Below are 144179 nucleotides of genomic sequence, written 5' to 3'. Positions count from 1 at the left end.
AAACTACAATTCTACTCTACACAGTGTATTGAATCAACCCATGGACGCTTCAGTGGAACAATGCTGTACGTACAGATGTTGTTACCCAGTGAATATCTGGGTTAGAATAGGTCTTTATCAACCCATGCTTGTCATAACAGGCGACTGTGCTTGCCGTAAGAGGCGAATTACAGGATCCGGTGGTCAGACTCGCTGACTTAATTGATGCATGTCATTGTATCACAATTGCGTAGATGGATGCATAATCACTGGATTGTCTGGTCCAAACTCGATTATTTATGGACTGCCGTCATATAGCTGGAATATTGCTGAGTGAGATATTAAACAACAAACAAGCAAACAAAAAACAAACTGATATTGTTAATAAACAATATAAACATGATATTGAAATGGATATTCGTTCAAACATTACCATGATATAATGCTGTGATTTCATTGACCTCTCTGAAAACCTTGACCTTGCCCTTTATATGCACAAGGTCACCGTGAGAGTAGCCTGAAGCGGCCTGCTTTTCCTCGTCCTGAATGTCACAAACCTTCTTCTGCAGGGACACCGGCAACGTGGAGTACATAGCCTCATCACCTTGACAACACAGAACATACCTCTCACATCACCTTGACAACACAGAATATGCCTCTCACATCACCTTGACAACACAGAACATATCTATCTCATCACCTTGACAACACGGGCATACCTCTCATCACCTAGACAACACAGAACATGCCTCTCACATCACCTTGACAACACAGAACATGCCTCTCACATCACCTTGACAACACAGAACATATCTATCTCATCACCTTGACAACACGGGCATACCTCTCATCACCTTGAGAACACAGAACATACCTCTCACATCCATCACTATAATGTCATCATCAGGCCATGCTAGAAATAATTTGTGTTGTAAATTCGCTTCCAGTGTTTAATGTGTCTCTCTGACTGTATCAATGGCGGCAAAATCATCAGGTAAACTGGCTCTACTTTGAAAACACTGTATGATTATCTCAGTAGTACCATGACAAAATAAACCAGAATATTCTTTGGTGTTAGACATTATATTAAGTGAGCGGCATGAATTGAGTCCAGCGTTTTGCGTGGGCTGTCGATCTGATTTAAGGAAACACTGATAACCGCATATAATCAAAGTATGGAACCGTAAATGCATTAACTAGACTTTCACAAGTCTCTACGGAAATGATAATTAGTTTAAATCACAATTCCTAGATAGAAAAATAATAAGAATAAGTTATCCCTATAAAAGACCAAGATTGTCGTATTATAAGCCTAGAATAACTATACATCCATGGACTTATCATTCAGGGGTCTTGGAATAAGGACAGTCCATGAGTGACTGAGTATGGTTATACGCCACTTTTAGCAATATTCCAGCATTAAAACAAAGTCGCATGAATGTTTGTGTGAACTTGGTCATGCACATTCATACTGTAATCCTCCAGTAGTCGGTGTATTGCAGATAAACCTCTCCAATAGTTATCAACTAATGTTCACCCTCCAATAGTTATCAACTAATGTTCAACCTCCAATAGTTCTAAACTCCATTACCCGATCGTGTCAGTCGAACCGTGTTTGTGATCTTTGATCGACAAAACGTAGAAACGCACCCGCTCAATCAGTTAAGGAACTACGCTCCCCATTGGTTTGCATTAGCAGGCGACGTTCGCACGTTACCCTACAACACATAACCTGGTTTTGCAGGCTTTTCTTCTGAAATATAATATGCCGCCGTGATATAACTGAAATTCTGTATTTAAAAAGGGCGCTTGACTCCGAAAACAAGAACCGTCCAGTACATGTGTTAACACTATAAAACTATCCATGATTTCCGACATCTGAGGCAAATGAAACGGAGACACATTAGAAATAAATTTATTTCAGAAAGACGACGGCAAAGTTGCCCAATCTGGTAATACGAGTTTCATTGATTTTTGTGCTGCACTCTCGGGTGTAGTTGATTCAGTTACTGCGAGAGTTGACGTTTCATCCAGAACCGCTGTAGGTTGGTTGGTTGGTTTGTTGTTTTACGCCGCACTCAGCAATATTCCAGCTATATGGCGGCGGTCTGAAAATAATCGAGTCTGAACCAGACGATCCAGTGATTGATATCCTGACAACCCGATCCCATTAGCCGCCTTTTACGACAAGCATAGTCGCCTTTCACAGCAAGCATGGGTTGCTGAAGACCTATACTACCCCGGATCTTCACAGGTCACCGCTGTAGCTGTTAACATTGCCTCAGCCGATGTAGAGGCAGTGGATGTCAACGTTTTCGAAGTTGAGATAGCAGGACCAGAGGCGGCAGATCTCAAAAGGGCACTAAACCCCAAATACAGGAACCGTCCTGTATTTGTGTTAACACTATAAAACTACCATGATTTCTGACAGAAACAACATTTGCCTGTCTTTTCTAAATGCCAATACCCTGCTTAGCTAATGACTTCATGCGAGCATCCAAGACGTTTCTCATCCCCTTGAAAAAAGGAGACTCGTTAACGTTAATCTCGATATCTTCGGCGATAGTATTGCGATGAGGCGATCGCGATCAGTTCATATAACGTATTTCCCCGATATTTTTCGCCCTTTAGGTTTCGTATGTCCACCAAGAAACGCATGAGATTTTTTATTAATATCTGTTTCACGATGCGAAAGAGCAATACTGTCGGGGTTTAACACGACATCATCATGTAACCCATGGGATTGTCTTTCCTTGACCCGCGCTTGGAAGACGTTGACGGCCTATCTACTCTTGTTTTCTGTGTTCTGAGAAAAAGCCGAATTACAATTTAGACTTTGAAGATCTTGCTCTGACACAGGCTTGCAAAACGGTTAGGAATTCCAAATACTATCTGCGTCATCAATGTTATGAGTTGTAACGGGAATTTGTATGGCCTGGGGAATACTTGCTTCTACGTGTTGAGAGAGTTCCACCAGATCTGTATCATTTCCAGACAACTCATCTGATTCCAAGATATAACTTTAACACACATCAAAATCTGGTACAACCACGTCAAGTATTTCAATATGAGCATTAATGAGTCTTTCAAAATCTGAGTTAATTGCTGCCTGGTTCGAGCTCGTGTAATGAATGTTCATAACGTACAAAGACTGAAAGCTAAATGAGAAATCGCACATGCTCTTCCGCGCTCATATTAGACGAGACCTCCAATAGTTTTGCTCGAACTTTAGCGCGTTCATGCGCGCAGTTTCAATCGATTCAGCATAAACAAGAACGACCCTCCATTATATATGCACGTGCATAGTGGGTGGACATTAGTTTAACATGTATTTTAAATGGGACTTTGTTTTAAGTTGGATATAGTCCTCGAAGTCACGATTATTTTTGCACGTGGGGCAAGTTCTCGGCCTGACGGCCTCGAACTGACCCCACGTGCAAAAATAATCGTGACTTTTCGGACCATATCCTACACATATCATGGTGAGGGGGCACCACAAAAGGGCTTCACACATTGTACCCATGTCAGGATTCGAACCCGGGTCTTCGGCATGACAAGCGAACACTTTAACCACTAGGCTACCCGACCGCCCCCAGAACAAAGTAACCACGTAGAATGTGTATTGTTTCAGATATGTTACATACAGTATTGCAACACCCTGATATATTGTTACACTGCTACTTGAGGGTCAGACACCTGGCGGTCTGTCTCCCCTAATCACCCCAGTCTCCCCTTCTTACCGCTGCGTCCACGGTCAGGCTTCCAGCAACAGCAGGAAATCACTCCGGTTCCATCATCAACTGAAACATAGAGACCTCCCTGTAACCACCATCAACTGAAACATTGAGACCTCCCTGTAACCATCATCAACTGAAACATTGAGACCTCCCTGTAACCATCATCAACTGAAACATTGAGACCTCCCTGTAACCATCATCAACTGAAACATTGAGACCTCCCTGTAACCACCATCAACTGAAACATTGAGACCTCCATGTAACCACCATCAACTGAAACATGTAGACCTCCCTCTAACCACCATCAACTGAAACATGGAGGCCTCCCTGTAACCACCATCAACTGAAACAAGGAGACCTCCCTGTAACCATCAACTGAAACATGGAGACCTCCCTGTAGTCATCATCAACTGAAACATGGAGACCTCCCTGTAGCCATCATCAACTGAAACATGGAGACCTCCCTGTAACCATCATCAACTGAAACATGGAGACCTCCCTGTAACCATCATCAACTGAAACATGGAGACCTCCCTGTAACCATCATCAGCTGAAACATGGAGACCTCCCTGTAACCATCATCAACTGAAACAAGGAGACCTCCCTGTAACCATCATCAACTGAAACATGGAGACCTCCCTGTAACCATCATCAACTGAAACATGGAGACCTCCCTGTAACCATCATCAACTGAAACATGGAGACCTCCCTGTAGCCATCATCAACTGAAACATGGAGACCTCCCTGTAGCCACCATCAACTGAAACATAGAGACCTCCCTGTAGCCATCATCAACTGAAACATGGAGACCTCCCTGTAGCCATCATCAACTGAAACAAGGAGACCTCCCTGTAGCCTTCATCAACTGAAACATGGAGACCTCCCTCTAACCACCATCAACTGAAACATGGAGACCTCCCTGTAACCATCATCAACTGAAACATGGAGACCTCCCTGTAACCATCATCAACTGAAACATGGAGACCTCCCTGTAACCATCATCAACTGAAACATGGAGACCTCCCTGTAGCCATCATCAACTGAAACATGGAGACCTCCCTGTAGCCACCATCAACTGAAACATAGAGACCTCCCTGTAGCCATCATCAACTGAAACATTGAGACCTCCCTGTAGCCATCATCAACTGAAACAAGGAGACCTCCCTGTAGCCTTCATCAACTGAAACATGGAGACCTCCCTCTAACCACCATCAACTGAAACATGGAGACCTCCCTGTAACCATCATCAACTGAAACATGGAGACCTCCCTGTAGCCATCATCAACTGAAACATGGAGACCTCCCTGTAGCCATCATCAACTGAAACATGGAGACCTCCCTGTAGCCACCATCAACTGAAACATAGAGACCTCCCTGTAGCCATCATCAACTGAAACATGGAGACCTCCCTGTAGCCATCATCAACTGAAACATGGAGACCTTCCTGTAACCATCATCAAATGAAACAAGGTGACCTCCCTGTTAACATCAAATGTTGGTTCTTTGTAGCAAGTCATCTGTTTGACAGCCAGTCAGTGAAATAAGTTTTCTTCCACTGACTTCTACTACTTTTGTTCATTGTTGTTTAAAGCCACACTCAGCAATATTCCAGCAATAAGACCACCGTGGTCTGTAAATAATGGAGTCTGGACCAGACAATCCAGTGATTGTTATCAAGAGATCAATCCACGCAATTGGGATACAATGACATGCATCAACCAAGTCAGCGAGCCTGACCCCCTGATCCCGTTCGTCGCCTTTTATGACAAGCATAGTCGCCTTTTAGGGCAAGAATGGGTAACTGAAGACCTATTCTACCCCGGACCTTCACTGTTCTATAAACACATTTGGCCATGATTATCATCTAAATTTGGCCATGATAAAGCCTAAATTATAAATGATGAATATTTTCAAACAGTTAGCTTTTTGACCAAACTCTCATGGGTCTCAACATGTAAAACAACCAATATGCATGATAAACCTGATAAACGTGATTAAACAAAACTTCTAAAATCCCATCCGGAAACAGTGCAGCACATGCTTACTTGCATAAATAAAGCACCTGTCCCTCTCGTCCACGTGGACCACCACACCGAGGACGTCCACCTTGTGTATCGGGTGATTCTTGTAGGCAAACGCTTCTGAAAGAGGTCAAACATTGTTAATAGTGTAGTCAGGCTTAAATTTTAAAAAGAAATTAATAAGTTTTTACAAAAACACATAAATCTCATAATGCTGTGCATACTTTTTCCTGTGTTTTCCATCTCCAGCCCGCTCTGAATTTTCATTCCGACGTAAAATAATAAAAAGTTTTCTTGTCTCAATTTTCCATGCCGCTATGGAAATTTATTTCCCGATGTTAAAAAAATGCTCCCACCATTACACACTTTATATTTATCAGATCAGATTCGTTTCTGAAGCAAAGCGACTAGATCTATGTAAAAAATATATTTAAAGACTATTATTAAGTGTTATAAACTTGATAATTTCATAAAATAAGTTACACAATTTGTGAAAGAAAAAAAATGTATTTTTTTATTTATATTTATTTTATTTGCCCACTCACTCTCTTGCTGGTTGAGGCTGGAGATGAGAAACACATTAAAACAATACGGTTGGCCAAAACAAATATAAATTTTAAAAAGCATATTGGCATGATTGTAATCAAGCACAACATTTAAATTTGTTTTCCATTTTGTAAAAAGGGCAGGGTAGGCTTTTTCTCAAAGAAGAAAATAGAAAACTGCCCAAAGTTTATACACTTAGCATTTGGACAACAGTTGTAGACTGCAAGTACCGGTATATAAGTGACTAATGTCGGTTGACACTGCAGTCAGAAACATTCCAGCTATATCACTGACAATTACATCTGGACCAAACAAACCAGTGACTGATACCAGTCACAATGACACACACAACCAGTCAACTCACTGCCTGAACATGATTTGTTTATTTGCTGTTTATATTTCAACTATATGACGGAGGTTTGTAAATAACCAAGTCTTGACCAGACAATCCAGTGACTGCCATCATGAGCATAGATCCATGCAGTTGGGATACGATGACATGCATCAACCAGGTCAGCGGGCCTGACTACCCGATCCCGTAAGTCGCCTCTTACGACAAGCATAGTCGCCTTTTACGACAAGCATTACGGCAAGCATTACGGCAAGCATTACGGCAAGCATGGGTTGCTGAGGATCCTTTCCAACCCGAATGTTCACGGCCTGAACATGACCTCAGTTTAGTCAGGTCTTACGACAAGCATGAGGAACTGTGGACCTATTCCGACCGGAATTCTGTTGTTGTACCTATACAGTGTGGGTAGAGTCGGAGTGCGAGTACATCTTGAATGTACATCTTGTTGTACACACGCAGGTAGTAGTCCAGCCCCCACAGCTCCTGCTGGTGATACTGACACAAGCCCTCCTCCGCCATCTTAAAAACAATCCGTCAGAAATATGTTAGTGTATATATATAACATCTAAATTTGCTGTTTTACAGTAAACTATACGTTTATAAGGAACTGACGGATATAACGAACTTGTTGTTTGTTCCTGGCCATTTGATGTATATGGGCTAATATCAAACTATGGTTATAACAAACTATGGTTATAACGAACTAAAATTGGAGTCATGTTGACCCCAGGACGGCTGTCGGCTAGCTGTGCTGTGGAGACTGCAGATCAAATCACATGAATTCGTTGGCGTTTACAACACAATAACCCCTATAACATACACCGCGAGGTCAAAGACCTTGAGTTGGACCACGAGTGTGCAAAGGATTCTTAACAAGATTTGTTAATACAAGATGTCATGTCTCCAAATCCGACACAAATACGTTCCTCGTTCGCTATGCCTATGGTCGACCGACACACTTCTTCACTTGTTATTCCGACATTCATATTTCCCTCGCATTGCATATTAGGAGTGACCTCCCCTTGCATACCACTAGAAGCTATCGATGTGAGTGCTTTGTCATGGTTCCGGACAAGACGTGCAATAACCTGCTAACAATAAAAACACCATTCCCAACAACACATTAAATATATACCTCCTAGCTGTCTTATTAGTATATATGACGTTTTTTAATGTTATTACTTGCAAAATCATTGGGTGACAAGAAAACAACTTAAATCATCATTTTCTACTTCTCTTTATGCATAGGATAAAACAGGTCAGAGGGTTTATATGAGATTTAAAACCCGAATCAAAGGGATAAAAACCCGAGACTTAGTGTTTTATCTAAGATATAACCGAAAAAGGAAACTTAAAACAACACTTATCAACATTGTTTCAAACACACTTTCCATGAACCTTTGGAAACGGGCGAAAAATATCTGCTGCTGGCGTACGGTACGTGATACAGCCATTCTTAAAAGCATTGTGATTCATTCATAAGCGCCTCTGAAACATTCATATGTTACAATACAAGTAGAAAAAACTGTTATAATGCTCACTGGAGTAACACACATGCATTCACTCACTAACCCTAGTTACCTCTTTAACACTGACTGACATTGTGTCATCCAACGGAGTACATATATTCAGACCCACGAAGATTCGGGGTTGACTGTGCATGTCGTAAGAGGCGACTAACGGGATCGGGGGGTCAGGCTCGCTGACTTGGTTGATGCATGTCATCGTATCCCAATGAGTAAGTGAGTTGGGTTTAACGCCGCTTTTGACATATTTCCGGTTATATCACGGCGTGCCAGCTTAATGTGGGAGGAAAGCCCGAAGTGATGCAGGTCTCAGACGTTTACCACTTCGGTCAAACCCTCGAGCACGGGTATGGTGTCGACAAACCTGGAAACATAATCGGGGCTAACCGGGATTCGAACCCACAATCATAGGTTTCTGGCGTGCCTCAGGGTGGCAACTGCACAGAGAATCGGGGTGCCCCTCGTATCCCAATAGCCTAGATCGATGCTCCTGATGTCAATCACTGAATAGTCTGGTCCAGACGATTATTTACAGTCCACAATCATATAGCTGGAATAGCTGGAGTGCGGCGTTAAACAACAAACAAACACAACAAAAACATATAATCATTATTCTTTCATCTGAAAAAGTCCCAAACAACTCTGATGTTGTGAAATGTAATGAAACACCCAGACCATGACTTGTCATGTGGTAGCATGAGTAGTCACTCGAAATGTGGCATTTCAATCAATCAATGCTTTATTCAGTATGAACGCCTTGTAGATCCTGGATAGAATAGGTCTTCAGCAACCCATGCTTGCCGTAAAAGGCGACTATGCTTGTCGTAAGAGGCTCGCTGACTTGGTTGATACATGTCATCGTTTTTCCAATTGTGAGGATCGATGCTCATGATGTAAATCACTGTATTGTCTGGTCCAGAATCGATTATTTACAGACCGCCGTCATATAGCTGGAATATTGCTGAGTGCGGCGTTAAACAACAAACAACAAACCAACCTTGGGCCCGTTTAAAAATAACAATTTACAAGTACGGTTGTGGCCTTATACATAATTATAAACAATGTTTAACAAAAACTTTCTTCTTTCATACGCTAAATAAACAAGCATAGTGATTTGATTTGTTCAGTGTCGGTTGAGACATCTATATTTTTAAATGTATGTGTATATTTGCATCAGTGATACATGTCTTTGGTAAACTCTAATTCCAATAGCATCCCAAGTAGCATATAGAAGTAAGACATGATATTCGTCCTTTATACCTCTATCAAATAAAGGACAGTTTCTCACTCATAAATCGATTTTTTGCCACTTGCCTTCATTAGTTCTCAACCGTAATAGACCGCCTCCGTGTCTAGTGGTAGAGCGTCCGCCCGGACAGCGGAAGGCCCGGGGTTCGATACCCGGCCGCTTCATACCTAAAGACGTTAAAAGATGATACTTGTTGTTACCCTGTCTGGCGCTCGGCATTAAGGGACTAAAACAAGGACTGGTCTGCTCGGAGTCAGTATACTGTGTCTGTTTGGGGTATTCATGCTAAACTGCGGCATGGTATCTCAGTAGGCTAGCACTATAAATCGCAGCCACACACACGTACATGCACGTCGCTATATAAGTGCAATAATCTTGGACGCGACGTTAAACCCAATTTCACCTCACCTCACCTCAACCGTAATAGTCCGACTCTAAACTTCACTAAACTGTTTCGGAGCAATTTGGTAAAGTGGTACACGTCATGTTAGTTGGGTCACACATTTTTATATTCGTTTCACGGGCCCGCCGTCCCTACTGAAAAACAGCCGGAAAATAAATAAATAAAATATAAACATAATTATTTGTATTATGTCTCGCTAGCTAATAGACCCTCAATAAAATATGATATATATAATTTCCATCTTTATATCACTGTCTGTATTTCAAGATTCCAGCTGCAATTATAACTCCACGGCAGAATGATTTTCATATCAATAAATAAAAATAAATGATTGACGTAGTTATTGTTATTTTTGTTTCGACCGACCTTGTTTTGAAAAAGCTGGAATATATCCGCGAAACATACCATCATCATCATCATCACCATTGTTCTTCTCCTTATTATTATTATTTTGGACAGGTATTTACCGGTTGTGACAGATGCTAGACAATACTAGTCGATAAGACATGTAACGATGTGCCCGTACAAGAACTACTCTGACATGCCTTGACCTACATTACGCAGAATGAGCCCGATCTATTTAAGTAGAATGATATCACCTATGAGTCAAATGGATAATACCTTGTCGCCGACCTATCACACAACAGCACTTGTTTATCGCGGTATTTAGGTCACTGTTAAGAAGCACACCGAGGTTGTCAATGTCTTCATTCATATGTATGTCCTAATCAACATTCTACGAATGACAAGGAAACTTGAGTCACGTTCGGCTGTATCATGTCTATTAAACGATGTCGGCTGTTTGACAAGATCAACAATACATTATCAAAAAAGGACTTAAAGTATACTTGCAGCAAAAAAAAATGCTCTATATATCTATGCTTATCTAATCCCATATGTCAGAGATAGCAGACATGAAAAATTAAAACGTTTAGAGTTGCACACGGTTTAATGATTGGACGTGCATAACGCCTTAATGAACCAAGAGAAAAGAGATTGTGTGAGTGAGCGAGTATGGTTTTATGCCGCAATTAGCAATATTCCAGCAATATCACGGCGGGGGACACCAGAAATGGGGTTCACACGTTGTACCCATGTCGGGAATCGAGCCCGGGCCTTCGGCGTGACGAGCGATTGCTTTAACCACTAGGCTACCCAACCAACCCCTTGAAATTGTGTGAACAATGTGACTTAAATGTATAGACAACGAGTTTCACTTTGTGTTAGTCTGCAGTAAATATTACTGTCAAACAAGAAAATACTATAAACGCAAACGGTATGAAACCCAACTCATATACGCCCTGTACTGCTTTCCTCGCACAAGACATGTACTGTCAAAATATTTCTTTGTACATGTATCATGTTATTAAAAAAACTGTTATACAAAACTGTATATTACAACCATTCCCAAAGATTATCGTACAATGTAACATTATACCTTTGTACCATGGGCGTGTGTACTATCGGCAAGAAACTATACCACTGCTCGACTCGTCTCCAGTCCATATAGGCAGCAAAATAAGCCGAGTGGACCCGAGTGACTTTAGCGTCTGGCCTGTTAATCACAGACGGGTCAAAATGTTGATCTTCCAAGGGGGGAGGTCGTGAGTCATGGTGGTGAGTAATCAAACGTTTGTTTGGTCAAGGTGATAATGTTTCCTCACTGATTGGTTAGTGTGTTAGGTTCCTAACCACTCACTGGTTACTATCTGGTTAAGAGGGCAAGCTCTCCACTCGCAGTCACACTTCACTCTGCAGGCACATCACAGCTGAGAAGAGGTTTTGTTAGCTTCAACGATGGAGCTGTTGACGTGGCTGCTGACATCACTCACGCCGTTGCTGGCCAGTCTGGTGGGGCTTCTGGCAATACTGTACATGTGAGTGTCCAGTCAGCGTCTTCGTGCACGTGTAACGTGTGGTGCAAGAGTGGTTGCGTGCGTGCGTGCGTGCGTGCGTGCGTGCGAGCGTACGTACGTACGTGCGTGCATAAATGTATGCCTCTGCGTGTGTATTGGTGTGTCTGAGTGTATTGGTGTGTGTGTCTTTATGTATTGATCTGTCTCTGTGTGTAATGGTATGTGTGTGTATTGGTGTGTGTGTGTGTTTGGTGTGTGTGTTTGGTGTGTGTGTTTGGTGTGTGTGTGTGTGTGTGTGTGTGTGTGTGTGTGTGTGTGTGTGTGTGTGTGTGTGTGTGTGTGTGTGTGTGTGTTTGGTGTGTGTGTGTGTGTATCGTTATGTTTGTATTTTGAGAGGGAACGTGTGTGTTTGTGTGTGTTGGGAGGGAACGTGTGTGTGTGTGTGTGTGTATCGTTATGTTTGTATTTTGAGAGGGAACGTGTGTGTGTGTGCGTGCGTGCGTGCGTGTATGTGTGTGTTGGGAGGAAACGTGTGTTTTTCTATGATTGTTATATAAAACGAGAGAATAATATGGAGGAACAACTATCTTGCGCTGAGGTTTCCACGTGGTTAAATTCCGCGGAAGAAAACAATATGTGAATTATCCTATGTTGGTGTGTGTCTGTGTGATAAGGCTGACATACTGCTAGAACCAGGTACAAGTTATCAGGTGTATTGTATGTCCAGTCTATTATGATAAGTAGATGTACCAAAGCATCGTTTCGCAAGTGATGTCACTATCGTCGTCTTTATTCTCACACATTTAGCTCAAGATTTCTCTCGCTCCTGAGTGTATTTCGATTGGACGACTATTTGTTTCCACGTGTCTTTCGAATTGGCCAAACAAAACTATGGTAGACATTGAGTCCAGAGTAATTATCTTATTAGAATAGAGATATAACAACATTATTAAAATCAGACCTTATTAGTTCTCGCTCCTGCTAAAACTAGCTACAGCGAGAACTAAGAGAGGTATAACATACTGGATTAGTCAATAATCTGACAAATCTCGCAAGTATATACTTTGTTTGTTTGTTTGTTGTTTAACGCCGCACTAGGCAATTTTCAAGCTATATAACGTCGGTCTGTAAATTATGGATCCTGGACCCGCCATCCAATGATTGACATCATGAGCATCGATCAACGTAATTAAGATACAATGACATACATCATCCAAGTCAGCGAGCCTGACCACCCGATCCCGTTCGGCGGCTCTGACGACAAGCATAGTCGCCTTTTACGGCAAAAATGGGTTGCTGAAGACCTCTTCTACCCCGGATCTTCACGGGTCGGCAAGTATATGAATGTCCCCTGTACTAATGTAGATGATCATGTCGGGCATGCGCACTTCACGGGATGTGTTAATCAAGCACGTGCAGAATATGACCTTGCCTCGGGAGACAAGTGATGAGTCTACCGTGACAGCTTCCTGTGAGGATCAAGGTCCATAGTGACGCAGGTCGTGAACATTTACCACGATGGTGGAACCCTCGAGTACTACTATGGTGCTGACAAACCAGTGGTATTAACAGAGCCGAATGTGGGCTTCGAACGGTTGATGGTCGGGGCCGTCACAGTCTCCCGCGACCAACTGAACCATTGGCCAGCACGGGTGTGCCTAGAACCAAGATCACCATAGCCGATATTTCGTATATCACACCAAGACGTCATATCCGTCTACATCTGTATATCCCATCATGCAATGATTTTCAGGTATGTGACATGGACTCATGACTACTTCCGGAAGTTGGGCATCCCGGGCCCGAAGCCAGGTCTTATGGGAAACATGGACAACTACAAAAGGGAGGTAAGAATCCTGTACAAATTGATGAGTGAGTGAGTGAGTGAGTGTCGGGAATCGAACCCGGGAATTTAACCACTAGGCTACCCGACCGCCCCTCACACATTGATGAACCACAGGACCCGTAGTTGTAATATTACCGAGTGCGGTGTAAATCAACATTTACTCACTTACTCTATTTTTATGAAATTATTACTCTTTTAACATTGTTTAGAAAGGGGTATTTATAAGACACACGGGACAAGATACTGGAAATATTATTAGAATTACACACAGTACAACTGGACGATAATAGTTTCTCGGTACGTGTATGCCTACAATAAACGGGACAATAGTATGGTCATATGATTCGTTAATCCGCACATCCGAGCGATTACACTTGGACCGGTACCGTCCGGTTAAACGGGGTGTTACTTTCCACTTTTATGTTTGTCCATGCAGGGCGTCATCGGAAACGATATGGAGCTGGTGAAAAAATACGGAAGAGTTGTGGGGTGAGTTTCTAATGAACCCTTATTGACATTTTTTGTATGTATATTTATTCAACGTACAGTCAATATTTGTCTAAGCGACTGAATCTATTGTTTTCTTACGCCATTTAAACAGCTTTCAAAGATTCACAAGAACGTATACACAGACTGCAGGAAAGTAATGGCTTTTCGTACACTCAACATCGTTCAACATAGACTTGCTTCATATGATATTTCAGGTTTTATCATTGCCGCCTTCCCATCATGCTCGTGTCTGACCCGGAAATGATCAAAGAGATTTGCGTAAAACAGTTCTCCAACTTCACCAACAGGAAGGCAAGTCATGACATACCTCCGCTACATGTTTCACACCGTACCTCTCATGGAGGACGACAATCCGATAAAAGCAGAGAAAATGCGATATGTGATACTGGACCCAATGGTCTATGCAGAGTTGCGGCCCTTGACCCCTACTAGGATCCACTGATCGTGGGTGCGAAACCTATATTTGCCCAATTACGAACCTTGCTATCCGTGCATGTGGGTTTCACTAAAGTGGTCAAAATCAATGATATGCACCGCCACCGCGATATAACTGTCATCCTGCTGGAAGCGCTTTAAATATAAATGAGTCAGCTAATATCATGGAGGCCTTTAGATGATGGCTGATGTTGAATGTTAGAAAAGCGAAATCACACCATCATGAATAATCACATGCAGAATTCATTGAATCACATCATGAACACATTCATAATTCATTAATTAAGTCTGCATGTTTATGTTGTGAGAGTTAATTGAATTACAACATAATCATATTTAGTGTGTGTGCGTGTGACTGCTGGTACTAGTCCGAGCCAATGCCGATTTTATAGTGCTAGCTCACAGAAATACCATGCCACAGTTTAACACGAATACCCCACTCAGACACAGTATACTGACTCCGAGCCGACCAGCCCTTGTTTTAGCCCCTTAATGTCAAGCATCAGACAGGGTAACAATAAGTACCGTCTTTAAACGTCTTAATCCCCGGCCTTCCGCTCTACCAGAATTCATTTAATCACATCATGAACGTGTACGGAATTTATTGAATCACATCATGAATCACATACAGAATTCAGTGAACCACACCATAAAGTGGTTCTTGTCGTCCTATGTGTGCCGTCAGCTTGAGTTAGTGTTACATGGAATGACATAACAAAGGGGTCATCAAATAGGGCTTCATCATTAGGTTGTTCCACAACCAATCACCATTCTTCTTCAGCGGCCCGAGCCAATCAACAAGGTGTTCAGGAGTGCGATGTCGGTGGTGGAGGACGAGCATTGGAAGTTCAGTCGCAGCGTCCTGAGCCCCACGTTCAGCTCCGGCAAGATGAGACAGGTACAACACCGCTACGACTACTCATACTGGCGACCCAATGCGACATCCCCCGGGATACTCCGAAATAGATAAGGTTCTCAGTACCACATTGTCGTAAACACAAATGTAGATCAGGTAGTTAAAGTTCATCGTCTCGATGGCGTGGGGTAGCCTAGTGGTCAAAGAGTTCGCTCATCACGCCGAAGGCCTGGTTCGATTCCTACATGGGTACAATGTGTGAAGTCCGTTTCTGGTGTCACCCGCATGATATGATGGAATATTGCTAAAAGCGGCGTAAAACAATATTTTGTTCAATAAATGAAGCATCATTTCTGGTGTCACCAGTCGTGATGTTGCTGAAATATTGCTAAAAGCTAAATACTCATTAAGTATTCTACAGTCAAAAACTGCTTGTATAAGGAACAATTCCACTGTCTGCAGATGGTTCCACTGATCCAAAACTGCACGGCGAGTTTGGTCCAGAACCTAGAACGCCAGTCCAAGGAAGGCGACAGCGTCGAGATGAAGAAGTGTGTACAGTGTTATATGACGCGGTAAACAAATCTCGGTATCGCGATTCGAAAAATTTGCAAATGAGGTTACCAAGCAGACCTGCTTTTAATAATAAACTCTACCTGTGAAGATCCAGGTAAGTATAGGTCCTCAGCAACCCATACTTGTCGTAAGAGGCGACTAACGGGATCGGGTGGTCAAGCTCGCTGACTTGGTTGATGCATCGTGGATCGATGCTCATGGTGTCAATCACTGGATTGTCTGGTCCAGAATCGATTATAGACCGCCATCATATAGCTGGAATATTGCTGAGTGTGGCGTTACACGACAAACAGACAAACAAACAAACAAATAAACAAAAGATTTGAAGCAATGAGATGGGGACGTATTTCAAAGAGCTACTTGGATGTAATGTTTCAGCGTAATGGGGTGTTACACCCTGGACGTCATCGCCAGCACGGGCTTCGGGATGGACGTTGACAGCCAGGTGGACCCCAACAACGTGTTTGTGAAGAACGCTAAGGAGGCCATGTCTGGGGGGTTCACGTTCCCTTACATCACGTCGCGTAAGACCACACGTCATTCACAGTAGTTTGTCATTATACCACCAGTTTAATCGTAGAACATTTGCTTGTCATGTCAAACAATATGGCTGAAATATTGCTCACGTGACTTGAAATTTGATTTCACTCACGCATGTCGCTGTTGTAACCGACCCATCCATTGGTTGGAAAATTAATCAAGTCGGCATCGTTCTGTTGTAACAGACCCATCCATTGGTTGGAGAATTAATCAAGTCGGCATCGTTCTGTTGTAACAGACCCATCCATTGGTTGGAAAATTAATCAAGTCGGCATCATTTTGTTGTAACCGACCCATCCATTGGTTGGAAAATTAATCAAGTCGGCATCATTCTGTTGTAACCGACCAATCCATTGGTTGAAAATTAATCAAGTCGGCATCTTTCCTTTGTAACCAACTCCAATTGGTTGGAACAATAAAGTCATATTTCTGTAGTAAGCAGCTCCTATGTGTGTTGAACAATGAAGTTGGTATCACTTTGACGGAAGACCTGTGTTGTCCCCCCCAGTGCTGTTCCCCTTCACGAAGGCCGTGTTCGAGGCGGTTGGGTGGAGCGTCATGCAGAGGAACAGTAGAGACTTCTTCTTCAAAGTCATGGATAAAGCTATTGATGACAGACGCCAACATCCATCGGTTAGTCTCCCTGCTCCTCCCCTTCCCCCTCCCTCTCTTTCCTTCTCTCCCTCACTTTCTGCCTACAGGATCTTCCCGACATGCCAACAATCTCACACTCACTCTATCTCTCTCACTCATTCACTCACTCACTCACTCTCACTTTCTGCCTACAGGATCTTCCCGACATGCCAACAATCTCACACTCACTCTCTCTCTCACTCATTCACTCACTCACTCACTCCCTCACTTTCTGCCTACAGGATCTTCCCGACATGCCAACAATCTCACACTCACTCTCTCTCTCTCTCACTCATCCACTCACTCACTCACTCCCTCACTTTCTGCCTACAGGATCTTCCCGACATGCCAACAATCTCACACTCACTCTCTCTCTCTCACTCATCCACTCACTCACTCCCTCACTTTCTGCCTACAGGATCTTCCCGACATGCCAACAATCTCACACTCACTCTCTCTCTCTCACTCATCCACTCACTCACTCCCTCACTTTCTGCCTACAGGATCTTCCCGACATGCCAACAATCTCACACTCACTCTCTCTCTCACTCATTCACTCACTCACTCACTCCCTCACTTTCTGCCTACAGGATCTTCCCGACATGCCAACAATCTCACACTCACTCTCTCTCTCTCACTCATTCACTCACTCACTCCCTCACTTTCTGCCTACAGGATCTTCCCGACATGCCAACAATCTCACACTCACTCTCTCTCTCTCACTCATCCACTCACTCACTCACTCACTTTCTGCCTACAGGATCTTCCCGACATGCCAACAATCTCACACTCACTCTCACTTTCTGCCTACAGGATCTTCCCGACATGCCAACAATCTCACACTCACTCTCTCTCTCACTCATTCACTCACTCACTCACTCCCTCACTTTCTGCCTACAGGATCTTCCCGACATGCCAACAATCTCACACTCACTCTCTCTCTCTCACTCATTCACTCACTCACTCCCTCACTTTCTGCCTACAGGATCTTCCCGACATGCCAACAATCTCACACTCACTCTCTCTCTCTCACTCATCCACTCACTCACTCACTCACTTTCTGCCTACAAGATCTTCCCGACATGCCAACAATCTCACACTCACTCTCTCTCACTCATCCACTCACTCACTCACTCCCTCACTTTCTGCCTACAGGATCTTCCCGACATGCCAACAATCTCACACTCACTCTCTCTCACTCATCCACTCACTCACTCACTCCCTCACTTTCTGCCTACAGGATCTTCCCGACATGCCAACAATCTCACACTCACTCTCTCTCTCTCTCACTCATCCACTCACTCACTTTCTGCCTACAGGATCTTCCCGACATGCCAACAATCTCACACTCACTCTCTCTCACTCATCCACTCACTCACTCACTCCCTCACTTTCTGCCTACAGGATCTTCCCGACATGCCAACAATCTCACACTCACTCTCTCTCTCTCACTCATCCACTCACTCACTCACTCCCTCACTTTCTGCCTACAAGATCTTCCCGACATGCCAACAATCTCACACTCACTCTCACTTTCTGCCTACAGGATCTTCCCGACATGCCAACAATCTCACACTCACTCTCTCTCTCACTCATCCACTCACTCACTCCCTCCCTCACTTTCTGCCTACAGGATCTTCCCGACATGCCAACAATCTCACACTCACTCTCTCTCTCACTCATTCACTCACTCCCTCACTTTCTGCCTACAGGATCTTCCCGACATGCCAACAATCTCACACTCACTCTCTCTCTCTCTCTCACTCATCCACTCACTCACTCACTCCCTCACTTTCTGCCTACAAGATCTTCCCGACATGCCAACAATCTCACACTCACTCTCTCTCTCTCTCTCTCTCTCACTCATCCACTCACTCACTCACTCCCTCACTTTCTGCCTACAGGATCTTCCCGACATGCCAACAATCTCACACTCACTCTCTCTCTCACTCATTCACTCACTCACTCACTCCCTCACTTTCTGCCTACAGGATCTTCCCGACATGCCAACAATCTCACACTCACTCTCTCTCTCTCTCTCACTCATCCACTCACTCACTCCCTCACTTTCTGCCTACAAGATCTTCCCGACATGCCAACAATCTCACACTCACTCTCTCTCTCTCTCTCACTCATCCACTCACTCACTCACTCCCTCACTTTCTGCCTACAAGATCTTCCCGACATGCCAACAATCTCACACTCACTCTCACTTTCTGCCTACAGGATCTTCCCGACATGCCAACAATCTCACACTCACTCTCTCACTCATCCACTCACTCACTCTCTCCCTCACTTTCTGCCTACAGGATCTTCCCGACATGCCAACAATCTCACACTCACTCTCTCTCTCACTTTCTGCCTACAGGATCTTCCCGACATGCCAACAATCTCACACTCTCTCTCTCTCTCACTCATTCACACACTCACTCTCCCCCTCTTTATGCCTACAGGATCTCCCGGAAACCCACAATCTAACACTCACTCACTCTTTCACTCACTTCACTTTCTGCCTACATGATCTCCCCGACATGCTACAGCTCACTCACTCACTCACTCACTCACTCACTCACTCACCCACCCACTCACTCACTCACTCACTCACTCACTCACTCACTCACTCCAGGCTCGGCCAGACATGCTGCAGTTGATGCTCAACACCCACACACTGGAGAACACGATGGAGGCAGACGACATCCAGGACGCTCAACTGGATTTTAGCAAGACTAGGAAACGACGTGAGTTGTTCATCCTTACCGATGTCCTTACAGTCACTGCTGCCAAAATTACATCTCGTGACAACATTTTCTATCTGTCATTTTCTTTCTGACTGACTCGTGTCGTTCCGGAACAAGTCGAATGTCTCTTCTTCCTACTGGCGGAAATGCACTCGTGTTGATGAATACTGCGGCAAAATCATTCGGCTTGTCCCAGAATGTCACGAGTGGTCACGAATACAACTGCACCAATGTTCCGCCTAAACATCAAGAGAGTTGCACGGAGAAATTAGGTTGTCGCAGATTTTAGGGTCATGTGTATGTATATAAATAGAAAATATATATAAGACCATTTTTCATAACTCTAACGCAGTTGCATATATAAACTATTCCCGAAATACATAATTTTCAGGCTGTGAAATATTCAAGGAGGTACTATGCAAAACGCCCTGTGTTCAATTCCTGTCACGGTCCAGACTTTTGACATTGGACTTTGTGGCTGTCGTCAATCCATTGTCTCTGTAGATTAGGTTCTTCATTAACTGCGGGGTGGGATAAAACTGTTATATAACTCCTACAGACTTTTTTGCGGTAGTGGATAATATTGTTGTGTAAGGTGAGGTGAGGTGAAATGGGGTTTAACGTCGCATCCAAGATTATTGCACTTACATAGCGATGTTTATGCACGTGTTTGTGTGGCTGCTGGTACTAGTCCGGACTGATGCCGATTTATAGTGCTAGGCCACTGAGATACCAGGCCACAGTTTAACATGAATACCCCACTCAGACACAGTATACTGACTCCGAGCCGACCAGTCCTTGTTTTAAGCCCCTTAATGCCGAGCGCCAGACAGGGTAACCACAAATACCATCTTTTAACGTGTTTTAGTATGACGCGCCCGGACCTTCCGCTCTACGGGTGGACGCTCTACCCCTAGGTCACTGAGGCGGTCAGGGATAAAACTGTTACATTAGGTCTGGCAGAAAACCGTTATCCTGGGTCGGGGATGCGTTATTATATTCGTTCGGGGGCTCTTTGTTATAAATGGTCGAGATAAAACTCTTACATGAAAAAACCCTGTTACTTTGTAGGGGATAAAATTGTTGCTTTAGGTCTGGGGTAAAACCTGCGTTCTGTGTTCTGGTATGCTGTCGATGCAGATTGAGACAGTTGCTGACTCCTAAACATATTATTCTCCCCTAGCCCTCACAAACGACGAGATAATGTCCAACTCAGTGGTGTTCATGTTGGCGGGGTATGACACCACATCAGGAGCCTTGTCATTCGCCTCCTACCTGCTGGCGACCAACCCCGACTGTCAGGACAAGCTCATCCGGGAGATCGACCAGCATCTGGGCAAGGTAGATCCTTGAATAAAGGCCCACCTTGAATATACGCCTGCCTTGAATATACGCCCGTCTTGAATATACGCCCGCCTTGAATATACGCCTGCCTTGAATATATACCTGCCTTGAATATACGCCTGCCTTGAATGAACGTCTTCCTTGAATATACGCCTGCCTTGAATATACGCCTGCCTTGAATGAACGCCTGCCTTGAATGAACGCCTGCCTTGAATATACGTCCGTCTTGAATATACGCCTACCTTGAATAAAGTCTGCCTTGAATATACGCCCGCCTTGAATATACGGCTGTCTTGAATATACGCCCGCCTTGAATATACGCCTGCCTTGAATAAACGCCTGCCTTGAATATACGCCTACATTGAATAGACGCCTGCCTTGAAAAAACTTCTGCCTTAAATAAATGTCTGTCTTCAATAAACTTCTGCCTTAAATAAATGTCTGTCTTCAATAAACTTCTGCCTTCAATAAACACCTGCCTAGCCGGGTCATCATTCTGTTATCGCTACTGGATGGGTTGTACTTTGTTGGCCACATGCATTTGTTGTAGTTACTATAGTAACAGTGATAGTATGGATTTACTGGATGCAAAAGAATTTCGTTCAAGAAAGAATTCCTCTACATTGAAGTCGAGAGTTTGCTTAATTCCAGGACCTGGCTACCTATGACAATGTGATGACGTTGCCGTACTTGGAGCGTGTGTTCCTGGAAACACTCCGTGTCTACCCTCCAGCGTCAAGGTGAGTGAGTGAGTGAGAGAGAAAATGATCTTAACTCCCATTCAACACTGACGACTAAGATCGTTTTGTGGAACGGGGCCCTGTTCCAAGAGGCTACCCAATGAATCGGGTGGTCAGACAGGTAGTTAACCCGAAGACATGGATCGCTACTTATAACATTAACCACTGGATTGTCTGGCCCAGACTCAAGTATTTACAGGCCGCCGTCAAATAGCTCGACTACTGCACAAAACGGCTGGCCTAGTGGACTAAGGCGCCGCAATTCGCTGTCCAAAGTTGCATCCCTTGTCATGCCAGGATCCGTAGTCGTCCCAGTTACGCCCTGACTATAATGCTTGGTTTAATATGACGTCTGGATAGAACTAGAATACTGCTGACGGTGGCTTTACATGTGTTTCTGACGGGTGCCACCATGGGGTAGGATACGCTCAACATTTCGCGAACATCTGTTGCCATCGCTGTTCGGTAGTGATTCATAAACACGTGCTTATAATATAATCAGAATCGAAAATGAACACTAATTTTTGTAGATATTTTTTATGATTATGCAAATATTTATTGTAACGCAATGATTTGTTTAATAGAACGAAATTAGGTTATCACAAATAATATGAGTGAATCTAATTCCGCAAATATTGTTTCAAGCGGCACTCAGGCACTCACTCACTCACTCATCCCATTCAGGGTCTTTGAACACAGATTCAGAAGCAGTTCCTACGCCAGTGCCTGTGTGGTGCTACTGTCTGCTACTATCTTTTCCAGATTCGCTCGCATGGCTAAGAACGACATAACCATTAAGGGTTACCTCATCAAGGCCGGGACGTCCGTCAACTTCCCCATCTACGCCATGCACCACGACCCAGAGTTCTGGAAGGAACCAGAGAGGTTCGAGCCTGACAGGTGTGTGGCGACCATCCATGGCTTGCCACGATGCGCCATTTTGTTGTTCATTTGGTAGTTGACATGTGATGATGGAGCCTCACATTACGAAAAATAACGTTTAACCCTTCCAACTCACTCACTCACTCACTGGATCCTGTTTGTTTTAGGTTTCTCCCCGTGAACAAGACAGCCATGCACGATTACTGTTTTGCTCCATTCGGCATCGGTCCCCGGAATTGTGTGGGAATGAGGCTGGCATTTTTAGAATTCAAGATGGCGCTTGTGACAGTTCTGCAACACTTCCGGTTCCGTGCAGCGCCAGACACTGAGGTAGAGTAGATACATATAGCCTTGAAATATAATACCAGGAAACATAGCCTTCGAGAAATCTTGCCGATGGCGATTCGGGGTTAAGTTAATTCCATAGTAAAGTGATCACTTAGAGAAATTATTGTTACCATATCGTGTTCATTTGTATTATAGGTATAAATCACGCTTATATCCCTGTTTGTTTGTTGTTTAACGCTATATTCGACATGACAGTGGTCTGTAAATCAAATCTGGACCAGACAAGCCAGTAATTGATATCATAAGCAAATACCGACACGATGACGGGGTACGATGATTCTCACTCAACCAAGTCACCAAGCCTGACAACCGGATCTAGTAAGTCTCCCTGTACAAGCATATATTGGTGGGGACCTAGACTAACATTTAGTCTCTGAAATCTTATATTACACAATATCCTTCTTGACTCTAAAAATAAAAAAAATCCCTATGCTGATTAATAGAGCTAGCTTGAGCTGGCTAGACTTGCTTTTGTATGCATTTCTAGATTATTATTTTTTCATAAAATAAATATATTCCACGGTCATGGTGCAGGACTAGTGGGGGCCCTTTCTGGCCTGACTCCCCCGGGGCAATGTATCAAGGACAAACCAAAGAATTATTTCCCTGTCCTCACTGACCAATCATTAAAGGGATGAAGTCGTTTCAATACACAACAACCGGTACACGGTCATCCGTTAGAATAAAACCATGGCGTCAAAGCGTATTTTCATTTTCAGATTCCGCCCAAACTGGAGAAGGGAGGTTTCGTGAGAGCACAGAACGGTATCTACCTCCGAGTGGACAAAAGAACATAGACACGTCATGATGTTGTTTAACTGTTGTTTTAATTCAGCATATGCCAATATTTTAAACCAGTTACGTTAAAGAAGCATGTGTTTCCATGATTGGGGGTTTGAATCAATTTTCGCTTTGATTGGGATCTTTCGTTGGTGAGCGGTGTTGGTTTCTACGAAGTGATGACGTTTTACGATGTGTATTTCCAACCACATTGAGGTTGACAGCCATGCTATAGCGAAATACCCTTCAAGGCGGAGACAAACCCAACTCACACACTCTCTCCCGTGTAATTCCCGAATGAGACCAGTATCTCCATCATTATCACAGAGACAACACACATCAAGTCACAGATCCGTTCATTATCGCGCCCCGTGCTCTCAACTTCAATAAATTGTTCAGACTAAGTTTGTCTCTGTGTATTTAATTGATGGCAAATACTCGTGTTCTGTCCTTGTGGGTGTGAGGTGGAAACTTACACCCTCTTCAAATACCATGGAAGCTTACACGTGATGTAGTTCCACACTAGTTTGCTTGTTGTTTTACGCCGCACTCAGCAATATTCCAGCTATATGAGGGCGGTCTGTAAATAATCGAGTCTGGACAAGACAATCCAGTGATTGACATCATGAGCATCGATCCACACAATTGGGATACGATGACCTACATCAACCATGTCAGCGAGCATGACCACCCGATCCCGTTTGTCGCCTCTTATGACAAGAATAGTCACCTTTTACGGCAAGCATGGGTTGCTGAAGACCTATTCTGACACAGCTCATCACAGATTCCACGCCACATAGGGACGTATATTTGCAATATATTAGTCAGCATGGACGAGAAAGATGTTTGAACACTTAGATGTACTAGTACTCATTTGAAGGCGCCGCTATGCGCTGTGCAGAGTTGCGTCCCTTGGGCACGCCAGAAACCTATGATTGTGGGTTTGAATCTCGGTTCGCCCTAATTATGTTTCTAGGATTGTCAGCACCATACCCGTGCTCGTGGGTTTCACCAAAGTGGTAAACGTCTGAGACCTGCATCACTTCGGGCTTTCCTCCCACACCAAGCTGACACGTCATGGTGGAACTGGAATACTGTTAAAAGCGGCGTTAAACCTAACTCACTCATTTGTACCTGACTTGGTCAGGAGGAAAAGCAAACATAATTACAATTTCCGAATAACATCATTTCGGAATACAAGTTGGAAGAAAGATGTTTCAACTATGCATATTGCAGAGCTGCAGGTAAGCTGCGTATTTGCATAAAATACCCTCCCCCCCCCCCCCCCCCCCCCCCCCTTCAATAATAGTCAGCCCAAACCCAATTACTTTCAATTAACTTGTGTACAGAAACGCATGTATTAAATGAAAAGCTCAAATGTATAAAAACAGCAGACGTAAATACCCAATGTAGCTTTTTCAGCATGCGAACAACGGAGCTAATTTCCGAAACACAATTACGAGCTAATTTACTTTCCGAGTCAGTCTTATATTTAGAACCTTTATATTGAAACCATTATTTGATATTTTTTTTAAATCTTAAATGTTTACTCATTTTGGGAAAATTCCAAAAAGAGTGATAACTAGATGAGTGAAAAAATATTGGTTACCGAATGAAAAATGTAATAAATCAATTGAAATAGAACCCGTCGAGTAAAGACTCAATTGCTCAAAAAGTTATCTGAAACTCTGATATTGTTAAATCAAAGACTTGTTTGTAGATTAAGAGCAGAGTTACCAAGACAAAGAGTGTCGCGGGTACAGAGGCAGGTAAAGATGCTCGCCTTTACTGGAGTAGGAAACTAACCGGACGGTGCGGATCGATGTCGACGGATATACGTCACCCAGATTCCATTCTCAACCTTCCCGAGGCAAGGGAGTTAACTGAATATAAAAGCCCAGTTTCCAAACCTGCCGAACTGGGTTGGAATTATGGAGTTACATTTTGGCTGGACTAACGAGCCCATACCTATAGACTATAGTCCCGTCAAAATCTCAGAACGAAGTCGACATTCAACATGGCCCCTGCCTTGTCGATTGCAGGATTTGCAGAGCATGTGTTCCGTCAAATGGGTGTCGACAGATCTTTTCCAAATCTTTTCATGTTTTTAATTAGGCGCTCAAGTGATTTGATGCACTTCGCGAGGTCGGACCCATTTTATTACATGAAAGGGACATACCCCGTAATCGCGCTACGATCGAACCACGAAATTGCAGCCGAGAGATGATTATCAACATGTTGCTGGGATCAGAGACCATATAATAGATATCTATTACATGGTCTCTTTTGGGATGTAGCTGGTATGTGGACTAGGCTGTGTGAAGGTTCAGTTTTTGCACAAAGGGCATTTCTCGTGCAACATGTGCCACATCTACTCTTCACATTGCTCAGGGTCAGGCCCACACACAGATCCACACACTGAGGTTTGCTCATTTGACTTCCGAGAGTTATACACGGTTTAATTTCATTACATCACTAAACATGGTCAGGCATTTTGGTAATTGTAGTTGAGTTGTAGTCATTGTAACTAGTTGTAGGACTAGTATGATAAGCCAGGTGACATGCGCACTGGTTTTTTCCGGTAACAACGGTTTGTTAAGTAAAGTCGTGTTCACTGGCCTTACTCTCTGCCAACGGACAATTGTGCAAACACAACAGGCACCACAGGATGATACAAGAAGTAACTACAGAACCAAAGTATCAACGACGAAGACTCTCACAATTACCTCCATTACCATTCGTCACCACTCGCCCCTTTCCGTAACCTGCAAGAAGACTCGTCCCCCTATCGATGAATGTTTTGTGCGAAAATACGACAAACCAATCAGAATGCGTTTATGATTTCAAGTTCTTCGTCAAAGAATCCGTCAAAAACAATTTTTGTTTTTACATATGTCTTGCATCTAAAAATATACCCAAGACACAGTTAAATGTGGTCAATCATATTGTATAAATCCGCACGTCCCGATGTGCTTTTAATTGCATCTGAAATATATATAATATTGGGACATATACGTGAAACATTACGCAACGAGTTGACAATTGTTTTAGGTATGCCCGTTTGCGCTAAGACGGACCCCGGTCGCAAATATGGCCACGAGAGGGGCACGAGTCGCTATTCGGCTTGTCCCGTAATAACACGAGTTGGTCACGAATGCCTCCTTTACATGCCACCCATTCGGGGAGTCGAAACCCAGGAAGTCAGCGTGATGAGCTCTAACCACCCCGCCGACCCACCAAATTGAATAATTCCAATTTCAAATTGTTTAGCATAATGACTGCATCGACAAAATTATAATTGTAAAATTTGATTCGAAATGTTAACAAATAGTCTCATGACATTGAACTTGACGATTGTGACATCAACTACATGCGATCTAATTCATTCACGATTTGACAGCAAACGTGTTTGTTTGTTGTTTAACGCTACAATCAGCACTATTATAGCTATATGACAGGCGGTTTGTAAATAGTCGAATCTGGACCAGACAACCCAGTGATTGAGATCATGAGCTTCGATCTACGCAACTGGGATGCGATGATCAAACAAGTCATCGAGCCTGACCACCCGATCCCGTTATGACAGTAAAAGTATAAGACTCGGAACACTGACGATTCCTGAGAACAACTGTTTATTACACACACACTCCAACAAATCTCTGTCGAATTAACACAATGCAACAAATGTATATTTGGGATAACACTTTCTGACTAGTACAGATTCTCGGTCTGTTTGGGGTTGAGTCCCGTCCGGGATTAGGTGCCTCACTCTGGCAGTGTGGGTTCGAATCCCGGACGGGAACGAGAATCTGTACTTTACACAGAAAGTGTTATTCCATATATAACATTTGTTACATTTGACCACTTTCTAAATGGTATTGTGTGTTCATAACACAATGCAGTAAACAAAACAAAAGCTTTGATTTGGAGACTAAACTGTCTTCAGGAGAGAACACAACTGCCTGCCCACAACATTGGAGGATAACATGTGGCGGTTAAAGCTGTCTTCTGATGCAAGCATAAATAAAGTAATGCAAGATCGCAGTATTATTTTCGATCTATATAAAATATGGCAAGTGAGGACATCTTTTTTCGAAAGGTGGGGCACAATTAAATAAAGAAATTGATCGATAATGCAAATACTGTATTCGAGAAGGAAACAGTTCGCGTTTGTAAGCCAAACATTAGTCAAATAAATATTTGTGGTCTAACTTCGCAAAATTCACTCCCAAAAAAACCTTTTAACCTGATTAACCTGATGAGAACCCTTCAAAAGGGTGGGGGAGGAGAGGGAGGCTATAACGTGGTGAGTGATCGTGAAACGTTTTCTACAGCTATTCACAGAGTCTCTCTGACTTGATGGTATATCGACGCCCAATCAAGCGGGTCTGAACCAACACAAGGTCAGCCAGCTGTTCAGATCTTCTGCAGCTCGTTCGCTGTACCGCACTGCGGGGAGCGTCTTGCATTCGAACACTGCGCCATGGGTCTCACAATACTTCCACTGTCAAAACGCATTCCCTTGTCAGGTTAGCCGTTCAGTGTTAGCGGCCATGTGATTCTGGCTGAGTCTACTCGCGCCGTTCAACACCGACGAACACCTGAGTCTCCGGTCGAATAAAACCTCCGTTTTGTAGTTTTTCAGGAGCCTGAAAAAAACCCAGTTTAATCAGAAACACGACATGAGACAATTAAATAAGTGTTAAAGATTTCCTCACAATCCTTTCTGTCACATAGAACATAATTAAGCTAATGGTAATAAAACTGACCAATGGAAATACAACTCACTATTGTCTCCGGAGTTACCACAAACCGGAAGTTCTGCACCAAAGCCACTATCGCCATCTTGGCCTCCAACAAGGCCAGCCTCATTCCTAGACAGTTCCGGGGTCCGACGCCAAATGGCATCCACATATACTCGTGCAGCTCGTGCTTGTTCTCGGGGAGGAACCTGGAACAGCCAACCAATCTAAGCATCGGTTTGATAATAACTTATTGCATTTAAACTGTTCGAGCAGAAGTGTGATTTTGGAATTTTTTATATTAATAAGTATGTATTGGAGAGAAAGGGGGAGGGTGATGGAGAGACTGTGGGGTGGTGAATAGCCTGTCTCAATGTCCCAGAAACATATTTTCTCGAACATCTATCCCTCACTGTAATGTCATAACTCATAATGTCATAATCTCCCATCTCATTAAGGCTGTTCAATTAAAATGTAGTTGCTTGTTTCTATCAAAATAATATATGTTCAGATACTAAGCGTAATCTATCAAAGACTAACGTTTAGTTAATAAGCGTTAGTCTAGGTGGGGGAGGGAGAGACTTATTGAGACGGGGGTGGGGGTGGTGATGGATTGACCCCCCCTGCAAAAGTAATAGATAACCGACCGAGAGAAATTTGGGTAATGTTTACAATACAGAATAAAAAAATGGCATACCTGTCAGGGTCGAATTTTTCCGGATCGGCCCAGAACTCCGGATCATGTTGAACTGCGTACACGGGGATGATGACGGGCATGCCGGCGGGGATGTGGTACCCGTTGATGGTGGTGCTCTTCGCTGCAACTCGAGTGTTCCTGCAAGAGATCAGGGCTCACTTTGTTACAGCAGTCTATAGTTGTTTGGGATATAGCTGGAACATTGCTGTCTGCGGTGTGAAAATAACAAACAATCACACAAGCTTCCAGTTTATTCTGTTAACTAATTGATTAATCGTTAGTTTACAAAATATGACAACTAGTAGACAGACAATGTAACCAGACTTCCTAAAACAGGTTTACGGATCCGTCGTTCCTCAACAAAAAATCGAAAAAGCACCGCTATTTTTATTTGTCGATGATTTCAAGTGTATTAAGACCTGTGATGATCCGGGGTAGAATAGGTCTTCATCAACCCCTTATTGTCGTAAATGGCGACTATGCTTGTCGTAAGAGGCGACTAGCGGGATCGGGTGGTCAGACTCGCTGGCTTGGTTGATGCATGTCATCGTATCCCGATTGCGTGGATCGATGGTCATGATGTCAATCACTGGATTGTCTGGTCCAGACTCGATTACTTGACCGCTGTCTTATAGCTGGAATATTGCTGAGTGCGGCGTTAAACAACAAACGTATTAAATGTATAGATGCGAAATTTTTGGAAATGTTTGGAACTCAACACACCTGGTTGCCGGGGGGAAGAGCCTCAGTGTCTCCATGAACACGTTCTCCAGGTACTGAAGTTTAGTCACCTCGACGTATGTAGGCTTGTTCTGTATACAGCACACACACACAATATCAGTACATGGTGACGGGAAATAGTTCATAGATAGAAGCACTGACAATATAACCATATATATAATCTAAAAAATAGGACTTCGCTGCACATTTAGTTGTATGACAATAATGGAAAGGGGAATTTTAAAATAATTAACGGGTATTTGAACCCCATTGTCTCGAACTCACGGAGACCAGAGATGAATTATCCGGATTTGATGCTTTTAGCTCGACCTTATTATCGTCTGACAAAGCCATAAGACAACATAAATCAAACGTATTGCATTGTACGTATTATGTGAATACCATTTGTTTATTGATCTGGTGACGGTCAGTTGTTGGGTTTGAGTATTGACTTTCATACTTGACCATTATACTTTATACAAATTCTTGTGCTTTCAAAACAAATTGAGTTCGGTTATAAATTAGCTTTAACTCTTCGGACGAATTTGAGATAATTCGGCACATACGGGTTAAAGTAGTGATGCATATAGTAAGAGTTTGCCGGGACACAACCGGGGATTCGACACATCCGAATTGAAGATAACGATTGTTTGACTGTATGTCATGTTCAAAAACTAGGTTTACCTGCTGAATAAACACATAGCGATGGATCATCGATAGTCCTACAGTGTGCGTAATTATCGACTGGTACAAACTCTAATGGATCCCGACTGTACTTACATTTCCTATATGCTTGATTATCGATTGGTACAGCCTCTCCTGGATCTCTGGATGCGTAGCCAGATTGTAGGCCGTGAAGGTCAGGGCTTTTGACGTCGTCTCGAAACCGGCGAGTAGAAAGATATGGGAGTTGCAGAATATCTCGTAGTTCGTCAGACCTTATAAAGTAAAAACAATCTCCATACAATCAGTTTCCAGAGTCAGGAAAACAAGTCTTCAACGAGAATACAGCCGACCAATCAAATCTCCAACGAGAATACAGCCGACCGCGAGGTTGAGTACTGGCCTTTGAAGGCGAGGGGTCACTTCTGCCATTTTTTACACGAAGAAAAGAAACGAAGAACATACATCTCTGCACTTATAACACACCGTACCCGCTCTGGCCTGTCGATGCAGAAGACTGATTGGATGGCAGTTTAAAGCTGTTTATTTCACGGTACAAAATGTAACGGTCTACTGTAAACTATACTGTAGACCTAGTAAATTACGACGCATGGCTACCAGCTGTACAATGTTCGTAGTGTAATGACTCGCCCATTCCGTAACCTGATATTCGGCTTGTCCCGGAATAACACGAGTTGGTCACCAGTGTCTTTACCGCTTATGCCTTTCCGGTTTGTCCCGGAATGACACGAGTATTTGCGAATGCACTGCGCGGTGAATACCTCGCTTCTTGTAGTACTTGAAGTCTAATGTTGTTTCAGTGTCGTCATCGGAGTCGTCATCCGGGTCTCTTGCAGACCCCTCCTTGTTGGTGTCAAGCATCGTTTGTAGAATGTCGCCGTAGCCCTGCTAAGAGATGATGTTCCTTATGGGGTCAGTTTTGCAATGTGTGTGAGTTTGGTCTGCAATGTGTGTCAGTTTGGTTTGCAGTGTGTTTCAGTTTGGTCTGCAATGTGTGTCAGTTTGGTCTGCAATATTCGTCAGTTTGGTCTGCAATGTGTGTCAGTTTGGTCTGCAATGTGCGTCAGTTTGGTCTCAGTTTGATCTGCAATGTGTGTGAGTTTGGTCTGCAATGTGTGTGAGTTTGGTCTGCAATGTGTGTCAGTTTGATCTGCAATGTGTGTCAGTTTGGTCTGCAATGTGTGTCAGTTTGGTCTGCAATGTGTGTCAGTTTGGTCTGCAATGTGTGTCAGTTTGATCTGCAATGTGTGTCAGTTTAATCTGCAATGTGTTTCAGTTTGGTCTGCAATGTGTGTCAGTTTGGTCTGCAATATTCGTCAGTTTGGTCTGCAATGTGTGTCAGTTTGGTCTGCAATGTGCGTCAGTTTGGTCTCAGTTTGATCTGCAATGTGTGTGAGTTTGGTCTGCAATGTGTGTGAGTTTGGTCTGCAATGTGTGTCAGTTTGGTCTGAAATGTGTGTCAGATTGATCTGCAATGTGTGTCAGTTTGGTCTGCAATGTGTGTCAGTTTGGTCAGCAATGTGCGTCAGTTTGGTCTGCAATGTGCGTCAGTTTGGTCTGCAACGTGTGTCAGTTTGGTCTGCATTGTGTGTCAGTTTGGTCTGAATTGTGTGTCAGTTTGGTCTCAGTTGGTCAGCAATGTGCGTCAGTTTGGTCTGCAATGTGTGTCAGTTTTGTCTGCAACGTGTGTCAGTTTCGTCTGCAACGTGTGTCAGTTTGGTCTGCATTGTGTGTCAGTTTGGTCTCAGTTGGTAAGCCATGTGCGTCAGTTTGGTCTGCAATGTGTGTTAGTTTTGTCTGCAACGTGTGTCAGTTTGGTCTGCAACGTGTGTCAGTTTGGTCTGCTATGTGTTTCATTTTTTTCTACCACGTGTGTTAGTTTGGTCTGCAATGTGTGTCAGTTTGGTCAGCAATGTGCGTCAGTTTGGTCTGCAATGTGTGTCAGTTTGATTTGCAATGTGTGTCAGTTTGGTCTGCAATGTGTGTCAGTTTGGTCTCAGTTTGGTCTGCAATGTGTGTCAGTTTGGTCTGCAACGTGTGTCAGTTTGGTCTGGAATGTGCGTCAGTTTGGTCAGCAATGTGTGTCAGTTTGGTCTGCAATGTGTGTCAGTTTGGTAAGCCATGTGCGTCAGTTTGGTCTGCAATGTGTGTCAGTTTGGTCTGCTATGTGTGTCAGTTTGGTCTGCAATGTGCGTCATTTTGGTCTGCAATGTGCGTAAAAGCAAAAAGCAAAACTTTTTTCGAACAGAAAAATTCAAAAAGGTTAACTTCAGTACATCCTCGTAACACCAAAGTCTTTAGGAGCATCGCCTTGGCCTCAGTTTGAAACGTGCGGTTTGATGCGTTTGGTTAGAGGCCGCCGTCGCTGATGGAAGTACTGCTGTGTGGCGTCAGGTAATTAATACTTATTGTTTTAATGCAAATTGTGTGAATGGCAGATGCTGCGGGTGGGTCAGGACATGCTTACCCTTTTCGCGAACACCTGGTGTCATCACTGATTTTAAGTGATCCATTCATACAATTTTAACAGCTCTTTCGCCCTTTACGACAGATGAAATCTGTTTGGGCGGATGATCAAGATTCTCCTGCATTGACAATACATATTTGTTGTACTAATAAGGATTCTGTCGGAAATAAGGTTCAGTCGTCTTAAGCTATTTGACGAGTTATCAGAGTTCGAGATATACGAGCTGGAGTTAGAGGAGTTCCACGTAAAGGACTTCGAGTAAACTCACCGAGTCTGGGTTGTTCTTCCTGTCTTCGATCACCTGTTTCACCACAGCGCGGAACTTGGCCTTGTCCTTGTCGAAATCCAAAACTTGGAAGTCAATCTTCTCGAAAATCGACTTGGTGAAGGGAAAGAGGACTGAAATTATCGGATTCAAGAACAATATCAAGGTGATTGAGTGATTTAATGTTTATAAAATGCAGCTGTGAGAAATATTCCAGTACTGTCACGGCCGTCTGTCAACGATCAATGCCACTTAGGTGCGATGACACGCACTCAGCCTAGTCACCGGGCCTGACCACTCGATCCTCATTAGTAGGTTGTTAGAGAGAACATAGAATAGGAGAACATAGAATACTGGTGACTTATTCGTTCCCAGAATACCCAGAGGGGACAATTATGAAGGTACACGACAGTGACATGTCTCAACATGTCATTAAGAGATCGTAGTTATTGTGAGATACTATCGAGTGCCGTTCTGAGGTATAAGGGTTGATAAGTTCACAGATTCATATAAAAAGAAATGCGTAAGAGTGAAATCTTGTTTTATTGACATTACATTATGGCATTGAGGTATGTCCACAAAACTGAACAATTTGTTTCGCTGTGACAAGTTAAATCTGTGACCTCTGGAAAATGGGGAACGTGCAGTGACAAAGTACTAGCAGTTCGTTGTTTGAAATAAGATTGAAAGTGATGAACCACGTTTCATCTATAGTCGTTGCAAGAACCTTTCTGGATCAGCTTCAAACAGCTAAAAATCCTATATTAGGTATTTCAATACTTGTGTTCTGGATATCGCGAGATCACGTCTTGTAACGAGACTTACGTGTCACCAGAAATATGATTGGGAAGGTGAGCTTAAAGGCCTTCCTGCAGTACGTGACGAAGACGTTGTCTGGGTCGGACTGGCTGTCGAGGTCGATGCTGAAGCCGGTGTGGGCGATGACGTCCATGGTGTAACATCCCATCACACTGTAACAGCAAGTGAGTCAACATGTCCTAGTGATCAATCTGTGGCAGGTATTCGTGAATAAAATAAGTACTGTCATCATAATACTATCCGCGAAGATTCAAGGACTTTCCGGGGCGGTAGGGTAGCCTAGTGGTTAAAGCGTTCGCATGTCACGCTAAACCCCCGGGTTCGATTCCCCACATGGGTGCAATGAGTGTAGCCCTGAAATTGCTGGAATACTGCTACATATGCTAGGGATTCACTCACGCTAGGGAGGATGCTAATATGTTTGGCAGCCTTGCATCCCTTTACCGTTTGTCAGCACCGTTACTTGTGCTCGTAACTTTCAGCAAGGGGGTAAACGTCTCGGGGGACCCCCCATGCGTTAAGCTGTCATGCCGTTATACCCAAAGTGTCCAAAACGGCGTAAAACACAACTCCACTCTTTGTTATTTGACAGTCAGTTACACTAATTAAATTGTGTTCCTGTATCATTCAGGATTGAGAAAGTGAACGTTGTTTAACGCCGCATATGTCCATAATCGAGTCTCAACCAGGCAAATCAATGGATGACGGTATGAGCAACTTCTAAAGCCACTGGGTGTGGTATCACACAATCAACCATGTCACCGAACCTCAATTTATCGCCCCTTACGTAAATTGTTTGATAGGCATTACTTAGAAGTTGACGGATGACAAGATAGACACAATTTTATGACTCTCTTTCTTGACAACAGTATAAGGATCTATTCCGAAACGTCGCTTTTCACAGTATTAAAGTTGTATATAAGTTGTAATCCATAAAACTGTGTCTATCTTGACATATTTATAGGAGACATTTTCTCACCCGGATATCTACGAGGTTAGAGTCAAGAGTCCATCTACTGCCCCCAAAATAGAGGTTAGAAAAAGGGTTGGTTGGTTTGTTGTTTTACGCCGCACTCAGCAATATTCCAGCTATATGACGGAGGTCTGTAAATAACAGAGACTGGACCAGACAATCCAGTGATTGATATCATGAGCATCGATCAACCCAATTGGGATTCGATGACATGCTTCAACCAAGTCAGCGAGCCAGAACACCCGATCCCGTTACTCGCCTCTTACGACAAGCATAGTCGCCTTTTACGGCAAGCTCGGGTTGCTAAAGACCTATTCTAACCCGGATCTTCACGGGTCGATTAGCAAGTCAACTGTGTGCTATTAATAGTGTCTGCCCAAATCGAGCCTTACTGTTTCATATCGACGCTTTTCTTCTCCTTTCCTTGTTTATCCACGTTCTTGACCAGCAGGTCGGAACATCTCTCAACCAGCTCCATCATCTAAACACATCAGTCGCAAAATGTTGAGTGAGTGAGTTGGGTTTAACGCCGCTTTTAACAGTATTCCATTTATATCACGGCGTGTCAGCTTAATGTGGGAGGAAAGCCCGAAGTGATGAAACCCACGAGCATGGGAATGGTGCTGACAAACCTAGAAACATAATCATGGTGAACCGTGAAAAATAATGAGTTAGACAACACACAGGATCAGTTCACACAGAGGACAAGTGTCATTAGACTACTGTTCTCCGTATCCCCCGACATTCAGATTCACATAAATAAAGCGACAAAACCCTTTCCATAATCAATAGAAATCTCTGCATAAAGCAGAGTCGAATGTACGATCCCGATCCCGAGTATATCATGAGCATGTGTTTATGAATCACTATCAAACAGGAATGATACCATGTGTTCGCGAAAAGGTGAGCGTATCCTGCCCCACCGGTGGCACCCGTCACAAACACATGCAAAGGCAAGTCAATGGCACTATGCTGTGTGCGCAGTAATATACGATGTAAAGTTGCATCCCTTATCCTTGTCAGGATCCGCTGATTCCACTGATAATGATAATAATGGTTTTGCAGCACCATACTCGTTGTGGTGGATCTAACCAAAGGATCCTACATTACGACAGACGTCAGTCTGTGTATGCCTGCGTTCACCTGTGTATTGATCTGTTTGAGGACACGTGTATATATTTACCTGTTGAGTTCACCTGTATATATCTACCTGTTGAGTTCACCTGTATATATTTACCTGTTGAGTTCACCTGTATATATCTACCTGTTGAGTTCACCTGTATATATCTACCTGTTGAGTTCACCTGTAAATATTTACCTGTTGAGTTCACCTGTATATATCTACCTGTTGAGTTCACCTGTATATATCTACCTGTTGAGTTCACCTGTATATATTTACCTGTTGAGTTCACCTGTATATATCTACCTGTTGAGTTCACCTGTATATATTTACCTGTTGAGTTCACCTGTATATATCTACGTGTTTGAGTTCGCCTGTATATATTTACCTGTTGAGTTCACCTGTATATATCTACCTGTTGAGTTCACCTGTATATATTTACCTGTTGAGTTCACCTGTATATATCTACCTGTTGAGTTCACCTGTATATATCTGCCTGTTGAGTTCACCTGTATATATTTACCTGTTGAGTTCACCTGTATATATCTACCTGTTGAGTTCACCTGTATATATTTACCTGTTGAGTTCACCTGTATATATCTACCTGTTGAGTTCACCTGTATATATTTACCTGTTGAGTTCACCTGTATATATCTACCTGTTGAGTTCACCTGTATATATCTACCTGTTGAGTTCACCTGTAAATATTTACCTGTTGAGTTCGCCTGTATATATCTACCTGTTGAGTTCACCTGTATATATTTACCTGTTGAGTTCACCTGTATATATCTACCTGTTGAGTTCACCTGTATATATTTACCTGTTGAGTTCACCTGTATATATCTACGTGTTTGAGTTCGCCTGTATATATTTACCTGTTGAGTTCACCTGTATATATCTACCTGTTGAGTTCACCTGTATATATTTACCTGTTGAGTTCACCTGTATATATCTACCTGTTGAGTTCACCTGTATATATCTACCTGTTGAGTTCACCTGTATATATTTACCTGTTGAGTTCACCTGTATATATCTACGTGTTTGAGTTCGCCTGTATATATTTACCTGTTGAGTTCACCTGTATATATCTACCTGTTGAGTTCACCTGTATATATTTACCTGTTGAGTTCACCTGTATATATCTACCTGTTGAGTTCACCTGTATATATTTACCTGTTGAGTTCACCTGTATATATCTACCTGTTGAGTTCACCTGTATATATCTACGTGTTTGAGTTCGCCTGTATATATTTACCTGTTGAGTTCACCTGTATATATCTACCTGTTGAGTTCACCTGTATATATTTACCTGTTGAGTTTACCTGTATATATTTACCTGTTTGAGTTCCTCTGTATATATTTATGTCTGCCCCAGAATGGAGGGAGACATATTGTTTTTGGCACGGTTCCCGTCGGTGTCGGCGTCGGCGTCGGCGTTCCCACCGTTTCCGGACCATAACTCAGCAACCGTTTAATATTTTTTCGCGAAACTTTGTATACACATTAACCCAGCACTGAAGTGGTGCCTTTTGCTATTTAGAGATTTTTGACATTTTTATTTTTTCTCGTTTCCATGGAGATAAGTTGAACATAGGCTCTGAATGGGGGTAAGCTTTGTTTCCTGACCATAACTCAGAAACCGTTTAATATTTTTTCGCGAAACTTTGTATACACATTAACCCAGCACTGAAGTGGTGCCCATTAGTTGTTTGAAATTTCTAGGAGTTCTATTTTTGTCTCTGTTATTTAGTAATGGAGGGTGGGAATGAAGAAATGGGCTTTAACGTGAAGTAAACGAATGAATGGGGGTTAGGGGAGTGGGGGGAGACATATGTTTTTACGAGTAAAAACACTTTCTAGTTACCTGTTTGAGTTTAGATGTACGGAATGTTGGACTGAGGACACAGCGCATGAACTTCCAGTGTTCGTCGTAGATCTCAGCGATACAGTCCATCACAATCTTGGGCACAGGGCCGAACGTCTGGGAAACAGCAACAAGCAAGTACTATTACAGCATGTTGGAGCTTCCGCTCAAATACGCACCATATATTCTCATATGATACGGTTTATTGTAATGCTCTTATTTTACTTACAGACATACTCTCCGATTATCATGCAAGTGAAAATTTTCACACAGTACCGGTGAACACGGGCATAACAAGCACATGATGCTTCCTGAAGCAGGCGACTGTTACAAAAACTGCCCCGAACACTCGAAGGGGCTGACATCGTGGCCTGGGAGAATGGACAAAATCGACGGACACCCTGATCTGGGAGAACTCTCCACTGGGCAATCACACCACCCCTAGAGGACGGACACCCTGATCTGGGAGAACTCTCCACTGGGCAATCACACCACCCCTAGAGGACGGACACCCTGATCTGGGAGAACTCTCCACTGGGCAATCACACCACCCCTAGAGGACGGACACCCTGATCTGGGAGAACTCTCCACTGGGCAATCACACCACCCCTAAAGGACGGACACCCTGATCTGGGAGAACTCTCCACTGGGCAATCACACCACCCCTAAAGGACGGACACCCTGATCTGGGAGAACTCTCCGCTGGGCAATCACACCACCCCTAAAGGACGGACACCCTGATCTGGGAGAACTCTCCACTGGGCAATCACATCGCCCCTAAAGGACGGACACCCTGACCTGGGAGAACTCCCCACTGGGCAATCACACCACCCCTGACACCCTTAACCCTGATCAGGGAGAACTCACCGATCTGTTTACAAAGTTGGAGAAGTCCTTTACACAAATCTGTTTTATCATGGCGGGGTCGGAGATGATGAGGGATGGGATTCTGCCGTGAAACACGCTGAAACATACATTTGGAAACGTGACGATGTGAAATATGGGGGAATGAGTTGTTATGTATGGTATGTGGCAAGTTGGTATAACTCTACAAGAGTGAGTGCGTGCGTGCGTGCGTGCGTGAGTGAGTGAGTGAGTGAGTGCTCTCACGCATTTACCCCTTGGTAAAAACCCAGCACGGGTATGACTGACAAAGCAAGAAACATTATTAATCATTTAATCCGAGTGAGTGATTGACATGGTTTAATATGGTACCAGTAACTCAGGGCGTGATATTGGCATTAGACGTTTACCACTCTGCTGACTGACAAGGATCATAATCGGAGATTCGAACCCGAAGCCTGAAAGAGCCGTTAATGTAACATGTAATACAGGTTAATGACAGTGTACATACCCCACAACCCGGCCATATTCCTTGACGAGGCGTTGATCACAGCCGCCGATACCCTGGGGAAACAGCAAGCGTAGCGTCATAATGAGTGAGTGAGTGACTGGATTGCCACGGTGTGTCTGGCAATATTCCAGGCGAATGGGCTTTATACGTTGTACCCAGGTGGGAATCGAACCCGAACTTTCGGCGTGACGAGCCTCCACTTTAGCGAGCCCCTGCTACCCAACCACCCGTTAACAAGACAGTCAAGGAAACATGGACGAGGGGGATCAGGCTCGTTATTTCCTCCTCATTACGTTTAACAACGCATTATATTGGCGGTTTCTACTTCTCAAAATCAAGAGCGGTGGGGTAGCCCAGTGGGTAAAGCGTTCGCTCGTCACGGTGAAGAAAATGTATGATGCATACCAGGTAATGACTACCCCAAGCACATGGATACAATGGCAATGTTGAAGGCGGCTACATTAGAGTCGGCTGTGAAACATATAGTCCCTCCATTCGTCACCACTCACCCCATTCCGTAACCTGTAAGAAGCTATTCGGCTTGTCCCGGAATAACACGAGTTGGTCACGCATGATAATCCCTCAAGAAACGCCTTGCCCTCACTTTGGATAACTAATTTTTAATAGTTCATGAGCAGTGTATAAAACTGCGTTATGCAACGGCGATACAGTATCTATCACTTTAGTAGCATCTGATAATGGGGTGTTTTCTTGTTAGTTCGGTTAACATCTGAATCGTTTAAGTAGAAAAACACATAACTAAATACATTTAGGGTCCCCTTGATCACTGTATATTAATTGTTTCACTAGACAGGAAACTGATTACTATATTTTTAATACATTGTTAATTACATTATTAAATAAGTTGTTGAATGACTTGTTCAGAATGAAATATATATAATTAATACAAAACAAAAATTATGATACATTGTCTTAACATTTTTTTCGGTGAAGAAAATTCAAGTCAACCTTTTACTTTCGCTACTCTTATTGACCTACTTCCAAATTTTCAAAAAATAAAGGAAGTACTTGATTGTGATTTGTAAGGAGTGAATGCTGTTAAACATATACATAGCGGTTGGTAACCGGTGATTGAAAGCCAGAGCAGCGGTCTTAGTCTTGGGGTAATGACACATTGCAGCAAGTCACAGAAGCTAGTCAGGGATTCTCGCCCACCTAGAGCTTACGTGGTATTGCAACTGAGAGAAGCATGAAATACTCACATCCCCCGCCACTATGACATGTCCCGTTGTGTGCAAGACAAGAAATAGTGTACGGTTTTCAAGATCTGCTCCGGACAGGGCACTACCGCCATTTTCAGTCAAAGCCGTTGCTATGGAAACTCGACAAATACTATCAAACTATCAAAAGGCACAAGTTCACCACTAGACCTATCTATGTGCCAAGTTTGGTTAAAATATCTCTCATGGTTTTTGAGTTCTGCTCCGGAAACGAAACGAAACGTGACGGACGGACGGACGGACGGATGAACAGAATGACGGACGGACAGCATCCATTCCTATATCCCCCTTCCGTTTCGTGGCGGGGAATAATAACGTTACTTATTAACTAAACTCAACTTCCGCATGTTGTCATGTGCGAGTAAGATACCTCTTTCTTATAGCAGCCCACGATCCCCAGCAAGCCTGGCTCTGGTGCCGGGATCCCCATCTGCCTGAACATGCCATGGGTCCAGGTCGCATAGCTGAAACATGAGTGAGTGAGTGAATTGGGTTTAACGCCGCTTTTAACAGTATTACAGTTATATCGCGACGTGTCAGCTTAATGTGGGAGGAAAGCCCGAAGTGATGCAGGTCTCAGACGTTTACCACTTCGGTGAAACCCACGAGCACGGGTATGGTGCTGACAAACCTAGAAACATAATCGGGGCGAACCGGGATTCGAACCCACAATCATAGGTTTCTGGCGTGCCCAAGGGACGCAACTCTGCACAGCGAATCGCGGCGCATTAGACGACTGGGCCACCCGTGCCACCCCATAGCTGAAACAATCGCCAGCCTTAATGAGCACTCCAAATGAAACATAATGCACATGTACCAAGTTTTAGTTTGTCTGTTTGTTGTTTAACGCCACACTCAACAATATTCCAGCTATATGACGGCGGTCTGTAAATTATCGAGACTTGACCAGACAATCCGGTGAATGATATCATGAGCATCGATCTACGCAATTGCGATCGATGACATGCATCAACCAAGTCAGCGAGTCTGACCACCCGATCCCGTTAGTCGCCTCTTACGACAAGCATAGTCGCCTTTTACGGCAAGCATCTGTTGCTAAAGACCTATTCTACCCCGGATCTTCACGGGTCATGTACCAAGTATTGAATTGAATGGGAGGGAAGGGGGGTTACAATATACACTCAAACGCCGTTGTGTCGGATTTTGATGTGTCGAACTTGTGCTTGTCTCGAAGTTAAAGCTTTGTTCCTGTGTATTCCTTATCTATTTATCATTTTCGAACCTCCGATAACTCGAAATATTTACGTATGTCCCTTGAACAACGGTGTTTGACTGTATAGTGGAGGAGCAGTCATAAGCATCAATCAATCAACCAACCATCCAACCAACCAACCAACCAACCAACCAACCAACCAACCAACCAACCAACCAATCAATCAATCAATCAATCAATCAATCTATTTTCATGGTACTGAAGAGGCCAAAGGCCTATAGTACATTGTCTGGGGCGTGTTACAAAATCATACATTTTCCTAGTTTCATAGTATGATAATTGAACACTGACACATTTCTCATACTGTCCATACAATCACATGTCATTAATTTACAACATTTGTTACCGTTTGGGTTGTGGTAGAAACAGTTATTTAGATATGTTGCTCTTAAAGCATTATACACTGAACATACGCATAAAAAAGGGATATTCTCCTTCAATGCAACAAGTTTTACAAATCTATCGCGATAAAGCGATAAAGCAAGAAAGCGATGTCCCCTCTCGGCCACCATACAGTAGCCATTACACAATGTCGCTTGCACAACTGGTTGTAACCGTGCATTGTGTATATCGGGGATGGCTTTATAACGGGGAATGTAGAGTATGATGGGAATCATTTATATGCTGAAGGGATGTATTGTGTAATCGGCTCCTGTTATAGGGAAGCGTTATAGCGAGAATGCTGGAGTGAGCGAGTATGTTTTTTACGCCGCTTTTAGCAAAATTCCAGAAATATCACAGCGGGGGACAGCAGAAATGGGCTTCTCACATTGTAACCATGTGGGACTCGAACCCGAGAATTTGGCGTGTGGGGCGGACGCTATAACCACGAGGTTGCCACACCGCCCCGGGTATGCTTATACACAGAGCACGCATATATGATCAGTTACAATGTCTTCAAATGTAGCTTAAACAAATACAGCACACTTTTAACATAACTTAACTATCATTATTGTTTAATCCATTTTCAGACACTGTTGTTAGATTAATGACTAACAAATATCTGTATCTAAGTCCGCAGTCACCAAATATATTAAATGTTGAATTCTTACACAACATATAACACATTGGGAACGGGACGGCCATAGATATTAGGATGGAAAGGGGTGGACGTAGCTAAAGGGTGGACATAGAGAAAGGGATGACATAGAGAAAAGGGTGGACGTAGCTAAAGGGTGGACGTAGCTAAAGGGTGGACATAGAGAAAGGAGTGGACGTAGCTAAAGGGTGGACATAGAGAAAGGGGTGGACGTAGCTAAAGGATGGACATAGAGAAAGGGGTGGACGTAGCTAAAGGGTGGACGTAGCTAAAGGATGGACATAGAGAAAGGGGTGGACGTAGCTAAAGGGTGGACATAGAGAAAGGGGTGGACGTAGCTAAAGGGTGGACACTGAGAAAGGAGTTGACTTAGCTAAAGGGTGGACATAGAGAAAGGGGTGGACGTAGCTAAAGGGTGGACATAGAGAAAGGGGTGGACGTAGCTAAAGGGTGGACATAGAGAAAGGGGTGGACGTAGCTAAAGGATGGACATTGAGAAAAGGGTGGACGTAACTAAAGGGTGGACATAGAGAAAGGGGTGGACGTAGCTAAAGGGTGGACATAGAGAAAGGGGTGGACGTAGCTAAAGGGTGGACATTGAGAAAGGGGTGGACGTAACTAAAGGGTGGACATAGAGAAAAGGGTGGACGTAGCTAAAGGGTGGACATAGAGAAAAGGGTGGACGTAGCTAATGGGTGGACATAGAGAAAGGAGTGGACGTAGCTAAAGGGTGGACATTGAGAAAGGGGTGGACGTAGCTAAAGGGTGGACATAGAGAAAGGGGTGGACGTAGCTAAAGGGTGGACATAGAGAAAGGGGTGGACGTAGCTAAAGGGTGGACATTGAGAAAGGGGTGGACGTAACTAAAGGGTGGACATAGAGAAAAGGGTGGACGTAGCTAAAGGGTGGACATAGAGAAAAGGGTGGACGTAGCTAAAGGGTGGACGTAGCTAAAGGGTGGACGTAGCTAAAAGGTGGACATAGAGAAAGGGGTGGACGTAGCTAAAGGATGGACATAGATAAAGGGGTGGACGTAGCTAAAGGGTGGACATAGAGAAAGAGGGTGGACGTAGCTAAAGGGTGGACATAGAGAAAGGGGTGGACGTAGCTAAAGGATGGACATTGAGAAAGGGGTGGACGTAGCTAAAGGGTGGACATAGAGAAAGAGGTTGGACGTAGCTAAAGGATGGACATTGAGAAAGGGGTGGACGTAGCTAAAGGGTGGACATAGAGAAAGGAGTTGACTTAGCTAAAGGTGGACATAGATAAAGGGGTGGACGTAGCTAAAGGGTGGACATTGAGAAAGGGGTGGACATAGCTAAAGGGTGGACATAGAGAAAGGAGTTGACTTAGCTAAAGGTGGACATAGATAAAGGGGTGGACGTAGCTAAAGGGTGGACATAGAGAAAGGGGTGGACATAGAGATAAGGGTGGACATTGAGAAAGGGGTGGACGTAGCTAAAGGGTGGACACTGAGAACGGGGTGGACGTAGCTAAAGGATGGACATTGAGAAAGGGGTGGACGTAGCTAAAGGGTGGACACTGAGAAAGGGGTGGACGTAGCTAAAGGGTGGACATAGAGAAAGGGGTGGACGTAGCTAAAGGGTGGACACTGAGAAAGGGGTGGACGTAGCTAAAGGGTGGACATAGAGAAAGGGGTGGACATAGCTAAAGGGTGGACATTGAGAAAGGGGTGGACGTAGCTAAAGGGTGGACATAGAGAAAGGAGTTGACTTAGCTAAAGGGTGGACATAGAGAAAGGGGTGGACGTAGCTAAAGGGTGGACATTGAGAAAGGGGTGGACGTAGCTAAAGGGTGGACACTGAGAAAGGGGTGGACGTAGCTAAAGGGTGGACATAGAGAAAGGGGTGGACATAGCTAAAGGGTGGACATTGAGAAAGGGGTGGACGTAGCTAAAGGGTGGACATAGAGAAAGGAGTTGACTTAGCTAAAGGGTGGACATAGAGAAAGGGGTGGACGTAGCTAAAGGGTGGACATAGAGAAAGGAGTTGACTTAGCTAAAGGTGGACATAGATAAAGGGGTGGACGTAGCTAAAGGGTGGACATAGAGAAAGGGGTGGACATAGAGATAAGGGTGGACATTGAGAAAGGGGTGGACGTAGCTAAAGGGTGGACACTGAGAACGGGGTGGACGTAGCTAAAGGGTGGACATTGAGAAAGGGGTGGACGTAGCTAAAGGGTGGACATAGAGAAAGGAGTTGACTTAGCTAAAGGGTGGACATAGAGAAAGGGGTGGACGTAGCTAAAGGGTGGACATAGAGAAAGGAGTTGACTTAGCTAAAGGTGGACATAGATAAAGGGGTGGACGTAGCTAAAGGGTGGACATAGAGAAAGGGGTGGACATAGAGATAAGGGTGGACATTGAGAAAGGGGTGGACGTAGCTAAAGGGTGGACACTGAGAACGGGGTGGACGTAGCTAAAGGATGGACATAGAGAAAGGAGTGGACATAGCTAAAGGGTGGACACTGAGAACGGGGTGGACGTAGCTAAAGGGTGGACATAGAGATATGGGTGGTCGTAGCTAAAGGGTAGACATAGAGAAAGGGTGGACATAGCTAAAGGGGGGGGGGGGGGGCACTGAGAAAGGGGTGGAAGTAGCTAAAGGGTGGACACTGAGAAAGGGGTGGACGTAGCTAAAGGGTTGACACTGAGAAAGGGGTGGACGTAACTAAAGGGTGGATATAGATAAAGGGGTGGACGTAGCTAAAGGGTGGACATAGATAAAGGGGGGGCGTAGCTAAAGGGTGGACACTGAGAAAGGGGTGGACGTAGCTAAAGGGTGGACATAGAGAAAGGGGTGGACGTAGCTAAAGGGTGGACATAGAGAAAGGGGTTGACGTAACTAAAGGGTGGACATAGATAAAGGGGTGGACGTAGCTAAAGGGTGGACATAGAGATATGGGTGGTCGTAGCTAAAGGGTAGACATAGAGAAAGGGTGGACGTAGCTAAAGGGTGGACATAGCTAAAGGGTGGACATTGAGAAAGGGTGGACATAGCTAAAGGGTGGACATAGATAAAGGGGTGGACGTAGCTAAAGGGTGGACATAGAGAAAGGGGTTGACGTAACTAAAGGGTGGACATAGAGAAAGGGGTTGACGTAACTAAAGGGTGGACACTGAGAAAGGGGTGGACGTAGCTAAAGGGTGGACACTGAGAAAGGGGTGGACGTAGCTAAAGGGTGGACACTGAGAAAGGGGTGGACGTAGCTAAAGGGTGGACACTGAGAAAGGGGTGGACATAGCTAGAGGGTGGACATTGAGAAAGGGGTGGACGTAGCTAAAGGGTGGACATAGAGAAAGGGGTGGACGTAGCTAATGGGTGGACATAGAGAAAGGGGTGGACGTAGCTAAAGGGTGGACATAGAGAAAGGGGTGGACGTAGCTAAAGGGTGGACACTGAGAAAGGGGTGGACGTAGCTAAAGGGTGGACACTGAGAAAGGGGTGGACATAGCTAGAGGGTGGACATTGAGAAAGGGGTGGACGTAGCTAATGGGTGGACATAGAGAAAGGGGTGGACGTAGCTAAAGGGTGGACATAGAGAAAGGGGTGGACGTAGCTAAAGGGTGGACACTGAGAAAGGGGTGGACATAGCTAGAGGGTGGACATTGAGAAAGGGGTGGACGTAGCTAATGGGTGGACATAGAGAAAGGGGTGGACGTAGCTAAAGGGTGGACATAGAGAAAGGGGTGGACGTAGCTAAAGGGTGGACACTGAGAAAGGGGTGGACGTAGCTAAAGGGTGGACATAGAGAAAGGGGTGGACGTAGCTAAAGGGTGGACATAGAGAAAGGGTGGACATAGCTAAAGGGTGGACACTGAGAAAGGGGTGGACGTAGCTAAAGGGTGGACATAGAGAAAGGGGTGGACGTAGCTAAAGGGTGGACACTGAGAAAGGGGTGGACGTAGCTAAAGGGTGGACATAGAGAAAGGGGTGGACGTAGCTAAAGGGTGGACATAGAGAAAGGGGTGGACGTAGCTAAAGGGTGGACATAGAGAAAGGGGTGGACGTAGCTAAAGGGTGGACATAGAGAAAGGGGTGGACGTAGCTAAAGGGTGGACATAGAGAAAGGGGTGGACGTAGCTAAAGGGTGGACATAGAGAAAGGGGTGGACGTAGCTAAAGGGTGGACATAGAGAAAGGGGTGGACGTAGCTAAAGGGTGGACATAGAGAAAGGGGTGGACGTAGCTAAAGGGTGGACATAGAGAAAGGGGTGGACATAGCTAAAGGATGGACATTGAGAAAGGGGTGGACATAGCTAAAGGGTGGACATAGAGAAAGGGGTGGACGTAGCTAAAGGGTGGACATAGAGAAAGGGGTGGACGTAGCTAAAGGGTGGACATAGAGAAAGGGGTGGACGTAGCTAAAGGGTGGACATAGAGAAAGGGGTGGACGTAGCTAATGGGTGGACACTGAGAAAGGGGTGGACGTAGCTAAAGGGTGGACACTGAGAAAGGGGTGGACGTAGCTAAAGGGTGGACATAGAGAAAGGGGTGGACGTAGCTAAAGGGTGGACATAGAGAAAGGGGTGGACGTAGCTAAAGGGTGGACATAGAGAAAGGGGTGGACGTAGCTAATGGGTGGACATAGAGAAAGGAGTGGACGTAGCTAAAGGGTGGACATAGAGAAAAGGGTGGACGTAGCTAAAGGGTGGACATAGAGAAAGGGGTGGACGTAGCTAAAGGGTGGACACTGAGAAAGGGGTGGACGTAGCTAAAGGGTGGACACTGAGAAAGGGGTGGACGTAGCTAAAGGGTGGACATAGAGAAAGGGGTGGACGTAGCTAAAGGGTGGACATAGAGAAAGGGGTGGACGTAGCTAAAGGGTGGACATAGAGAAAGGGGTGGACGTAGCTAATGGGTGGACATAGAGAAAGGAGTGGACGTAGCTAAAGGGTGGACATAGAGAAAAGGGTGGACGTAGCTAAAGGGTGGACATAGAGAAAGGGGTGGACGTAGCTAAAGGGTGGACATAGAGAAAGGGGTGGACGTAGCTAATGGGTGGACATAGAGAAAGAGGTTGGCATAGCTATATACATGGACTCAGGAAATCAGCTTAGGCAGAATGAAGGGGTTCTGACATTCAGTTCATAACTTACATTGATGACTAAGCGTTGTTTACATGTCAATGTTACAGCTGGTTATTGTAGACATGTTTTATTACATATTGTTGATAATATAGGTAAAATCTCCTTGACGAAACGATGTGTGTTTTACTGTCGATAACAGGTATGCGTGAAGTCCATTTCTGGTGTCCCCCGTTGTGATATTGCTGGAATATTGCTAAAAGCGGCGTAAAACCACACTCACTCACCCCATGACGAACACGTGCACTGTCTGTGTCAATAGGTGCATGACTACACGCGTACATGATTTCAACACATACACTCTTTCAGGCTTTCCCACAGGCAGCAACATCAATGGCAACAACGTTAACTGCGACAACAGTGGCAGCGACTTCGGTCACAATGGCGACACAGACGGTGCCAACTGTGAGTATGCTAGGTAGTTAATTGTCATTGGCAGTTTAAGATTCCATTTTGAACGACAAGTCACTCTTGCCGTTTACCCTAAGATGCCTGAATTAATAGTCCTTGACATGTGAAAGTGAGCTTATTTTAGGGTTTAGATCCACATCGGTTTTTCTTAATTGTCTCAGCATTTGAGTTAAACCTCGTATTTCAACACTCCTGTGCATAACAACAAAATGTTCTGTAAAAACACCTCGTGGTGATTCCGGGTTAGAAATGGTCCTCAGCTACCACTGCTGGTAGTGAGTTTTGTTTTGTTGTTGTTAGAGGCTGCACCCAGCAATGTTCCAGGCATATAACGCCGGTCTGTAAATAATCCAGTCTGGAGCGACTAACGGGATCGGATGGTCAGGCTCTCTGACTTGGTTGATGCATGTCATCGTATCCCAATTGCGTGAATCGATGCCCGTGATGTCAATAACTGGATTGTCTGTTTAAGAATCGATTATTTACAGATCGCCGTCACATACCTGTAATATATATTACAGACAGTTTATTCCGTAAGTTATTTATATACGAACAGTTATTTCTTCATTATAAGATACTTTTATACCATTCTGTTTCTTCAGTGGGTATTATTTCTCTCAGAATCAGGCAGCAAGTAATAGAAGGCGGGAGCAGAGACACCGTCAAAGGACAGCAATTACAGCAACGGCAACACCAACAACATCAACAACACCAACAGCGGCAGCAAGAGCGAATGGCGGAAAACGTGAGAGCGGCAACGGCAACAGCCTTACCAGGAGCTGCTGCGTGTATTGGAACGCAGAGGACTTTGGTAAGATTTTATTTCATCATCTGTTATTAATTGTGATTTCATTATGAGACTGTGGAAGTACTGGCTTGTCAAGTCCCGACTTGCATTTTGCCTTACCTCCTTGACAGAACTACCACAGTCACTCCTTATGCACTGTCATCAGTTCATGAAAGAATCCGATATCTGACAATAGTACGTTAGGGTGTTTTGTTTCACACCCGTGTCGATCCGGGGTAAACAGGTCTTCGGCAACCCATGCTTGCCGTAAAAGGCGACTATGCTTGTCGTAAGAGGCGACTAACGGGATTGGTGGTCAGGCTCGCTGACTTGGTTGATGCATGTCATCGTATCCCAATTACGTGTATCGTTACTCATGATGTCAATCACCGGATTGTCTGGTCCAGACTCGATTATTTTTACCCACAAACTCCAATGGCAACAAACTAGATGTACATCCCCAATGAAAATATTACTACTAGTAGAATATCTTCTTTTTAACGTAAAACAGCCTAAGGACACTATGTGTTAGATTGAGAGTTGAACAGCAATATTCCAGCTATATGGTGGCATCTTCACTGGTCAGGCTCGCCTACCTGGTTGATGCATGTCATCGTATTCAATTGCGATCGATGCTCACGATGTCAATCACTGGATTGTCTGGTCCAGACTCGATTATTTACAGAACGCCGTCATAGAGCTGGAATATTGCTGATTGCAGCGTTAAACAACAAACAAACAAACAACCAACCAGGCACAAGCCAAAACATTTACACCCACGATGGTATTTCCTTAATACTGGTACATAATTACATATATCCCTCACTCCCCACTCCCCCCAATCTAGATTTTCATGCATCCATATTCAAAAATAGACACACAGATCACTGATAATGCTTGATTCCACTGTGAAGCCTCATGTGAGTCTTCAGAGCACTTGATATTTTAAATGTTTTCCCACATTGAACACACTGGTAAGGCTTGATTCCACTGTGAATCCTTATGTGTGTCTGCAGAGAACCTGATACTGCAAACGTTTTCTCACACACCATGCACTGATAATTCATGTTTATCAACGAACAAACAAACAAACTTTATCACATATGGGGGCATGGATGGCACAGTCATCTAAGGCGCCGCAGTGCAGTGAGCTGTGCAGAGTTCCTTAAGCATGTCAGAAACCTGTGACCGTTTCGATGTTTCTCACCGCCATGCTCGTGGGTTTCACCAGTGTGGTAAACGTATGAGACATGCATCACATTGGGTTTCCTTCACCCCCCTCTAAGCTGACACGCCGTGATATAAATGTAATCCTGTTCAAGCTGCGTTAAAACTCACTCACTTTAGGAACATATATACAATGTTGTCAGTTAGTCGACCTGATTGGCGAAGCTAGCTACCTCTAGACGCTGGTCCCACATTAAGCAGATACCTCATCGTAATACTGATTGTCAGACAGTTTAATTCGGTAAAAGACCTATATCCAAAAATACACACAAAAATCATGATCGTGCATGAGCATAAAAAATATCAAATTGCTATTTCTAGTTTTTATTAACATGATATAGAATTATCAGACATTTCTTAGAATAGCAATGCCATTACTTTGCAGGATACAAATATTATGAATTGTATGATATTTACTGAAATATTTTACAATCAACTTTAATTCAGAGTAGGAATCAGACACAGAATATGTGTCAGCAAACAGGCCTTTAAACTTCCATGACATACACTATCTTTCAATGTTTATGATATTTTCATATCTGCCAGTCTCAACAGCAGGCTTGAAATAGCCAGATGTATTCCAGAAAAGGATGTTCAATGAGTTGTATCGTTATCATATATATTCCTGGTCAGTGGGACTGTGTTACTATTGGCTGAGTGAGGGTCTACGTATTGTCTTTTGTCATTACAGAGCAGGGGAAGGATCCACAAGCCGGCGGGTTTTGTGCAGATGACCCCGGGAGGAAGAATGTCGAGTAGGTTCACCGCGATGTCTACATCTGTGTGGGTACATTCTTCCGGGAGTAGATAGGTGTATGTTGGCCAAGTATAGGTGTTGCCACCCTGGTGTTTTAATGGTCTGTTTCCACAGATGTTAACGGAAATCTCCTTACCACTTCAGGCGTTGTCACGAAGGATCAGGCTTAAGTCATTCGGAAAAGGCGGAGATAGATTTCGAGCCTCGGTTGTCACAACCATCAGCCTCAGCCTCAGCCTCAGCCTCAGCCTCCAGCTGTCATTGATCTCAGTCAACAGCCGAGCAGTCAATGTGCAAGTTCTCCTCCACCGTCCGGCGACCACGTTCATCTGGTGTTATCCCCCAGATGCGGTAAGTAAAACTAAAGTTTTAAACTAATCATATAAACATTTTCCCGTAATTTTGAATCAAAATTGACGTCAGCTTTATATCTCACCTTAACAACTGTTATCTTACTGCATGAATTCCCGATACTCGCCCGTCCACTATCAACAACTTCAAAACGGACATGAACTGATCGTCATGTTTGTTTACAAACGTGATTGAATAATTCTGAAATAAACAAAATATTGTTTCTTCTTCAGGTGTGGTGACAAGCTACCTTCTCCAACACCTATACCAATTACACCGCTTCATGTGCAGGAATTGGCACCCTCTGATACATTCGATATCCATGTATCTTATCACTGAATCATACAAATCATTTCATTCCACCAAGATCCAAAGATGACAACTGAACAGGTTGGTGTTATCAGGATCTGTAGGTCTAAACCTTGGTCCAACGTCCTGCTTTTGACACGATCGTCCACTTACAAAGCCCCGGATGTTGTCCATGTGTACCTCCTGATGACTCGGCAGCTCTGAGGTGTTGAGGGGCGTTTCATTTTTCATGGCTCACATTTCTGCCTGAAACACCCGCTAACACCTTCTAGTTGAACGATGACTCGGTTGTATTCACAAGCATCTTCTCGGGTAATTGCATTTGGTGAACGTCTTTAGTCACGGGAATGTGACAGATATTAGAACAGGAAGTTTGTACTCGCATTGAAATGAGCATGTGAGATCTCACAGGTATGTTAACTACATTTGGTTAAAGCGTCACCTCAACAAGATATTTTTGTTTGTATTCTTGAGACAATGAGTTAAAGAGGATATTCCTAATCATGTGCAGTGCTATGATAGGATGTTGGCAGGATCAGTCTACAACTAAGATGGATGAATGATCACTTCACCTATTGATGGTTAAAAGGTATGACACTCACTTATAGACAGACTGTTCTAAACAACTTTCTTAAGACATACAGGTCTCCTAGAGAGTATTCCCTTATAGAACACCCCTTTGATGAATTTAATTCTAAATAATTGTTCCTGTGTGAGAAATGACATCTGATCACAATCTGTACTCGTACAGGCACCCTTGCCGCAGCTGTAGGCCACGCCCGTCTACCACGCCCGTCTACCACGCCCGCCTACAACAACCGTCTACCACACCCGTCTTCCACAACCGTCTACAAAAACCCGTCTTCCACACCCGTCTACCACGCCCGTCTACCACAACCGTCTACAACGCCCGCCTACAACCGTCTACCACACCCGTCTACAAAAACCCGTCTACCACGCCCGTCTACCACACCCGTCTAGAACGCCCGCCTACAACAACCGTCTACCACGCCCGTCTACCACGCCCGTCTACCACGCCCGTCTACCACGCCCGTCTACCACACCCGTCTACCACGCCCGCCTACAACACCCGTCTTCCACGCCCGTCTACCATACCCGCCTACAACACCCGTCTACCACGCCTGCTATAGTCTATGGTGAGTGTATGAACACTAGATCCCTGCTATTTAACTGGATACTTTATATACACAAGGAAGATAGGAAACATATAGAGACGCCCCTCTATTGCACCTAAAGCCACAGACACCAGTTGACAAATGATAATATCAACATTGTAAATAGAGGTTATCATGCGAGTGTATTTTGGGATAACAAATATCCTGTATTAGGAACAGGCATTGCATTTAATGAGCATTTAACAGATCTTCTATGTGCCCCCGGGGGCATGGGTGGCCCAGTTGTCTGAGGCGCCGCTATTCGCTATGCAGAGTTGCGTCCCTTGGGCACGCCATAAACCTATGATTGTGGGTTCGAATCCCGGTTCGCCCCGATTATGTTTCTAGGTTTGTCAGCACCATACCCGTGCTTGTGGGTCTCACCGAAGTGGTAAACGTCTGAGACCTGCATCACTTGGGCCTTTCCTCCCACATTAAGCTGACACGTCACAATATAACTTGAATACTGTTTAAAGCGGCGTTAAAACCCAACTCACTCACTCTATGTGCTCTCGGGGTGACCCGGGGCAAAATAGGTCACCCATTACCCTGAGCTTGTGTGATTGTACTAGCGTTGATCATTCGCTTGTCAGTGAAATGTTAGCTGTTATATTGCTAACTGCGACGTTCTACAAATTTCACCCCCACATTTTTCTGCATTCAATGGTAATGCCTCTCTTAGCTCTAAGAGGTCTGACGCATCTGATAGTGTGTACATACATCTGATGACTGCATTTATGCAGACAATAAAGGCCCTTTTAAATAGAAAACCAATTAATATCGAGTGTGTTAAGGGAATTCTTTAAAGAGCTTGTTTATCTGACATGTGCTGAAATAACACAAGTGACCTTAACATTTCTATGAATTAAGAATGAAATTTTCAAAGATAAATTTCTTTCAGGTGTCGCCGTTGCCACCCACCTCAATCGCCACCCACCTCAGTTGCCTCCCGCCTCAGTCGCCATCCGCCTCAGATGCCACCCGCCTCAGTCGCCACCCGCCTCAGTTGTCACCCGCCTCAGTTGTCACCCATCTCAGTGCCCACCCATCTCAGTTGCCACCCACCTCAGTTGCCACCCACCTCAGTTGCCACCCGCCTCAGTTGCCACCCATCTCAGATGCCAGCCGCGTCAGTTGCCACCCATCTCAGTTGCCACCCGCCTCAGTTGCCACCCACCTCAGTTGCCACCCACCTCAGTTGCCACCCGCCTCAGTTGCCACCCACCTCAGATGCCACCCGCCTCAGTTGTCACCCGCCTCAGTTGCCACCCGCCTCAGATGCCAGCCGCCTCAGTTGCCACCCATCTCAGTTGCCACCCGCCTCAGATGTCACCCGCCTCAGTTGTCACCCGCCTCAGTTGCCACCTGCCTCAGTTGCCACCCGCCTCAGTTGCCACCCACCTCAGTTGCAAGCCATCTCAGTTGTCAACCGCCTCAGTTGCCATCCGCCTCAGATGCCACCCGCCTCAGTTGCCACCCATCTCAGTTGCCACCCGCCTCAGATGCCACCCGCCTCAGTTGTCACCCGCCTCAGTTGCCACCCGCCTCAGATGCCACCCGCCTCAGATGCCACCCGCCTGAGTTGCCACCCACCTCAGTTGTAAGCCATCTCAGTTGTCAACCGCCTCAGTTGCCATCCGCCTCAGATGTCACCCGCCTCAGTTGCCACCCGCCTCAGTTGTCACCTGCCTCAGATGCCAGCCATCTAAGTTGTCACCCGCCTCAGTTGCCACCTGCCTCAGTTGCCACCCGCCTCAGTTGCCACCCACCTCAGTTGCCACCCACCTCAGTTGCCACCCGCCTCAGTTGCCACCCACCTCAGATGCCACCCGCCTCAGTTGTCACCCGCCTCAGTTGCCACCCGCCTCAGATGCCAGCCGCCTCAGTTGCCACCCATCTCAGTTGCCATCCGCCTCAGATGCCACCCGCCTCAGTTGTCACCTGCCTCAGTTGCCACCTGCCTCAGTTGCCACCCGCCTCAGTTGCCACCCACCTCAGTTGCAAGCCATCTCAGTTGTCAACCGCCTCAGTTGCCATCCGCCTCAGTTGCCATCCGCCTCAGATGCCACCCGCCTCAGTTGCCACCCATCTCAGTTGCCACCCGCCTCAGATGCCACCCGCCTCAGTTGTCACCCGCCTCAGTTGCCACCCGCCTCAGATGCCACCCGCCTCAGATGCCACCCGCCTCAGTTGCCACCCACCTCAGTTGCAAGCCATCTCAGTTGTCAACCGCCTCAGTCGCCATCCGCCTCAGATGTCACCCGCCTCAGTTGTCACCCGCCTCAGTTGCCACCTGCCTCAGTTGCCACCCGCCTCAGTTGCCACCCACCTCAGTTGTCAACCGCCTCAGTTGCCATCCGCCTCAGATGCCACCCGCCTCAGTTGCCACCCGCCTCAGTTGTCACCTGCCTCAGATGCCAGCCATCTCAGTTGTCAACCGCCTCAGTTGTCACCCGCCTCAGTTGCCACCCATCTCAGTTGCCACCAACCTCAGTTGCCACCCGCCTCAGATGTCACCCGCCTCAGATGCCACCCGCCTCAGTTGTCACCCGCCTCTGTTGCCACCCGCCTCTGTTGCCACCCATCTCAGTTGCCACCTGCCTCAGTTATCACCCGCCTCAGTTGTCACCCGCCTCAGTTGCCAGCCATCTAATTTGTCACCCGCCTCAGTTGCCACCCACCTCAGATGCCAACCGCCTCAGTTGCCACCCGCCTCAGATGCCACCCACCTCAGATGCCACCCACCTCAGATGCCACCCACCTCAGTTGCCACCCACCTCAGTTGCCACCCGCCTCTGTTGCCACCCACCTCAGATGCCACCCACATCAGTTGCCACCCACCTCAGATGCCACCCACCTCAGATGCCACCCACCTCAGATGCCACCCACCTCAGTTATCACCCGCCTCTGTTGCCACCCATCTCAGTTGTCACCCGCCTCAGATGCCACCCGCCTCAGTTGCCACCCGCCTCAGATGCCACCCACCTCAGATGCCACCTGCCTCAGTTGTCACCCGCCTCAGATGCCACCCGCCTCAGTTGCCACCCGCCTCAGATGCCACCCACCTCAGATGCCACCCGCCTCAGTTGCCACCCGCCTCAGATGCCACCCACCTCAGATGCCACCCGCCTCAGTTGTCACCCGCCTCTGTTGCCACCCGCCTCAGTTGTCACCTGCCTCAGATGCCACCCGCCTCAGATGCCACCCGCCTCAGATGCCACCCGCCTCTGTTGCCACCCGCCTCTGTTGTCACCCGCCTCAGATGCCACCCGCCTCAGATGCCACCCGCCTCAGATGCCACCCGCCTCTGTTGCCACCCGCCTCTGTTGCCAAACGCCTCAGTTGCCACCCGCCTCTGTTGCCACCCGCCTCTGTTGCCACCCGCCTCTGTTGCCACCCGCCTCAGATGCCACCCACCTCAGATGCCACCCGCCTCAGATGCCACCCGCCTCTGTTGCCACCCGCCTCAGATGCCACCCGCCTCAGATGCCACCCGCCTCAGTTGCCACCCGCCTCAGTTGCCACCCGCCTCAGTTGTCACCTGCCTCAGATGCCAGCCATCTCAGTTGCCACCCGCCTCAGTTGCCAGCCATCTCAGTTGCCACCCGCCTCAGTTGCCAGCCATCTCAGTTGCCACCCGCCTCAGTTGCCACCCGCCTCAGATGCCACCCATCTCAGCAGCTCAAAGTGTGAACAGCGAATAGTCTCGTGAAGCTCAAACATATGGTCAAATGTGTGTGTGACGTCACCAACCTCCAACCCCATCTAACAATGTTATGCAACGACGCTCTGGTTGGACATGTCGAACGTGCTCTACTCGAGTAACAACCTTGCACTATTCAGGGGACACGAGCCAGACTATGGAAATTAATTTCGTGTCTAAAACCATTGCATTCACAATGTTTTACCAATTATAGTCCCATGTTTCCACGTCCATAATCCACACAATGTTGCTGCAATATTGAGTCAGTGTTGTAAGACTAACTGACTGAACATCTCATGCTGTCCCTAACAGGCGTGCAAGTCCTATTAGTCAACTTATCATAATTTATCATCCAAAACTGGCTCCCACAGGAGATATTGCTTGGATGAGATCAAGCGATATCTACACTGTAGATATCGCTGCAATGAAATTACATCACAATGCTTTGCAGACCATTGTGACATCACTGGTTACCATGACGTCACAATCAAATGACATCACTAATGGCTCTGCTACTGAAGCTGTTAGCAGTACTTTTTACACTGAAGACACTGCTAATTACTGTCTCCAAATTGAAAATGTTGGAAGAATGATGTTGGATGATAAATAAAATCTCACCCTCGTGTCTTTTGACATCAAATATATCAACACTCGTTGATAAAAGCGGCAAAAATCCTCGAAATCCTCAAAAGACACTCGGGTGAGATTCTCTATGTGTATAAAAAAATATCATTTCAGAAATACACCGCCATCTACTATAGGTTCTTAGAAACTTCTTTATTTTATTTGACAAGAATCTTACAAGAAAGCACTTTAATAGGCAGTGAGACGATGGGGTAGCCTATTGGATAAATCATTCGCTCGGCAAGCCGAAGACCCGGTTCGATTCCCCACATTGGTTGACCGTCTCCGCGGTCTAGTGGTAGAGCGTCTGTCCGGAGAGCGGAAGGTCCGGGGTTCGATCAGTTGTTACAGACGTTGGTTTTACATGTAAATTAATGTGGTGTGTAGAGATTAGCGTAAATGGGTCGCTTAGTGTTATATACTCCGACTTGTTGAGCGGATGCACATAGCAGACGGCGTTATCATGTTCACTTTGTGAAAACATTTCTCCGTTTCTGTGTATAGTCAATGTTCACATGAGTCTCCCACTTTCATTTTGGACTGTCACTAATCGGAACAGTCAAACCAGCTGCTGATAGAATGATGTACCACTACCGTCGCTACCACCGCTACTACATCACCACTGTTACTAACACCGCCACCACCACGTACCACTGCAACTACCGCTAGTGCAACTACTCCTACAACTAGTTTGATTGATTGATTGATTGATTGTTGATTAACGCCGCACTCAACAATATTCAAGCTATATGACGGCGTTCTGTAAATAATCGAGTCTGGACAAGACAATCCAGTGATTGACATCACGAGCATCGATCCTAGCACTTGGACACGACATGCATCAACCAAGTCAGCGAGCCTGACCACCCGATCCCGTTAGTCGCCTCTTACGGCAAGCATGGGTTGCTGAAGGCCTATTCTACCCCGGATCTTCACGGGTCACTACAACTTGTCGTAGGAGGCGACTAACCGGATCGCGTGGTCAAGGTCACTGAAATGGTTGAAAGGGTGGATACAAACAGATGTACTTTACCTATGTGAGGAATGTGTATATATACAGCGGTAGTTCACGTATGTGAGGTCCCTTGATATGTGTAAATTTACATGAATTGTGCATGAGTATTGTGTGAGTATGGCGTCTGTGGTCAGTAACAGTGGGACTTCAGAACAACAACTTTATTTTTTCACCCAGGACCATCGCTGTTGCGCTGTCCCCCTAGTTGTCGTAAGATCAGCATTAAGGAGTAATGCAGGGTAATTATGAAAATATTATTATTATTTACAGATTAAAATAAAAAATGCAGCAAAGAGGGTTTGGGTGATCCTGGCACAGTCGGGCTGGTTAGGCTAATCATCAGCTCAGGGCCCTTGCCCCCTCTACACGCAGCCCAGACAGCGAATGGGACTTCTCCCAGGAAGCGCTGCCAAGTCAAACCCAACCAGAACATTTCGGAGAATGTGATGACTCCCCAACACTGCAGCCTTCTGCATTACCCAGATTGTCAGAAGGGCCGTATTCCTGGTAGCAAACCCGGGTAGTCTCCCAATGTCAGTCAACAGATTGGGAGGTACCAAACCTAAGACACCGAGAACAATGAGGAGTCGGACAACTTGGTACGCAAGCGTGACATTTCGAAAGCGAGGTCCGCATATTTGCTATGTTTGTCCTCAGTCTTGTCAATCACATTAGTGTCAAAGGGGACAAAAAATTCAATGATATAAATGATTTCATTTCATTTATCAAAAAGGACAAGATCAGGTTTGTTAGCGTGGATACGTCTGAGGCTGTAAATGGGCCTATTCCAAAGAATTTTGTATTTATCAGTTTACATGACGCCCTCTACATATTCCGGGTCGTATCATGGCTGGGCCTGTGTCAAAACCACAAGCATAGCGAAGACGGTAATAAAATGATCGAGCTACCCCATCATGTCGTTTAAGATACTGTGTTTGAGGCAAAGCTGGGCACTCACAATGTGTTGGACAGTCTCATTAATTTCCTTACATAATCTACATTTCATATCAACATTTTGACATAAAATCACACATTGACGGTTTCGAGTGGGAAGTGACTGGTCCTGAGCAGCAAACATAAAGCCTTCTGTTTCACTTTTCAGGTCAGATGACTTCATCCAAGCAAAGGACTCTGCAGGATTGCTGATCTTCTCAACACACTGCACATAAACTCGATGCAGTGGTTGTTCAGGTAGCCTCTCCTTTAAAAACTGAGTCTGGGCCGACCTGCTATGGCACTTCGCTTGGTTGACACTCATTTCTGTACCATCCAGCAGTACAGAACCATCAACAAAATCAACACCGGCATTGAAATTATGTCCCACATCCTTGGCTCGTTTTTTGATAACTGTGGAATGTCTTGTTTTCATCATGAGTCTTGACATGCTTCACAAGAGGATCATCAGACAAATAAATGTGTGCAAAAGTGCACAAAACAATTCTATCATGAAGAGCCCCAACGTTAACCAAACCACGTCCTCCCATAATGATTGGTAAATATACACATGCACAAAAGTTAAGCGCCACCCACCATATTTGTAAGCTGTTACTTTTGGCACTTAATGATAACTATTATAACGAGATGTATGATTGTAATAAGCCATATATTAAACCTCATGTGATGCAAAAGTTTTCCCAAAGCAAGTTTATCTTGTGTTCCAAAAGAATATGCGCAGAATGGAATTTTACCGAAGACCAGAAATTGAAGGATTAGAAAACATTGAAAAACCTTTTTTGTCATGTAACTGTCATGATATCAGCAGACCATATCAGGTGTCACATAGACACCCTAGGGAGTGCAGAGTCTATTGCAAGACAGACACGTGCTTCTCTGAGGCAAACAGATCCATTCTGCATGAAGTGCGGCTTCAAGCCCAGCGAGATTTTGAACTGGGGGATCACGATGTCTGATTTTCCGGCCAAGAATGTCCCAGATATGCTCAATCGGATTAAGATCCGGACTACAGGCCGGCCAAGGAAGAGTGGCAATAGCTTCTTGACGCAAATAAGCCAAAACTGCCCGAGATCTGTGTGATCTAGCATTGTCGTCCATGTAAACAGGTCTTGTCTGAAGAGGATGGTTGTCAAAATGAGGGACTACCACTGGACGAAGAAGGGCATCTTGGTATTGTTGGCCATTCAGGTTTCCACGAATTGTCACCAGCGGAAGTTTTGCAGCCGAAGGAAACACAACCCCATATCATGACAGACCCCCCGCCACATGTTACGGTCTTCTTGTTGATCCTTGGTGCAAAACGAGTGTTACGTTGCCTCCAAACACGTATTCGACCATCAACAGTTCGTAGCAGCATTCGACACTCGTCAGACCTATGGATCCTTCTCCAGTTGGCCAAGTTCTATCGTCTACGGGCACGATACCATAACAGACGATTCCGCATGTGCCTCTCAGTCAGTTGAGGACGTTTTATTGGTCTTCTGGCGTTATAACCAGCCGCTCTGAGGCGACGCCTTACGGTCATCGTCTCGAGTCTCTGATAGGTAATCCACTGCAGTCTTAAATCTGTTGAAGTGGCAAATGGATTTCGTCTGACTATCCTGAAAAGACGTCTATCCTCTCTGTTAGAGGTCTTTCTTGGCCTACCAGACCTATGCCTGTCATTGACATCATTGGTTTGACCATGTTTGACATATCAAACGAGTGATAACACTGTGATGACGACCCTTTTGTCTTACAATGGCCCTGCATGACATGCCAGCATTTTTCATGCCTATCACTTGCCATCTTTCAGAGTTCGTTAACATTCTCCTCACCATGGCTGATTTTCAACCTCTATTGGAAGGGGAATCTCACACAGGAGCAAAATGCAACCACGTGTCTGAAATTTAAATTTCACTATTTATAGGGTAGGGGAACTGCAGCAACACGTAAAGCACGCTTTCCCACACGTGAAATCAAGAGACTATGAATATGGTGGCGCTTAACTTTTGTGCATGTTTATATAAGCGATTGAGGGAAGCGCGAGGGTGGTGGAATCTATTGTCTGACATGATTCTTCGTGTGAGGGGGTCAATACCCTGAATTTCTTGTTTCGTCCAGTCAACAACACCAAAAGAATATGAAAGGACGGGTACAGCATAAGTATTTGTGGCTTTTACTTTGTTGCGAGCATTCAGCTCTGAACTCCAGATTTTCTTAAGTCTACATTTGTACTCTGCCCGAAGTTTTTCCTTGATGTGGGCATTCTGGAGTTTGTCCCTAATCTGCATCCCTAAGTACGGATAGGCCTGACCTTCCACGAGATGGTCAATAACTCCTCCAAGTAAACTGATTGATCCTCCCTCTTCTACCTTGCCACGTTTCAGATGAAGAATGTTGCATTTGTCGAGTCCAAAGGACATGCCGATATCATTAGAAAAGGACTCGACACGGAGAATCTGTTTTTTGAGTGTAGATCCTCCATTGGCAATAAGTTCAAGGTCATCCATGTAAAGGAGTAAGGGGTGTTGGGGATCTCTGCTGAGGAGGTCCAGGATGATAACCTTCCTCTTTGCTGAGCAAAAAGCTTAAAGGAGGATTTAGTGATGAAACCGGGACTGCTTCATGACATGCAGGACAGACGCAGGTGTTGTTCGCAGTTACAGCCAAGTTTATTACTGATAAATTTTTAAACCCTGAAACAATTGTAAAACATTCATTACACAAAACATACATATATGCTGACATCAAATATTTCATTACATTTGATGATATACAAAATGCCATAACTACTAATTGATAAACTTACATCTCATCAAGACTTAATTAATCCTATATCATAAACATACTTAACCCGCATGTATACTTATATATACGTATCATATAAATAGATTAACATAAACGTGACATGATACATTTTCTATCATGTGTACATACAATATACAATATATGAGAAATCTATATAAAACCTAGTAAACCCACCAAGTGTGTGGACCTGGGTTCATCAGTCCAGACACAGACCTCTGCTCCAGTAATACAGCTACATCTGCACCACAAATAAACGTATATATATACACACTGTTCAGACCAATCTGATAGCAGCAATATTACTACAAACCGATCCATAGTGTTATTGCAGAGTAACTTAAAACATTTCTAAAATATAATAGTAAAACCCTGATTCATTCATGCATTATACATTCCTACATTACACATTCATATCTACCAATAGGTAACCTAGCAACACATATGTTTCACATTCTTACTTTCATACTTCATACGTTCATACATCAGCCCAACAGTGATTGAAGATTTAGTAAAATAGTATTTGAGGCCTATTTTAGCGCTCACTGAATTATTTACCTTACGTAAATAATAACACTTGTAATGCATACAGAAATACAACTAATTACTATGATCTAGCTAATATTTACAACATGACAAAAACAGCCAAATTATCAACAGCATAAACACAATATACCTACAAATCCTAGGAATATGTACAAACAATAAAATATATTCAAAAGACCAACTCTTAAAAGTGAATCCCAAAGTCCATAAATTAAACACAACAATTAGTCCAAATTGTGAATTCCACAACGTCCAATACTATACGTGTGTTCGACAGTAACATCAAATGTGATATAAACTGTAGTAAAAACTAAACCCTCTAAACTGGAGACAGTAAGCTAGAAAGTTAAACACAAAGGGGCTGTGAGGGGCGCGCTTGGGCAGGCTATTGTGTGATAGTGCACTAGGTGATTGAGGCTGTGGCAAAGTACTCATGCAGTAAGCTGAAACAGAGAACTAGGAGAGCTGAAGTGTGAACTATATAATGTTTAAAACATGCTTGACTGAATATTTCATTCAGTAAAAATCTAAACTAATAAAACTCTCAAAATATATACAACTATCCGATCCTCTCACAATGACAAACAGAAAAGCAAAGGACTGAAAGAATCGCCCTGAAATATTCCTATTCTTATAGAAATGGGTTCCGGAGTCACCACCTGCCCCTGCGAATACATCTCAAGTTGAGTTGACCAGCAATTCATTAAAGACTTGAGTAAAACAAGTAGTCGCTCGGGGAGGTTAAAACATTCCAGTGACTTCAAAATCCGTTCGTGAGGTACAGAATCATAGGCTTTTCTGTAGTCTATTATTATTATTATTATTTGAGACCTTGTCAGTGGGAACTACACATTTTCTCATGCAGGAAACACCACCAATAACAACTGGGACCAAATACATTTTAATGATGATATTATACCTGATACTGTAAACGTCTCTCCACATTCAACACACCGATAAGATCTTAGCGCAGCACTTAGGGTGACATGCTGACGGTGCGATTTGATTCTTCTTTATTTGTATCTTGTTGAGCCCGCCTTTACAAGCCAAAAAACATGTTGAAATTAATTTTAAAAAATGGCTTCCAAATTATTTGATCTTTTTATGATTATTTTCATAATGGAATAATATACACAAGGAAAAAAGTTAAGCACACCCCTATTTCTGAACCATGACAAATGGCAAAAATCATGGCATTGGATGACTGACCACAGGAGCTGGACTATACCAATGTCATCGGATAGAACAAACATTTGACTACAAATAAAGAAGATATTGATGAGTTGTGATTGAAATTTACTGACAAAAACATCATGGCAACACAGGTTCTGTTTTTTACCTTAGACAATACCTCAAAAAAGTATGGAGCTGCTGGATTAATTAAACGAGTTACGTTTGATGTTTCATGTGAAAATGTCCCTTAAAGTCTCTATTTGACATGACACGTAAAACAGATCAGTTGCGGGTGCCACGTGCCCGGATGACGCATTCCACCCTAAGTCTCATGCCTCCAGTCTGACGTTGGATCTGTTGATCTGTTGATGCAATTGGCGTAAATCTTGTACAGGAGGATCTCGTGCCTGTATGCGCCGCCCAAGATTATCCAAAAATGTTCAAGGGGGTTCATCGCTGGCCTGGGTAGAGTCGTTGCATTGGCCCTCATGTAATCCACGAGTGCATGCGAACAATGAGACCTGGCATTGTCATCCATGTACTGAGGTCGAGTAGAAAGAGGATGGTTGTCAAAATGAGGAACGACGACTGGCCTCAAAACATCCCTGATGTACTGAGCCCCACTTAAGTTGCCCCTTATGGTGATCAAATCCAACATGCAATCATGAGAGATACACCCCCAAACCATTACCGAGCCCCCGCCATTTGCAACAGTCGGTTTAATGTTCAGTCGCGCAATACACCATGCTAAATGAGCAGCTTTGTGGTGATCTCTCAACAAGGGACGCTTTATGACTCATCTAGCCCTCAGTCCTGCTGCTTTCAGGCGGTTTCTAATGGTTCTGGTGCTGAAACGACAATTGGGCATCCACAGCTGTTTCAGACGAGTACTTTTTAAAAGGGGTTCTCGTCATATGAGACAAAGAAGGTCCCTGTCTTTGTGATGCGTGGTCACAGGTCTTCCGGATCTGGGACGATCCTGTACATCACCGGTCTGAGCATGTTTCTCGACTAAACGGCTTACGACAGTGTGATGACATACCAAATTCCAACCAATGGCATTACAAGACATTCCTGCGTTAAGCATGCAAAATTATTTGCCATCTTGTGGCGTTTGATAATCGTCCTCATGCGATGGTCACACAATATCATGGAATAACTGTTTAAAACCGAGCAGAAGAGTGCAATTTTAACGTTTGGATATACTGCTTTTAGAGAGGATAGATACTCGGGCATACCATGCATGGCACGTGAGCTTTCGTCACCCATGACTGATTACATCATCTCAATTATACCTTTCATGACTGTTACATATATTGGGACCAAACAATAATGAAATATATTAACATTTTTTCTTTGTGCATATATCAAATACAAAATACATTACTTTTCATATGAATAAAATATACAGAGGACAGATATCAGAACCAATGAGAGAGAGCTATCATGCCACCATTATTACGAATCAAAGAGGTATTTGTCTCCTTTGTATAATGGGCGTTCAACTTATCCACCAAACCTAGTATATAACAATGGTTGAGAACATAAAGCATAACCCTTGGAACCTACGTCATCACATTTGCTAACATTTGGATGCTAAAGAAATGTCTACGTCATCACGATTGCTAATATTTGGATGCTAACGAGATGTCTACGTCATCACGATTGCTAATATTTGGATGCTAGCGAGATGTCTACGTCATCACGATTGCTAATATTTGGATGCTAGCGAGATGTCTAAGTCATCACGATTGCTAATATTTGGATGCTAACGAGATGTCCACATCATCACATTTGCTAATATTTGGATGCTAACGAGATGTCTACGTCATCACGATTGCTAATATTTGGATACTAACGAGATGTCTACGTCATCACGATTGCTAATATTTGGATGCTAACGAGATGTCTACGTCATCACATTTGCTAATATTTGGTTGCTAACGAAATGTCTTCGTCATCACATTTGCTAATATTTGGATGCCAACGAGATGTCTACATCATCACATTTGCTAATATTTGGATGCTAACGAAGTGTCTACGTCATCACATTTGCTAATATTTGGATGCTAACGAGATGTCATTAAGGGGGTCGTTTAATTCTATATATTATGGATACGATCTTGTGACAATAGCGAGCTGACATGAAATATTAACGCAGATATCTCTTTTGAAAATGGGATGTGTCACTGTTTACATTTCGCCGATGTGTCAACGCTCGTCGTGTCTCGAAACAGCTTAAATGGTGTCCTTTACTTTCAGTAACAATGAGCGTTATTCTCATGACATATACATTGCAACAGTATTGTGGAAAAAGGCCAAAAGCATATTCTACACATGAGTTCTAGCGTCTAGCGAGTGAATATGGTTTTACGCTGCTTTTAGCAATATTCCAGCAATATCACGGCGGGGGACTCCAGAAATGGGTTTCACACATTGGACCCATGTTGGGCATCGAACCCGAGTCTTCGGCGTGACGAGCGAACGCTTCAACCACTATGCTACCCGACCGCCCCCTCTCTGCAGTAGACACATAAACACCTGATAAAGTGTGTCCGCCAGGTTCCTTTGTCCAGTGGAGGTCGCTATTGTGGTGTCACTGCCTGGGTCAGTGAAGTGCCAAGAGCAGCCTACCTGTACAACCAGGCTAGTCACCAGGAGTGAGAAATAGGGGGTTGGGTCAAAAACAGATTATAAGCTACAATCACTGACAAAGGAGACACAACTCCGTAAGCAGACGTTCTACCCTCAGTAATAATAATCTGTAGCAGATCCTTACACTCGAGACTGACAGCTTTGAGATACATCTCCTTTGAACATGTTTAAGCAAGATACTCGTACTTTTATTTTTTTCCTTATAATGCCGTTTATTGTCTTACAGTAGAATACAAGAACAAGAAGAAGTATTAAGATGGCACGTGCTGTTCAAATGCAGTTATAATTACATTTACACACACACACCACCATCCACACCACCATCCACTCCCCCCCCCCCCCCCCGAACCCCCCCCCCCCCCCCCCCACCACCACCACCACCACCAACCCACCTCCACCCATCAGCCGAAACACTTACACCCACACTGATGCTTCCATAATACTGACACGAACCCCTCACCCACCACCCACCACCCACCCCAATCGATTGTCATGCATCCATATTCCAAAATAGACACACAGTTCAACGATGAGGCTAGATTCTACTGTGAATCCTCATATGTGACCTCAGAGCACTTGATTGTGTAAATGTTTTCTCACATTCAACACACTTATAAGGCCTGATTCCACTGTGCATCCTCATGTGTGTCTGCAGAGTGCCTGATTCTGCAAATGTTTTCTCACACACGATGCACTGATATGGCTTGATTCCACTGTGAATCCTCATGTGTGTCTTCAGATGACTTGATATTGTAAATGTTTTCTCACATTCAACACACTTATAAGGCCTGATTCCTCTGTGCATCCTCATGTGTGTCTGCAGAGAACCTGATTCTGCAAATGTTTTCTCACACACGGTGCACTGATACGGCTTGATTCCACTGTGAATCCTCATGTGTGTCTTCAAATGACTTGATTGTGTAAATCTTTTCCCACATTCAACACACTGATACGGCTTGATTCTACTGTGGATCCTCATGTGTGTCTTCAGAGCACCTTGCAGTGTAAATGTTTTATCACACACGATGCACTGATACGGCTTGATTCCACTGTGAATCTTCAGGTGTGTCTTCAGAACCTTTGATTGTGTAAATGTTTTCTCACATTTAACACACTTATAAGGCTTGATTCCACTGTGCATCCTCATGTGTGACTGCAGAGTGCCTGATTCTGCAAACGTTTTCTCACACACCATGCACTGATATGGTTTGATTCCACTGTGAATCCTCATGTGTGTCTTCAGATGACTTGATATTGTAAATGTTTTCTCACATTCAACACACTTATAAGGCTTGATTCCACTGTGAATCCTCATGTGTGTCTGCAGAGTGCCTGATTCTGCAAACGTATTCTCACACACCATGCACTGATACGGCTTGATTCCACTATGAACCCTCATGTGTGTCTTCAGATGACTTGATTGTGTAAATCTTTTCTCACATTCAACACACTTATAAGGCTTGATTCCACTGTGCATCCTCATGTGTGTCTGCAGAGTGCCTGATCCAGCAAACGTTTTCTCGCACACCATGCACTGATACGGCTTGATTCCACTGTGAATCTTCATGTGTGTCTTCAGGTGACCTGATTGTATAAATTTTTTCTCACATTCAACACACTTATAAGGCCTAATTCCACTATGCAGCCTCATGTGTGACCTCAGGGAATGAGATTGTGTGAATCTTTTCTCACATTCAACACACTGATATTGCTTGATTTGACTGTGAATCCTCATGTGTGTCTTCAGAGCACTTGGTCCTGTAAACGTTTTCTCACATTCAACACACTTATAAGGTTTAAGTCCGCTATGCATCCTTATGTGTGTCTGCAAACATCTTCCGACATAAAACACATTTACATGGCTTGACTTCATTGTGACAAACATTTTTCATATCACCTGATGTAATCAATGTTTTCCCTTTCTCACTACACGTTTGAGACTGCTTTGCTTGACCTCCACAAGATTTATGTTTCTTGAGATCACCTGTTTCCAGTGTGTCAGTAACAGATTGTTTCTGGAGATCACATGTTTCCAGCATGTCAGTAACAGATTGTTTCTGGAGATCACCTGTTTCCAGCGTGTCAGTAACAGATTGTTCCTTGAGATCACCAATTTCCAGCGTGTCAGCAACAGATTGTTTCTTGAGATCACCCATTTCCAGCGTGTCAGCAACAGATTGTTCCCTGAGATATCCTGTTTCCAGGGTGCCAGTAACAGATTGTTTCTGGAGATCACCTGTTTCCAGCATGTCAGAAGCAGATTGTTTCTGGAGATCACCTGTTTCCAGTGTGTCAGTAACAGATTGATTCTTGAGATCACCTGTTTCCAGCGTGTCAGTAACAGATTGTTCCTTGAGATCACCCATTTCCAGCGTGTCAGCAACAGATTGTTTCTTGAGATCACCCATTTCCAGCGTGTCAGCAACAGATTGTTCCCTGAGATATCCTGTTTCCAGGGTGCCAGTAACAGATTGTTTTTTGAGATCACCTGTTTCCAGCGTGTCAGTAACACATTGTTTCTTGAGATTACCTGTTTCCAGGGTGTCAGTAACAGTTTGTTCCTTGAAATCCAGCAATACTCTCTCATCGTCCGTGATTACACATGTTTCAGTAGGAGAGCCAGGATTCTGTGTTTGGCCTTGTATTTCCATTATATGCTTGAGTGTGTTGAGATGATTACTGAAACCATAAAGAAGTTGTCACTTTCCTTTTCAAATTAATGCATTTATTTTCTAAGATTTTTCCAAATAAAGCAACAAAACCCTTTCCACATCCAAAAGAAAAAGAGTCGATTGTACGACTCAAAGCATGTGTTTATGAATCACTGTCAAATAGTAATGATACCAGGTGTTCGTGAATAGGTGAGCGCCTCCTGCCCCACCATTGACGTTTGTCACAAACACATGCAAAGGCAAGTCAATTGTTCACCTGAAAAAAACATTCAACATATGGCAAAAGTCAAAATAGGGGAATTCATCGGACATCCTTCTTCTGTCCTCCACATGTCTACCATAAAATTTCTTGAAAGCTTTACTGAGGCCTTTAATGTTGTAACCTTGATCAAACAACTTCTGACAAGAGTCGTATGACACTCTTTGAAATCTTGGTAGATAGAGCATATCGATTGTATCTTAAATTTGTGAAAAGTAAACACCAAAGGCTGGAGATGCTGGAATATTCCTCGACATGAAGGGAAAGTTGACTTTTGGAAAGCTGAAGTCATCCCTCTTGTCATACTGTCTTGTGGAGAGTGTTTAGTCACTATGAATCTTTATGCATGGATCTAAATATTGAGACGGATGAGGCGGCCTCTCCTTTCTTTCTGGTTCAGGTGGGTAAATCAGTAGAAGGGATTTGGTTATTTGATTGTTATTGAACCATATCAGATCATCGATATACCTGAAGCTTAAGTTAAACTTCGTGGCCAAATTACTTTGTTTTGACTTTGCATATCTGAACAGAAATATGCATAAAGAAACAGATCCGCTAGGAGGGGAGCACAATTGGTGCCAATGGGTATGCCTACTTCTTGCCTAAATGTCTAATCCCCAAATTTTACGTAGATGTTATCAATGAGGAAGTCCGGCATTTCACATATTGTTTACTCAGTAAACTTCAGATAGCATTTCTTTTCGTTATTCACAAATTGTCCTGAACCTGAAATTGTGTTCACCACGTTTTGTAACAAAAGCCCTATTAATCAAAGAAGTTTTTCCTTAAGTTTGTCATGTGGGATAGTGGTGTACAAAGTTGAAAAACATAAATGTCTTGACAGAATGGAACTTGGTTCTTTTCTGAGACTGCAAAAAGTCAAGCAAATCCTTTGAGTTTTTGAAAAATCCACATGGTATAAATTCCACTTGTCTCAAATACTTTGTGTGAATGTACAGAAACCCCTTCCTTGATTGTATTAAGGATTCTGGTTAGTCGTTGAGACAGGGATTTGGTGGTACATTTGCTGGACACAGCAATATATCTCTCTTTGTACAGATTTTTATGGAGCTTTGGAATCCAATACAAACGAGGAATGGACATGTGTTCAGGTTTTAGAGTCAAGTCAAAAGTGGACAGTACTGATTTTTGGTCTTGGCAGATTTCTTCCTCAGTTAACATACTGGCCTTACATGTGGCATTATTTGATATGTCACTTATACCAAGTTCTTTGATCAAACAATTTATGTCGTGATGTTTACATATAATGGTTATTATTATTGTTGTTGTTGTTGTTTTTGTTATTATTATTACTGGTGTTGTTATATTTATTATTTTTTATTATTATTATTATCATCATTATTATGATTATTATTGAGGCCTTGTCAGTGGGAACTACAAAATTTTCATGCAGGAAACACCACCAATAACAACTAGGGCTGGAACCAAATACATTTTGATAATGATATTATACCTGATACTGTAAATGTCTCTCCACATTCAACACACTGATAAGATCTTAGCGCAGTACTTAGGGTGACATGCTGATGGTGTGATTTGAAATAAACTTGATAAATTCAATACACTCAAATGGAAGTGTCTTCAGTTGATTAATCGTTGTACCATGACTACTGTTATGCTATTAAAGGGCAATTACCATTACATCCTCATGTGGAAAGAAAGAAAACGCATGGATGTGGTGTTATTTTTATATATTGCTTTTCAAATCCTGAGGCCAGCTATCAGAACCAATGAGAGAGAGCTATCATGCCACCATTATTACGAATCAAAAGAGGTATTTGCCTCGTTATTATAATTATGATAATGGACGTTCACTCTATCCACTAAACCCAGTATATAACTATGGGGGAGATAATGAGGCATAACTGTTGGATTTTAAGTCATCACATTTGCTGAAATATGGATGCTAACCAATTGTTATTAACAAAGTCATTTAATTTTATGTATTATGGATAGATTTTGTGACAATAGTGAGCTGACATGAAATATTAATGCAAATGTCTCTTTTGAAAATGGTGTGTGTGTCACTGTTTAATTTTGCCTATGTGATGGCGCTCTTGGTGTCTCGAAACAATTGGTCTTATTCTCATGACATATACAAGGCAAAAGTAATTTTGAAAAGGCCAAGAGCATATTCTACACATGAGTTCTGGAGTCTCTCTGCAGTAGATACATAAAAGGCTGATAAAGTGTGTCCGCCAGGTTCCTTTGTCCAGTGGAGGTCGCTATTGTGGTGTCATTGCCTGGGTCAGTGAAGTGCCAAGAGCAGCCTACCTGTACAACCAGGCTAGTCACCAGGAGAGACAAATAAAGAGTGGGTCAAAAACAGATCAAAAGCTACGATCACTGACAAACGAGATAGACATATGAAATGATCTACCCTCAGAGACATTCGCGATGTAATCTAATAATCTGTGGCAGATCCTTACATTCGAGGCTGCCAGCTTTGAGATACATCAGCTTTTGAGCAAGTTACATTCATGTTTTCCCTTATAATACCGTTTATTGTCTTATAGTAGAATACAAGAACAAGAAGGTAATACAAGTATTGAGACGTCCATTGCTGTTCAAATGACATTTACAGTTACATTTAAGTGGGTGGACAAACACACACGCACGCACGCACGCACGCACGCACGCACGCACGCACGCACGCACGCACGCACGCACGCACGCACGCACACACACACAGCCATCACATATCACTCATGCATTCTCACACATGCTGCTGAAACAACCCTAAGACATAATTACACATCCCCCTAATCATCCACTCCCCACACCAGCCCACCTCCACCCTCCAGCCGAAACACTTACACCCACACTGGTATTTCCTTAATACTGGTACATAATTACACATATCCCTCTACCATGTCTACCTCCCCAATCTAGATTTTCAGGCATCCATATTCCAAAATAGACAAACAGATCACTGATGTGGCTTGATTTCACTGTGAATCCTCATGTGTGTCGTCAGTTGACCTGATTGGGTAAATGTTTTCTCACACACGATGCACTGATGAGGCTTGATTCCACTGTGAATCATCATGTGTCTCCTTAGAGTACTTAAATCTGCAAATGCTTTCCCACATTGAACACACTGATAAGGTTTGTCTCCACTGTGAATCCTCATGTGTCTCTGCAGAGTACCTTGAACTGTAAATGTTTTCTCACACACCATGCACTGATAAGGCTTGATTCCACTGTGCATCCTCATGTGTGTCTGCAGAGAACCTTGAAGTGTAAATGTTTTCTCACATACCATGCACTGATAAGGCCTGATTCCACTGTGAATACTCATGTGTGCCTTCAGATGACTTGATTGTGTAAATCTTTTCCCACATTCAACACACTGATAAGGCTTGATTCTACTGTGAATCCTCATGTGTGTCTGCAGAGTGCCTGATTCTGCAAACTTTTTCTCACACACGAAGCACTGATATGGCTTGATTCCACTGTGAATCCTCATGTGTGTCTTCAGGTGACTTGATTGTGTAAATGTTTTCTCACATTCAACACACTTATAAGGCTTGATTCCACTGTGCATCCTAATGTGTGTCTGCAGAGAGCCTGATCCTGCAAACGTTTTCTCACACACCATGCACTGATACGGCTTGATTCCACTGTGAATCTTCATGTGTGACTTCAGGTGACCTGATTGTATAAATGTTTTCTCACATTCAACACACTTATAAGGCTTGATTCCAGTGTGCATCCGTATGTGTGTCTGCAGAGAGCCTGATCCTGCAAACGTTTTCTCACATACCATGCACTGATACGGCTTGATTCCACTGTGAATCTTCATGTGTGACCTCAGGGAATGTGATTGTATGAATCTTTTCTCACATTCAACACACTGATATTGCTTGATTCCGCTATGCATTCTCATGTGTGTCTTCAGAGAACCTGCTTCTGCAAACATCTTCCCACATACAACACATTTACATGACTTGACTTCAATGTGACAAACATTTTTCATATCACCTGATGTAATCAATGTTTTCCTGTTCTCACTACACATTTGAGACTGACCCCCACAATATTTATGTTTCTTGAGATCACCTGTTTCCAGTGTGTCAGCAACAGATTGTTTCTGGAGATCACCTGTTTCCTGCATGTCAGTAACAGATTGATTCTGGAGATCACCTGTTTCCAGCATGTCAGTAACAGATTGTTTCTTGAGATCACCTGTTTCCAGTGTGTCAGTAACAGATTGTTTCTGGAGATCACCCATTTCCAGCGTGTCAGCAACAGATTGTTTCTTGAGATCACCTGTTTCCAGCATGTCAGTAACAAACTGTTCCTTGAGATCACCTATTTCCAGCGTGTCAGTAGCAGATTGTTTCTTGAGATCACCTGTTTCCAGGGTGTCAGTAACAGATTGTTTTTTGAGATCACCTGTTTCCAGCGTGTCAGTGACACATTGTTTCTGGAGATCACCTGTTTCCAGAATGTCAGTAGCAGAGTATTTTCGTTAGATCCAGCAATACTCTCTCACCATCCGTGATTACACATGTTTCAGTAAGAGAGCCATGGTTCTGTGTTTGGCCTTGTATTTCCATTATATGCTTGAGTGTGTTGAGATGATTACTGAAACCATAAAGAAGTTGTCACTTTCCTTTTCAAATTAATGCATTTGCTAGAGTTTTTCCAAATAAAGCAACAAAACCCTTCCCATATCCAAAAGAAAAAGAGTCGATGTTTATGAATCACTTTCAAATAGTAATGATACCAGATGTTCGTGAATAGGTGAGCGCCTCCTGCCCCACCATTGACGCTTGTCACAAACACATGCAAAGGCAAGTCAATTGTTCACCTGAAAAAAAAACATTTCAACATATTGCAAAAGTCAAAATAGGGAAATTCATCGGACATCCTTCTTCTGTCCTCCATATGTCTACCATAAAATTTCTTGAAAGCTTTACTGAGGCCTTTAATGTTGTAACCTTGATCAAACAACTTCTGACAAGAGTCGTATGACACTCTTTGAAATCTTGGTAGAAAGAGCATGCTTGATTATATCTCAAATGTTGTGAAAAGTAAACACCAAAGGCTGGAGCTGCTGGAATATTGCTCGACATGAAGGGAAAGTTGACTTTTGGAAAGCTGAAGTCATCCCTCTTGTCATACCGTCTTGTGGAGAGTGTTTTGTCACTATGAATCTTTATGCATGGATCTAAATATTGAGAGGGATGAGGCGGCCTCACTGGTCTCCTTTCTTCCTGGTTCAGGTGGGTAAATCAGTAGAAGGGATTTGGTTTTTTGATTGTTATTGAACCATATCAGTTCATCGATATACCTGAAGCTTAAGTTAAACTTCGTGGCCAAATAACCTTGTTTTGACTTTCCCAATCTGAACAGAAATATGTATAAAGAAACAGATCCGCAAGGAGGGGAGCACAATTGGTGTCCATGGGTATGCCTACTACTTGCCTAAATGTCTAATCCCCAAATTTTACGTAGATGTTATCAATGAGGAAGTCCGGCATTTCACATATTGTTTTCTCAGTAAACTTCAGATGGCATTTCCTTTCATTTTTCACAAATTGTCCTGAACCTGAAATTGTGTTCACCATGTTTTGTAACAAAAGCCCTATTAATCAAAGAAGTTTTCCCTTAAGTTTGTCATGTGGGATAGTGGTGTACAAAGTTGAAAAACAGAAATGTCTTGACAGAATGGAACTTGGTTCTTTTCTGAGACTGCAAAAAATCAAGAAAATCCTTTGAGTTTTTGAAAAATCCACATGGTATGAATTCCACTTGTCTCAAATACTTTCTGTGAATATACAGAAACCCCTTCCTTGATTGTATTAAGGATTCTGGTTAGTCGTTGAGACAGGGATTTGGTGGTACATTTGCTGGACACAGCAATATATCTCTCTTTGTACAGATTTTTATGGAGCTTTGGAATCCAATACAAACGAGGAATGGACATGTGTTCAGGTTTTAGAGTCAAGTCAAAAGTGGACAGTACTGATTTTTGGTCTTGGCAGATTTCTTCCTCAGTTAACATACTGGCCTTACATGTGGCATTATTTGATATGTCACTTATACCAAGTTCTTTGATCAAACGATTTATGTCGTGATGTTTACATATAATGGTTATTATTATTGTTGTTGTTGTTGTTTTTGTTATTATTATTACTGGTGTTGTTATATTTATTATTTTTTATTATTATTATTATTGAGGCCTTGTCAGTGGGAACTACAAAATGTTCATGCAGGAAACACCACCAATAACAACTAGGGCTGGAACCAAATACATTTTGATAATGATATTATACCTGATACTGTAAATGTCTCTCCACATTCAACACACCGATAAGATCTTAGCGCAGTACTTAGGGTGACATGCTGATGGTGTGATTTGAAATAAACTTGATAAATTCAATACACTCAAATGGAAGTGTCTTCAGTTGATTAATCGTTGTACCATGACTACTGTTATGCTATTAAAGGGCAATTACCATTACATCCTCATGTGGAAAGAAAGAAAACGCATGGATGTGGTGTTATTTTTATATATTGCTTTTCAAATCCTGAGGCCAGCTATCAGAACCAATGAGAGAGAGCTATCATGCCACCATTATTACGAATCAAAAGAGGTATTTGCCTCGTTATTATAATTATGATAATGGACGTTCACTCTATCCACTAAACCCAGTATATAACTATGGTGGAGATAATGAGGCATAACTGTTGGATTTTAAGTCATCACATTTGCTGAAATATGGATGCTAACCAATTGTTTTTAACAAAGTCATTTAATTTTATGTATTATGGATAGATTTTGTGACAATAGTGAGCTGACATGAAATATTAATGCAAATGTCTCTTTTGAAAATGGTGTGTGTGTCACTGTTTAATTTTGCCTATGTGATGGCGCTCTTCGTGTCTCGAAACAATTGGTCTTATTCTCATGACATATACAAGGCAAAAGTAATTTTGAAAAGGCCAAGAGCATATTCTACACATGAGTTCTGGAGTCTCTCTGCAGTAGATACATAAAAGGCTGATAAAATGTGTCCGCCAGGTTCCTTTGTCCAGTGGAGGTCGCTATTGTGGTGTCATTGCCTGGGTCAGTGAAGTGCCAAGAGCAGCCTACCTGTACAACCAGGCTAGTCACCAGGAGAGACAAATAAAGAGTGGGTCAAAAACAGATCAAAAGCTACGATCACCGACAAACGAGATAGACATATGAAATGATCTACCCTCAGAGACATTCGCGATGTAATCTAATAATCTGTGGCAGATCCTTACATTCGAGGCTGCCGGCTTTGAGATACATCAGCTTTAGAGCAAGTTACATTCATGTTTTCCCTTATAATACCGTTTATTGTCTTATAGTAGAATACAAGAACAAGAAGGTAATACAAATATTGAGATGTCCATTGCTGTTCAAATGCAGTTATAATGACATTTACAGTTACATTTAAGTGGGTGGACAAACACACACGCACGCACACACACACAGCCATCACATATCACTCATGCATTCTCACACATGCTGCTGAAACAACCCTAAGATGTAATTACACATCCCCCTAATCATCCACTCCCCACACCAGCCCACCTCCACCCTCCAGCCGAAACACTTACACACACACTGGTATTTCCTTAATACTGGTACATAATTACACATATCCCTCTACCATGTCTACCTCCCCAATCTAGATTTTCAGGCATCCATATTCCAAAATAGACAAACAGATCACTGATGTGGCTTGATTTCACTGTGAATCCTCATGTGTGTCGTCAGTTGACCTGATTGGGTAAATGTTTTCTCACACACGATGCACTGATGAGGCTTGATTCCACTGTGAATCATCATGTGTCTCCTTAGAGTACTTAAATCTGCAAATGCTTTCCCACATTGAACACACTGATAAGGTTTGTCTCCACTGTGAATCCTCATGTGTCTCTGCAGAGTACCTTGAACTGTAAATGTTTTCTCACACACCATGCACTGATAAGGCTTGATTCCACTGTGCATCCTCATGTGTGTCTGCAGAGAACCTTGAAGTGTAAATGTTTTCTCACATACCATGCACTGATAAGGCCTGATTCCACTGTGAATACTCATGTGTGCCTTCAGATGACTTGATTGTGTAAATCTTTTCCCACATTCAACACACTGATAAGGCTTGATTCTACTGTGAATCCTCATGTGTGTCTGCAGAGTGCCTGATTCTGCAAACTTTTTCTCACACACGAAGCACTGATATGGCTTGATTCCACTGTGAATCCTCATGTGTGTCTTCAGGTGACTTGATTGTGTAAATGTTTTCTCACATTCAACACACTTATAAGGCTTGATTCCACTGTGCATCCTAATGTGTGTCTGCAGAGAGCCTGATCCTGCAAACGTTTTCTCACACACCATGCACTGATACGGCTTGATTCCACTGTGAATCTTCATGTGTGACTTCAGGTGACCTGATTGTATAAATGTTTTCTCACATTCAACACACTTATAAGGCTTGATTCCAGTGTGCATCCGTATGTGTGTCTGCAGAGAGCCTGATCCTGCAAACGTTTTCTCACATACCATGCACTGATACGGCTTGATTCCACTGTGAATCTTCATGTGTGACCTCAGGGAATGTGATTGTATGAATCTTTTCTCACATTCAACACACTGATATTGCTTGATTCCGCTATGCATTCTCATGTGTGTCTGCAGAGAACCTGCTTCTGCAAACATCTTCCCACATACAACACATTTACATGACTTGACTTCAATGTGACAAACATTTTTCATATCACCTGATGTAATCAATGTTTTCCTGTTCTCACTACACATTTGAGACTGACCCCCACAATATTTATGTTTCTTGAGATCACCTGTTTCCAGTGTGTCAGCAACAGATTGTTTCTGGAGATCACCTGTTTCCTGCATGTCAGTAACAGATTGATTCTGGAGATCACCTGTTTCCAGCATGTCAGTAACAGATTGTTTCTTGAGATCACCTGTTTCCAGTGTGTCAGTAACAGATTGTTTCTGGAGATCACCCATTTCCAGCGTGTCAGCAACAGATTGTTTCTTGAGATCACCTGTTTCCAGCATGTCAGTAACAAACTGTTCCTTGAGATCACCTATTTCCAGCGTGTCAGTAGCAGATTGTTTCTTGAGATCACCTGTTTCCAGCGTGTCAGTAACAGATGGTTCCTTGAGATCACCTGTTTCCAGGGTGTCAGTAACAGATTGTTTTTTGAGATCACCTGTTTCCAGCGTGTCAGTGACACATTGTTTCTGGAGATCACCTGTTTCCAGAATGTCAGTAGCAGAGTATTTTCGTTAGATCCAGCAATACTCTCTCACCATCCGTGATTACACATGTTTCAGTAAGAGAGCCATGGTTCTGTGTTTGGCCTTGTATTTCCATTATATGCTTGAGTGTGTTGAGATGATTACTGAAACCATAAAGAAGTTGTCACTTTCCTTTTCAAATTAATGCATTTGCTAGAGTTTTTCCAAATAAAGCAACAAAACCCTTCCCATATCCAAAAGAAAAAGAGTCGATGTTTATGAATCACTTTCAAATAGTAATGATACCAGATGTTCGTGAATAGGTGAGCGCCTCCTGCCCCACCATTGACGCTTGTCACAAACACATGCAAAGGCAAGTCAATTGTTCACCTGAAAAAAAAACATTTCAACATATTGCAAAAGTCAAAATAGGGAAATTCATCGGACATCCTTCTTCTGTCCTCCATATGTCTACCATAAAATTTCTTGAAAGCTTTACTGAGGCCTTTAATGTTGTAACCTTGATCAAACAACTTCTGACAAGAGTCGTATGACACTCTTTGAAATCTTGGTAGAAAGAGCATGCTTGATTATATCTCAAATGTTGTGAAAAGTAAACACCAAAGGCTGGAGCTGCTGGAATATTGCTCGACATGAAGGGAAAGTTGACTTTTGGAAAGCTGAAGTCATCCCTCTTGTCATACCGTCTTGTGGAGAGTGTTTTGTCACTCTGAATCTTTATGCATGGATCTAAATATTGAGAGGGATGAGTCGGCCTCACTGGTCTCCTTTCTTCCTGGTTCAGGTGGGTAAATCAGTAGAAGGGATTTGGTTTTTTGATTGTTATTGAACCATATCAGTTCATCGAAACACCTGAAGCTTAAGTTAAACTTCGTGGCCAAATAACCTTGTTTTGACTTTCCCAATCTGAACAGAAATATGTATAAAGAAACAGATCCGCAAGGAGGGGAGCACAATTGGTGTCCATGGGTATGCCTACTACTTGCCTAAATGTCTAATCCCCAAATTTTACGTAGATGTTATCAATGAGGAAGTCCGGCATTTCACATATTGTTTTCTCAGTAAACTTCAGATGGCATTTCCTTTCATTTTTCACAAATTGTCCTGAACCTGAAATTGTGTTCACCATGTTTTGTAACAAAAGCCCTATTAATCAAAGAAGTTTTCCCTTAAGTTTGTCATGTGGGATAGTGGTGTACAAAGTTGAAAAACAGAAATGTCTTGACAGAATGGAACTTGGTTCTTTTCTGAGACTGCAAAAAATCAAGAAAATCTTTTGAGTTTTTGAAAAATCCACATGGTATGAATTCCACTTGTCTCAAATACTTTCTGTGAATATACAGAAACCCCTTCCTTGATTGTATTAAGGATTCTGGTTAGTCGTTGAGACAGGGATTTGGTGGTACATTTGCTGGACACAGCAATATATCTCTCTTTGTACAGATTTTTATGGAGCTTTGGAATCCAATACAAACGAGGAATGGACATGTCTTCAGGTTTTAGAGTCAAGTCAAAAGTGGACAGTACTGAGTTGTGGTCTTGGCAGATTTCTTCCTCAGTTAACATACTGGCCTTACATGTGGCATTATTTGATATGTCACTTATACCAAGTTCTTAGATCAAACAATTTATGTAGTGATGTTTACATATAATGGTTATTATTATTGTTGTTGTTGTTGTTTTTGTTATTATTATTACTGGTGTTGTTATAATAATAATAATAATAATAATTATTATTATTATTGAGGCCTTGTCAGTGGGAACTACAAAATTTTCATGCAGGAAACACCACCAATAACAACTAGGGCTGGAACCAAATACATTTTGATGATAATATTATACCTGATACTGTAAATGTCTCTCCACATTCAACACACCGATAAGATCTTAGCGCAGTACTTAGGGTGACATGCTGATGGTGTGATTTGAAATAAACTTGATAAATTCAATAAACTCAAATGGAAGTGTCTTCAGTTGATTAATCATCGTACCATGACTACTGTTATGCTATTAAAGGGCAATTACCATTACATCCTCATGTGGAAAGAAAGAAAACACATGGATGTGTTGGAAAGTTATTTTTATATATTGCTTTTCAAATCCTGAGGCCAGATATCAGAACCAATGAGAGAGAGCTATCATGCTACCATTATTACGAATCAAAAGAGGTATTTGCCTCGTTATTATAATTATGATAATGGACGTTCACTGTATCCACTAAACCCAGTATATAACTATGGGGGAGATAATGAGGCATAACTGTTGGATTTTAAGTCATCGCATTTGCTGAAATATGGATGCTAACCAATTGTTATTAACAAAGTCATTTAACTTTATGTATTATGGATAGATTTTGTGACAATAGTGAGCTGACATGAAATATTAATGCAAATGTCTCTTTTGAAAATGGTGTGTGTGTCACTGTTTAATTTTGCCTATGTGACGGCGCTCTTGGTGTCTCGAAACAATTGGTCTTATTCTCATGACATATACAAGGCAAAAGTAATTTTGAAAAGGCCAAGAGCATATTCTACACATGAGTTCTGGAGTCTCTCTGCAGTAGATACATAAAAAGCTAATAAAGTGTGTCCGCCAGGTTCCTTTGTCCAGTGGAGGTCGCTATTGTGGTGTCATTGCCTGGGTCAGTGAAGTGCCAAGAGCAGCCTACCTGTACAACCAGGCTAGTCACCAGGAGAGAGAAATAGGGGTTGGGTCAAAAACAGATCAAAAGCTACGATCACTGACAAACGAGACACAACTCCGTAAGCAGACGTTATCAAATTATCTACCCTCAGTGACATTCGTGATCCTATCTATAATCTGTGGCAGATCCTTACACTTGAGGATGCCAGCTTTGAGACACATCTGCTTTTAAGCAAGTTACATTAATGTTTTTTTCCTTATAATGCTGTTCATTGTCTTATAGTAGAATACAAGAACAAGAAGAAGTCAATAAAAGGATTACGATGTGACATGCTGTTCAAATGCAGTTACAATGACATTTACAGTTACATTTCTGTGGGAGGACAGTCAAACACACACACACTATACAGAACATACAGGTCATATTTCCAACGATACAAAAACGCATGCACGCACTCACGCCATCTCTGTGTAACCTTGGGGGTCGGGTACTTTACCCTTCTACCTTTGGTCACTTGTACTTATCAACCACTCCTTGGTTCTGGGAATGATGTAGCTCTCTCAAAATCACAAGTCAGCTGGTTTGCACAAGTCCTTTTATTTATGATGGAATTAATCATAAATATACACATATAGTCCTGAGATATTTTCTTGTAGCCTGTATACCTTAAATACAACACATACTTAAAGGATATATCAAAGAGCCTGATAATATTTCTGATCCACTGTTAACTCTAATACTTTTCTGAACCGGACTTTCAATCTATAGAGAGAACCTCTCTGTTCAGCTGTGAGTTTCCGAATCCCCGCACCACTCCCGGACAACTCATAAAATACCCTTGATGATAATTTTATCTCCACCCACCAAAATAATGTTCCAAGTCATACCGAAATGACTCATACGCTCATTTCAACAGAAGCTAATTTCCAATCTCCAAATGGCAGATTCAGTTTGCGCTATCAAACTCTTCTTGTCTAAAATAACTCAGTTAACTTTCTAAGTTCATCAGTCAATCGAACATAGTTCATGAACCTAGGATGAAAGCAAGATACTATGTCAAAATGGTATTTACTAATTTACCAAGATATCCTTATTCAGATTCCAATCAAGCAATAATTCATACAATATTTGGTCACTCCAAGACTGATTATCTATACCATCTTTTCATTTAAATCAATAGAATCGATAACCTTTTGACCTCTTGGTTGAAGCCTCACCAAGTTGTCACCTCTCAGATGTCCCATTCGTATTTTAACCCAAAGCCTGATAGAATGTCATAAACCTCATTTCAAATTAATATTAAAAACACTTTTTTCCCAAAATACCCTGGTTATAACTGATCACTGATGCATTCACACACATGCTGAAACAACCCTACAATGTAATTACAAAACACTTACACCCACACTGGTATTTCCATAATACTGCAACATACCCCTCACCCTCCACCCACCACAATCGATTTTCATGCGTCCATATTCCAAAATAGACACACAGATCACTGATGCGGCTTGATTCCACGGTAAATCCTCATGTGTGTCCTCAGAGCACTTGATTGTCTAAATGTTTTCTCACATTGAACATACTTATAAGGCTTGATTCCACTGTGAATCATCATGTGTGCCTTCAGATGACTTGATTTTGTATATGATTTCTCACATTCAACACACTTGTAAGGCCTGATTCCACTTTGCAGCCCCATGTGGGACTTCAGGTAACGTGATGGTGTGAATCTTTTCCCAAATTCAACACACTGATACGGCTTGATTCCACTGTGAATACTCATGTGTGTCTTCAAATTACTTGATTGTGTAAATGTTTTCTCACACACGATGCACAGATAAGGTTTGATTCCACTGTGAAGCCTCATGTGTGCCTTCAGATGACCTGATTGTGTATATGATTTCTCACATTCAACACACTTATAAGGCCTGATTACGCTGTGAATATTCATGTGTGACTTCAGGGAATGTGATTGTGTGAATCTTTGCCCACATTCACCACACTGATAAGGCTTGATTCCACTGTGAACACTCATTTTATCCTGTAAACGTTTACTCACCTTCAACACACTTATAACGTTTAACTCCACTGTGTTTCCTCACGTTTTCTCACACACGATGCACAGATAAGGCTTGATTCCACTGTGAATCATCATGTGTGACCTCAGGGTTCTTGACTGTGTAAATCTTTCCCCACATTCAACACACTGATATTGCTTGACTGTTCCTTGAGATCACCTGTTTCCAGTGTGTCAGTAACAGATTGTTTCTGGAGATCACCTGTTTCCAGTGTGTCAGCAACAGATTGTTCCTTGAGATCACCTGTTTCCAGCGTGTCTGTAACAGATTGTTTCTTGAGATCAACTGTTTCCAGTGTGTCAGTAACAGATTATTTCTTGAGATCGCCTTGAGATCATAGTCTTTCTGCAGTAAATACATAAACAGCTGATAAAGTGTGTCCGCCAGGTTTCCTTGTCCAGTAGAGGTCGCTATTGTGGTGTCATTGCCTGGGTCAGTGAAGTGCCAAGAGCAGCCTACCTGTACATCAAAGCTAGTCACCAGGAGAGACAAATAGGGGTTTGGTCAAAAACAGATCAAAAGCTACGATCACTGACAAACGAAATAGACATTATCAAATGATCTACCCTCAGTGACATTCGCGATGTAATCTTATAATCTGTGGCAGATCCTTACACTGGAGGCTGCCAGCTTTGAGATACATCAGCTTTTGAGGAAGTTACATACATTTTTTCCCTTTATAATACCATTTATTGTCTTATAGTTGAATACAAGAACAAGAAGTCAATACAAGTATTGAGATGTCCATTGCTGTTCGAATGCAGTTACAATGACATTAACAGTTACATTTCAGTGGGTGGACAGTCAAACATACACTGACTATATAGAACATATAGGTCATCAATCATGCATCCACACACATGCTGAAACAACCTTAAGACGTAATTACACATTCCCCACCCCCCCACCCCCAGCCCCGCCCCCAGCCCACCTCCACCCACAAGCCGAAAAACTTACACCAATCCTGGTATTTCCTTAATACTGGTACATGATTACATATATCCCTCTACCATGTCTACCTCCCCAAACTAGATTTTCATGCATCCATATTCCCAAATAGTCACACAGATCACTGATACGGCTTGATTTCACTGTGAATCTTCATGTGTTTCTTCAGATGACTTGATAGTATATATGTTTTCTCACATTGAACACACTTATAAGGCCTGATTCCACTGTGCATCATCATGTGTGATCTCAGGGAATGGGATTGTGTGAATCTTTGCCCACATTCAACACACTGATACGGCTTGATTCCACTGTGAATCTGCATGTGTGTCTTCAGAGCACTTGATCCTGTAAATGTTTTCTCACATTCCTCACACTTATAAGGCTTAACTCCACTGTGTTTCCTTATGTGTGTCTTCAGAGAACTTGATTCTGCAAACGTTTTCTCACACACCATGCACTGATAAGGCTTGATTCCACTGTGAATCCTCATATGGATCGTCAGATTACCTAATTCTGCAAAAGTTTTCTCACATTGAACACACTGATAAGGTTTGTCTCCACTGTGAATCCTCATGTGTCTCTGGAGAGAACCTTCATGTGTAAATGTTTTCTCACACACCATGCACTGATAAGGCTTGATTCCACTGTGAGTCCTCATGTGACTCTTCAGAGAACCTTGAACTGTAAATGTTTTCTCACATACAGTGCACTGATAAGGCCTGATTCCACTGTGAAGCCTCTCGTGTCTCTGCAGAGAACCTTGAAATGTAAATGTTTTCTCGCATACAGTGCACTGATGAGGCTTGATTCCACTGTGAATACTCATGTGTGACTGCAAGCTACTTGACTGTGTAAATACTTTCCCACATTCAACACATTTATAAGGCTTGATTCCAGTGTGAATCCTCATGTGTGTCTGGAGAGTACCTGATGCTGCAAATGTTTTCTCACACACCATGCACTGATAAGGCTTGATTCCAGTGTGAATCCTCATGTGTGACTGCAGATTACCTGATCGTGGAAATGTCTTCCCACATTCAACACACTTATGAGGCTTGACTTCACTGTGACAAAAGGTGTCCTGTTTCATATCACCTGATTTAATGAATGTGTTCCTGCTCTCACTACACGTTTGAGACTGCTTTGCTTGACCTCCACAAGATTTATGTTTCTTGAGATCACCTGTTTCCAGCGTGTCGGCAACAGATTGTTTCTTGAGATCACCTGTTTCCAGCATGTCAGTAACAGATTGTTTCTTGAGATCACCTGTTTCCAGCGTGTCAGTAACAGATTGTTCCTTGAGATCACATGTTTCCTGGGTGTCAGTAACAGACTGTTCCTTGAGATCACCCTTTTCCAGCGTGTCAGTAGCAGATTGTTTCTGGAGATCACCTGTTTCCACCGTGTTAGTAACAGAGTATTTCTTGAGATCACCTGTTTCCAGCATGTCAGTAGCAGAGTATTTCTTGAGATCACCTGTTTCCAGCATGTCAATAACAGATTGTTTCTGGAGATCACCTGTTTCCAGGGTGTCAGTAGCAGAGTATTTCTGGAGATCACCTGTTTCCAGCGTGTCAGTAACAGAGTATTTCTTGAGATCCAGCAATACTCTCTCACCATCCGTGATTACACATGTTTCAGTAAGAGAGCCAGGATTCTGTGTTTGGCCTTGTATTTCCATTATATGCTTGAGTGTGTTGAGATGATTACTGAAAACAAAAAGAAGTCGTCACTTTCCTTTGCAAATTAATGCATTTATTTTTTACAGATGTTTCCAAATAAAGCAACAAAACCCTTTCTATATCCAAAAGAAAAAGAGTCGATAGTACGATTCTTACTATTTCATGAGTATGTGTTTATGAATCACTGTCAAATAGTAATGACACCAAGGGTTCGTGAATAGGTGAGTGCCTCCTGCCCCACCGGTGACACCTGTCACAAACACATACAAAAGCAAATCTGTTCACCTGAAAAAAACATTGGAACATATTGTACAGGTCAAAATAGGGAATTTTATTGGACATCAAATCTGGAAATGTCCTCCACATGTCTACCATAAATCTTCTTGAAAGCTTTACTGAGGCCTTGAATGTTGTAACCTTGATCAAACAACTTCTGGGCAAGAGTCGTATGTGGCTCTTTGAAACCTTGGTAGAAAGAGCATGCTTGATTGTATCTCAAATGTTGTGAAAAGTAAACACCAAAGGCTGGAGCTGCTGGAATATTGCTCGACATGAAGGGAAAGTTGACTTTGGGAAAGTTGAAGTCATCCCTCTTGTCATACCGTCTTGTGGAGAGTGTTTAGTCACTCTGAATCTTTATGCATGGATCTAAATATTGAGACGGATGAGGTGGCCTCACTGGTCTCCTTTCTTTCTGGTTCAGGTGGGTAAATCAGTAGAAGGGATCTGGCTATTTGATTGTTATTGAACCATATCAGATCATCGATATACCTGAAGCTTAAGTTAAACTTCGTGGCCAAATAACCTTATTTTGACTTTGCCAATCTGAACAGAAATATGCATAAAGAAACAGATCCGCAAGGAGGGGAGCACAATTGGTGCCCATGGGTATGCCTACTTCTTGCCTAAATGTCTAATCCCCAGATTTTATGTCGATGTTATTAATGAGGAAGTCCGGCATTTCACATATTGTTTTCTCAGTAAACTTCAGATGGCATTTCCTTTCATTTTTCACAAATTGTCCTGAACCTGAAATTGTGTTCACCAAATTTTGTAACAAAAGCCCTATTAATCAAAGAAGTTTTCCCTTAAGTTTGTCATGTGGGATAGTGGTGTACAAAGTTGAAAAACAGAAATGTCTTGACAGAATGGAACTTGGTTCTTTTCTGAGATTGCAAAAAGTCAAGCAAATCTTTTGAGCTTTTGAAAAATCCACATGGTATGAATTCTACTTGTCTCAAATACTTTCTGTGAATATACAGAAACCCCTTCCTTGATTGTATCAAGGATTCTGGTTAGTCGTTGAGACAGGGATTTGGTGGTTCATTTGCTGGACACAGCAATATATCTCTCTTTGTACAGATTTTATGGAGCCTTTGAATCCAATACAAACGAGGAATGGACATGTCTTCAGGTTTTAGAGTCAAGTCAAAAGTGGACAGTACTGAGTTGTGGTCTTGGCAGATTTCTTCCTCAGTTAACATACTGGCCTTACATGTGGCATTATTTGATATGTCACTTATACCAAGTTCTTTGATCAAACAATTTATGTAGTGATGTTTACATATAATGGTTATTATTATCGCTGCTGTTGTTGTTATTATCATTATTATTATTATTTGAGGCCTTGTCAGTGGGAACTTCAAAATTTTCATGCAGGGTACACCACCAATAACAACTAGGTCTGGAACCAAATACATTTTGATGATGATATTTTCCCTGATACTGTAAATGTCTCTCCACAGTCCACACACGGATAACATCTTAGCGCAGTACTTAGGGTGACATGCTGACCATGCTGACGGTGTGATTTGAAATAAACTTGATAAACTCAATAAATTTGATAAACTTGATGAACTCAATAAACTCAAATGGAAGTGTCTTCAGTTGATTAATTCTCGTACCATGACTACTGTTATGCTATTAAAGGACAATTACCATTACATCCTCATGTGGACAAAAAGAAAACACATGGATGTGTTGGAAAGTTATTTTTATATATTACTTTTCATATGAATCAAATCCTGAGGCCAGATATCAGAACCAATGAGAGAGAGCTATCATGCCACCATTATTACGAATCAAAAGAGGTATTTGCCTTGTCATTGCCTGGGTCAGTGAAGTGCCAAGAGCAGCCTACCGATACAACCAGGCTACAGTCAAACACGCACACACTATACAGAACATACAGGTCATATTTCCAACGATACAAAAACGCACGCACGCACGTGCGCACGCCATCTCTGTGTAACCTTGGGGGTCGGGTACTTTACCCTTCTACCTTTGGTCACTTGTACTTATCAACCACTCCTTGGTTCTGGGGATGATGTAGCTCTCTCAAAATCACAAGTCAGCTGGTTTGCTCAAGTCCTTTTTATTTATGATGGAATTAATCATAAATATACACATATAGTCCTCAGATATTTTCTTGTAGCCTGTATACCTTAAATACAACACATACTTAAAGGATATATCGAAGAGCCTGATAATATTTCTGATCCACTGTTAACTCTAATACTTTAACCCAAAGCCTGATAGAATGTCATAAACCTCATTTTAAATTAATATTTAAAACACTTTTTCCCAAAATACCCTGGTTATACATGCCCTTCCTGTTGTAGAGCATGTCCCATGCGATTAACCAAAGAATTCTTATGGCAAATATACATATACATACAGATAACTTTCAGCAGTACAATATTACAATATCAATATGTAGCAACTTGTGTGTATGCATCTGAGGACCAGGAAAAACAATACAATGAAATTTTACAATGTAATGTCTCAGATAGGACCTGTCTTGGGTTGTACCTATCTGAGACTAGTAACATGTCAAGGCTATAAAGGCATAAATGAAATCATAATCACACAATTCTTCCTTGTAAAAATTCTGCAGATTCAGATCAGTTATTTAATTGATTTGTAATGATTATGATCGTATATTGCACATTTGAACATTTTCCTTCTAGGCAAAAATCATAATAATGTTTTTTCAACATCAAGACAACATCAACTTATTATTAAGTCACTGGACCTGGATTATTGTCACATGTCTCACTGGGCAGTGATCGCATGTGCAATCTATCAACAAATATTCAAGTCATCAAACATGCCACAACATACATATTCCTAATGGTAAGACTGCTCACAAGTGTTTTCAAAGAAAACATCTGCATCTACTAATACAGTATACATATTCAAACAATCAATAAAAACCCAATGCAATGCAACGCACCATATACAACATACTGGTAACATATAACAGATAAATGTCCTCTCATTAAATTCAGTATGTTTTTCTCATATTGTTGGTATACCCATTCATATATAAATAATGTTTAAATGCATATAAATAAGCACAAAAGCATAAAACATGTAATAAAGGTAAAATCTTGAATACAACATAACATCAACATTTATACAAGAGGACACTAGTCTCTCTGGGATCACGTAAACTAAAACTGCGACATTTCAATGTTCTCTGGTCTCTGCGGAACCGATGGATAAATTAACTTTACATCCCCAACAGCAGCTGTGTGAGTAGCGATGGGATCGATTGTGGAATCATGTTTGGTCCTAAACTTCTAAGATATAACAGACTAACTGGAATCATAGCCAAAGTAAAGTGAGTAAATTTAGTTCAAGATGCCAGTTCTATTTTCAAATAGGTCTTAGAATTCCTAATTCCCTTCACAGTAATGTACACTGCCATGGCAAAGATAACCAAAACTCCTGCATAGAAGACAATATTAATATTATTGATAAACATTGGTTTGATATCTGCCAGGTTAAACTTAGTACTAACCTTCTTGACACATTACCCATGTAGATAGTTAAAAGTATGAGTCCTTTGAAGCATATGTCCGAAGAAGCATCCCTGAATCATATATGAGCTTCCTGATAGCCAGTGAATCCCTCCCACTGGAGTCGTTATTAATAAAAATAGGATCGGTTGGGTCAGTGTAGATTATCTTATTTTGTATTGCGAGTTTAACAGCTCTCCGAAGATTAATGCTTATCTTTTTTACCATACAACATATTACTCTCTCATAAATAATGTCTACCAACATTAAGTTAACCGCAGAACACAGCGCTTATGTTCATACAGTTCCAGTTCATGTGTCAATAATATGCTGTACCTGTGGGTCAGTTGAATATTTTTAAGTTAAAAGGCCTTGTTTTTAAACAGCTTCTGATTTCTTACAACTTCAACCCCAGTAATATAACCGTATGTCCCTTTTTCACTCCTATTGTTGTGTCTGTGTCAGCATCTTAACTCATGAAAAAAAAACACAACAACATTCCTTCTCCTCCACAGGAGGTATACAACAGCCTTCTGACCAGGCAAAACTCTTCTGTACAAATATGATTGGCCAATCATCTACATCCCATGACCGATTTAAAGGTCTTCACCCAATCTACAAGACAAATCGACTCTCTGTCCTTCGTCCTTCGTCTTTCAACTGTCCTCAATGTACTCAGCAACCTGAGGTAGAGAAATATCTACCTCACCACTAGAGACTGTCAGGCATCTCTAGACTTGATCTCTCAAGCTTTTCAAACAACATAGGCACCCTGTTCTTTTATGTGTTTTATCACTCTCAAATACACGTAGACATGTTCCCTCTACGTCCTTGTCGACATTATTACAGCGTGGGCATGTTACCTCCGAGGCTTATCAACATCTGATGACAGCGTAGGCATGTGACCTCCACGACTTACCATCATTTCATATTTGCGTAGGCATGTTACCTCTACGTCCTTTTCATCTTTTTTTATCTGCATAGGCATGTTACCTCTACGTCTTTTCATCATTTCTTATCTGCGTAGGCATGTTACCTCTACGTCTTTTCATCATTTCTTATCTACGTAGGCATGTTACCTCTACGTCTTTTCATCATTTCTTATCTGCGTAGGCATGTTAAATACAACACATACTTAAAGGATATATCGAATTGCCTGATAATATTTCTGATCCACTGTTAACTCTAATACTTTCTGACCCGGACTTTCAATCTATAGAGAGAACCTCTCTGTTCAGCTGTGAGTTTCCAAATCCCCACACCACTCCCGGACAACTCATAAAATACCCTTGATGATAATTTTATCTCCACCCACCAAAATAATGTTCCAAGTCATACCGAAATGACTCACATGCTCATTTCAACAGAAGTTAATTTCCAATCTCCAAATGGCAGATTCAGTTTGTGCTATCAAACTCTTCTTGTCGAAAATAACTCAGTTAACTTTCTAAGTTCATCAGTCAATCGAACAAAGTTCATGAACCTAGGATGAAAGCCATGCAGGTACTATGTCAAAATGGGATTTACTACTTTACCAAGATATCCTTAATCAGATTCCAATCAAGCAATAATTCATACAATATTTGGTCACTCCAAGACTGATTATCTATACCATCTTTTCATTTGAATCAATAGAATCGATAACCTTTTGACCTCTTGGTTGAAGCCTCACCAAGTTGTCACCTCTCAGATATCCATTTTGTATTTTAACCCAAAGCCTGATAGAATGTCATAAACCTCATTTCAAATTAATATTAAATTCACTTTTTCCCAAAATACCCTGGTTATAACTGATCACTGATGCATTCACACACATGCTGAAACAACCCTACGATGTAATTACAAAACACTTACACCCACACTGGTATTTCCATAATACTGCAACATACCCCTCACCCTCCACCCACCACAATCGATTTTCATGCATCCATATTCCAAAATAGACACACAGATCACTGATGCGGCTTGATTCCACTGTGAAGCCTCAGGTATCACTGCAGATGACGAAGTGTAAACGTTTTCTCACATTCAACACACTTATATGGCTTGATTCCACTGTGCATCCTCATGTGTCTCTGCAGAGTACATGATCCTGCAGACGTTTTCTTACACACCATGCACTGATACGGCTTGATTCCACTGTGAATCCTCATGTGTCTCCTCAGAGCACTTAAATCTGCAAATGCTTTCCCACATTGAACACACTGATAAGGTTTGTCTCCACTGTGAATCCTTATGTGTCTCTGCAGATTACCTTGAAGTGTAAATGTTTTCTCATATTCAACACACTTATAAGGCTTGATTCCACTGTGCATTCTCATGTGTGTCTGCAGGGAACCTGATAATGCAAAGGTTTTCTCACACACCATGCACTGATACGGCTTGATTCCACTGTGAATCCTCATGTGTCTCTGCAGAGTACATGATCCTGCAAACGTTTTCTTACACACCATGCACTGATAAGGCTTGATTCCACTGTGAATCCTCATGTGTCTCCTCAGAGCACTTAAATCTGCAAATGCTTTCCCACATTGAACACACTGATAAGGTTTGTCTCCACTGTGAATCCTTATGTGTCTCTGCAGATTACCTTGAAGTGTAAATGTTTTCTCACATTCAACACACTTATAAGGCTTGATTCCACTGTGCATCCTCATGTGTGTCTGCAGGGAACCTGATAATGCAAAGGTTTTCTCAAACACCATGCACTGATGCGGTTAGATTCCAGTGTGAATCCTCATGTGTGACTTCAGATGACTTGATTGTCTAAATGTTTTCTCACATTCAACACACTTATAAGGCTTGATTCCACTGTGCATCCTCATGTGTGTCTTCAGAGCATTTGAATGTCTAAATGTTTTCTCACATTCAACACACTTATAAGGCTTGATTCCAGTGTGCATTCTCATGTGTGTCTTCAGAGCACTTGATTGTCTAAATGTTTTCTCACATTCAACACACTTATAAGGCTTGATTCCACTGTGAATCCTCATGTGTGTCTGCAGATAATTTGATTTTGTAAATGTTTTCTCACATTCCACACACTTATAAGGCTTGATTCCACTGTGAATCCTCATGTGTGTCTTCAGAGCACTTGATTGTCTAAATGTTTTCTCACATTCAACACACTTATAAGGCTTGATTCCACTGTGCATCCTCATGTGTGTCTTCAAATGACTTGATTGTCTAAATGTTTTCTCACATTCAACACACTTATAAGGCTTGATTCCACTGTGCATCCTCATGTGTGTCTTCAGAGTACATGATCCTGCAAACGTTTTCTTACACACCATGCACTGATATGGCTTGATTCCACTGTGAATCCTCATGTGTGACTTCAGAGCACTTAAAGCTGCAAATGCTTTCTCACATTCAACACACTTATAAGGCTTGATTCCAGTGTGCATTCTCATGTGTCTCTGCAGAGTACATGATCCTGCAAACGTTTTCTTACACACCATGCACTGATACGGCTTGATTCCACTGTGAATCCTCATGTGTCTCCTCAGAGCACTTAAATCTGCAAATGTTTTCCCACATTGAACACACTGATAAGGTTTGTCTCCACTGTGAATCCTCATGTGTCTCTGCAGATTACCTTGAAGTGTAAATGTTTTCTCACATTCAACACACTTATAAGGCTTGATTCCACTGTGCATCCTCATGTGTGTCTGCAGAGAACCTGATAATGCAAAGGTTTTCTCACACACAATGCACTTATACGGCTTGATTCCACTGTGAATCCTCATGTGTGTCTTCAGAGCACTTGATTGTCTAAATGTTTTCTCACATTCAACACACTTATAAGGCTTGATTCCACTGTGCATCCTCATGTGTACCTGCAGAGTACATGATCCTGCAAAAGTTTTCTCACACACCATGCACTGATACGGCTTGATTCCACTGTGAATCCTCATGTGTGACTTCAGATGACTTGATTTTGTAAATGTTTTCTCACATTCAACACACTTATAAGGCTTGATTCCAGTGTGAATCCTCATGTGTGTCTGCAGAGACCATGATTCTGCAAATGTTTTCTCACACACCATGCACTGATGCGGCTTGATTCCACTATGAATCCTCATGTGTGACCTCAGAGCACTTGATCCTGTAAACGTTTTCTCACATTCAACACACTTATAAGGTTTAACTCCACTGTGTTTCCTCATGTGTGCCTGCAGAGTACATGATTGTGTAAATGTTTTTTCACACACCATGCACTGATAAGGTTTGATTCCACTGTGAATCATCATGTGTATCTTCAGATGACTTGATTTTGTATATGATTTCTCACATTCAACACACTTGTAAGGCCTGATTCCGCTGTGAATATTCATGTGTGACTTCAGGGAATGTGGTTGTGTGAATCTTTTCCCACATTCAACACACTGATAAGGCTTGATTCCACTGTGAATCTTCATGTGTGTCTTCAGAGCACTTGATCCTGTAAAGGTTTTCCCACATTCAACACACTTGTAAGGTTTAACTCCACTGTGTTTCCTCATGTGTGCCTGCAGAGTACATGATCGTTCAAACGTCTTCTGACACACGATGCACAGATAAGGCTTGATTCCACTGTGAATAATCATGTGTGACCTCGGGGTACTTAACTGTGTAAATCTTTCCCCACATTCAACACACTGATATTGCTTGATTCCACTGTGAGTGCTCATGTATGACCTCTGTGAACCAGATCGTGTTAACGTCTTCCCACATTCAACACATTTACATGGCTTCACTTCACTGTGACAAACGTTTTTCATATCACCTGATGTAATAAATGTTTTCCCGTTCTCACTACACGTTTGAGACTGACCCCCACAATATTTATGTTTCTTGAGATCACCTGTTTCCAGGGTGTCAGCAATATATTGATTCTTGATATCACCTGTTTCCAGAGTGTCAGTAACAGATTGATTCTTGTGATCACCTGTTTCCAGGGTGTCAGCAACAGATTGTTTCTTGAGATCACCTGTTTCCAGGGTGTCAGTAACAGATTGATTCTTGAGATCACCTGTTTCAAGGGTGTCAGCAACAGATTGTTTCTTGAGATCACCTGTTTCCAGCGTGTCAGAAACAGATTGATTCTTGAGATCACCTGTTTCCAGTGAGTCAGTAACAGATTGTTTCTTGAGATCACCTGTTTCTTGCATGTCAGTAACAGATTGTTTCTTGAGATCACCTGTTTCCAGGGTGTCAGTAACAGATTGATTCTTGAGATCACCTGTTTCCAGCCGGTCAGTAACAGATTGATTCTTGAGATCACCTGTTTCCAGGGAGTCAGCAACAGATTGTTTCTTGAGATCACCTGTTTCCAGGGTGTCAGTAACAGATTGTTTCTTGAGATCACCTGTTTCCAGGGTGTCAGTAACAGATTGATTCTGGAGATCACCTGTTTCCAGAGAGTCAGCAACAGATTGATTCTTGAGATCACCTGTTTCCAGAGAGTCAGCAACAGATTGATTCTTGAGATCACCTGTTTCCAAGGTGTCAGTAACAGATTGATTCTTGAGATCACCTGTTTTCAACATGTCAGTAACAGATTGTTCCTTGAGATCACCTGTTATCAGTGTGTCAGTAATAGATTGTTTCTGGAGATCACCTGTTTCCAGGGTGTCAGTAACAGTTTTTTCCTTGAGATTACCTGTTTCCAGGGTTTCAGTAACAGATTGTTTCTTGAGATCCAGCAATACTCTCTCACCATCCGTGATTACATATGTTTCAGTAAGAGAGCCAGGATTCTGTGTTTGGCCTTGTATTTCCATTATATGCTTGAGTGTGTTGAGATGATTACTGAAAACATAAAGAAGTTGTCACTTTCCTTTTCAAACTAATGCATTTGCTACAGATGTTTCCAAATAAAGCAACAAAACCCTTTCCATATCCCAAAGAAAAAGAGTTGAATCACCGGTGACACCTGTCACAAACACATGCAAAGGCAAGTCAATTGTTCACCTGAAAAAACACGGGAACATATGGTACAAGTCAAAATAGGGAATTTCATCGGACATCATTCTTCTCAAATTTGGAAATGTCTTCTACATGTCTGCCATAAAACTTCTTGAAAGCTTTACTGAGGCCTTTAATGTTGTAACCTTGATCAAACAACTTCTGAGCAAGAGTCGTCAAGAGCATTCTTGATTACATCTCAAATGTTGTGAAAAGTAAACACCAAAGGTTGGAGCTGCTGGAATATTGCTCGACATGAAGGGAAAGTTGACTTTGGGAAAGCTGAAGTCATCCCTCTTGTCATACCGTCTTGTGGAGAGTGTTTAGTCACTCTGAATCTTTATGCATGGATCTAAATATTGAGACGGATGAGGCGGCCTCTCCTTTCTTTCTAGTTCAGGTGGGTAAATCAGTAGAAGGGATCTGGCTATTTGATTGTTATTGAACCATATCAGATCATCGATGTACCTGAAGCTTAAGTTAAACTTCGTGGCCAAATAACCTTATTTTGACTTTGCCAATCTGAACAGAAATATGCATAAAGAAACAAATCCGCAAGGAGGGGAGCACAATTGATGTCCATGGGTATGCCTACGTCTTGCCTAAATGTCTAATCCCCAAATGTTACGTAGATCTTATCAATGAGGAAGTCCAGCATCTCACATGTCGTTTTCTCCGTAAACTTCAGATGGCAATTCTTTTCATTTTTGAAATTGTGTTCACCACGTTTTGTAACAAAAGCCCTATTAATCAAAGAAGTTTTTCCTTAAGTTTGTCATGTGGGATAGTGGTGTACAAAGTTGAAAAACCAAATGTCTTGACAGAATGGAACTTGGTTCTTTTCTGAAATTGCAAAAAGTCAAGCAAATCTTTTGAGCTTTTGAAAAATTCACATGGTATGAATTCCACTTGTCTCAAATACTTTCTGTGGTGGTACATTTGCTGGACACAGCAATATATCTCTCTTTGTACAGATTTTTATGGAGCTTTGGAATCCAATACAAACGAGGAATGGACATGTCTTCAGGTTTTAGAGTCAAGTCAAAAGTGGACAGTACTGATTTGTGGTCTTGGCAGATTTCTTCCTCAGTTAACATACTGGCCTTGTATGTTGCATTATTTGATATGTCACTTATACCAAGTTATTTGATCAAACAATTAATGTAGTGATGCTTACATACAATGGTTATTATTATTATTATTATTATTATTATTATATGAGGCCTTGTCAGTGGGAACTTCAAAATTTTCATGCAGGGTACACCACCAATAACAACTAGGGCTGGAACCAAATACATTTTGATGATGATATTATACCTGATACTGTAAATGTCTCTCCACAGTCCACACACTGATAACATCTTAGCGCAGTACTTAGGGTGACATGCTGACCATGCTGACGGTGTGATTTGAAATAAACTTGATAAACTTGATAAAGTCAATAAACCTGGATGTGTTGGAAAGTTATATACAAATGGTATGTTCCATAAAATTAATTAAAAACAAAGAATATATTCTTTTCTTTTTTGCCCGATATTTACAAACCAAAAAACATAATTGAAATTAATAGAAATGTCTTCCAAATTTTTTGATCTTTTGATGATTAATTTCAAAATTAATTTGTCATTAAAGTGGTCGTTTAATTCTATTTATTATGCACAGATTTTGTGACAATAGTGAGCTGATATGGAATATTAACGCACATATCTCTTTTGAAAATGGGTTGCGTGTCACTGTTTACCATCTTTACATTTCGCCCATGTGACCACAGCAAAAATACATGATTGAAATTAATGACTAACACCTTCCAAATTATTAAATCTTCTTGTGATTAATTTCATAATGTAATAATATATCAAATACAAAATACATTACTTTTCATATGAATCAAATCCAGAGGCCAGATATCAGAACCAATGAAACTGAGCTATCATGCCACCATTATTACGAATTAAAAGAGGTATTTGCCTAGTTATTATACAGGGCGTTCAATATATCCACCAAACCCAGCATATAACAATGGTTGAGAATAGGAAGCATAACCTGTGGCATCTACGTCATCACATTTGCTAATATTTGGATGCTAACGAAATGTCTACGTCATCACGATTGCTAATATTTGGATGCTAACGAAATGTCTTCGTCATCACATTTGCTAATATTTGGATGCTAACGAAATGTCTACGTCATCACATTTGCTAATATTTGGATGCTAACGAAATGTCATTAATGTGGTCATTTCATTTTATATATTATCGATACAATCTTGTCACAATAGTGAGCTGACATGAAATATTAACACACATATCTCTTTTGACAATAGGATATGTGTCACTTTTTACATTTCGCCTATGTGACGACGTTCTTCTTGTCTCAAAACAGCTTAAATGTTTTCCTTTACTAACAGTAACAATTGGTCTTATTCTCATGACTTATACATTGCAATAGTAAAGTTTGAAAAGGCCAAGAGCATATTCTAAACATGAGTTCTAGTGTCTATCTGCTGTAGATACAGAAACAGCTGATAAAGTGTGTCCGCCAGGTTCCTTTGTCCAGTGGAGGTCGCTATTGTGGTGTCATTGCCTGGGTCAGTGAAGTGCCAAGAGCAGCCTACCTGTACAACCAGGCTAGTCGCCAGCAGAGAGAAATAGGGGGTTGGGTCAAAAACTGAATCACTGACAAACGAGACAGACGTTATCAAATGATCTACCCTCATTGACATTTGCGATGTAATCTTATAATCTGTGGCATATCCTTAATCTCGAGGCTGCCGGCTTTGAGATACATCTGCTTTTGAGCAAGTTACATTCATGTTTTCCCTTATAATACCGTTTATTGTCTTATAGTAGAATACAAGAACAAGATGGTAATACAAGTATTGAGACGTCCATTGCTGTTCAAATGCAGTTATAATGACATTTACAGTTACATTTCAGTTGGTGAACAGTCAAACATACACTGACTATATAGAACATATAGGTCATATGATAAAAACACATAAACACACACACACACACACACACACACACTGCCATCACATATCACTCATGCATTCACACACACATACACACACACAGCCATCATATATCACTTATGCATTCACACACATGCTGAAACAACCCTAAGACGTAATTATACATCCCCCCCCCATCCCTCCACCAGCGGAAACACTTACACCAATGCTGGTAGTTCCATGATACTGGTATATATTTACACATCACCCCCATCCCTCCACCCACCAGCCGAAACACTTACACCAATGCTGGTAGTTCCATGATACTGGTACATAATTACACATCACCCCCATCATCCACTCCCCACACCAGCCCACCTCCACCCATCAGCCAAAAAACTTACACCAATGCTGGTATTTCCTTAATACTGGTACATAATTACACATATCCCTCTACCATGTCTACCTCCCCAATCTAGATTTTCACGCATCCATATTCCAAAATAGACACACAGATCACTGATGTGGCTTGATTTCACTGTGAATCCTCATGTGTGTCGTCAGTTGACCTGATTGGGTAAATGTTTTCTCACATTCAACACACTTATAAGGCTTGATTCCACTGTGCATCCTCATGTGTGTCTGCAGAGAACCTGATTCTGCAAATGTTTTCTCACACACCATGCACTGATAAGGCTTGATTCCACTGTGAATCCTCATATGGATCTTCAGATTACCTAATTCTGCAAAAGTTTTCTCACATTCAACACACTGATAAGGTTTGTCTTCACTGTGAATCCTCATGTGTCTCCTCAGAGTATTTAAATCTGCAAAAGCTTTCCCACATTGAACACACTGATAAGGTTTGTCTCCACTGTGAATCCTCATGTGTCTCTGCAGAGTACATGGAACTGTAAATGTTTTCTCACACACCATGCACTGATAAGGCTTGATTCCACTGTGAGTCCTCATGTGTCTCTGCAGAGTACCTTTAAGTGTAAATGTTTTCTCACACATGGTGCACTGATAAGGCTTGATTCCACTGTGAATCCTCATGTGTGACTGCAGGCTACTTGACTTTGTAAATACCTTCCCACATTCAACACACTGATAAGGCTTGATTACACTATGAATCCTCATGTGTTTCCGCAGAATACATGGAAGTGTAAATTTTTTCTCACATACAGTGCACTGATAGGGCTTGATTCCACTGTGAGTATTCATGTGTGACTGCAAGCTACTTGACTGTGTAAATACTTTCCCACATTCAACACACTGATAAGGCTTCATACCACTGTGAATCCTCATATGGGTCTTCAGAGAAGACGATTGTGTAAATGTTTTCTCACACACAGTGCACTGATATGGCTTGATTCCACTGTGAATCCTCAAGTGTGACTGCAAGCTACTTGACTGTATAAATACTTTCCCACATTCAACACACTGATAAGGCTTCATACCACTGTGAATCCTCATGTGTGACTGCAGATGACCTGATTGTGTAAATGTTTTCTCACACACGGTGCACTGATAAGGCTTGATTCCACTGTGAATCCTCATGTGTGACTGCAGCTCACTTGACCTTATAAATGCTTTCCCACATTCAACACACTGATGAGGCTTGATTCCAGTGTGAATCCTCATGTGTGAATTCAGGCCACTTGACTGTGTAAATACTTTCCCACATTCAACACACTGATAAGGTTTGATTCCAGTGTGAATCCTCATGTGTTTCTGGAGAGTACCTGATGCTGTAAATGTTTTCTCACACACGGTGCACTGATGAGGCTTGATTCCACTGTGATTCAGCATGTGTGTCTGCAGGTAACGTGACTCCTTAAACGCTTTCCCACATTCAACACATTGATGAGGCTTGATTCCAGTGTGATTCAGCATGTGTGTCTGCAGCTCATGTGACTTTTTAAATGCTTTCCCACATTCAACACATTGATGAGGCTTGAAATCACTGTGAGTCCTCATGTGTGACTTCAGAGCACTTGATAGTGTATATGCTTTCCCACATTCAACACACTGATAAGGCTTGATTCCACCGTGAATTCTCATGTGTTTCTGGAGAGTACCTGATACTGTAAATGTTTTCTCACACACCATGCACTGATAAGGCTTGATTCCACTGTGAATCCTCATGTGTGTCTTCAGATTACCTGATCGCGTAAATGTTTTCTCACACACCATGCACTGATAAGGCTTGATTCCACTGTGAAGCCTCATGTGTGTCTTCAGATTACCTGATTGTGTAAATGTCTTCCCACATTCAACACAATTATGAGGCTTGACTTCACTGTGACAAAAGGTGTCCTTTTTCATATCACCAGACTTAATGAATGTTTTCCCATTCTCACTACACGTTTGAGACTGCTTTGCTTGACCTCCACAAGATTTATGTTTCTTGAGATCACCTGTTTCCAGCGTGTCAGTAGCAGATTGTTCCTTGAGATCACCTATTTCCAGCATTTCAGTAGCAGACTTTTCCTTGAGATCACCTGTTTCCAGGGTGTCAGTAACAGATTGTTTCTGGAGATCACGTGTTTCCAGCATGTCAGTAGCAGATTGTTTCTGGAGATCACCTGTTTCCAGGGTGTCAGTAGCAGATTTTTCCTTGAGATCACCTGTTTCCAGCATGTCAGTAGCAGATTGTTTCTGGAGATCACCTGTTTCCAGCATGTCAGTAGCAGACTGTTCCTTGAGATCACCTGTTTCCAGGGTGTCAGTAGCAGATAGTTTCTTGAGATCACCTGTTTCCAGCGTGTCAGCAACAGATTGTTCCTTGAGATCACCTGTTTCCAGCATTTCAGTAGCAGACTGTTCCTTGAGATCACCTGTTTCCAGGGTGTCAGTAACAGATTGTTTCTGGAGATCACGTGTTTCCAGCATGTCAGTAGCAGATTGTTTCTGGAGATCACCTGTTTCCAGCGTGTCAGTAGCAGATTGTTTCTGGAGATCACCTGTTTCCAGCATGTCAGTAACAGATTGTTCCTTGAGATCACCTGTTTCCAGGGTGTCAGTAACAGATTGTTTCTGGAGATCACGTGTTTCCAGCATGTCAGTAGCAGATTGTTTCTGGAGATCACCTGTTTCCAGCGTGTCAGTAGCAGATTGTTTCTGGAGATCACCTGTTTTCAGCGTGTCAGTAACAGATTGTTTCTGGGGATCACTTGTTTCAGGCGTGTCAGTAACAGAGTATTTCTGGAGATCACCTGTTTCCAGCGTGTCAGCAGCAGAGTATTTCTTGAGATCCAGCAATACTCTCTCACCATCCGTCATTACACATGTTTCAGTAGGAGAGCCAGGACTCTGTGTTTGGCCTTGTATTTCCATTATATGCTTGAGTGTGTTGAGATGTTTACTGAAAACACAAAGAAGTTGTCACTTTCCTTTGCAAGTTAATGCATTTTCTCCAGATTTTCCATATATAGCGACAAAACCCTTTCCATATCCAAAAGAAAAAGAGTCGATAGTACGACTCCGACTATATCATGAGCATGTGTTTATGAATCACTGTCAAATAGTAATGATACCAGGTGTTCTCGAAAAGGTGAGTGCCTCCTGCCCCACCGGTGACACCTGTCACAAACACATGCAGAGGCAAGTCAATTGTTCACCTGAAAAAAACATGGGAACATATGATACAAGTCAAAATAGGGAATTTCATCGGACATCATTCTTCTCAAATTTGGAAATGTCTTCCACATGTCTACCATAAAACTTCTTGAAAGCTTTACTGAGACCTTTAATGTTGTAACCTTGATCAAACAACTTCTGACAAGAGTCGTATGACCATGATGACTGTCTTTGAAATCTAGGTAGAAAGAGCATGCTTGATTGTATCTCAAATGTTGTGAAAAGTAAACACCAAACATGCCAAAGGCTGGAGATGCTGGAATATTGCTCGACATGAAGGGAAAGTTGAAGTCACCTCTCTTGTCATACTGTCTTGTGGAGAGTGTTTTGTCACTCTGAATCTTTATGCATGGATCTAAATATTGAGACAGATGAGGCGGCCTCACTGGTCTCCTTTTTTCCTGGTTCAGGTGGGTAAATCAGTAGAAGGGATTTGGCTATTTGATTGTTATTGAACCATATCAGATCATCGATATACCTGAAGCTTAAGTTAAACTTCGTGGCCAAATAACCTTGTTTTGACTTTCCCAATCTGAACAGAAATATGCATAAAGAAACAGATCCGCAAGGAGGGGAGCACAATTGGTGCCCATGGGTATGCCTACGTCTTGCCTCATTGTCTAAACTCCAAATTTTATGTAGATGTTATCAATGAGGAAGTCCGGCATTTCACATATTGTTTTCTCAGTATACTTCAGATGGCATTTCCTTTCATTTTTCACAAATTGTCCTGAACCTGAAATTGTGTTCACCAAATTTTGTAACAAAAGCCCTATTAATCAAAGAAGTTTTCCCTTAAGTTTGGCATGTGGGATAGTGGTGTACAAAGTTGAAAAACAGAAATGTCTTGACAGAATGGAACTTGGTTCTTTTCTGAGATTGCAAAAAGTCAAGCAAATCTTTTGAGCTTTTGAAAAATCCAAATGGTATGAATTCCACTTGTCTCAAATACTTTCTGTGGTGGTACATTTGCTGGACACAGCAATATATCTCTCTTTGTACAGATTTTTATGGAGCTTTGGAATCCAGTACAAAAGAGGAATGGACATGTCTTCAGGTTTTAGAGTCAAGTCAAAAGTGGACAGTAGTGAGTTGTGGTTTTGGCAGATTCCTTCCTCAGTTAACATACTGGCCTGATATGTGGTATTATGTGATATGTCACTTATACCAAGTTCTTTGATCAAACAATTTATAAGATATTATTATAGGATATGTGTCACTTCTTACATTTCGCCTATGTGACGAGGTTCTTCATGTCTCGAAACAGCTTAAATGTTTTCCTTTACTGTATACATTGCAATAGTAAAGTTTGAAAAGGCCAAGAGCATATTCTACACATCAGTTCTTTGTCCAGTGGAGGTCGCTATTGTGGTGTCATTGCCTGGGTCAGTGAAGTGTCTAGAGCAGCCTACCTGTACAACCAGGCTAGTCACCAGGAGAGAGAAATAAGGAGTGGGTCAAAAACAGATCACTGACAAAGGAGACAAAGCAGACGTTATCAAATGATCTACCCTCAGTGACATTCGTGATCCTATCTTATCTGTGGCAGATCCTTACACTCGAGGCTGCCAGCTTTGAGACACATCTGCTTTTGAGCAAGTTACATTCATGTTTTCCCTTATAATACCGTTTATTGTCTTATAGTAGAATACAAGAACAAGAAGGTAATACAAGTATTGAGATGTCCATTGCTGTTCAAATGCAGTTATAATGACATTTACAGTTACATTTCAGTTGGTGAACAGTCAAACATACACTGATTATATAGAACATATAGGTCATATGATAAAAACACATAAACACACACACACACACACACACACACTGCCATCACATATCACTCATGCATTCACACACACATACACACACACAGCCATCATATATCACTTATGCATTCACACACATGCTGAAACAACCCTAAGACGTAATTATACATCCCCCTCCCATCCCTCCACCAGCCGAAACACTTACACCAATGCTGGTAGTTCCATGATACTGGTATATATTTACACATCACCCCCATCCCTCCACCCACCAGCCGAAACACTTACACCAATGCTGGTAGTTCCATGATACTGGTACATAATTACACATCACCCCCATCATCCACTCCCCACACCAGCCCACCTCCACCCATCAGCCAAAAAACTTACACCAATGCTGGTATTTCCTTAATACTGGTACATAATTACACATATCCCTCTACCATGTCTACCTCCCCAATCTAGATTTTCACGCATCCATATTCCAAAATAGACACACAGATCACTGATGTGGCTTGATTTCACTGTGAATCCTCATGTGTGTCGTCAGTTGACCTGATTGGGTAAATGTTTTCTCACATTCAACACACTTATAAGGCTTGATTCCACTGTGCATCCTCATGTGTGTCTGCAGAGAACCTGATTCTGCAAATGTTTTCTCACACACCATGCACTGATAAGGCTTGATTCCACTGTGAATCCTCATATGGATCTTCAGATTACCTAATTCTGCAAAAGTTTTCTCACATTCAACACACTGATAAGGTTTGTCTCCACTGTGAATCCTCATGTGTCTCCTCAGAGTATTTAAATCTGCAAAAGCTTTCCCACATTGAACACACTGATAAGGTTTGTCTCCACTGTGAATCCTCATGTGTCTCTGCAGAGTACATGGAACTGTAAATGTTTTCTCACACACCATGCACTGATAAGGCTTGATTCCACTGTGAGTCCTCATGTGTCTCTGCAGAGTACCTTTAAGTGTAAATGTTTTCTCACACATGGTGCACTGATAAGGCTTGATTCCACTGTGAATCCTCATGTGTGACTGCAGGCTACTTGACTTTGTAAATACCTTCCCACATTCAACACACTGATAAGGCTTGATTACACTATGAATCCTCATGTGTTTCCGCAGAATACATGGAAGTGTAAATTTTTTCTCACATACAGTGCACTGATAGGGCTTGATTCCACTGTGAGTATTCATGTGTGACTGCAAGCTACTTGACTGTGTAAATACTTTCCCACATTCAACACACTGATAAGGCTTCATACCACTGTGAATCCTCATATGGGTCTTCAGAGAAGACGATTGTGTAAATGTTTTCTCACACACAGTGCACTGATATGGCTTGATTCCACTGTGAATCCTCAAGTGTGACTGCAAGCTACTTGACTGTATAAATACTTTCCCACATTCAACACACTGATAAGGCTTCATACCACTGTGAATCCTCATGTGTGACTGCAGATGACCTGATTGTGTAAATGTTTTCTCACACACGGTGCACTGATAAGGCTTGATTCCACTGTGAATCCTCATGTGTGACTGCAGCTCACTTGACCTTATAAATGCTTTCCCACATTCAACACACTGATGAGGCTTGATTCCAGTGTGAATCCTCATGTGTGAATTCAGGCCACTTGACTGTGTAAATACTTTCCCACATTCAACACACTGATAAGGTTTGATTCCAGTGTGAATCCTCATGTGTTTCTGGAGAGTACCTGATGCTGTAAATGTTTTCTCACACACGGTGCACTGATGAGGCTTGATTCCACTGTGATTCAGCATGTGTGTCTGCAGGTAACGTGACTCCTTAAACGCTTTCCCACATTCAACACATTGATGAGGCTTGATTCCAGTGTGATTCAGCATGTGTGTCTGCAGCTCATGTGACTTTTTAAATGCTTTCCCACATTCAACACATTGATGAGGCTTGAAATCACTGTGAGTCCTCATGTGTGACTTCAGAGCACTTGATAGTGTATATGCTTTCCCACATTCAACACACTGATAAGGCTTGATTCCACCGTGAATTCTCATGTGTTTCTGGAGAGTACCTGATACTGTAAATGTTTTCTCACACACCATGCACTGATAAGGCTTGATTCCACTGTGAATCCTCATGTGTGTCTTCAGATTACCTGATCGCGTAAATGTTTTCTCACACACCATGCACTGATAAGGCTTGATTCCACTGTGAAGCCTCATGTGTGTCTTCAGATTACCTGATTGTGTAAATGTCTTCCCACATTCAACACAATTATGAGGCTTGACTTCACTGTGACAAAAGGTGTCCTTTTTCATATCACCAGACTTAATGAATGTTTTCCCATTCTCACTACACGTTTGAGACTGCTTTGCTTGACCTCCACAAGATTTATGTTTCTTGAGATCACCTGTTTCCAGCGTGTCAGTAGCAGATTGTTCCTTGAGATCACCTATTTCCAGCATTTCAGTAGCAGACTTTTCCTTGAGATCACCTGTTTCCAGGGTGTCAGTAACAGATTGTTTCTGGAGATCACGTGTTTCCAGCATGTCAGTAGCAGATTGTTTCTGGAGATCACCTGTTTCCAGGGTGTCAGTAGCAGATTTTTCCTTGAGATCACCTGTTTCCAGCATGTCAGTAGCAGATTGTTTCTGGAGATCACCTGTTTCCAGCATGTCAGTAGCAGACTGTTCCTTGAGATCACCTGTTTCCAGGGTGTCAGTAGCAGATAGTTTCTTGAGATCACCTGTTTCCAGCGTGTCAGCAACAGATTGTTCCTTGAGATCACCTGTTTCCAGCATTTCAGTAGCAGACTGTTCCTTGAGATCACCTGTTTCCAGGGTGTCAGTAACAGATTGTTTCTGGAGATCACGTGTTTCCAGCATGTCAGTAGCAGATTGTTTCTGGAGATCACCTGTTTCCAGCGTGTCAGTAGCAGATTGTTTCTGGAGATCACCTGTTTCCAGCATGTCAGTAACAGATTGTTCCTTGAGATCACCTGTTTCCAGGGTGTCAGTAACAGATTGTTTCTGGAGATCACGTGTTTCCAGCATGTCAGTAGCAGATTGTTTCTGGAGATCACCTGTTTCCAGCGTGTCAGTAGCAGATTGTTTCTGGAGATCACCTGTTTTCAGCGTGTCAGTAACAGATTGTTTCTGGGGATCACTTGTTTCAGGCGTGTCAGTAACAGAGTATTTCTGGAGATCACCTGTTTCCAGCGTGTCAGCAGCAGAGTATTTCTTGAGATCCAGCAATACTCTCTCACCATCCGTCATTACACATGTTTCAGTAGGAGAGCCAGGACTCTGTGTTTGGCCTTGTATTTCCATTATATGCTTGAGTGTGTTGAGATGTTTACTGAAAACACAAAGAAGTTGTCACTTTCCTTTGCAAGTTAATGCATTTTCTCCAGATTTTCCATATATAGCGACAAAACCCTTTCCATATCCAAAAGAAAAAGAGTCGATAGTACGACTCCGACTATATCATGAGCATGTGTTTATGAATCACTGTCAAATAGTAATGATACCAGGTGTTCTCGAAAAGGTGAGTGCCTCCTGCCCCACCGGTGACACCTGTCACAAACACATGCAGAGGCAAGTCAATTGTTCACCTGAAAAAAACATGGGAACATATGATACAAGTCAAAATAGGGAATTTCATCGGACATCATTCTTCTCAAATTTGGAAATGTCTTCCACATGTCTACCATAAAACTTCTTGAAAGCTTTACTGAGACCTTTAATGTTGTAACCTTGATCAAACAACTTCTGACAAGAGTCGTATGACCATGATGACTGTCTTTGAAATCTAGGTAGAAAGAGCATGCTTGATTGTATCTCAAATGTTGTGAAAAGTAAACACCAAACATGCCAAAGGCTGGAGATGCTGGAATATTGCTCGACATGAAGGGAAAGTTGAAGTCACCTCTCTTGTCATACTGTCTTGTGGAGAGTGTTTTGTCACTCTGAATCTTTATGCATGGATCTAAATATTGAGACAGATGAGGCGGCCTCACTGGTCTCCTTTTTTCCTGGTTCAGGTGGGTAAATCAGTAGAAGGGATTTGGCTATTTGATTGTTATTGAACCATATCAGATCATCGATATACCTGAAGCTTAAGTTAAACTTCGTGGCCAAATAACCTTGTTTTGACTTTCCCAATCTGAACAGAAATATGCATAAAGAAACAGATCCGCAAGGAGGGGAGCACAATTGGTGCCCATGGGTATGCCTACGTCTTGCCTCATTGTCTAAACTCCAAATTTTATGTAGATGTTATCAATGAGGAAGTCCGGCATTTCACATATTGTTTTCTCAGTATACTTCAGATGGCATTTCCTTTCATTTTTCACAAATTGTCCTGAACCTGAAATTGTGTTCACCAAATTTTGTAACAAAAGCCCTATTAATCAAAGAAGTTTTCCCTTAAGTTTGGCATGTGGGATAGTGGTGTACAAAGTTGAAAAACAGAAATGTCTTGACAGAATGGAACTTGGTTCTTTTCTGAGATTGCAAAAAGTCAAGCAAATCTTTTGAGCTTTTGAAAAATCCAAATGGTATGAATTCCACTTGTCTCAAATACTTTCTGTGGTGGTACATTTGCTGGACACAGCAATATATCTCTCTTTGTACAGATTTTTATGGAGCTTTGGAATCCAGTACAAAAGAGGAATGGACATGTCTTCAGGTTTTAGAGTCAAGTCAAAAGTGGACAGTAGTGAGTTGTGGTTTTGGCAGATTCCTTCCTCAGTTAACATACTGGCCTGATATGTGGTATTATGTGATATGTCACTTATACCAAGTTCTTTGATCAAACAATTTATAAGATATTATTATAGGATATGTGTCACTTCTTACATTTCGCCTATGTGACGAGGTTCTTCATGTCTCGAAACAGCTTAAATGTTTTCCTTTACTGTATACATTGCAATAGTAAAGTTTGAAAAGGCCAAGAGCATATTCTACACATCAGTTCTTTGTCCAGTGGAGGTCGCTATTGTGGTGTCATTGCCTGGGTCAGTGAAGTGTCTAGAGCAGCCTACCTGTACAACCAGGCTAGTCACCAGGAGAGAGAAATAAGGAGTGGGTCAAAAACAGATTAAAAGCTACGATCACTGACAAAGGAGACACAACTCCGTAAGCAGACGTTATCAAATGATCTACCCTCAGTGACATTCGTGATCCTATCTTATCTGTGGCAGATCCTTACACTCGAGGCTGCCAGCTTTGAGATACATCAGCTTTAGAGCAAGTTACATTCATGTTTTCCCTTATAATACCGTTTATTGTCTTATAGTAGAATACAAGAACAAGAAGGTAATACAAATATTGAGACGTCCATTGCTGTTCAAATGCAGTTATAATGACATTTACAGTAACATTTCAGTGGGTGAACAGTCAAACATACACTGATTATATAGAACATATAGGTCATATGATAAAAACACATAAACACACACACACACACACACACACACTGCCATCACATATCACTCATGCATTCACACACACATACACACACACAGCCATCACATATCACTCATGCATTCACACACACATACACACACACAGCCATCATATATCACTTATGCATTCACACACATGCTGAAACAACCCTAAGACGTAATTATACATCCCCCCATCCCTCCACCAGCCCACATCCATCCACCCACCAGCCGAAACACTTACACCAATGCTGGTAGTTCCATGATACTGGTATATATTTACACATCACACCCATCATCCACTCCCCACACCAGCCCACCTCCACCCATCAGCCAAAAAACTTACACCAATGCTGGTATTTCCTTAATACTGGTACATAATTACACATATCCCTCTACCATGTCTACCTCCCCAATCTAGATTTTCACGCATCCATATTCCAAAATAGACACACAGATCACTGATGTGGCTTGATTTCACTGTGAATCCTCATGTGTGTCGTCAGTTGACCTGATTGGGTAAATGTTTTCTCACATTCAACACACTTATAAGGCCTGATTCCACTGTGCATCCTCATGTGTGTCTGCAGAGAACCTGATTCTGCAAATGTTTTCTCACACACCATGCACTGATAAGGCTTGATTCCACTGTGAATCCTCATATGGATCTTCAGATTACCTAATTCTGCAAAAGTTTTCTCACATTCAACACACTGATAAGGTTTGTCTCCACTGTGAATCCTCATGTGTCTCCTCAGAGTATTTAAATCTGCAAAAGCTTTCCCACATTGAACACACTGATAAGGTTTGTCTCCACTGTGAATCCTCATGTGTCTCTGCAGAGTACATGGAACTGTAAATGTTTTCTCACACACCATGCACTGATAAGGCTTGATTCCACTGTGAGTCCTCATGTGTCTCTGCAGAGTACCTTTAAGTGTAAATGTTTTCTCACACATGGTGCACTGATAAGGCTTGATTCCACTGTGAATCCTCATGTGTGACTGCAGGCTACTTGACTTTGTAAATACCTTCCCACATTCAACACACTGATAAGGCTTGATTACACTATGAATCCTCATGTGTTTCCGCAGAATACATGGAAGTGTAAATTTTTTCTCACATACAGTGCACTGATAGGGCTTGATTCCACTGTGAGTATTCATGTGTGACTGCAAGCTACTTGACTGTGTAAATACTTTCCCACATTCAACACACTGATAAGGCTTCATACCACTGTGAATCCTCATATGGGTCTTCAGAGAAGACGATTGTGTAAATGTTTTCTCACACACAGTGCACTGATATGGCTTGATTCCACTGTGAATCCTCAAGTGTGACTGCAAGCTACTTGACTGTATAAATACTTTCCCACATTCAACACACTGATAAGGCTTCATACCACTGTGAATCCTCATGTGTGACTGCAGATGACCTGATTGTGTAAATGTTTTCTCACACACGGTGCACTGATAAGGCTTGATTCCACTGTGAATCCTCATGTGTGACTGCAGCTCACTTGACCTTATAAATGCTTTCCCACATTCAACACACTGATGAGGCTTGATTCCAGTGTGAATCCTCATGTGTGAATTCAGGCCACTTGACTGTGTAAATACTTTCCCACATTCAACACACTGATAAGGTTTGATTCCAGTGTGAATCCTCATGTGTTTCTGGAGAGTACCTGATGCTGTAAATGTTTTCTCACACACGGTGCACTGATGAGGCTTGATTCCACTGTGATTCAGCATGTGTGTCTGCAGGTAACGTGACTCCTTAAACGCTTTCCCACATTCAACACATTGATGAGGCTTGATTCCAGTGTGATTCAGCATGTGTGTCTGCAGCTCATGTGACTTTTTAAATGCTTTCCCACATTCAACACATTGATGAGGCTTGAAATCACTGTGAGTCCTCATGTGTGACTTCAGAGCACTTGATAGTGTAAATGCTTTCCCACATTCAACACACTGATAAGGCTTGATTCCACCGTGAATTCTCATGTGTTTCTGGAGAGTACCTGATACTGTAAATGTTTTCTCACACACCATGCACTGATAAGGCTTGATTCCACTGTGAATCCTCATGTGTGTCTTCAGATTACCTGATCGTGTAAATGTTTTCTCACACACCATGCACTGATAAGGCTTGATTCCACTGTGAAGCCTCATGTGTGTCTTCAGATTACCTGATTGTGTAAATGTCTTCCCACATTCAACACAATTATGAGGCTTGACTTCACTGTGACAAAAGGTGTCCTTTTTCATATCACCAGACTTAATGAATGTTTTCCCATTCTCACTACACGTTTGAGACTGCTTTGCTTGACCTCCACAAGATTTATGTTTCTTGAGATCACCTGTTTCCAGCGTGTCAGTAGCAGATTGTTCCTTGAGATCACCTATTTCCAGCATTTCAGTAGCAGACTTTTCCTTGAGATCACCTGTTTCCAGGGTGTCAGTAACAGATTGTTTCTGGAGATCACCTGTTTCCAGCATGTCAGTAGCAGATTGTTTCTGGAGATCACCTGTTTCCAGGGTGTCAGTAGCAGATTTTTCCTTGAGATCACCTGTTTCCAGCATGTCAGTAGCAGATTGTTTCTGGAGATCACCTGTTTCCAGCATGTCAGTAGCAGACTGTTCCTTGAGATCACCTGTTTCCAGGGTGTCAGTAGCAGATAGTTTCTTGAGATCACCTGTTTCCAGCGTGTCAGCAACAGATTGTTCCTTGAGATCACCTGTTTCCAGCATTTCAGTAGCAGACTGTTCCTTGAGATCACCTGTTTCCAGGGTGTCAGTAACAGATTGTTTCTGGAGATCACGTGTTTCCAGCATGTCAGTAGCAGATTGTTTCTGGAGATCACCTGTTTCCAGCGTGTCAGTAGCAGATTGTTTCTGGAGATCACCTGTTTCCAGCATGTCAGTAACAGATTGTTCCTTGAGATCACCTGTTTCCAGGGTGTCAGTAACAGATTGTTTCTGGAGATCACGTGTTTCCAGCATGTCAGTAGCAGATTGTTTCTGGAGATCACCTGTTTCCAGCGTGTCAGTAGCAGATTGTTTCTGGAGATCACCTGTTTCCAGCATGTCAGTAACAGATTGTTTCTGGAGATCACCTGTTTCCAGCGTGTCAGTAACAGATTGTTTCTGGAGATCACCTGTTTCCAGCGTGTCAGTAACAGATTGTTTCTGGAGATCACCTGTTTCCAGCGTGTCAGTAACAGATTGTTTCTGGAGATCACCTGTTTTCAGCGTGTCAGTAACAGATTGTTTCTGGGGATCACTTGTTTCAGGCGTGTCAGTAACAGAGTATTTCTGGAGATCACCTGTTTCCAGCGTGTCAGCAGCAGAGTATTTCTTGAGATCCAGCAATACTCTCTCACCATCCGTCATTACACATGTTTCAGTAGGAGAGCCAGGACTCTGTGTTTGGCCTTGTATTTCCATTAAATGCTTGAGTGTGTTGAGATGTTTACTGAAAACACAAAGAAGTTGTCACTTTCCTTTGCAAGTTAATGCATTTTCTCCAGATTTTCCATATATAGCGACAAAACCCTTTCCATATCCAAAAGAAAAAGAGTCGATAGTACGACTCCGACTATATCATGAGCATGTGTTTATGAATCACTGTCAAATAGTAATGATACCAGGTGTTCTCGAAAAGGTGAGTGCCTCCTGCCCCACCGGTGACACCTGTCACAAACACATGCAGAGGCAAGTCAATTGTTCACCTGAAAAAAAACATGGGAACATATGATACAAGTCAAAATAGGGAATTTCATCGGACATCATTCTTCTCAAATTTGGAAATGTCTTCCACATGTCTACCATAAAACTTCTTGAAAGCTTTACTGAGACCTTTAATGTTGTAACCTTGATCAAACAACTTCTGACAAGAGTCGTATGACCATGATGACTGTCTTTGAAATCTAGGTAGAAAGAGCATGCTTGATTGTATCTCAAATGTTGTGAAAAGTAAACACCAAACATGCCAAAGGCTGGAGATGCTGGAATATTGCTCGACATGAAGGGAAAGTTGAAGTCACCTCTCTTGTCATACTGTCTTGTGGAGAGTGTTTTGTCTCTCTGAATCTTTATGCATGGATCTAAATATTGAGACAGATGAGGCGGCCTCACTGGTCTCCTTTTTTCCTGGTTCAGGTGGGTAAATCAGTAGAAGGGATTTGGCTATTTGATTGTTATTGAACCATATCAGATCATCGATATACCTGAAGCTTAAGTTAAACTTCGTGGCCAAATAACCTTGTTTTGACTTTCCCAATCTGAACAGAAATATGCATAAAGAAACAGATCCGCAAGGAGGGGAGCACAATTGGTGCCCATGGGTATGCCTACGTCTTGCCTCATTGTCTAAACTCCAAATTTTATGTAGATGTTATCAATGAGGAAGTCCGGCATTTCACATATTGTTTTCTCAGTATACTTCAGATGGCATTTCCTTTCATTTTTCACAAATTGTCCTGAACCTGAAATTGTGTTCACCAAATTTTGTAACAAAAGCCCTATTCATCAAAGAAGTTTTCCCTTAAGTTTGTCATGTGGGATAGTGGTGTACAAAGTTGAAAAACAGAAATGTCTTGACAGAATGGAACTTGGTTCTTTTCTGAGATTGCAAAAAGTCAAGCAAATCTTTTGAGCTTTTGAAAAATCCAAATGGTATGAATTCCACTTGTCTCAAATACTTTCTGTGGTGGTACATTTGCTGGACACAGCAATATATCTCTCTTTGTACAGATTTTTATGGAGCTTTGGAATCCAGTACAAAAGAGGAATGGACATGTCTTCAGGTTTTAGAGTCAAGTCAAAAGTGGACAGTAGTGAGTTGTGGTTTTGGCAGATTCCTTCCTCAGTTAACATACTGGCCTGATATGTGGTATTATGTGATATGTCACTTATACCAAGTTCTTTGATCAAACAATTTATAAGATATTATTATAGGATATGTGTCACTTCTTACATTTCGCCTATGTGACGACGTTCTTCATGTCTCGAAACAGCTTAAATGTTTTCCTTTACTGTATACATTGCAATAGTAAAGTTTGAAAAGGCCAAGAGCATATTCTACACATCAGTTCTTTGTCCAGTGGAGGTCGCTATTGTGGTGTCATTGCCTGGGTCAGTGAAGTGTCTAGAGCAGCCTACCTGTACAACCAGGCTAGTCACCAGGAGAGAGAAATAAGGAGTGGGTCAAAAACAGATTAAAAGCTACGATCACTGACAAAGGAGACAAAGCAGACGTTATCAAATGATCTACCCTCAGTGACATTCGTGATCCTATCTTATCTGTGGCAGATCCTTACACTCGAGGCTGCCAGCTTTGAGACACATCAGCTTTAGAGCAAGTTACATTCATGTTTTCCCTTATAATACCGTTTATTGTCTTATAGTAGAATACAAGAACAAGAAGGTAATACAAGTATTGAGACGTCCATTGCTGTTCAAATGCAGTTATAATGACATTTACAGTTACATTTTAGTTGGTGAACAGTCAAACATACACTGACTATATAGAACATATAGGTCATATGATAAAAACACATAAACACACACACACACACACACATACACACAGCCATCACATATCACTCATGCATTCACACACACATACACACACACAGCCATCACATATCACTCATGCATTCACACACACATACACACACACAGCCATCATATATCACTTATGCATTCACACACATGCTGAAACAACCCTAAGACGTAATTATACATCCCCCCATCCCTCCACCAGCCCACATCCATCCACCCACCAGCCGAAACACTTACACCAATGCTGGTAGTTCCATGATACTGGTATATATTTACACATCACCCCCATCATCCACTCTCCACACCAGCCCACCTCCACCCATCAGCCAAAAAACTTACACCAATGCTGGTATTTCCTTAATACTGGTACATAATTACACATATCCCTCTACCATGTCTACCTCCCCAATCTAGATTTTCACGCATCCATATTCCAAAATAGACACACAGATCACTGATGTGGCTTGATTTCACTGTGAATCCTCATGTGTGTCGTCAGTTGACCTGATTGGGTAAATGTTTTCTCACATTCAACACACTTATAAGGCCTGATTCCACTGTGCATCCTCATGTGTGTCTGCAGAGAACCTGATTCTGCAAATGTTTTCTCACACACCATGCACTGATAAGGCTTGATTCCACTGTGAATCCTCATATGGATCTTCAGATTACCTAATTCTGCAAAAGTTTTCTCACATTCAACACACTGATAAGGTTTGTCTCCACTGTGAATCCTCATGTGTCTCCTCAGAGTAATTAAATCTGCAAAAGCTTTCCCACATTGAACACACTGATAAGGTTTGTCTCCACTGTGAGTCCTCATGTGTCTCTGCAGAGTACATGGAAGTGTAAATGTTTTCTCACACACCATGCACTGATAAGGCTTCATTCCACTGTGAGCCCTCATGTGTCTCTGCAGATTACCTTGAAGTGTAAATGTTTTCTCACACATGGTGCACTGATAAGGCTTGATTCCACTGTGAATACTCATGTGTGACTGCAGGCTACTTGACTTTGTAAAAACCTTCCAACATTCAGCACACTGATAAGGCTTGATTACACTATGAATCCTCATGTGTTTCCGCAGAATACATGGAAGTGTAAATTTTTTCTCACATACAGTGCACTGATAGGGCTTGATTCCACTGTGAGTATTCATGTGTGACTGCAAGCTACTTGACTGTGTAAATACTTTCCCACATTCAACACACTGATAAGGCTTCATACCACTGTGAATCCTCATATGGGTCTTCAGAGAAGACGATTGTGTAAATGTTTTCTCACACACAGTGCACTGATATGGCTTGATTCCACTGTGAATCCTCATGTGTGACTGCAAGCTACTTGACTGTATAAATACTTTCCCACATTCAACACACTGATAAGGCTTGATACCACTGTGAATCCTCATGTGTGACTGCAGATGACCTGATTGTGTAAATGTTTTCTCACACACGGTGCACTGATAAGGCTTGATTCCACTGTGAATCCTCATGTGTGACTGCAGCTCACTTGACCTTATAAATGCTTTCCCACATTCAACACACTGATGAGGCTTGATTCCAGTGTGAATCCTCATGTGTGAATTCAGGCCACTTGACTGTGTAAATACTTTCCCACATTCAACACACTGATAAGGTTTGATTCCAGTGTGAATCCTCATGTGTTTCTGGAGAGTACCTGATGCTGTAAATGTTTTCTCACACACCATGCACTGATAAGGCTTGATTCCACTGTGATGCAGCATGTGTGTCTGCAGGTAACGTGACTCTTTAAATGCTTTCCCACATTCAACACATTGATGAGGCTTGATTCCAGTGTGATTCAGCATGTGTGTCTGAAGCTCATGTGACTTTTTAAATGCTTTCCCACATTCAACACATTGATGAGGCTTGATATCACTGTGAGTCCTCATGTGTGACTTCAGAGCACTTGATAGTGTAAATGCTTTCCCACATTCAACACACTGATAAGGCTTGATTCCACCGTGAATTCTCATGTGTTTCTTGAGAGTACCTGATTCTGTAAATGTTTTCTCACACACCATGCATTGATAAGGCTTGATTCCACTGTGAATCCTCATGTGTGTCTTCAGATTGCCTGATTGTGTAAATGTTTTCCCACACACCATGCACTGATAAGGCTTGATTCCAGTGTGAATTATCTTGTGTGACTGCAGATTACCTAATCGTGTAAATGTCTTACCACATTCATCACACTTATGAGGCTTGACTTCACTGTGACAAAAGGTGTGCTTTTTCATATCACCTGATTTAATCAATGTTTTCCCATTCTCACTACACGTTTGAGACTGCTTTGCTTGACCTCCACAAGATTTATGTTTCTTGAGATCAACTGTTTCCAGCGCGTCAGTAACAGATTGTTTCTTGAGATCACCTGTTTCCAACGTGTCAGCAACAGATTGTTCCTTGAGACCACCTGTTTCCAGCGTGTCAGCAACAGATTGTTCCTTGAGATCACCTGTTTCCAGCGTGTCAGTAACAGATTGTTTCTGGAGATCACTTGTTTCCAGCATGTCAGTAGCAGATTGTTTCTTGAGATCACCTGTTTCCAGCGTGTCAGTAACACATTGTTTCTGGAGATCACTTGTTTCCAGCATGTCAGTAACACATTGTTTCTGGAGATCACCTGTTTCCAGCGTGTCAGTAACACATTGTTTCTGGAGATCACCTGTTTCCAGGGTGTCAGCAACAGATTGTTCCTTGAGATCACCTGTTTCCAGCGTGTCAGTAACAGATTGTTTCTGAAGATCACCTGTTTCCAGGGTGTCAGTAACAGATTTTTCCTTGAGATTACCTGTTTCCAGGGTGTCAGTAACAGATTGTTTCTTGAAATCCAGCAATACCCTCTCATCGTCTATGATTACACATGTTTCAGTAAGAGAGACAGGATTCTGTGTTTGGCCTTGTGTTTCCATTATATGCTTGTGTGTGTTGAGATGTTTACTGAAAACACAAAGAAGTTGTCACTTTCCTTTGCAAGTTAATGCATTTTCTCCAGATTTTCCATATATAGCGACAAAACCCTTTCCATATCCAAAAGAAAAAGAGTCGATAGTACGACTCCGACTATATCATGAGCATGTGTTTATGAATCACCGTCAAATAGTAATGATACCAGGTGTTCTTGAAAAGGTGAGTGCCTCCTGCCCCACCGGTGACACCTGTCACAAACACATGCAGAGGCAAGTCAATTGTTCACCTGAAAAAAACACGGGAACATATGATACAAGTCAAAATAAGGAATTTCATCGGACATCATTCTTCTCAAATTTGGAAATGTCTTCCACATGTCTACCATAAAACTTCTTGAAAGCTTTACTGAGACCTTTAATGTTGTAACATTGATCAAACAACTTCTGACAAGAGTCGTATGACCATGATGACTGTCTTTGAAATCTAGGTAGAAAGAGCATGCTTGATTGTATCTCAAATGTTGTGAAAAGTAAACACCAAAGGCTGGAGCTGCTGGAATATTGCTCGACATGAAGGGAAAGTTGACTTTGGGAAAGCTGAAGTCATCCCTCTTGTCATACCGTCTTGTGGAGAGTGTTTTGTCACTCTGAATCTTTATGCATGGATCTAAATATTGAGACAGATGAGGCGGCCTCACTGGTCTCCTTTCTTTCTGGTTCAGGTGGGTAAATCAGTAGAAGGGATTTGGCTATTTGATTGTTATTGAACCATATCAGATCATCGATATACCTGAAGCTTAAGTTAAACTTCGCGGCCAAATAACCTTGTTTTGACTTTCCCAATCTGAACAGAAATATGCATAAAGAAACAGATCCGCAAGGAGGGGAGCACAATTGGTGCCCATGGGTATGCCTACGTCTTGCCTCATTGTCTAAACTCCAAATTTTATGTAGATGTTATCAATGAGGAAGTCCGGCATTTCACATATTGTTTTCTCAGTATACTTCAGATGGCATTTCCTTTCATTTTTCACAAATTGTCCTGAACCTGAAATTGTGTTCACCAAATTTTGTAACAAAAGCCCTATTAATCAAAGAAGTTTTCCCTTAAGTTTGGCATGTGGGATAGTGGTGTACAAAGTTGAAAAACAGAAATGTCTTGACAGAATGGAACTTGGTTCTTTTCTGAGATTGCAAAAAGTCAAGCAAATCTTTTGAGCTTTTGAAAAATCCAAATGGTATGAATTCCACTTGTCTCAAATACTTTCTGTGGTGGTACATTTGCTGGACACAGCAATATATCTCTCTTTGTACAGATTTTTATGGAGCTTTGGAATCCAGTACAAAAGAGGAATGGACATGTCTTCAGGTTTTAGAGTCAAGTCAAAAGTGGACAGTAGTGAGTTGTGGTTTTGGCAGATTCCTTCCTCAGTTAACATACTGGCCTGATATGTGGTATTATGTGATATGTCACTTATACCAAGTTCTTTGATCAAACAATTTATAAGATATTATTATAGGATATGTGTCACTTCTTACATTTCGCCTATGTGACGACGTTCTTCATGTCTCGAAACAGCTTAAATGTTTTACTTTACTGTATACATTGCAATAGTAAAGTTTGAAAAGGCCAAGAGCATATTCTACACATCAGTTCTTTGTCCAGTGGAGGTCGCTATTGTGGTGTCATTGCCTGGGTCAGTGAAGTGTCTAGAGCAGCCTACCTGTACAACCAGGCTAGTCACCAGGAGAGAGAAATAAGGAGTGGGTCAAAAACAGATTAAAAGCTACGATCACTGACAAAGGAGACACAACTCCGTAAGCAGACGTTATCAAATGATCTACCCTCAGTGACATTCGTGATCCTATCTTATCTGTGGCAGATCCTTACACTCGAGGCTGCCAGCTTTGAGACACATCTGCTTTAGAGCAAGTTACATTCATGTTTTCCCTTATAATACCGTTTATTGTCTTATAGTAGAATACAAGAACAAGAAGGTAATACAAGTATTGAGATGTCCATTGCTGTTCAAATGCAGTTATAATGACATTTACAGTTACATTTTAGTTGGTGAACAGTCAAACATACACTGATTATATAGAACATATAGGGCATATGATAAAAACACATAAACACACACACACACACACACACACATACACACAGCCATCACATATCACTCATGCATTCACACACACATACACACACACAGCCATCACATATCACTCATGCATTCACACACACATACACACACAGCCATCATATATCACTTATGCATTCACACACATGCTGAAACAACCCTAAGACGTAATTATACATCCCCCCATCCCTCCACCAGCCCACATCCATCCACCCACCAGCCGAAACACTTACACCAATGCTGGTAGTTCCATGATACTGGTATATATTTACACATCACCCCCATCATCCACTCTCCACACCAGCCCACCTCCACCCATCAGCCAAAAAACTTACACCAATGCTGGTATTTCCTTAATACTGGTACATAATTACACATATCCCTCTACCATGTCTACCTCCCCAATCTAGATTTTCACTCATCCATATTCCAAAATAGACACACAGATCACTGATGTGGCTTGATTTCACTGTGAATCCTCATGTGTGTCGTCAGTTGACCTGATTGGGTAAATGTTTTCTCACATTCAACACACTTATAAGGCCTGATTCCACTGTGCATCCTCATGTGTGTCTGCAGAGAACTTGATTCTGCAAATGTTTTCTCACACACCATGCACTGATAAGGCTTGATTCCACTGTGAATCCTCATATGGATCTTCAGATTACCTAATTCTGCAAAAGTTTTCTCACATTCAACACACTGATAAGGTTTGTCTCCACTGTGAATCCTCATGTGTCTCCTCAGAGTAATTAAATCTGCAAAAGCTTTCCCACATTGAACACACTGATAAGGTTTGTCTCCACTGTGAGTCCTCATGTGTCTCTGCAGAGTACATGGAAGTGTAAATGTTTTCTCACACACCATGCACTGATAAGGCTTCATTCCACTGTGAGCCCTCATGTGTCTCTGCAGATTACCTTGAAGTGTAAATGTTTTCTCACACATGGTGCACTGATAAGGCTTGATTCCACTGTGAATACTCATGTGTGACTGCAGGCTACTTGACTTTGTAAAAACCTTCCCACATTCAACACACTGATAAGGTTTGATTACACTATGAATCCTCATGTGTTTCCGCAGAATACATGGAAGTGTAAATTTTTTCTCACATACAGTGCACTGATAGGGCTTGATTCCACTGTGAGTATTCATGTGTGACTGCAGGCTACTTGACTGTGTAAATACTTTCCCACATTCAACACACTGATAAGGCTTCATACCACTGTGAATCCTCATATGGGTCTTCAGAGAAGACGATTGTGTAAATGTTTTCTCACACACGGTGCACTGATATGGCTTGATTCCACTGTGAATCCTCATGTGTGACTGCAAGCTACTTGACTGTATAAATACTTTCCCACATTCAACACACTGATAAGGCTTCATACCACTGTGAATCCTCATGTGTGACTGCAGATGACCTGATTGTGTAAATGTTTTCTCACACACGGTGCACTGATAAGGCTTGATTCCACTGTGAATCCTCATGTGTGACTGCAGCTCACTTGACCTTATAAATGCTTTCCCACATTCAACACACTGATGAGGCTTGATTCCAGTGTGAATCCTCATGTGTGAATTCAGGCCACTTGACTGTGTAAATTCTTTCCCACATTCAACACACTGATAAGGTTTGATTCCAGTGTGAATCCTCATGTGTTTCTGGAGAGTACCTGATGCTGTAAATGTTTTCTCACACACCATGCACTGATAAGGCTTGATTCCACTGTGATGCAGCATGTGTGTCTGCAGGTAACGTGACTCTTTAAATGCTTTCCCACATTCAACACATTGATGAGGCTTGATTCCAGTGTGATTCAGCATGTGTGTCTGCAGCTCATGTGACTTTTTAAATGCTTTCCCACATTCAACACATTGATGAGGCTTGATATCACTGTGAGTCCTCATGTGTGACTTCAGAGCACTTGATAGTGTAAATGCTTTCCCACATTCAACACACTGATAAGGCTTGATTCCACCGTGAATTCTCATGTGTTTCTGGAGAGTACCTGATACTGTAAATGTTTTCTCACACACCATGCACTGATAAGGCTTGATTCCACTGTGAATCCTCATGTGTGTCTTCAGATTACCTGATTGTGTAAATGTTTTCTCACACACCATGCACTGATATGGCTTGATTCCAGTGTGAATTATCTTGTGTGACTGCAGATTACCTAATCGTGTAAATGTCTTCCCACATTCAACACACGTATGAGGCTTGACTTCACTGTGACAAAAGGTGTGCTTTTTCATATCACCTGATTTAATGAATGTTTTCCCATTCTCACTACACGTTTGAGACTGCTTTGCTTGACCTCCACAGGATTTATGTTTCTTGAGATCACCTGTTTCCAGCGTGTCAGTAACAGATTGTTTCTTGAGATCACCTGTTTCCAACGTGTCAGCAACAGATTGTTCCTTGAGATCACCTGTTTCCAGCATGTCAGTAACAGATTGTTTCTGGAGATCACCTGTTTCCATCGTGTCAGAAACAGATTGTTCCTTGAGATCACCTGTTTCCAGCGTGTCAGTAACAGATTGTTTCTGGAGATCACTTGTTTCCAGCATGTCAGTAGCAGATTGTTTCTGGAGATCACCTGTTTCCAGCGTGTCAGTAACACATTGTTTCTGGAGATCACCTGTTTCCAGGGTGTCAGCAACAGATTGTTCCTTGAGATCACCTGTTTCCAGCATGTCAGTAACAGATTGTTTCTGGAGATCACCTGTTTCCAGTGTGTCAGTAACAGATTTTTCCTTGAGATTACCTGTTTCCAGGGTGTCAGTAGCAGATTGTTTCTTGAAATCCAGCAATACTCTCTCACCGTCCGTGATTACACATGTTTCAGTAAGAGAGACAGGATTCTGTGTTTGGCCTTGTGTTTCCATTATATGCTTGTGTGTGTTGAGATGTTTACTGAAAACACAAAGAAGTTGTCACTTTCCTTTGCAAGTTAATGCATTTTCTCCAGATTTTTCCATATGTAGCGACAAAACCCTTTCCATATCCAAAAGAAAAAGAGTCGATAGTACGACTATGACTATATCATGAGCATGTGTTTATGAATCACCGTCAAATAGTAATGATACCAGGTGTTCTCGAAAAAGTGAGTTCCTCCTGCCCCACCGGTGACACCTGTCACAAACACATGCAGAGGCAAGTCAATTGTTCACCTGAAAAAAACATGGGAACATATGATACAAGTCAAAATAAGGAATTTCATCGGACATCATTCTTCTCAAATTTGGAAATGTCTTCCACATGTCTACCATAAAACTTCTTGAAAGCTTTACTGAGGCCTTTAATGTTGTAACCTTGATCAAACAACTTCTGACAAGAGTCGTATGACCATGATGACTGTCTTTGAAATCTAGGTAGAAAGAGCATGCTTGATTGTATCTCAAATGTTGTGAAAAGTAAACACCAAATGCTGGAGCTGCTGGAATATTGCGCGACATGAAGGGAAAGTTGACTTTGGGAAAGCTGAAGTCATCCCTCTTGTCATACCGTCTTGTGGAGAGTGTTTAGTCACTATGAATCTTTATGCATGGATCTAAATATTGAGACAGATGAGGCGGCCTCACTGGTCTCCTTTCTTCCTGGTTCAGGTGGGTAAATCAGTAGAAGGGATTTGGTTATTTGATTGTTATTGAACCATATCAGATCATCGATATACCTGAAGCTTAAGTTAAACTTCGTGGCCAAATAACCTTATTTTGACTTTGCCAATCTGAACAGAAATATGCATAAAGAAACAGATCCGCAAGGAGGGGAGCACAATTGGTGCCCATGGGTATGCCTACTTCTTGCCTAAATGTCTAATCCCCAGATTTTATGTCGATGTTATTAATGAGGAAGTCCGGCATTTCACATATTGTTTTCTCAGTAAACTTCAGATGGCATTTCCTTTCATTTCTCACAAATTGTCCTGAACCTGAAATTGTGTTCACCAAATTTTGTAACAAAAGCCCTATTAATCAAAGAAGTTTTCCCTTAAGTTTGTCATGTGGGATAGTGGTGTACAAAGTTGAAAAACAGAAATGTCTTGACAGAATGGAACTTGGTTCTTTTCTGAGATTGCAAAAAGTCAAGCAAATCTTTTGAGCTTTTGAAAAATCCACATGGTATGAATTCCACTTGTCTTAAATACTTTCTGTGGTGGTACATTTGCTGGACACAGCAATATATCTCTCTTTGTACAGATTTTTATGGAGCTTTGATCCAGTACAAAAGAGGAATGGACATGTCTTCAGGTTTTAGAGTCAAGTCAAAAGTGGACATTACTGATGCATGGCGTTGGCAGATTTCTTCCTCAGTTAACATACTGGCCTTACATGTGGTATTATTTGATATGTCACTTATACCAAATTCTTTGATCAAACAATTAATGTAGTGATGCTTACATACAATGGTTATTATTATTATTATTATTATTATTATTAATATGATTATTATTATTATTATTATATGAGGCCTTGTCAGTGGGAACTTCAAAATTTTCATGCAGGGTACACCACCAATAACAACTAGGGCTGGAACCAAATACATTTTGATGATGATATTATACCTGATACTGTAAATGTCTCTCCACAGTCCACACACTGATAACATCTTAGCGCAGTACTTAGGGTGACATGCTGACCATGCTGACGGTGTGATTTGAAATAAACTCAATAAACTTGATAAAGTCAATAAACCTGATAAACTCGATAAACTCAAATGGAAGTGTCTTCAGTTGATTAATTCTCGTACCATGACTACTGTTATGCCATAAAAGAGCAATTACCATTACATCCTCATGTGGACAAAAAGAAAACACATGGATGTGTTGGAAAGTTATATACAAATGGTATGTTCCATAAAATATATTAAAAACAAAGAATATATTCTTCTTCTTATCTTGTTTTGCCGAACATTTACAATAAAAAAAATATGATTGAAATTAATATAAATGTCTTCCAAATTATTTGATCTTTTCATGCTAACGAAATGTCTACGTCATCACATTTGCTAATATTTGGATGCTAACGAAATGTCTACGTCATCATATTTGCTAATATTTGGATGCTAACGAAATGTCTACGCCATCACATTTGCTAATATTTGGATGCTAATGTGGTTGTTTAATTCTATAAATTATGGATACAATCTTGTGACAATTATGAGTTGACATGAAATATTAACGCACATATCTCTTTTGAAAATGGGATGTGTGCCACTTTTTACATTTCTCGTATGTGACGACGCTCTTCATGTCTCGAAACAGCTTAAATGTTTTCCTTTACTAACAGTAACAATTGGTCTTATTCTCATGACATATACATTGCAATAGTAAAGTTTGAAAAGGCCAAGAGCATATTCTACACATCAGTTCTTTGTCCAGTGGAGGTTGCTATTGTGGTGTCATTGCCCGGGTCAGTGAAGTGCCAAGAGCAGCCTACCTGTACAACCAGGCTAGTCGCCAGCAGAGAGAAATAGGGGGTTGGGTCAAAAACTGAATCACTGACAAACGAGACAGACGTTATCAAATGATCTACCCTCATTGACATTTGCGATGTAATCTTATAATCTGTGGCATATCCTTAATCTCGAGGCTGCCGGCTTTGAGATACATCTGCTTTTGAGCAAGTTAGATATATTATAATGCTGTTTATAGTCTTAAAGTAGAATAAAAGAAAAAGGGGTGTGCCACTGTTTACATTTGGCCTTCATGTTATTCTCGGGACATATACAACGCAGCAGTATTCATGAACAAGCCAAGAACATTTCTAACTGCCCACTCTGGCGTATTCCTGTAGTAAATACGCAAACAGATGATAAAGAGTCCGCCATGATCGTTGTCTAGTGGAGGCCGCCATTGTGGAGACATCGGTGTCAATGTTGCGCCAGCGCTGCCTACCCAGACAACCAGGCTGGCATTGGGTCAGTGCATTAAAACGCTGTGGTCTATTTGTTATAGTTTGGTTTAAAGTCTGTGGGGATATGGTTTACGGGAAATTGTTTAGGAAATTCATGCATTTCTAATTTTGTCTACAATTGTCTGCAACAATATATTTTTGGGATATGTGTGTTACACATTCCCGTAATGTTGCTAGTTATTCACCTATATTCTTCACAAAACTCCTAAATTTATAAAATGTGTCAGAAAATTTGTCTCAAAAACGAAAGGGAAACACTAAATCACCTACCGCACAAATTCCACAGAGTTCCAGCCATGTTAATGAACTTATTAAAGATGGATATTCAGAGTAATATGGCGAGAGATACTTTCTGCTCATGGTGCCATATCATTAACATTCAGTCAAGTCTCGTTAATCCGACAATCAGCTTTATCTGACACTTATGATGGGAACCGATAAATCAGTGCTATTTAGACCCTTTAATCCGACAGTCTTGCACTCCGACTCCGACACACCTAATTTGCAACGAATTAAGGGAATCACTAATTAATCAGTCTCGTTAATCCGACACAGTGATCGGTGTACTCCGTGGTCATCTGCCCGCAAGTACACAGCCCCTTGTTTTGATGCGAGACGAGTCGGCGAGTAGCTGCATATTTCAACAGCTGCAGAGATAAACTTGCTTAACAATAAACAATTACTACTTTAAATAACAGGATTAATCACTTGGGTAGATTACCTCAATCTCATTAAAATCAGATACAAGTTCTCGCTATCGCAGAGGACATCCCATTGCAGGTCACGTCAGAACAACCTTTCACGAACTATGACAGACCAATGAAATGACTAACAGGAAGTCAATGTTAGCCACTTAGAAAGCAGCTTTCTTAAGCTTTGTAGTACCAGTTTCTAACTTGCGACTTCCATTCCAGACTATGTTTTTTAAAGTATTTTAAATGAGTCATACAGTCCGTATCAGTTGTTTTGTTTTGAGCTTTAGAATTTGCATGATTAGAAACAATATGAATATTCCATTTATATTTTTTTTATAACGTGTTTGTATCGTTATCTATCGTGTAGTTGTCCAATTTTCGATCACAAACGATGATACTACTTAATTTCGTTTATCCGACATACTTGTTAATCCGACATAATCATATGCAACCAACCATGTCGGAGTAATATATATGACCTTTTCAAGTTGCGAGTGCATGTTCAATTCACAGAAATGAAGTCATGATAAAAGAATGTTTTATTGTGAAATAAACCACGCTTTGTTCTTCATTGTTCTTTATCGCGTTGCTATCTTATTTTAATAATTAAGTGTATGCATAAATATGTGACAGACCTTGGCATGGTCTCCATGTTGAATGTGTTTCCTCACTTGACAGACCTTGGCATGGTCTACATGTTGAATGTGTTTCCTCACTTGACAGACCTTGGCATGGTCTACATGTTGAATGTGTTTCCTCACTTGACAAACCTTGGCATGGTCTACATGTTGAATGTGTTTCCTCACTTGACAGACCTTGGCATGGTCTACATGTTGAATGTGTTTCCTCACTTGACAGACCTTGGCATGGTCTCCATGTTGAATGTGTTTCCTCACTGACATCAGTGGTAGCACAACCTAAACCTGATGTGATGTATATCCAGACATCATTCTGTGAAACTAAATACTGTGTAAACAAACACAAAATTTACAACATGTATGTTCACTGTATTTTGCTGACTAGATGATTACCAATATATATCTCAAGTTGTCATGGTAATATCAAATCCAGGTTTAAGTTGATCTTCAGCAACCAATGCTCGTCAGAGGCCAATAACTGGATTGAGTGGCTAGGCTTGCTGACATGGTTGGTGCATGTGATTGTATCCCAATTGCGTAGATTGATGCTCATGATGTCAATAACAGGATTGTCTGGTCCAGACTAAAGTATTTAGAGATCGGCGCCATATAGCTGGAATATTGCTGAGTGCTGCATTAAACAGCAAACAAACAAATCATTTCATTGGAGGGATTCTGTGAAACACAGGCATATCAATAGTTAAATTAATGATAATTGACTGTAAATTGATTGCCATTTCCTTCAAAAATATGTTGAAATGTTATGTCAAACATTACAAACATATATATGATGTATAGACACACATTAATAACAGTTACATAAAACATAACGTGAATTGTAACAGGTTCATGTACATGCATATTCTTTTAGCACTCTTCAAACCACTCTGACATACTTCAAATTGATTATTTTCTATTTATGATAATTATGAAAATTAGTATGCAAATATACACCCTTAATATTCGGTTTTGTATTCAAATCTTGCACTTTGTAGTAACTGGTTTGGTGCGAGGATGGTGATGAGCCATGCTAGCTTTATTCTATCAAGTTTGGTAGATCAAATGTCCATACTGTGTGTTGAAGGTATGGTTTAAAGCCCTACATTATCTGCATAATTTTCCAAACAGTGAGTTCATATTCCATTCATTTGAGGCGCATAAGTCATGAACTGCTATAAAATAAGTTGTCAGGAAAGTAAGTGGATATAACTCTAAATACTATTCTTCTGAGGCCACTGTGTAATGAAGACCCAGTCATTCATTGATGGCCACTCTTAAAACAATGATTTCTAATTATTCAAAGTATTGTGTACTGAGGTGAAAACATATTTAATGAAAATATTAATTGCATTATTTCGGTACTAAAATCTGTTTTTGTAATTTTTCAGGCGAGTGAAAAAGCCAGCTATAACAGACAGATACAAGAGTTACCCCCCTTTCATTCAATGAACAGTTGAAGGGGCACTGATCTAAAGCAATTCCCCGGGACTACTGGTTGCCTTTGTTATTGTTTTTCCCCCATGAGTACCCGAATGATACGCAACGCAACTGAGCGTGACAAGAGACTGGGCTACCGTCTGCAAGGACAGCTGAATAAATTTAGAGGCAATATTTGTTTTACTCATTCTTGAACACTGATTGGTTAACCCTAGATCTATAAAGATTTCGATAAAGGGCGCATGTTGATTAATTTCTTCAGCCTAAACAAACAGATAAAAAGAAGCTCATCGGATGTCTCCATTAGAAAATAGTTATATGATTGTTATAGTTTAATAATAAAAGAGTATCCATGCAGTGAAAGCATTTTCGGATTTCAAATTGCGTCGTAATACAATTACTACTCCCTTGTTGTCATCAACGTTTTCTTGTATAACCCTACACTGGTGTGTATTTGTTGTCATTCACTTGATGCTCAGTTAATGAATTTATCACAGGTATAATTAGTGGTAGCACCGTTCAGAATACCTGACAAAGGTTCCCATTTGGCATTTATTGTGTCTGGGGTAATTATTCAATCTAAATCCAGGTTTGAAGTGAGGTGAAATGTGTGTTATGTAATATGCATGTGGCAGCCCAGCAAGAGATGAATGATCATTTGATTTACTTTTTGGTAAATCAATGGATCATTCCTAGCCATCAAAGGATCAACAGAGAATACGTTGATAGATTAATCACTGTTATTTTGCACAGTGGATATGTCAAAAGTAAGTGTTTACATGTGTTGGTTTACTAAAGCAGATGGAATACACTCATCATGCTCATACCATGGCGTGAAGTGCCGATGTAAAAACAACTTTCTTTGTTCAAAGAATTAACCGAAAACACCTTGATTGTTTGCTCATTGTTATCTAACTTAATGGATTTAGTTAAGAACCGTGGACATAATGAAAATGGTTGCCGTGTGGGCTTTCTCAGCTGACCTTTGAGACTTCAAACCTATGTGAAACAACTAAAACCAACCAAGTGATCAGTTGAAAATCGAACACGGGTTATAATATCACGAAACGCTATATATGTTTTAAAATGTTGAGACACGTGACATCGAATAAGTTTTTTTTTTATACAGCTGCAGACGTGTGGTATATTGTTCGGGAGTAGTGCACTTTACCGGGCGCACTTTTTCAGATCCAATTAGCGCTGTGGGGGCTCGAACGCGCTTCGCCGGCTCACCGGTTCTGCTAATTAATGCGTTAATTAGCCGACGCTCTACCACTGGACCACAGGCGCTATCACATGTAATCAGTGCTCGTTCAACGGGTCATTAGAATCCCCATTGACATGCTCGCGTAATCAGTAAACAATGAATTGCGCATGCGTATGACGTCACGGTCCGCGCTCCCATTCATGTTTTCTTGAAATCACACCCGCAATTGTTTTTGTCAGCATGACCGACCAATGGGATTAAAAGGATTAACGCTTGTAAAGGTAAGAATTTATGGCTCACCCTTGCCCAAAGCAGGCTAACCCTAATGACCGAAAACGGGTGTTGGATCGTAAAGACGTGTAAGTTTCCCTAAGACCGATAAACGGGTGTTGGATCGTAAAGACGTGTAAGTTTCCCTAAGACCGAAAAGGGGTGTTTGATTGTAAAGATGTGTAAGTTTCCCTAAGATCGAAAACGGGTGTTTGATTGTAAAGATGTGTAAGTTTCCCTAAGACCGAAAACGGGTGTTGGATCGTGAAGCGAGAGTCACCAGAGCGTGAGGCACGGTAACGGTATAACGAGACAGCAGTGGCACTATAGCGCGGTAATTGAGCGGATGGTAGAGCTCGGGCTGCGCCCGGTAAACTGCATTGTTGCCTATTGTTCCTTTATGTGGATATTCACGGATACATTCGCAGCAGCACAGGTCGCGAACTCGTCTAGATTTCTGCTAATACTTCCGGGTACTCACGAGGAAAAACAATAACAAAGGCAACAACCAGTCTCGGGGAATTGCTTTAGATCAGTACCCCTTTAATTCTGAACACCTCTCAAACAAAGTAATTTATCCCGCAATGATTTTTTAATCTTTTGTTATGAAACCTTTTTTCAATGGTAGATCTAATTGGGGTCTCCTTTTTTTCATCAGAAGGCAACATTACACAATCGTCTGGGATCCGTACCGGAAATGGAACGGCGTCTGTTTCATTTTCATCAAAGAAGATGCTAAACATGGATGAAATAAAATTGTGAAATAAAAGCTTACCTCTTGAAGTTTTATGATGGTCTGTTAGACATCAAAATGTCATCATACGCTGCCAAGTCTGATCGTTTGAAAAGCAAATCCATCGACAACAACCTGCATCGGCAAAAATAGTAACTCTCTTGTGGGGAAACACGGAAAATTGTTATATTAGAGTTCTTCCCCTTTGAAACGACATAGAACTATATATATTATGGACGCTTCTTGGCTAAAGGAAATAAAAAGAAACTTCTCCACGGCTTACACAGATGTTATCAGAGACCATATAATAGATAATCTATTATATGGTCACTGATGTCATTGTGTCAGGTGTGGATAGTCATTTTGATGTGCTGAATTAAGCCTTTGCGAATAAGTTGACAAATAATGCAAAGAAGAAGATTTGGAAAGATATCACCACGAAGTTAGCGCCTTTGTTCTGGTGATTTTGATACGTTAAAACGAAACTCTCATAAAATCTAAAGTGAGATCAATGTAGGTTGATGTCTATGATTTTCCACCATGAAAATATGGGGGCATTATATTACATATTCATTTATCTATTTCAACTTACCAAAAAACGCAACACGATGTTGTCACGTGTTTCCATAGTCAGAAATTATGAGGAATAATGAAACAAATTGAAAAGAGGGACGGTTATTTTTAGAGAAGTGGTTAATATGGCGCGATACGGGATTACATCATGTAGTAGCAGTAAGTTCCCCCCTGCTGAATGGGTATAAAAATCCACATCAACGGCTGTTCATACAGTCCTTATAACGGCAGTAGAGGCGGTGACAGAATGCTAAGACTGAATGCAGCTCAACGGAACAACGCCATTGGGAGATTACAAGCTGGAGCAACTCAGCAAGAAGTGGCCAGGCACTTTGGTGTATCCAGACAGGCAATCTCCGCACTGTGGACCCGAAACAACAACACCAACAGAGTTGACGACAGACCAAGGTCAGGAAGACCAAGGGTGACAACCCAAGCACAAGATAAATACATTCGGCTGCGACACCTCCGTGACCGCACTACCACAGCCACGTCTACAACCACACAGATCCCTGGGGTACGCAGAATATCAGATCAAACGGTACGCAACAGACTGAGGAAGGCTGGACTTTGCACGAAGACCTGTTCGACGTCATGTATTGACCCAACGTCATCTGGCGGACCGTCTGCTTTGGTGCCAACAGAGGGTTAGATGGGCACGTGCAAGGTTGAGAAATGTGCCGTTTATTGACGAGTCCCGTTTCCTACTCACACGTGCTGATGGGCGCGCACGTGTCTACAGACGTCGGGGTGAATGTTACGCCCCCAACTGTGTGCAGCAGGTTGTCCCATTTGGCGGCGGGAGTGTCATGGTATGGCCCGGAATTCATCACGGTGGTAGGACGCCTTTCGTGCATGTGGCAGGTGCATTGACAGGTGTGCGTTACAGAGACTTGATCCTACAGCCTTACGTTCTTCCTCACGTCAACGTTCATGGCGGACAGTTCCAGCAGGACAACGTTCGATCGCATATTGCACGTGTTTGTCAGGACTTCTTACAGCACAACAACATCCAGACATTACCTTGGCCAGCCCGGTCACCGGATTTGTCCCCGATTGAGCATCTGTGGGACGAGTTGGATCGACGCGTTCGCAGAAGGAATCCACCGCCCCTAACACTTCCGGCGCTTCTTGATGCACTTCAGCATGAATGGCAGCACATCCAGCGTGTTATTGACAACTCGATTGAATCTATGGGTCGTCGGTGTAAAGCGTTGATTGATGCACGCGGTGGGCACAACCGATACTGACATTTTCTGTACCCCTGTGACATCAACTGTATCGTGTACGTGTGTCTGTCCAGGTGACACGATTAATGTTTTGAACATTGTGTACATTGATCTTCGAACAGTGTTTCAATTATGGTTTCTGTGTCCTATTTTGAAACAATCGCATTATATTACATTTTGAAAGTCAGTGTCAAGTTTCTTTTTTTTTTAATAGTATATATAGTAGTTGGAGGATTAACAGTAGAGGATTAACAGTAACAACAATTGCATACATGGGTGGGATAACATTGGTGGGTGTTGACAACAAAGGGATAATGCTGTCACAACACGATGGACAGAGAACACATAGGTGGAAGCCAGTAGGAACATGAGGCCAATTAAACAGGATAAGTGATTACTGCTTGATGAGTTCATAGTAGGCGGATGGGACGAAATAGCCTTGATCTCTGTTGACAGACGTTTTGTGGCGGCGAATGTGGACTGCTTCTGTTAGTTTTCTTTTAGTGAAATCATGGTTGTTGGCGAGGATCTGGACGTTGTCCCAGTTGATGATGTGATTGGGACAGTTGCTGATATGGTCCGAGATGGTTGATTTGCTGTCGGATTTATTGGTGGAGGTTGTGTGCTCTTTCACTCTTTCAATCACAGTGAGTGAGTTTGGTTTAACGTCGCTTTTAACATTATTCCAGTTATATCACGGCGTGTCAGCTTAATGTGGGAGGAAGTGCCCGAAGTGATGCAGGTCTCAGACGTTTACATCTTCGCTGAAACCCACGGGCACGGGTATGGTACTGACAAACCTAGAAACCGGGATTCGAACCCACAATCATAGGTTTCTGGCGTGTCCAAGGGACGCAACTCTGCACAGCGAATCGCGGCGCCTTAGACGACAGGGCCACCCGTGTCCCCCCATTCAATCACAACATATATCTGTAAGGTGAGGTGAAATTGGGTTTAACGTCGCGTCCAAGATTATTGCACTTATATAGCGACGTGCATGCACGTGTATGTGTGTGTGGCTGCTTGTACTAGTCCGGACTGATGCCGATTTATAGTGCTAGCACACTGAGATACCATGCCGCAGTTTAACATGAATACCCCACTCAGACACAGTATACTGACTCCGAGCCGACCACTCCTTGTTTTAGCCCCTTAATGCCGAGCGCCAGACAGGGTAACAACAAGTACCATCTTTTAACGTCTTTTGGTATGACATGACCGGGGATCGAACCCCGGACCTTCCGCTCTCCGGGCGGACGCTCTACCTCTAGACCACGGAGGCGGTCCCATATATCTGTATCCTGATCAATTCATACAAAGCTGTTTTCGCATATTTCACTGTATACCTCTTTGTCGAGAGGAAAATAAATAACAAGATAATACTACACAAATTCAAATATAAAACAATATACATATATGTATTTGCGAAACAAAAACATGAGTTTTGAGTAAAGGAAAATATTCTCGCCCATGGGCGAAATATTTCATTATCGATATAAAATCGTTGAATTAAGTTAAAATGAGTTAAATTGTGTGTTATGATACTTGAAAGAAATACACTTATGTATTTGCGAAACAAAAACATGAGTTTTAAGTAAAGGAAAATATTCTCGCCCATGGGCGAAATATTTCATTATCGATATAAAATCGTTGAATTAAGTTAAAATGAGTTAAATTGTGTGTCATGATACTTGAAAGAAATACACTTATGTATTTGCGAAACAAAAACATGAGTTTTAAGTAAAGGAACATATTCTCGCCCATGGGCGAAATATTTCATTATCGATATAAAATCGTTGAATTAAGTTAAAATGAGTTAAATTGTGTGTCATGATACTTGAAAGAAATACACTTATGTATTTGCGAAACAAAAACATGAGTTTTAAGTAAAGGAACATATTCTCGCCCATGGGCAGGCCCATGGGCGACATAGTGTAAATTGTTTTTGAACAATTTCTTTTTTTCATTTTCTCTTCCTTGGTAACTATGTTCCCATGAAAACAGCATGTTTAATTTTGTGAATACCTCTGACCGAGACTGGGCAAAGACCGTAGAGTTTCTGGACTTTTGGGTTTCCAGAATTAAAATGGGACGTGTTATATATATTTGGAAATATTCTTCTCACAGTTACAATTGTGACATTGATGCCCAACAAGAGGAAGTCTGTTCCAGTCAGGATACACGATCAACCTTTCTAATGAATTTAAGATTGTTATTTACATGATGTTTACAAATCAAATTTTTCATAGTATGGAGGTCGTGCTCGTCACAATTAAAGCTATTAGTCCCTAAAGTAGAAGTGACAGCAATAAAGAAACGGATGACGCAGTACAACTTGTGTGTTCTAAAGTTTATGACAGTAGCAGAATAATTTGGATAGCTCTTATATTATTCTCCTTATCCCCTACATACTTAATCAAGACACAACACCATTAGCATGGGACCAACTGTGTGATACACGGCCGATTTATTTGCGTATAGTATAAGACAAAGTTATTCATTTATACACATTTGTATAAACATGGTCAGCAATCTGTTATGAATATTTATATTTTGCTGAAGCCCGACAGGTAAAACCAGATATAAAAACTTTCATAAGGAAACATCTGGAACCGTGTTCCCTCAACGGATGCAGCAGCAAATACTGGAGGGTATACAGTATACTCATGACATGTATATGCAAGTCCAAACAGAAATACTAACAATTCATGAACATACCTTACAAATGAATTTCATAATGTATTACATACAGTGCAACTCGCATAGTATATGCAGTATTATCAAATGCAACACTGTATCATAATGGCCCGCCGGCCAAGCAATATCATTGCATCCAACTATGCACACTTTCACTATAAAACAACGCTGTATTATAAAGGCCCACCAGCCAAGCAATATCATTGCATCCAACAATGCACACTTTCACAATAAAACAACGCTGTATTATAAAGGCCCACCAGCCAAGCAATATCATTGCATCCAACTATGCACACTTTCACTATAAAACAACGCTGTATTATAAAGGCCCACCAGCCAAGCAATATCATTGCATCCAACAATGCACACTTTCACAATAAAACAACGCTGTATTATAAAGGCCCACCAGCCAAGCAATATCATTGCATCCAACTATGCACACTTTCACAATACAACAACGCTGTATTATAAAGGCCCACCAGCCAAGCAATATCATTGCATCCAACTATGCACACTTTCACAATAAAACAACGCTGTATTATAAAGGCCCACCAGCCAAACAACGTCACTGCATCCAACTATGGACTTTCTCAATGAAGCAACGCTGTAAAGTAAAGACATGGCAATGGCATCACTTACAACAGTACACATTACCCTCAAATGTGCCTTCCATTTCAACGACTATCTGCAACACATGAAATCATTAAATCATAAAATGAAGAACAATTTTAATATACATGTCCATTAAATAAATATAGGAAACAAGTGTGAGGCCGTGCATGCACAGTGAGCGATAGAGAACAATTCAAAATTGTACTACTCCTTATATACTCCTTTAATCACGCAACCTAGAGGCACATAATCACCTTGATTGACATACCGCTGGGAGAAAATAATTTCTATCTTATTCATTCTTCAAACGAGAGAAATATTATTTCTTCTTATCTCCTACATACTTAATCAAGACACAACACCATTAACATGGGAATACGCTGAGTGATACACGGCCGAGATGTACAAAGAAAGTTACAGGCCTAAGGAAAGTGATACTTTCATTCTGTTATCAATACTATCTTTGATGTAACCATTTTTAGCGTTTTCGCTTCTCCAACGACCATGTCGTTTGAACATACGATCTGGTATACCATTATTTGCAGCTGCAGTAGCACCACTACTGCGTAAGCTATGCAGACCATATTTCTTGATGTTGTCAACAAAGGGAGTTAAAGCATCAATAAATAGTTCCCTTAACCTGGTATAAGACAGTGGAGCATTGTCCGTTCTAAGAACATAGCCTGAACGACATTTGCTTATATTCCTGAATATGTACTGATCACAATCTGGATGAATAGATGCAGTTTGTAAATATCTCTCCTCACAGGCTACTGGACACAGCTTGGAATCTGTCCTACTATCAAGCCATGCGCCATCCCTGTATATATCCGTCTTTGACTTTTCAATAAAAACGACCATGTGTGACTTATAAAATAAAATATCAGATCGAGATATATGCGTTAATTCTACAGATCTTAAAAATCCGACGAAAGCTAATAAACGCATAGATACTATTCGCAGATCCATTAAAGATGCATTGATCATATTTTAATCATACAACCGTTCAAGTATACTACTCAAAATTTGATAAGGATCACTAGGTGATATGTGTGTAAGTTACCACAAACATAACAAAAGACATGACTCTGACTCAGAAACGTGTTTAATCATGTTATGAATGAAAATTCATGAACGGCATGAACTTGTATCAATATGGAATGTTTGAAATCTGCAAACACCAAAAGGCATTTCATTAAAAAATGTTAACAGCAAACAAGAGAAAGAATTACACAGTTATGAGGGATAGTCCATCATTACACTTAGTCGATGAAGTGTCAATATCGAGTATGACCTCCCCTTGCATCAATGACGGCCTGACAACGTCGAGATATGCTGTCAATAAGCACCCGGATGTTCCCAATGGGAAGGTTGTTCCACTCTTCCACGAGGGCATGTCCGAGCTCTGCCAAAGTCGTGGGTTGTGCTTTACGGCGTGAAAGGGCAACCTGCAGCATGTTCCAGACATGCTCAATCGGGTTCAAGTCCGGCGAGCGCGCTGGCCAATCCATGCGGACAATTGTCTCCTGCTCAAGGAACTGCTCAACCACCCTGGCGCGATGAGGACGGGCGTTATCATCCATCAGGATGAACTCAGGGCCAACAGCACCAGCGTAGGGTCTGACGTACACATCGAGGATCTCATCCCGGTACCTCACCCCCGTCATTGTTCCTCTCTCCAGGACATGAAGATCTGTCCTTCCATCTCTGTTGATTCCACCCCAGACCATGATGGAACCATCACCATAACGGTCATGTTCACTGATGTTGGCATCATGGAAACGTTCACGTTGTCGTCGCCACACCCGCTGCCTCCTGTCTGTAAAGTCCAAACAATACCTGGACTCATCGGTGAACAGAACTGGAACCCAATCGTTCCGTGTCCAAGTGACATGATCTTCAGCCCATTCCAATCGCTCCCGCCGGTGTCGAACAGTCAGGGGGATTCGGACACATGCCCTTCTTGAGTAGCGACCTGCATTGTGAAGACGATTCCGTATCGTCTGAGTGGACACATTCACCCCCGAGGCGTTCAGGAGGTCGTTACGTAGGCTGGTTGCTGTCCAGAAGGGATGACGTCGTGCCTGAAGAGCCACAAAATGATCTTGGCGTTGGGTTGTCGACCTCTGACGACCACCCCCATGTCGGTGTGCTGCTGTACCAAAATTTTGCTGTCGGGACCAGGCCCTGCTTACAACGCTCTGGCTGACGTTTAGTGCATTGGCAACGTCACGTTGTGAATAGCCAGCATCAAGCATTCCAATACATCTGCCCAGTTGTTCTGTCGTCAGGCGACGCCTTCCACGTTGAGGGGGTATTTTACGTAGATAAACGTAGTGTAAACACTCAATTGAGTTTACAGTTTCAGAATGAATCAGACACCGTTGCCTGATTGGAAATCGTGCAATGGTAGCAAAAGCATGAACTGTGATGTGAAACGCATTTCCCATGGCATGAAATGCACGTGCACGTGTGTTGGAGACGTTTTTGATTTCACTTGAACACAATATTGCCAGTTATGCAGTTATTTTGTTTTTTTATTAAGAAAAATATCTACGATCCTTATCAAATTTTGAGTAGTATATATATCAACTGCGATTGGCTCCTTTTTAACCAATGGCTTAGACAGTTTGCGCCTTGCTCCTTCCAAAACATTCTTGACAAGTCTATTTTCAGTGGGACTCTCTAGTCCAATGTTACAATGAGCATGCCTTAAACTCTAAAATGCTGTTAACATTGGTGATAATGTTTCACTGTTGCACAATAGACAACAGATAAACAGCACAATGCAAATGAGAAACGGGCAACTGATCACACATGTTATTAGCGTTTGCCCACCTTTTCCAAGCAGCAAATCCAATAGAATCTGCCCTGGACCGTGCCAACAAACCTGGTAGCTGTCCCGCTAACTGGTGCACATTCAAAGGGAGTTCATCAAGTTCATCACTATAGGTATTCAGAAGGCTATCTGTAAATACACAACAAAATATTACCTAAAATCCACATGAAGTGCAATCATATAAAAATGCAAATCGTGTTCACCGAACAAAACACCTTTGATTCTGCTTGCAACAAACGCTTCTTTGGCCCTAGGCAAAAATATTTGATCTTTGATTTGCAAAATACGCTCAGAATTCACATATAACAGTGGCCCAAAGCACGCGGAATGCCACTCTGGGACGACCAACGTTCCAACTGCATGACACTCGCGGTATGAAACAAATAGGGGGAACAACCCAACTAATTGTACCTCTCCAGTTAACAGTGAAACAGTCCACTGCCTGGCATCCAGGATAACTGAAACGAGAGTTAAACTGGACAACTTTTGTGTTATAATATGAAGCCAGCCTATCAACTTGATGAGGTCTCCATTTCTCATCTATTTCCTGAAAAATATTTTTGGAAATACCCCAATCATCGTAATCAATTAGCTTGCTAAGATAGTCAGCTTGCATGTTCTTATGGCGAGGAATCCACTGGAGATGGAGCTCAACACTGTACTGTAAACATAGATCAAAGATCTGCAAAGCAAGATTGTAAATGGAGCTTCATACTACCTTGCTCAATAATAGATACAACATTTTGACTGTCAGTAAACCATTTGACTCTTTGATGACCTAAGGTTGCAACAAAGCTTTGGAGAACCATACACACAGCTTTCAGCTCTCTCCATCTAGAGCTGCGAGTAATTTCATGACTGGACCACTGTCCATGGAATACTACAGAGTCTACATCCACGCAGTATCCACCATACCCACTTTGGCTTGCATCCGAATACACCAATCTGTTTGTCAATGCTGTTTGCACAATCGTTCTAGAAATATACCTATGTATATTACGACGCCAAAATATCAACTGCTTGATGCTAGTATCTGACAAGTATATAAGACTGTTCCATGATGAAGCAGCAACAACATCAATACTCATAGCTCTTGTCATGAGTTGTACAACTGGTCCTATCACTAATTTCATAGAAATTAATTGACCAACAACTGATGCTACAGATCTAATCGATACACGTTTAGTCTTGTATTGTAACAGTTTAGTAATAGCTTGTTTGACCTTGTCAACCTTCCTGAGAGGTACAGTCATAGTCATGGAAGTAGTATCGATACCAAAACCAAGCCATTCAAGAGATTGCGACGGTAGCCAATGTGATTTCTCAACTTTAGGAACAAAGCCTGAAGAAAGCAGACCTCTCTTTATATCACACCCAGCTGTCTGCGCTCCAATATCCGTAGATACAGATAGAATGCCGTCGTCTAGGAAGGTAAACTATCTTATGGCCATCAAACCTCCACTTTGACTAATTGTCTCATGACTTTTGTAAATACATATGGAGCAGACGTCAAACCAAAAGGCAAAACCAAGAATTTGTTGTAACATATTCTGCCTGCTTCGTTAAACCATGCAAAAGCAGGAAAATCAGTATGAGATGGAATTATGTCCATATGATGGTATGCTGAGTGGATATCAAATTTTATCAACCAATCATTCATATTAATATATGCTAATGCAGTCTTCCAATCTTCCTTTTTAATACTCTGCTTGAAGATATATTTATTGACTCTGCTAAGATCAAGAATTAAACGTCTTTTTCCTGACGACTGTACTGAAACAGACAAAGGACTAAAAACACTAGAGGGAGCAACACATTGGCACACCAGGTCCTTCAACAACTCACCAATAGCCTGCGAGACACAATCTCCGTGTTTAATAGCAGACTTGTTATTCTTATTATGCAATTTAGGCGGAGTCGTAATAAACGGAATTATATATCCATTAGCAATCCAATCAATAACACATTGAGATGCACCTATCTCACGCCAATACTGTATATTACTTTTGAGACGGCCCCTGACTAAGATTTCAGCTGTACCTTGTTCATACTCAAAATAGTTATCAGTGAACTTGCTATCCTTGATGACAAAGTTATCATTGAAATAATTTTAACTGAAAAATCTTGACCAGAACTACTGGCGTTGCTGACTTGAGGCAACTTGTCCGCCGGCTGTCGCCCCTTGACCTGTTCCGAAGTAACGACAGTCTTTCCTAAAGTGAGAGAAATCGCCACATGCGAAACAGGCCCCTGATCTTTGCTCTTTTCCACGAAAAAGCTGGTTTGTGATTGGCTGCATATGATGTAAAGTAGAACCAGGTTGAACAGCAATTTGCACGGGATGGGTGACAGTAGCCAAACGTCTTGACCTATTTGTAGAGTACGGCGCTTGCCTGGCACGTTTCTGTTTGAGTTTTCGGACAGCTTTGCTTTCAGCTCTGTTGATACGTTTGTCGTCATCGGAATCATACGCCAGCTCACGAGAAACATAGTTCTTAACCGCTTCCCACACCCTTTTAGATGTATCTGCTATTTTGATAAGCTTGCTCCTTCTGTTGATCCTGTCGTGCTCTGACGTTACGCAAGCTTCTGCTTCGTCCAGACGAGAAGACTGGATATCTTCCAGAATTTTCTGGAGGCAGTCTATACTTTCCTGATTAAAGTTGAATTGAATGTTATTCCCTTCTCTTGACCACGTAAAATCTTTCTCTGCTTTCAACTTCTTTATATCTCTTGACGTCTGTATAAACTCTTCCCTCAATGAACCAATCTTCTCATTAAGAGAGGCTTGACACTCTGTTCTATTCGAATTGAGCTGTTGCAAAATGGCGTCCAGTTTAGCTTCTGTATCCATATTGAAGAAACAAGTGTGAGGCCGTGCATGCACAGTGAGCGAGAGAGAACAATTCAAAATTGTACTACCCCTTATATACTCCCTTAATCACGCCACCTAGGGCCTTATAATCACCTTGATTCACATACCGCTCGGAGAAAATAATTTCTATCTTATTCATTCTACAAACGAGAGAAATATTATCCCAAAATGTTGATTAGGTAAAACTTTGCTCTGATTGGTCAAACTGTATCTTTTTTTCGTTTAGGGTTTGGGAAAGTTTCATGGGGGATGAGTTACTTTAAAAAGGAACTTTCTCTTTGTCCCATGTATGTATGAATGTATTCCTACATACGAAATACAAAGATAATTATGAACATATTTTTTAAAGGAGGCTGTACAGACCATGGATCTCATCACACTAGTAGGAGGCTGTATAGACCATGGACCCCATCACACCAGCAGGAGGCAGTACAGACCATGGACCCCATCACACCAGCAGGAGGCTGTACATACCATGGACCCCATCACACTAGCAGGAGGCTGTACAGACCATGACCCCATCACACCAGCAGGAGGCTGTACAGACCATGGACCCCATCACACCAGCAGGAGACTGTACAGACCATGGCCCCATTACACCAGCAGGAGGCTGTACAGACCATGGACCCCATCACACTAGCAGGAGGCTGTACAGACCATGGACCCCATCACACCAGCAGGAGGCTGTATAGACCATGGACCCCATCACACTAGCAGGAGGCTGTACAGACCACGTATTTATTAAAACATTTGTATTTATTTATTTCAGTGTAGTTGCTGGTGGGCTGGTTACTATGGTGATAAGTGAATTTACACCAGTGACATTTGTATATAAATTGTATTACACCATATCAGTATGAGATGAAAGATCGCCCGGTATCTTTTAAGTCTAAGGAAAAAAGCGTCATGGAATATGTATTGGATTCCAGAAGAAAATGTGAGATATGTTTTGTACAAAGAACACAAGAACAACTAGGAACATATCCATACGCCGACAAGCGTGTGCCTCCGAGTAACATGAATGAGGTACCACCGAAGTCATTTATAAGATGCGAATAAAAGAGGTGTTAGCTATATATTCATGATAGACATAATTAGCGATCGCCCGGTATCTTGAAAGTCTAAGGAAAATAAGGTCAGGGAACATGCATTGGATTCTAGAAGAAAATGCAGATGCGTTTTGCATTTTGAACACCACGACAAGGAGCATATCCATACGCCTACAAGCGTGGGCTGCCTCATTCCGAACAAAATAGTGCCATCGTTTGTTGGTCATCGGGTCACTTTGTCTCTTGTAAAGATTGGATCAAGTGATTAAAATCTGTAATAATTTTTTTTTAAATCACAATAAAAAATGTGAATTAAATTTGTCGACAGTTTTCAATTTCTGACAAATGACATCCGTGCGCTTCAAAAGGGCTGGGTTACTGATCACGTCTGATACGTCTTACCAGAGTCGGAATTCGTTGTTGGATTGCGTGTTTGAATTCAAATTAACATGCCACAGCCGATCATTTTCCCTGAAGTAAGTAAATTGATATTTCGAAAGGTGTTGACATTGTTTGAATTTGTATTGATGTCGTTACAGCTGTGATATGATTCACGGGAGGGAATGTGTGGCTACACGCTGTATGTGGAACAGCATCCATGAACTGGTCTTTTTGTTACAAAATGTGTCTTTAATTTTGCTTAAACATTCGAGTAAGAAATTGGTTGACATATGTTGGATATGTTTAACACAGTATGGTCAAATAGACATGGAAGGAGGTTAATATCCGACCCAGCCAATACCGTAACGTCGTTGATTTTGATATATCAAATTTTTACTCATCAACGTAATACTTCAGAATATGCTATTTCTATTCCTGAAGCCCCTGAGAAAACAGTTTACCAAGTTTAAGTTTAAATATTTAACTCCAGACAAACACAAGACCCCGGTAAACAGTTTACTATATTTAAATATTTAATTCCCAACAAACA

The 144179-nt window shown here is 42.0% G+C and overlaps 7 protein-coding genes and 3 pseudogenes across 8 annotated transcripts in view; 2 read left to right on the top strand and 8 right to left on the bottom strand.

Annotated features, from left to right (window-relative positions):
• Nucleotides 1–7154, bottom strand: part of LOC139456023 (CST complex subunit STN1-like) — a 27170-nt gene extending 20016 nt beyond the window's left edge. Inside the window, exons 1-4 of the mRNA XM_071237539.1 lie at nucleotides 7028–7154; nucleotides 5762–5857; nucleotides 3720–3779; nucleotides 413–583 (exon numbers count right to left, since the gene is read on the bottom strand). Coding sequence (XP_071093640.1) covers nucleotides 413–583; nucleotides 3720–3779; nucleotides 5762–5857; nucleotides 7028–7154 — 454 coding nt within the window. The remainder of the gene's footprint in view (nucleotides 1–412; nucleotides 584–3719; nucleotides 3780–5761; nucleotides 5858–7027) is intronic.
• A 4385-nt stretch (nucleotides 7155–11539) lies between these two features.
• On the top strand, nucleotides 11540–24295 carry LOC139456089 (cytochrome P450 3A8-like). The gene is made up of 14 exons (XM_071237611.1): nucleotides 11540–11690; nucleotides 13423–13516; nucleotides 13952–14004; nucleotides 14220–14316; nucleotides 15242–15358; nucleotides 15779–15867; nucleotides 16271–16416; nucleotides 16941–17065; nucleotides 19692–19803; nucleotides 20987–21144; nucleotides 21799–21887; nucleotides 22650–22787; nucleotides 22937–23099; nucleotides 23837–24295. Exons 1-14 carry the CDS (start codon nucleotides 11611–11613, stop codon nucleotides 23912–23914), a joined length of 1539 nt encoding a protein of 512 aa, XP_071093712.1. The 5' UTR covers nucleotides 11540–11610; the 3' UTR covers nucleotides 23915–24295.
• A 3409-nt stretch (nucleotides 24296–27704) lies between these two features.
• LOC139456088 (cytochrome P450 3A11-like) lies at nucleotides 27705–41304 on the bottom strand. Of its 2 annotated transcripts, none has more exons than XM_071237608.1 (13): nucleotides 41214–41304; nucleotides 39603–39655; nucleotides 39116–39212; nucleotides 38249–38365; nucleotides 35657–35745; nucleotides 34298–34443; nucleotides 33476–33606; nucleotides 31502–31628; nucleotides 30837–30994; nucleotides 30060–30148; nucleotides 29337–29474; nucleotides 28686–28848; nucleotides 27705–28546 (listed from the first exon to the last, which is right to left on the bottom strand). In XM_071237608.1, exons 1-13 carry the CDS (start codon nucleotides 41283–41285, stop codon nucleotides 28469–28471), a joined length of 1458 nt encoding a protein of 485 aa, XP_071093709.1. In that variant the 5' UTR covers nucleotides 41286–41304; the 3' UTR covers nucleotides 27705–28468. The 2 variants fall into 2 exon arrangements, with proteins under 2 accessions (XP_071093709.1, XP_071093711.1); XM_071237610.1 differs by having other exon boundaries at nucleotides 31502–31625.
• A 13385-nt stretch (nucleotides 41305–54689) lies between these two features.
• Nucleotides 54690–56951, top strand: LOC139456021 (proline-rich protein 36-like; annotated as a pseudogene).
• A 10268-nt stretch (nucleotides 56952–67219) lies between these two features.
• LOC139456020 (zinc finger protein 658B-like) lies at nucleotides 67220–86280 on the bottom strand (annotated as a pseudogene).
• On the bottom strand, nucleotides 72459–79260 carry LOC139456087 (zinc finger protein 420-like; annotated as a pseudogene).
• A 5791-nt stretch (nucleotides 86281–92071) lies between the features above and the next one.
• On the bottom strand, nucleotides 92072–95845 carry LOC139456019 (zinc finger protein 585A-like). Its single transcript, XM_071237537.1, has 2 exons — nucleotides 93115–95845; nucleotides 92072–92754 (listed from the first exon to the last, which is right to left on the bottom strand). Exons 1-2 carry the CDS (start codon nucleotides 95843–95845, stop codon nucleotides 92072–92074), a joined length of 3414 nt encoding a protein of 1137 aa, XP_071093638.1.
• Nucleotides 95846–98927: 3082 nt separating this feature from the next.
• Nucleotides 98928–102511, bottom strand: LOC139456086 (zinc finger protein 420-like). The gene has a single exon (XM_071237607.1). It carries the CDS (start codon nucleotides 102319–102321, stop codon nucleotides 99499–99501), a length of 2823 nt encoding a protein of 940 aa, XP_071093708.1. The 5' UTR covers nucleotides 102322–102511; the 3' UTR covers nucleotides 98928–99498.
• A 1841-nt stretch (nucleotides 102512–104352) lies between these two features.
• Nucleotides 104353–107658, bottom strand: LOC139456018 (zinc finger protein 420-like). The gene is made up of 3 exons (XM_071237536.1): nucleotides 106203–107658; nucleotides 105559–106118; nucleotides 104353–105480 (listed from the first exon to the last, which is right to left on the bottom strand). Exons 1-3 carry the CDS (start codon nucleotides 107656–107658, stop codon nucleotides 104890–104892), a joined length of 2607 nt encoding a protein of 868 aa, XP_071093637.1. The 3' UTR covers nucleotides 104353–104889.
• Nucleotides 107659–110158: 2500 nt separating this feature from the next.
• On the bottom strand, nucleotides 110159–131532 carry LOC139456017 (uncharacterized). The gene is made up of 7 exons (XM_071237535.1): nucleotides 131417–131532; nucleotides 123118–123392; nucleotides 120924–123075; nucleotides 118046–118362; nucleotides 117698–117961; nucleotides 115852–117628; nucleotides 110159–113306 (listed from the first exon to the last, which is right to left on the bottom strand). The coding sequence occupies exons 2-7, from the start codon at nucleotides 123362–123364 to the stop codon at nucleotides 110288–110290; spliced, it is 7776 nt and encodes a 2591-aa protein (XP_071093636.1). The 5' UTR covers nucleotides 123365–123392; nucleotides 131417–131532; the 3' UTR covers nucleotides 110159–110287.
• Nucleotides 131533–144179: the final 12647 nt, after the last annotated feature.

This window comes from Haliotis cracherodii, unplaced genomic scaffold (genome assembly GCF_022045235.1).
Source record: "Haliotis cracherodii isolate W230 unplaced genomic scaffold, xgHalCrac1.p SCAF_11, whole genome shotgun sequence".
Classification (NCBI taxonomy): domain Eukaryota; kingdom Metazoa; phylum Mollusca; class Gastropoda; order Lepetellida; family Haliotidae; genus Haliotis; species Haliotis cracherodii.
The sequence above is the reverse complement of the archived record's forward strand: the minus strand, read 5'-3'. Positions and strand labels throughout refer to the sequence as shown.

Excerpts from the sequence above, each read along its gene's own strand:
- LOC139456089 (XM_071237611.1), top strand. The coding sequence starts at position 11,611 with ATGGAGCTGTTGACGTGGCTGCTGACATCACTCACGCCGTTGCTGGCC. Across the intron at positions 13,517-13,951 it reads TGGACAACTACAAAAGGGAG|GGCGTCATCGGAAACGATAT; the intron begins GTAAGAATCCTG and ends TTGTCCATGCAG. Across the intron at positions 15,359-15,778 it reads GCTCCGGCAAGATGAGACAG|ATGGTTCCACTGATCCAAAA; the intron begins GTACAACACCGC and ends CACTGTCTGCAG.
- LOC139456088 (XM_071237608.1), bottom strand. The coding sequence starts at position 41,285 with ATGTTCAGGCAGATGGGGATCCCGGCACCAGAGCCAGGCTTGCTGGGG. Across the intron at positions 35,746-38,248 it reads GTACATCTAAACTCAAACAG|ATGATGGAGCTGGTTGAGAG; the intron begins GTAACTAGAAAG and ends TGATGTGTTTAG. Across the intron at positions 34,444-35,656 it reads AAAAGCGTCGATATGAAACA|TGTGATGGGATGTTACACCA; the intron begins GTAAGGCTCGAT and ends TTGCTGTTACAG.
- LOC139456019 (XM_071237537.1), bottom strand. The coding sequence starts at position 95,845 with ATGGAAATACAAGGCCAAACACAGAATCCTGGCTCTCTTACTGAAACA. Across the intron at positions 92,755-93,114 it reads GCCTTATAAGTGTGTGGAAT|GTTCCCTGCAGACACACATG; the intron begins GTGAGAAAACAT and ends TTGCATTATCAG.
- LOC139456086 (XM_071237607.1), bottom strand. The coding sequence starts at position 102,321 with ATGGAAATACAAGGCCAAACACAGAGTCCTGGCTCTCCTACTGAAACA.
- LOC139456018 (XM_071237536.1), bottom strand. The coding sequence starts at position 107,658 with ATGACGGATGGTGAGAGAGTATTGCTGGATCTCAAGAAATACTCTGCT. Across the intron at positions 106,119-106,202 it reads GAAAGCGTTTAAGGAGTCAC|GTACTCTCCAGAAACACATG; the intron begins GTTACCTGCAGA and ends TTACAGCATCAG. Across the intron at positions 105,481-105,558 it reads TCAAGCCCTATCAGTGCACT|TGTGTTGAATGTGGGAAGGT; the intron begins GTATGTGAGAAA and ends AAGCCTTATCAG.
- LOC139456017 (XM_071237535.1), bottom strand. The coding sequence starts at position 123,364 with ATGGAAACACAAGGCCAAACACAGAATCCTGTCTCTCTTACTGAAACA. Across the intron at positions 118,363-120,923 it reads AGTGAAATCAAGCCACATCA|TAAACATCTCAACACACACA; the intron begins GTGATCTGTGTG and ends TTGTGTTTTCAG. Across the intron at positions 117,962-118,045 it reads TACTGACACGCTGGAAACAG|GTGATCTCAAGAAACAATCT; the intron begins GTGATCTCCAGA and ends CGCTGGAAACAG.